Genomic DNA, 144,179 nt, shown 5'->3' with positions numbered 1-144,179 from the left:
GAAAGTCATAGGGGTTCTTTGTACCTTCTTTAAGTGACTAGGTAAAGTTAAACTGCAGTCAAAAAGTTACAGAGGTTCCTTATGGATTCCATAATAATGTTTTGAGAATTTATTTCGTAAGTATCCTCCAATTCTGTCCCATACTGTTCAGGCTGAAGATGCAATGGAGATCCTTCCCCAAACTTGGGTGAACTGGTCCCAGACCGCACTGGGCTGCTTGGGTGAGAGCCCTATGCGGTCACAAGAGGATTCCATTGACATTTAACATACTTTAGCTAACGCTCTCCAAAGACTGTGCCTGACACAACACACACTGTTGTATGAGACTGTGGGGCTCAGTTGTGGATTTACCAGTTGACAGGCAGGTTAGCCTTTGCACCGGAGCCAAGATCTCTGTCATTCATCCTTTAACTCATTGGGTTCTCAACCTCTATGATGCTGCGACCCTTTAATATGGTTCCTCATATGGCGGTGTTCCCCAGCCATAAAATGATCTTCGTTGCTACTTCATATCATAGTTTTGCTGTTGTTATAAATCATAATGTAAAAATCTAATATGCAGGCCATCTGATAGGTGACCCCTGTAAAAGTGTCGTCCAGTCCCCAAAGGGATCGGGACTCACAGGTTGAGAACTGCTGCTTTAACTGAACTTGTGAGCTTTGGTGTCCAGGAACACAGCACCCTGGTGGGGTCTCACCTTCCCTGCCACAGCAGTGTTGGTGACAGTTTTCTTTAGATCCTCACTGCAGATTTGACAGGATGTCAGGGAAGCAAAGTCATCATGTTACACAGCAGGAGGGCATATCAGCCAGGCTATTTATAGCCTTGCCCTTTTAAATGGCAGTGCTCAGTGCCTACTACATGGCTTTAACCTGGAGTTAATGATCCGGGTGACCCAGTTCTCAGTCCGGAGTCTTCTAATCGCTAACGTTATATTCTAATCCGGAACGAGCCATTAACACTTTAAAACTGCCAAGCAGAAGTGTGGGGCTTTATGGAGATATGAGATGTGTATCGTAACATACATCCTTTCAAGGTACACAACTCAGCTGTCTCTCACATGTTTGTCAGATGGTGCAACAGGTGCCCTCTCTTCTGGACATGTTGTGCAAAGGCATCTTGACGTGTGGTTTGCTGTGACTGGCTCAGCCATGTTATGCCTCATGTCAAAATTTCATTTCTGTTTATTGACAGATAATTATTCCAATGTTTGAATCAGCCACAACTTATTTATCTATTTATCAGGTGGAAGATACTCACTATAAATTTTTTCTATAAAAAATAAAAAGCCAGGATTTTGGATGGGGATAGTGTGAGGACAAGATGTAGTTACTAGTGTCTCCCAGTTAGATGGAGAATCTGCCAGGATTTAGATAGCTTACAAGATTAGGATTCTAGTTGTTGCGTCCAACGACTGAGTTACCATTGATTCTGAACTAAGTTTGTGTGGCATTTTCCTTCACGCAGTGGCTTGACTGGGTTCCAGAGAGAAGGGTACGGTGGCAAAGAGTGGGGTTGCCACATGTGCACCACAAAGGCAGAGGATGTGTGTGTGTGTGTGTGTGTGTGTGTGTGTATGTGTGAGGGAGATTTGAAGTATGGGGCTGTCTTGGTAACGACCCGCCAGAGGGAATTTAGTGAGCTGGGTTGAGAGATTTTGGAGCACTGAGTCAGAGAGTCTCCACAAGATGAGAACAGACCAGCCATTGCCCGAGGATGCTTTTTTCTTTTCTCCTTTCTTTTTTTAATTAGATATTTTCTTTATTTAATTTCCAAATGTTATCCCCTTTTCTGGTTTCCGCTCCAAAAGGCCCATATCCCATACTCCCTCCCCCTGCTCACCAACCCACCCACTCCCACTTCCCTGTCCTGGCATTCTTCTATACTGGGGCATCAAGCCTTCACAGGACCAAGGACCTCTCCTCCCATTGATGACCAACAAGGCCATCCTCTGCTACATATGCAGCTGGAGCTATGGGTTCCTTCGTGTGTACTCTTTCATTGGTGGTTTAGTTCCTGGGAGTCCTGGGGGTACTGGTTGGTTCATATTGTTGTTCCTCCTGTGGGGCTGCAAACCCCTTCAGCTCCTTTGGTCCTTTCTCTAGGTCCTCCATTGGGGACTCTGTGCTCAGTCCAATGGTTGGCTTCAAGCATCCACCTCTGTATTTGTCAGGTACTGGCAGAGCCTCTCAGGAGACAGCTATATCAGGCTCCTGCTAGCCAGCACTTGTTGACATCCACAATAGTGTCTGGGTTTGGTGACTGTATATGGGATGGATCCCCAGGTGGGGCAGTCTCTGGATGGTCTTTTCTTCAATCTCTGCTCCATACTTTGACTCTGTATCTCCTCTCATGGGTCTTTTTGTTCCCCCTTCTATGAAGGAACAAAGTGTCCACACTTTGGTCTTCCTTCTTCTTGAGCTTCATTTGGTCTGTGAATTGTACCTTGGATATTCCAAGCTTCTGGGCTAATATTCACTTATCAGTGAGTGTATACCATGTGTGTTCTTTTGTGATTGAGTTACCTCACTCAGGATGATATTTTCTAGTCCCATCCATTTGCCTAAGAATTTCATGAATTCATTGTTTTTAATAGCTAAGTAGTACTCCATTGTGTAAATGAACCACATTTTCTGTATCCACTCCTCTGTTGAGGGACATCTGGGTTCTTTCCAGCTTCTGGCTATTATAAATAAGCCTGCTATGAATATAGTGGAGCATGTGTCCTTATTACAAGTTGGAGCATCTTCTGGGTATATGCGCAGGAGTGGTATAGCTGGGTCCCCAGGTAGTACTATGTCCAACTTTCTGAGGAACCGCCAGACTGACTTCCAGAGTGGTTATACCAGCTTACAATCCCGTGCTGGTGAGAATATGGATAAAGAGAACACTCCTCCACTGCTGGTATGGATTCTTTTTTTTTTTTTTAGTATTTCCTGCAACATATATGTGTGTATTCTATTTTACCTCACAAATTTGATGGACAAATAAAAAATTCAAAAAGTCAGGCTTTGAGAAGGATCTGTAATAATCTATGGTATTGAATTAACTGTATTGATTCCTTTTGCTTGAAGTTTGTCTTCTCTGTGTCCACATACTTTGTACCATTTAATAGTCATAAATGTGTTCATCTTGGAAAAAATCTTTATGGAAACTGGAACAAAAATCATAATTTGCTTCCATGTCACTGTTCCTTTAATTTTATAATATTAATCATTATTTATATACTACATGCTAATTGACCAATGATGGTTATCAATGTATAAACTTCATGAGGACAGACTACGTCCTTTCACTCATTAGTATGCTCTGAATGCGTGTTTGGTTGGCGATTGTCAGATGTATCTTGGATACATAATTAATTTTAAGTCTTAAAAATAAATAAATAAAAAGCCAGATGTGGTAGCCCATGCCTGTTACAGTCTTGGGAAGCTGAGATATTGTGAGTTTGAGAACAGCTTAGGATACAAAGCAAGACCCTGACTCAAACAAAACCAAAAATATAGAACAAAACCAGCGGGTCATTTATAATCATAGAAACACCATTTTCTGTTCCTGATGTTCTTCACTTGTTTTTAAATTTTACTTTTATTTTTATGTGTGTGTGTGTTACACACACTATGCTCATGGAGGTCAGAAGAGGGAGTCAGATCCCCTGGAGCTAGAGTTACAGGCTGCTGTGAGCTGTGTGACATAGGTGTTGAGAACAGAACCCAGATCCTCTGGAGAAGCAGCAAGTGCTTGGAGCTGCTGAGCCAGCTCTCCAGCTCCTTTAAAATAATTTAACAATTCTCATTGAAGTATAATTGCTTAGAAGTCTGGGTATGACCTATCACACAGCATGAATGATAGAGTGTGTAGTATCTTATTCGGGCTTCTCTCTGGTGTTTGTACATATCACATCCTATAACCTTCTGATCCTGCTACTGCAGTTGGATGGGTGTGCTTAAAGAACCCAATCACGAGGCATTGGCTAAGTCAACACACTGTTTACTTGGTGATCTTTCCAAAGAGAACAAGGACCTATAAAGAGTTAGAAACTTCCAGACTACCCCAAACCTCATCCACTCTTTATATCCAAGCCTTTAAGTGACCGTCCGGCTCCATCTATAGTGAGGACATATTCCCGTAGATTGTCAGGCTGCAGAGGAATCGAGCCCTCCCAGAAGTGATGACTCCACGTCCATAGAGGACACTGAGCCTCGTTCTGAAAATACAACCAATTTTTGCAGGATTATGTAGTTTGCCTGTCAATAATCATTTCCACAAATGATGGTATGTTGCTATGTGAAGATAGGTGCTCACCACGCTTCCTGAAGCAGCCGAGTGGCTGCTGCAATACAATAGCATCAATTATCCTGTAAATGAAATGGTACCCTCAAAGCAGTTGCAGGCAGGCTGGACTGATTTGTAAGACTGATGAATTACACATTGCAGAGCAAGATGTAGAGGCAAAAAAAAAAAATAGGGGGGTGGGGGTGGGGTAGAGGGAAGGCAGTCACACTCAAACTCAGGCAGCGAGTGTCCTGGAAGCACAAGTGCTGTGTTCCAGAGCTGGCTCAGCTAATGCGACACCAAGCTAGCACATCTGTTTAGTGAACTGTAACTTCAGACGGTGCAACAACTGTCAGAACTGAAATAATGTCTACAAAGGCACCCGAGGCGCATCAGGCATGCTGTGGCTAGAAGCCAGATCTGGAAGGATTCCAGTTTGGCCTAGGTCAAATGCTGCTGTAGAGATCTTTGTTTATGAAACAATTTCCGGGGCTGGGGAGAATGCACAGCGAGTTTAGTAGGTGCCACACAAGAATGAAGACCTGAATTCGGATGCCAAGCAGCCATGTAAAAAGCCAGACTCGGTGCGTGGCTGTTATCTCAGCACTGGGAGGCAGAGGCAGGAGGATTCCAGGAGCTTGCTGGGTAGTCCACCAGCCCGTCCATAAGTGAGTTCATTTTAGACAGTAATGGATAGAGTAGTAGAGGATTCTACTCACTCTGGTGTCATGTGCACACACACACACACACACACACACACACACACACACACACACACAAAGATCAATCACTGTGGCAGTTTTTAAAGCTTTCACACCATGCAATCAGTGAAGAGCGTCCCCAGTTTTGCTAATTCACTTTAATAGGGCACTGAGCAAGAACAGTATAGAACAAACACAAGTCTTGTCGTCAATAAGTGATAGGAGGTCAGAGTTAGTTAACCCTGCCACCGTAAGTTCAGAGGAAAGTGGCTTTGCACGTCTCTTGACCACAAAACTCAGAATTTTTAATGTATCACAAAGCTGACGGACTTACAGGAGACACCGTGGAGCATTGATGGTGATTTAGAATGGCAGCTAGAAGAGAGCTTAAAGCATTTGCCCGTTATCCAGACAGAGACTAGACGTCTTCATGTCTGAGTGAGTGCCTTCTCTTTCCATACAGGCCCAGGAATCTCCAGTCCCATACTCTTTGTTGTCAAGTGCCCTATTCCCCACCATTCCCTGTCTCCCAGCCTGAAGAAAAGACAGGATCTCTGGAACCCAGAGGTGTGGGAAGCTGTCATAAGTAGCTTCAGGCATCAACTGAGACAAAGAGTCACCTGGGAAGAGGGAACCTGGGAGGAAAGACTGCCTTGATTAGATTGCCCTGTGGGCATGTTGCCTTTGGTCCGTGTTCTTCATCACAGCAACAGAAAGCAAACTAGGCCAAGTAACATCTGTCTAATGCCGATTCCATCATTAACCGCCATACTGTTTCAGTCCCTGGGCTGCGGGTGAAGTCTGGCTTGGAGGTTGTTACTCTGTCTTACTGATGACGGCTATCTTAGACTGTTTCCTGCTGCTGTACACAGTGTCTGAGTATAATGTTTAATGAGAAGGTCACTTAGCTCACCGTTATGGAGGTCCAAAGCACAGTGCCCGCTAGGCTCTGGTGAGGTTCTCGTGGTGAGTGACGTCACAATGACAGGAGAGTGTCTGGAGGACTTTTAGAATTCAAAGGTTCAGCCTTTCCCCTCCCCTGTTTTTGTAACAATCTATTCTCCTGGGAACCCCTTCACTTCATGAGACCAGTATTAATCTGTCAGAAGGATGAATGTCCACGATGGCCTAATTCCCTTGTGCTATGCCCCACCTATTAAACCAGTGGTCCTCCACCTTTCTAATGCTATGACCCTTTAAGACAGCTCACATGTTGTAGTGACCTCCCCTACTATAAAATTATTTAATTGCTACTCTGTAACTGTAATTTTGCAAATCACAATGTGAATATCTGATAATCGGGACATCTTTTATGTGACCCCTGGGGGGGGGGGTCGCAACCTGCAGGTTGAGAACCATTCCCTTACCTCCTGAGGCGCCATACGGTTTCCTACACATCATCAGGAGACAAAGCCCAGCTAAGCCAAAGCCCAGTTTCATATCCCTCCCAGACTCTGCAGAAAAGCACGGACAGTGACCTCTCTTCTTGTCAGCTTAGCTTTTCTGTGGAATGTTACAGCTTGAATACATACCAGCACATCAGCCAAGCATGGTCCCTTCTCGTTCCCTTCAGACTCTGAGCCTGCATCATAGGATGTTATCTCTTGAGGTTGGTTGAGCCCCTATCTTCCAGACATCACCACCAGCAGAAAGGACAGATGCAGGCTCTTGAATAGAAAGAGAAAAGTAAGGTTCTACCAGAGCTTGGATGTAAGGCCTTTATCTGGTAAAAGGGATAACACATTTAAGCAAACAGGGGAAAAAGGGATTTATCAGAGGGGTCTGCGGAATGGGAAGACCCCCTGGAATTGTGAACAAATATTTATAGTCAAGACAGTTGTGGCTACCACCAGGGGGGGACTTCATAGAGGAGCTATGGAAGAGGCTGTTGACAGCTCTTGGTGACAGAATGTGGGGTGACACTATACATGACACCTGGTACCTGCCCCAGTGGTCTTAGGGCTATTGACAGGAGATGGCACTCAATTGAGTGTTGTGACCTGGTTTTGAGACTATGTGACTTGATCTTTTAAAAAAATGGGATCATAATGTCTTTTTGTGCCTGGCTTCCTTCATGTAGCATAATATCTGGTTGAATTCCATTGCCCTAACATAGACATTCTTAAGAGTTTTGCATTTGAACTTTTGTTTTGTGAATGAAACTTGATGGGACAAAGAGGCATTGGTGTGGGCAGTGACCACATGCCAGGGTTTAGGTTCTGAGGTGAGGCAGGCAGGCAAGTGCTCTGCAGAGCTGCCTGGTGGCCAGCACAAGAACTGGGAGCTGAGTGGAGGAGACCACAGTGCAGTTACCATAACTGCAGCCGTGATTAAAAGTAAGGCTCCATATAGGGGCAGCATCAGGACCAGAGGCAGGATACTGCTTGCTTCTCCGTCTCCCTGCAGTCAGAACAAACATTAACTCCCTGGTTAAGAGTGGGAACAGGGGGCTGGAGAGATGGCTCAGCGGTTAAGAGCACTGACTGCTCTTCCGAAGGTCCTGAGTTCAAATCCCAGCAACCACATGGTGGCTCACAACCATCCGTAATGAGATCTGGCGCCCTCCTCTGGTGTGTCTGAAGACAGCTACAGTGTACTTACATGTAATAAATAAAAAAAAAAAAAAAAAAAAAGAGTGGGAACAGGAACTGTGGCTGACTCGGCCGTTAGCTGTCAGTTAATTATTATAAAAGAGAAGCATACACCTGGGCATTGCCACGATGCACCCCAGGAAGTGATTAGAATTTGCAGAGTACGGAGTTTTCAACTTCCCCCCCTAAATGCTGGAATATGGCAAAGCAAATCTCCAGATGCTTCAAAACAAAATTAAAAGCCATTGCAGTCAGTGGAAAAGAACATTATCGTCACGAGAACCATCGAAGAAATGAATTTTTTTTTAAAGTTTTATTTTATTTACTCTATGTAAGTAAACTGTAGCTGTTTTCAGACACTCCAGAAGAGGGCATCAGATCTCATTATGGATGGTTGTAAGCCACCATGTGGTTGCTGGGATTTGAACTTAGGACCTTTGGAAGAGCAGTCAGTGTTCTTAACCAATGAGCCATCTCTCCAGCCTCAGAAACTAATTAATCTCAAGAAAGAAAATGTTAAAATTAAATGTTCCTTTTAATTATAGATACAACCATCAAATTCATAAATAATTCTGTTGAATCCTTTAAAAATTATAGAGCCAACTGCAAACGACCCCTCCGAATTAGAGGAAATGTCATAGAAATGCCAGCATAAAAATTTACACTTAAAATCAAATTCAGTTTAGGAAAAAAAATTTTTTTGGAAAAACATTTTTTTTAGTAAAATCTTTTTTTTTTTTTTTAAAGAAAATCATTCTATGACTCCCATCCTTTTTACATCTGCTGAACAGTATATTTCAAAATAGCCTGCTAGAAATGTGTCTTAATGTTGTCACGGCCTAGAAACAATAGTCTCAACTGGACCAAGAGGCCCGTTATTGCTGTGTCTTCTCAACGTGTTTAGAGATCTTAATGAGCTGAAGAAGAATGAGAAGAAGGAGGAGGAAGAGGAGGAGGAGGAGGAGGAGGAGGAGATGAAGTGGTGAAAGCCGTATGGAAAATGGATGGGAAAAGAGAAAATGGTGTTCATTTTAGAATGAGTAATTATTTATACACAAAATCCTTTCAAACGCCCAGCAGGGACTGGGAAGCTGGCTCACTGAGTTACACTGCTTTGCTGTGTTGATTTCAGATCTGCAGCTTTCACATAAAGAAGGCAAGCATGGTTCTGTTCGAGTAACCCCAGCTTTGGCAAAGGGGTAAAGATGGGGGATTACTGGGGCTTGCAAGCTACCAGCCTGGCAAATAAACAAACAAGCCAAGCCCCGCCCCCCCAAAAAAACCAGACCAAAACCCCAAACCCCAACAAGCTCTAGGTTCAGCGAGAGACCCTGTCACAAAGGAACTAAAACAGAGAGTGGTAGAGGACAGACACCCAGAGTCCTGGCTAGTTTGTTTGTTTGTTTGTTTGTTTGTTTTTGTTAACTTGACACAAGCCAGAGTCATCTTTGAAGAGGCTCCTCAGATGAGAAAACGCCTCCATTGGATTGGCTGTGTGCAAGTCTGTGGTGGTGGTGGTGGTGGTGGGCCATTTTCTTGATTAGTGATTGATGTGGGACAGCCCAGCTCCTTGTGAGCAGTGCCACCCTTGTGTGAGGGTTCCTGGATTGTGTAAGAAGCAGAGCAGGCTGAGCAAGCCAGGAAGCATCGTTTCTTCTTGGTCTTCGTTCCTGCCTCCAGCTTCCTGCCCTGCCTCAGTTCCAGCTCTGACCTTTCCTCAGCCGTGGACTGTGGGCTAAAGGTGAAAGAAACCCTTTCCAAGTTCCTTTGGGCCATGGTCTTTATCAGAGCCAAGAAGCCTAAGAGGGCATCCAGTGTCCTCATCTGCCCTCTGCACACATGTGTACACGTGCATCCACTTGCTTACACCTACACACCCGTACGTGTGCTGCACACACTTAAAAAAATTAGGTCAGTGAGATGGGTCAGCAGGTGAAGGTACTTACCACCTAGCCTGCCAACGTCGACTGCTCCCTGGGATTTGCATCATAGAAAGAGAAAACCCAAACTCCTTGAGGGTGTTATCTGACTATCACAGGCACACTTCGACACAAGTGTACACACACACACACACACACGTACACACACACACACACAAATACACACACAAACACACACACACACACAATAAATAAATAAATTGATTAATTAACAAAACTTTGTGTGTGTGTGTGTTTGTTTTTGTTTTGTTTTTCAAGACAGGGTTTCTCTGTGTAGCCCTGGCTGTCCTGGAACTCACTTTGTAGACCAGGCTGGCCTCGAATTCAGAAATCCACCTGCCTCTGCCTCCCGAGTGCTGGGATTAATAACAAAACTTTTTAAAACTACAGAATTTATCATAGAGTATAAACGAATTTAGCCAGGTTACTGAAAAGTAGATCAATACAAAAAAGCAATATGATTTTAATATGTGGGCAATAAACACTTGAAACCTGAGATTCAAATATGTGAGGTGCATGATAGCATCACAATTCTGAAATGCTTAGGATCTGAAGGGGATAAACCTCAGACACACGCAGCAACGGGTGCCTCAAAGGCAGTGTTCCGAGCGCAAGAGACCAGAACCAGAACACGACGCAGTGTGAGTCCCGTCGGATGAGCATCCTGGAAAGACAAGACGCAGGAGTCAGAGTAGGTTTGCGGATGACTGAGGGACTGGGGTGGGGGTTGTGACTGTTGGTCTTGATTGTCAACTCGGGAGTGGAGTGGGGAGGGGGCGGACTTAGAATCACCTACGTGACACACATTGGAGCATATCTGTGCTGGCGTTTCCAGAAAGGATTTACTGAGGATTAAGACCTGCCCCAAAGAAGGGGTATGTTCCTACTGGTCCGCACAGAAAGGGGTTTGAGGAGCAGGCAGCATCTGCCCACCTGTTTCCTGGCTTCCTCTTAAGCAGGCTTTCGCACATCCATGTCAATGAGAGCCCCTGCCTACCTCAGGCTCCAGTGTCCTCAGCCTTCCAGTAGAGACAGTACCAGTGACTCTCCAGGGAACTCACAGGGCTGCGGTGGTGGATTAGCACTGCTGAAGCGCCCAGCTTCTCGGCCTGGTCACATATCGGTTTCTTGGCTTCTCTAGTATGCAGTGGCTGTTGTTGGACTACCTCACTCTATCGTGTAAGTCAGTCCAATAAATTCTCTGTCACAATACATGTGGTTCTATTGGTTCTGTGCCTCCACAAAGCCCTGCCAATACAGGGGCCAATTACAAAGGAACACAAGGGATTCAAAGCTGGGATACAAATTTTCTCTCTCTTACTTGTTGCTATGTATAGGTAGCTGTATGATACAGCATTTACCAAATATGTATTTTCACAAAGTTGTAAACTTTAGCTGAGTAAATCTTATTTAAAAAACATTTTTAAGCACAACAAAGTCGAAAAGTATTTAAAAAGAAATTGCAAATCATAAGCAAAACTATCTTTTATTTCGCTTCAGGGAGAATTGAGGTACATAAGTCACAATGAAGAAAGCTATGAAAAACTAAGAACTGTATTCGCTTGGATTGAAAAATTCTAAAACATTGAACATTTTAATTATTCTTTATTTTTACTCTTTTTTTTTTTTTTTGGTTTTCAAGGTAGAGTTTCTCTGTGTTTCTGGCTGTGCTGGAAACCTCTCTGTAGAACAGGCTGACCTTGAACTCACAGAGATCCTCCCGCCTCTGGAGTGTTGGGATTAGAGGCATGCATCCCCTTCCTTCTACCACACCCCCTCTTTATTCAGACATATTTAGAATTTTGTTCTACTAATGGTGTCCCAAAACTCTCAAGTGTCTCAAAGTAAGTACTCTGTTAGGAGAGAAATGGATTTTTGCAAATTTGTGCAGACTTTAAAATCAAATGGATAAAATGCAAGGTTGTGTGCAGCAAGATGCCCAGAGTTGAATCTAATCCAATGATCTTATCAGTGATTACACTAAATGGAAAGGATTAAGTTCTATGGCTTTCATTTAAGACATTACTTGTAACTTTCCGCTCAGGACTTCTATTTGATTCTCCCGCCCCCTTCCCCCCAAGTTTTCGAGACAGTTTCTATGTGTAGTCCTGGAATCTATAGACCAGACACCTTAGTCATTGTTAGTTTTTATTATTATTATTATTATTAGCATATGAAAGTTTTGTCTGCATGTAAGTTTATATACCATGTAAATATCTGGTGCCCTTGGAGGCCAGAAGAGGGCTTCCGATGGTCTGGGATTGGATTTATAAATGGTTGTTAGTTGCCATATAGGTGCTGGGAATTGAACCCAGGTACTCTAGAAGAGCAGCCAGTGCTCTGAACCGCTGAACTCTCCTCTCTAGCCCCACCCTCTTCCCCTGTAAGTCAGTTCAGCATCTGGGCTTTATAAGGGATATTTTCTGTGCTGGCTAGTTTTATATCAACTTGACACAAGCCAGAGTTATCTGAAAGGGGGGAACCTCAATTGGTAAAATGTCTCCATAAGATCCAGCTGTAAGGCATTTTCTTAATTATTGATTGATGGGGGAGGGCGCAGCCCATTGTGGGTGGTTTTACCCCTGGGCTGGTGATCCTGGGTTCTATAAAAAAGCAGGGTGAGCAAGTCGTTGGGAAGCAAGCCAGGAAGCAGCACCCCTCCGGGGTCCCCGCATCAGCTCCTGCCTCCAGGTTCCTGTCCTGTTTGTGTTCCTGTCCCAACCTCCACCAATGATGAATCCTTGGAAGAGGAAGCTGAGTTAACCCCTTTGTCCCCAACTTAAACCCTGCATAAGATAGCTTCTTTTGGTTGGTGCTTTCCTGCTTGCTTCTTGGCATGCCTCAAAATGTTTTGGTACATTTGTAACAAGATACTATGGCAACTCTAGACCCCGTTGTTTCTTTCTCTGCACTCCTTGGAGCTCTATTATTTTTGTTATTGTTACTGTGTTGCAATGCTGTTCAGTGACTTGCCTGAGTTAGTTCTGTAGTCTGTGTCTTTTCTCGGGAGTAGCCACGGGAACTCTTGCTCAATTACTTCAACAATAGCTGTTAATCAGAGACACGTCCTCAATCCCCCGCCAAGCCACTGCAGGTGGGGTCTCTGTGTCTTGAGCACACCTGCAGCACTCAGACAGTTGGAAACTCTGACCTAGCTCACACATCCTTCATGTACAAAGCCCCAAGATCACCCATAAGCCAGAATGTAGGTCCTTCTTTGGCAATTCTGGACTACATAGATATGTACATCCCCATATGTGTATACTTCAAGGTTACCAATACTGCACAACAGTTTCCAAGTCTTATGGACATCTGATTTTTTTTCAGTTTTCCTTTTGATATTTTTGGTTGGCCTATTAGTCATTGCAAAGTTACCTACTACCCAGTTATGTTTAAAAAAAAAAAAGTTCGTGTGTGTGATGTATATGTATGAGTGCAAGGGCTTCTGTGTCATGGTGCACATGTGGAGGTCAGAGGACAACTTTCATGAGTTGGCTATCTCCTTCTACCGTGGGCTCCATGGACCAAACTGGGTCACTGTGCTTTGGTGGGAAAAGGACCTCTATCCACAGAGTCATCCAGTAGGCCTACCAATCACTTTTAAATGTCCTCAACAAACATCTCCAAGATGCTCAGAGTACGAATAAAGACAGTCTTTCAGAGTCGGGTCACCAGGGATCAACCAAACAGGTGAAATAATGCCAGCTCTCCAGGACAGAGGTTTGGAAGAACTCTAACCCAGGTGGCCCCGCCTGGACTCCTGGCTGCTGGCTTTTATTGTGGTGCCAAGGCTGGAGGGTTTCAAAGCTAACAGAGCCCAGGAATGCTTTCTTTTCAGGTTTCAGTCGAGTTTCTTGAATAAATCCTCCTCTGTTTGCTGTAAACCTTTAGATAATTTTCAGAGTTCTGGAGCAAGGGGGAAAACGGTTCTAACCAATTTCTTTTTTTCTTTTGCCCTTTTCCTCATTGATTTTAGTGAAGAATATTTCGAATCTCTTTGCTATTTTTCTTTCTTTCTGGCTGTCTTTTTTCTTTTTACGACAAACTTGATGTTTTGCCAGAGGTACAAAATTTCAAAGCTTAAAGATTATCGATAGAAGTTTTAAAAAAAAAATCTATGAAGTAGTCAAGAGAGATGGTAGCACAATGCATATCCAGCAATACTCAGGGCAACTTTTGTCCCCCTTACCCTCCCTTCTAGTTTTCTTTCTTTTTTCTTTTTTATATGTCAAAATGTAGGCTCAGCAGTTAAGAACACTTACACAGGACCCAGGTTCAATTCCCAATACCCACCTGGAGGCTCACAACCCTCTGTAAGTCCAGTTCCAAGGGTTTAGTGCTCTCTTCCGACATCTGAGGGCACCAGGTATGTATGTATGTGGTACACATAAAGACAGACAACAGACAAAACACTCAGACATATAAAATATATCTAAAAATATCCCTGTGTTCTCATTCCTTCTTCCAACTTCTCTCAATTCCTCTTAAAATCCTTACCTGCTTGTCCTTGTGCTTAACTGTCCTTGTTACACCCCTCTCTCCCCCTCCATCTTTAGGGTTTCTTAGAAGTACATGATTTCAGGACTGACAACTTGGTATTGGTATTGAATAACTAATACGGGGCTCCCACCCAGAGGGAGACTATTGGAACTCTTTGCATCCCTTTGTTGCCCATAGGGGTAGGCACACAATATTTGTTCATTGGTGTGGTGATTCGTCAGGTCTTGTGTTTTGGTCATTTTTCTTGACATCACCAGACAATAAGAAAATAACTGGCCTACAACAAGAAAAAGCAAACAACAACAACAACCCAACAACATTAAAGAGAAAAAGAAAGAAAGAAACTGGCCAACCCACACCATCAATTCACCCTCAGGTCTTGTGCATTGTAATCATTTTACCACTTTGCCACGTTGTGGTAGGATAGCTCTGTTCTTTTGAGTGTCCCCAGAAGACTTACAGTCATGCACCACTGGCAATGTGTATCTGTGGGGAGACTTTCAGGTAGCCTTCTGATCTCTGATTCCAGGTATTGCAAAACATCTCGAGATAGCCTGTCCTTAAGGGACCAGACAAATAAATAGAAACCAAAATGACACCTCAGTGACTCCAATTAATTTTGTTTCATTAGTTCTGCCCATCCCGTGTTCCTGTTACACAATCATTTGTAATTTATATTCATAACTGTTTCTTAATTTGTAGTAATTTTTATCACTCAGAGGCTAATTGTTAATTATTTTTTTCCCTGTGATTATCATGGAAGAGAAACAAGGCTTTTGAAAACTGCCAAAGTAAATTGGAAGGGAATTTCAAACAGTCACGCTCCGCTCCGCCCTAGCATCCCCGATGGTGCTGCTGCTTTGTGTTGGTAGTTATGCGGAATGACAGATGTCGGAGAGCAAATATTTTCAGCATATTAATGAGAGTGAATGCACTCTGTCCCCTCCTGTGTCAGCGGCTCTAGGGCTGCTGAATGCTGATGAGAATCTTCTCCACTGTAGCAGGAAAGGGGCTCACGGATGTTCTTCGGTTGCTTTGGTGTCTTGAGCACTACTAGTTCAGGACACGGGAAAATGAAAAAAATTGTGGGCTGTGCCGCGCGCGCGCACCTCTTTAGAAAGGCACTGTGTGACTTCAGCTGTTCTCCATTTGGAATAAGCTACAGGAATGGACTAATAAGACTAAGCAGGGGCTAAGCAGGGGCTGGAGCGATGGCTCAGTGGTTAAGAGCATTCACTGCGTTGGTATAGGACACAGGTTCAGTTCCCAGCACCTGTATCGTCGCTCACAATCATCTGTAACTCCAGTTTCCAGGCCCCAATGTCTCTATTAACCTCCTTAGGCCCCTATATGTACATAATGTTTATATATACACCCAAGTACACACACACACACATACACACACACACACACCATATTAAACAAATTAATATTTAAAAAATTTAAGGCTAAATAAGCATAGAGTAACAAACACATGAATTCAACATCACAGTCAAGAATGAGGCAATAAATAGTTTTTTTTTAATATTTGAAACTTATTTTAAGGTCTGAAATATATGTTTATGTATTTGAGACAGGGCTGGAGAGATAGCTCAGCTGTTAAACACCAGGCTCATAACCAAAAGTATGTGTTTGAGATAAGGTCTCCTGCAACCCATGCTAACTTTTAGCTCACAATGTAGCAGAGGATAACGGTAAACTTCCCATCCCCATTGGGACTGCGGACCTCCATATCCAGTCTATGATCCGGGTCACACTGGGGACTGTACCCTTGGAAATTACTCTCAAAACTTATCCCATAGTTGGTAACTCCTTGGTAACAGAGAGAATAATTTCAGCTTCAGTTTAACCCCTTAGGCTGCCTTTGGGAAGACAGATTAGTGGATTTGAGCGGCATAGTGTCTCATAGCATAGGGGCTAAAGTTCAGAGGTCCCGCGGCAAGGCCACCCATGTTTTTGATGATCAGTTCTGGGAACCTTGGGGACTAATTAAAGCCCTCAGTGAATATTTTTATGAAGTCGAATGCATCCGTAGTATAAAAACAAAAAAAAAAAAAAACAAAAAAAACAAAAAAAAAAAAAAAAAAAAAAAAAGAGATCCACCCTAGACACATCAAAATGAGAAAAAAGAAAACCAGAGATACACGGGGAAAAGTTACATAAAACAAAACCATATTCCCTTAAAAAGAAGGTTTAACTACTCATGACTTCTCATTAGCAACAGCATCAGAAATGGTACGATTGCATCTTTCTGCACTGAGGAAATACCAGTCAGCCCAGAGTTCTATAACCAGTGAAAGTATTTTTAAATAAATACCATTTATTTTTAAATAAATACCTTCACCAGCTATAGAAAAATACTTAAAAAAACCAACTAACCAACCAAACAAACAAACAAAACCAACCAACAAACCAACTGAGGTTGCTATAACCAGGTCTATACTTATATAGTTATATATACTTATAAGATACCTGAGAAGATGTATTTTAGTTTTCTAATGATTTATTTGTTTTTATTTTATGTACATTAGTTTGCCTGCATGTATGTGCATACAGCACTTGAGTGTAGCACCACAGAGGGAAGAGGAGGGTGTCAGAGACCCTGGAACTGGAGTCACAGGCAGTTGTGAGCCACCGCACGGTGTCTGGGAACTGAATCGACAGCCTGTTTGAACAGCAAGTGTTCTTAAGGGCTGAGTCACCTCTGTAGCCCTGAAATGTCATATTTCAAACAGGAATAAGGTTAAGGCTGGGCCTTTTGGGGAGTCACTTCATAGCTAACTCATATCCCCAATTCCGTGCTCTTTAGCTGTGCTCTGCTGCCTGTAAACCAGCAGTCCGCAACCTTCCTAATGCTACAGTCCCTTAACAACAGCTCCCAACCATAAAGTTATTTTTTGCTGCTACTTCATAACTGTAATTCTGCTACTGTTATATATTGTAATGTAAATATCTGATATGCAGGCTCTCTGAAATGTGCCCCATAGGTAGAGACAAGGCGACAAGACCCAGATAGGGCCTTAGTCTTAATTTAAATGCATAGGAAGCTGCATCAATCTTTTATTAGTAACTCCATCTATTATCCAAGGACTGGGGGGTAGCTACGAGAGGAGTTGTAAAGAAAGCCATGTAGATGTGTAAGATTGCTGAAGCGGCACTCGGTGCTCGGGAGCCGGCAGTGTGCACCACGCATAATGGAGAGCACACTCATATTTGTTTGAAGAATAACTGACTGGCAGCAAGCTGTAAACAACAGGGCCAGATTGGTACTCACTGACGCTAGTGTAATAATGAGAAGGAAACACTGTGAATGATAACGTAGGTCTTGTTTCATGTTTTCCTGTGGCCTGGCTCCTTTCCATCTAAATTAAACTGGTAGTGCAGGCGTCAGAGGAGGGTCTCAGATGCCCTGGAACTGGAGGCACAGTCCTTCAAAGTTCCTCCCTCCCTCTCTCCTTCCTCCCTCCCTCCCTCCTTCTTCCTTCCCTCCTCCCCACTTCTTCCTCCCTTTCCTCCCTCCTTTTTCCCTCTTTCTCTCCTTCTTTCTTTCCTTCCTTTTTCCCTCTCTCCTTTCCTTCCTGTCTGCCCATTCTCCTTTCTTTTCTCCCTCCTTTCTCCTTCTGTCCCTCCTCCCCTCTTTCTCTCCTTCCTCCTTCCCTCCCTCCCCTCCCTCCCTCTCTCCTTTCCTCCCTTCCTTCTTTCCTTCTTTCCTTCCTTCCTTCCTTCCTTCCTTCCTTCCTTCCTTCTTTCCTTCCTTCCTATTCTGCTAAAACAGGCACAGGAGCTAAGATGAATGAACTAAGGTTGCTGCCATGAGCATCTTTACCCCCTCACAGCTGGTTACTTTTGTAGAGGGACATTAAGGAAAAGGTGTTTTTTGTTTGTTTGTTTGTTTGTTTGTTCATTGTTTCTGATTAAAAGAATGGACTGTACGTGTGTCCTTGAGTGGAAACCCAACCTTATTCCAAGCTACCCAAACCAAGAGTTAATCTATCTAGGCCTGTCAATCACCTGGACAAAAATACTGTTCCTCAGAAAGGCATAGTCATTTTTTTAAAAAACCCTTTTATTTATTAGTTTTATGTGTGAACGTTTTCCCTGCATCTGTGTATGTGTACCACATTCGTGCTAGGTGCGCACAGAAGTCACAAGAGGGCCTTATAACTCTGGAACTGGGTAGTTGTGAACTACCACGTGGTTCATAGGATCCACCCAGGTCTTCTGCCAGAGCAACAAGTTACTCTTTACAACTGAGCTGTGTCTCCAGCCAGGCGGAGTGACTTTACACTGAGAGGAAGGCATAGAAGGAATAGTTGGCCCTTGAATGGACACTGTGCTTCTCCTTGCTGGAAAGCCCGCTCTGTTGCAGTCACAGAGCTGTGGCCAAGCGTTGCAGATGGTCTGCTTGCTTTCCTGAGTTGCCTCTGTCCTCCTTCTGATAGCTCTTTCTTTTGACACCAGGACACTTGAGTTTCCGCGCTCTCTCTGACGCTTCCACATCTCTTTGCCATTTGGCTGCTGATCTGCCCTGTAGCTACTTAGAAGCTGTATACCTTTCTGTCTTCTATTATCTGTCTTCCTCCTCTGAGCAGCTGCATAGACATCCAGCTTACCTGCCCCATTGCTTCTCTAATAGAATCGTACACGAGCTTCCCTCTGGGGCCATTTATGAAACTAAGAACCTCGAGGAAGGATGCTAATTTTTCCATGCAACACATAACACATCTAATAAGACTTTTCTAGAGTTCCAGGGTTACAAGGCTAGCGGCCAGGAAAGTAGGATGTTAGGATCTCTTCACCATAAACAAAGTTGATGTCCTGTTTGCAAGAGTCCCAGACGATGTTTGGGAAGGAAATAGGCCACATTCAGGTGTTGTGGGATATTCGTCAGCGAAGACTGCTCGGGCATGGGTTTAAGCCAATAGAAAGTCTTTATTAGTCAGCTGGCGACTAACTGGGTGCTCAGGACTCCAGCGTAGCCCTCAGCCTTTCTCAGGATGAGCTTTTTAAGAACAAAAACCATATTCTGGATTGACATACTCTAGATAACAAGAACAGTTAGCCAGAAGTAGAACTACAGAAGCCAAAAAGCAAGGCCAGGACATTTTGAGACTTTCCAAGAGCGATGGCCTTTCATGGATCAGGCCTTTGCTTTTGTTTTGGCAGGTGGTGCTGTGTGCTGAGTGTTAGAGCCGGAATGGCACTTCCATCATGGAGTCAGCTGTGTTAAGGTCTCAGGGCCTACGAAGGCCTGGGGCCCTGTTACATTCTTAAGCCTTGTTCACTGCTATTTTCCCTCAGAATATCTATATTTGCAAGGAGTGTTATCTGTATGTCTGGAATCTTCACAGCTAATGTTGTTTCTTGTACTGGAATATTTGCTTCTGCTAAAGGGCTTCAAGTCCAGGGTGTGGGGGATGGGGGGTTCTTCTCTTTCTCACATCCTCACAATCTTGTTTGTCTTTCCGTTCAGCCCCCCAAAATAAAATAGCAGCACCTGCAGGGTGAGCAATCCGAGGAGATCCAGGACCAGGCACAGTGACGCAGGGTTGCGGCCTTTTCTCAAATGGAATTTTTAATGTTCACACGAGCTGAGGTCAGTAGAAAGGGAAAGACTAAGGTACACTCAAGAGCCTCGGTGTGGGCTTCCCAAGGTGCTCAATTACCTACCAACTGAACTCCAAAGAGCTCTCCCTTTTACAAAATCTTCAATGCCATAGAAAGTCATCGAGTAAAAATTAAACAGAGACTGGTCTGATGAGATTGATTTTATTTTATGGAAGTGCAGAACTTAGAGGGGAAGGGGAGGGAAGCAGGGACGGGGAGAGGGAGGAGAGGAGAGAAGTGAGAGAAGAAAGAGGGGGAGAGAGAGAAGAGGAGACAGGGAAGGAGGGAGGGAGAGAGGCAGAGAGAGAGAGAGACAAAGAAAGAGACACACACACACACACACACAGAGAGAGAGAGAGAGAGAGAGAGAGAGAGAGAGAGAGAGAGAGAGAGAAACACTTCATCTAGGTTCAGTATTGGTACTAGCACAGTAATGGTTCTTATCTCTGGGTCTGTTTACACTGCTGTGGCAGCACACCACAGGCAGAGTCATTTTTGTTTTGTTCTGGTATTTGAGACTAGGACTTACTTTGTAGTCCTGACTCGTCTGCACCTCTCTTATGTAAACCAGACTGGGTTTTAATTCATAGATTTCAGCTTCTGCTCCTGGCCAGACTGGGTAAATTTCTTTCCAGACTAAGTCATTATCATCCTCCTCCTCCTCTTCCTCCTCCTCCTCTTCTTCTTCCTCCTTTTCCTCTTCCTTCTTTCCCTCTTCTTCTATTATTTTGTTGTTTGTTTTATTTTTGGTTTTTAGAGACTGAGTTTCTCTGTATAGCCTTGGCTGTCCTAGAACTCCATCTAGGACATCAAGGCTCGCCTTAAATTCATAGATCTGTCTGCCTCCTGAGTGCTAGGGTTAAAGGTGTGCACGACCTGGCTTGGCTGGGTCATTCTTAATGATCAGAAATTTATTTAGCTTTAGCGTATGGTTCTGGAAGCTGGAAAGCCCAAGAGAGCAAGAGAGGGCAAAAAGACTTAAACTCAACTTTATAACAAACCTACTGCAGTAACAACCAATCTACTGTTGCTCTGTCTTCTGGATTAAACACCTCCTATTAGATTCTACTTCCCAATATTGTTGTTTCTCAGACTAAGTTTTCAACATGTAACCTTTGTAGTACACAACAAAAAAAGGAGAAATCCCATAACACTGCTTTCAACAGGGATGAAGAAAAATATTTCTATAAATCAGAAATTGATAAGTTCCTTCTGGCTAATATACCGAAATGAATTTTGTTCCTGGCCGCTGGCAGATCCTCAGTATTCTAATTAGTAAGTGCTGGTTTACATCCAGACGCTACACGGCAGAGTTCATGGCGTTCCATTAAAATCTATGAATGCAAGAGTGCATGCCCCGGTTCTCGCCACCCCCACCCCATCCCCCAACCTCAATTTATTACATAGTTCTCTTTGGAACTGGGGTAAATTTAGATGCTTCATTAATGTGATGATGATGCGGAGGTGAGCAGTAAATTCCAAGCCAAACTAACACAGGAGATGAGATTGCTCGAATGACTCACCCCACAGCCAACTTGCCTTTCTTTGGTATCTATTTTTGGGTGTATTTTGCAGTGCAATTATGAGGGCTCATAGAGTCTTTCCAAGGATCTGCTTGGATTTGTGCCAGCAGCATCCGATTTGTCCTTCAAGGCCCAGTTGAACGCACACCTATTGTAAGGTCTCCGAGGAGAAAAGATGAAGGATGAGCGACTGGAAAAGACTTGTTGACGGGGGTCCCATGTAAGAACCAGAGACCATAGTCTTCTTACAAGTTGGACTAGTTATAGGACATAAAAGGGGAGGAAGAGGGGACTGAAGTCTCGCCATTTGGGGCCTATGGTCAGCAGTTATCAGCCAACCCTCTTGAGTTACTCAGGGAAGCAGGACTTTCCCTTTCCTTTTATCTCTTTTTCTTTGGCTACTGACCAAATCCTGGCATGCTTTCTCTGACACCCTAAGCTTTTTTACTTTTTCTCTGAAGCCCACCCCTACCCAGCCCACACCTACTTCCATGTTGCTGCCAATATACCATGCGTCTACTTATTGACTTCCTGACTGCTTTCTTAGACCCCCTAATTCATAATACATGGCTTTCTACCTGTAGTTCTAAATACCTACTCAGTTTTGCGTTCGAGCGGCTGAACTCCTTTAGCTAAGATACCATGAAAAGACATCAACAGTAACCTCCTGTTTCAAAAGTTTTGATACCAAAGACTGCCTCCAAACTCCTCTGATGAGGATGGTGTCTTAGTGGTTAATTGCTATAAAGAGACACCATGATCAAGACGTCTTTTATCAACAAAGCATTTAATTGGGGGCGGGCTTACAGTTTTAGAGAGTTAGACCCTGATGATTATGGCAGGAAGCAGACAGGCGTGGCTCTGGAGCAGTAGATGAGAGCTTTACATCCTGATCTGTGGCAACAGACAGAGAACAAGACACTGGGCCTGACATGGGCTTTTGAAATCTCAGAGCCCACCCCTAAGCAAAACCCATTCTCCAACAAGGTCACACCGACTCCAAGGCCACACACCTCCTAGTCTTTCTGAAACAGTTCCACTAACTGGTGACCAAGCATTCAAATCTGTCAGCCTGTAGGGGGCATTCTCATTCAAACCATCTCAGATACTAGGCCAGTTCAGCATAAAGTCATTAGGACGGCAAAATCAAGAGGTAGGAGTGTTAGCCGTGACCACAGCCTTTTGTAAAGCTGCTCTGTTTGGATTAAACAGTGTAGTTCCCAGACCTAAAGTAACTTGGTTCCCACTTGTTTTTCTGGCTACCTGCTTCCCCATCCTATTGGCCCCAGTAACAGCCAATGACGAAAGATGTTTATCAGTCACATGACCCTTCTTCAACCCACTGCTTCCAGAGCTACATGGTAGATGGCTTTGTAAGGGTCATATGTCCACGCCTACACCAATCACAGTTGTCAGTGGAAGAGAGCATTCTGATTGGCTAGCCTGAGTCACATACTTACTCGCACCAGGACAAAAGGACCCACATGATTGACACTGATTCATGTGCATTGGGGTTTTGTCTGCATGTATGTCTGTGTGAGGGTGTCGGATCCTCTGGAACTGGAGTTACAGACAGCTGTGAGCCGCCATATGGGTACTGGGAACTGAACCCAGGTCCTGTGGAAGAATAGCTCTTAACCACGGAGCCACCTCTCCAGGCCAGTGGAGAGCTTCTTTAAGGCTATCAGAGAACAAAAGTCCCCCAAAGGCAAGAAGGCTGGACAGAGATCATATGTGTGCCATATAAACCCAGTCCCTCCTCATCACTTCAGCTCATTCTGGGTCCAGATGGAACAGAAAAGTAGTGGTGACGCACGCCTTTAATCTCAGGACCTAGGAGGCAAAGGCAGGTGGATTTTTGAGTTCGAGGCCAGCTTGGTCTACAGAGTGGGTTCCAGGACAGCCAGGGCTACACAGAGAAACCCTGTCTCAAAATATCAAAAAAGAAAGAACAAAACAAAACAAACAAACAAAAAAAACCCCAACTACCTCCCACCAATAACTCCCAGTTACTACTTACCAATTTCTATGTTCCATCCAGGCTGCTCTACACTCCAATTAATCAGCCCTCCGAGTCACATTTTCTTGGCCCAGAGTCTGGGACACTCTCCTTCCTTCTCTACCCCATTGGCAGCTCTTCTATCTGTCCCGCACACTCCTAAGGGGTCTCTCCTTCCCTCTTCTCCCCTTCACTCCCAAGCCCGGGAACCCTAAATTCTACCTCTCTCTCTCTCTTCTCCCCAGCTATTAGCTGCTGGCATCTTTATTCACCACTCAGAATTAACTGGGGGCATGTTCCCAGAAGCTACTCGCAGACCCTCATGTGCAAACAATTTGGGGGGGGGGACCCAAATTAGCTTCAGAATACAAGCAGCTACAGGACAATGTATTACCACGTTTCTGTTGCTATGATAGAATTCCCTAACAAAAGTGGCAACTTAAGGGAGAAAAGACTAATAGTTCTAAGGCAGAATAAAGCAGGAAAACTGGTGGTTTAAATAAAAATGGCGCCCACAGGTCTTAGGGAGTGGCACCGTTAAGAGGTGTGGCCTCTTTGGAGTAGGTGTGGCCTTGTTGGAGGAGGTGTCACGTGCTCTTCCTAGTGCCTGCGGATCAAGATGTAGAACTCACAGCTCCTTCTCCAGCACCATGTCTGCCTGCATGTCACCATGCCTCCTGCCATGACAACACTAGACTAAACCTCTGAAATTGTAAGCTAGACTCAATTAAATGTTTTCCTTTATAAGAGTTGCCATGGTTACGGTGTCTCTTCACAGCAATAGAACATTAACTAAGGCAGAAGGCACGGCACACTGCATTCACACACAGGAAACAAAGAGCAAGAACAGGAAGTAAAAGTGGGCTATAAAACCTTGAAACCTGTGTCCAGTGACATTCGTCCTCAAGGAAGACTCTACATCCTTAAGACCACATCACCTTCCCAAGCAGCACCATTATCTGGGGACCAAGTGTTCCAAGCACGGACCTATGGGGGCATTTCATATTCAAACCACAAAAGAGAATATAGCCATTCATAGGTACTCACTGGGGATTGGCTACAGGATCCCCAGGGATAATAAAACCTGCTGGTGTTCAACTTCCTTCTTATCCGCCTGGCATGGAATGAGCATAGAATGTATTCATATCTTCCTGTACATATCCAATCATCTTTAGATTATGTGTAATACTTAATACGGTGTAAATGCTATTTAAGCCATTGTTAAAATGTAAAACTTAGGGAATAAAGAGAAGGAAAAGAACTGCGAAGATGTGCAGTAGAGATGGAGCCATAGGCGGCTAATTTACATTTTTGACCTGTGGTTAAATTCATATACACAGGGCCTACATATATACAGGCAGGACCACTCTACTCTGACCAAACTTCCTCTCAGCCAAATTCTTTATAACAGAAAACCACTTTCCTGCTACATGCTTCGAAGTAACCTTTTGATTTCACAAACATGTGGCTCTTTTTCTTTTTTCCCCAGGAGCATTTTACTAGAGAAGAAAGGTGACACTCAGAGAATTTAGAATAAATCTTTGCCCTTTTGAGGAAAAACAAAAACGGGGAACCTCAATAGCGTCTCCCTCTATGATAAAAGCAAACAAGGGCCGGGTATGGTGGTGCACGCCTTTAATCCCAGCACTCAGGAGGCAGAGGCAGGTGGATTTCTGGGTTCGAGGCCAGCCTAGTCTACAAAGTGAGTTCCAGGACAGCCAGAGATACACAGAGAAACCCTGTCTCGAAAAACCAAAACCAAAAAAAAAACAAAAAACCCAACAACAACAACAAAAAAAGCAACCAAAACCCATAGTATGGCTTCTTTGTCTTGTGGCACTTTGAGGACCAAGGACCAGTGACAGGTTTTAGCAACAAAAGTAGAATTCGTTCCCAGTCAACTTGCTAGACCTGTCCCTGTCCCTGCCTGAGGTAGCAGTGTTGACTTTTAACCTAGCATGACTGTTTTCCAGGCAGCAACAGCAGAAAAAGAGTAGCCTCCTCTAGGTGTTTCTATAAACGTGGTGGTGGTGGTTGTGTGTGTGTTGTGTGAAGACCAGAGGCTGCGGTTAGGTGTCCTTCCACTTCATTTTTTGTCACAGGGTGTTTCACTGATTCCTAAGCTCACAAGTTTGGTGAAACTGTCCCAGCAGCAAGCACCTGGGACTCTCCTGTCTCCCTCTCACAGGGCTGGTTCCAGGAGTATCCCATCATAGCCCTCTTTTTATGTGGTCTCTGCAGAGGGGATGCCCATCCTCCTGCTTACTCAGCAAATATTCTACAGATGGTGCCATCTCACCAGCCCCAATGAAGATATTCTTTATATGGTATGGACATTTAGACAAATTAGATTTTGAATGAAGCAGATTAACTTTCTACAATGTGTGCCTGCCTCATCTAGTCAGTTTTGAAAGTCCTGCTGAGAGCAGAGACCAAGGTCTAAGAGAAGAAGGAATTCCTTTGGACTTGAACTACATCAGCCCTTCTCTGACGGCCCAGCCTACCAGTCCTCCCCTGTGGAGGTTTGACCTCTGAGGATCCACAGTGAGCTGGGATCTAAATTGTTCACACATCCAGATTAGTTCTTCTTTCTGGAGAACCCTAACTGATCTGTTAAGGGATGGAGACCTCTGATTCCTGCCATATATGCCTATATTTTCTTCAGGCTTTGAGATGACACATAATTGTCCTAACTCCGCCCATGTGGCTACCCATGCTAGATACCTGACATCAAGTCTACTGAGTCTTCTCCATCCCAGGGTAGGGGGTTCTATTCGATACACAGGTCACGTTCATACGCATGAATACTCTTCCTGTCTCTCGGCTCCCTGCTTTGATAAACTCTGAGCATCCTCATAAGAAAGCGTCAAGTCAGGCAGTGGTGGCGCACACCTTTAATCCCATCACTTAGGAGGCAGAGTCAGGCGGATTTCTGGGTTCGAGGCCAGCCTGGTCTACAGAGTGAGTTCCAGGACAGCCAGGGCTATACAGAGAAACCCTGTCTCAAAAAAAAAAAAGAAAGAGAGAGAGAGAGAGAGAGAGAGAGAAGAAAAGAAAAGAAAAGAAAAGAAAAGAAAAGAAAAGAAAAGAAAAGAAAAGAAAAGAAAAAGAAGAAAGAAAGAAAAAGAAAGCGTCAAGCATGGCTCCCTTGCATCCAGTCTCTAAAAGACCTTAGCACGAGCCCCATTCAGACTCCATTCAGGAGGAGGCTTATTGTCTCCTCCTCAAGAGCTTTGAGGCACATTTCTAGAGGAAATTCTCTTCAGCAATATCAAGACTAATCATATAAACGGGCTGCCTTTCTGGGACATACATACCATTGTGAGTTCTCCCAATCATCAAACGATTTCCTGCACTCTGTGCAGATTTCCAGCTACACGCTTACTTAGTTTTAATATTTGATGTTCTAATCCTGAGGTGAAATTCACCATCATTTGGAAAAATAGAGCTTTGGACTTGCTATCAGTGCCCCAGGGGGCTCATATTTAATTAAAACCTAATGGAGAAGGCGTTTCTTTAATAATTGATTAGTCTTATCACTTAAGCGTGTCTTGGCTGTTGCCTTTGGGAATGAGTGACTTTTACCTTTCCTCTTTTGTGTAAAACCCACACATGCCTCTTAGCAACTCTTGGTATTTGTGCTGCTTTCCTTTTGAGAGAGCTAATCCAGTCTCCTGTGCCACTTGAAAGCTGGCTTTTGAACATGACCCCAGAGACCAGTGGAAACCAGAGTGTGCCTCCCGTTAGAGGACACCCTAGTTGGTGTTAGTCTACAAAAGTTTTGCTTGTTTATTTTAAACTATGCATATGTGTGACTGTTGTGGGTTATGTACACGTGAGTGCAATGCCTATGGAGGCCAGAGGAGGGCGTTGGATGCCCTGGCTGGAATTACAGAGCAGTGAGTACTGCAGTGGCCAACAGTGATGCTGGAAACTGAACTTGGGTCTTCTGCAAGAGCAGAGTATACTCACAACAACAACAACAACAACAACAACAACAACAACAACAACAGCAAGAAGGCTATATCAAGTGAATGAGAATTCTGGGTGTTTTTGGAGTGGGTTCTAGAATCCTGTACACATCAAATTTTTTATTTGGAAACCAAGATGAGTTACAGCATTTGACACAGGAAGGAGAGATGTTTGTTCTTGGAGTGAAGCCGTTTTCCTCCAACCCAGTCTCAGGGAAAACTCCAACCTCAGTGAGAACAGCAACACCACCACCATTATCTGGAAAATGGAAGGCTGCAGCTTGCCCCGCCTCTCCAGCATGAAGAATTCTGCCCATCCCTACAGCAATAGGTCAGTCAGACAAGAAAAGTGTCAAGAACACTGACAGTCAAAAGAAACACAGATGAACAGGTCAAATGTCTAGTGAGCAAAACAAAACAAAACAAAAAGCTGGACGTGGTGCACGCCTTTAATCCCAGCACTCGGAAGGCAGAGGCAGGCAGATTTCTGAGTTCGAGGCCAGCCTGGTCTACAAAGTAAGTTCCAGGACAGTCAGGGTTATACAGAGAAACCCTGTCTTGAAAAACAAAAACAAAAACAAAAAAACAAATGTCTAGTGAGGAAGTTCCTCTGAATGACAGAATCCCACAGTAGACAATAGTGTACGTGAATTCTCTTGGTAGGAATTGAAGCAGCAGTCTTTGGGAACCACAATGGCAGCGTGAAACAAAGTATCAGGTCCAGAGCTTGATACAGCAGTTCTGGGCATTTTCTACAGAAATACCGACACAAAGGCAAAGATGCAACATGGCTTCCAATGGCTAAGAGGTAGAAACAGACTATGCCTGTGTTCCATGAATATGTTTCTTACCTACAAAGGCCAGAAGGCAGCTATATTTCCCCTTGAGTTGGAGTTATAGGTGGTTGTAAACCACCATGTGGTTGCTAGGAATAGAACCTGGGTACTTTGGAAAACAGCCAGTTCTTAACCACATGGTTAAAACAGTGTTCTTAACCATGGAATCATCTTTCCAGGGCCTGTTGTTGATTTTTAAATAATTATGCACACTGAAACCCTTGAATATAGTAAAAATGTCTAATTTTTCCTCTTAAGAAAGTTCATGTGTATGTTCTTGCGTCTGGAGTATAGATGTTTGTCTATGTGCATGTGTAAGTACAGGCACATGTGTACATATGTTGTGTGCATGTGCCAGAGGTTGGTGTAGGGTGTCTGGCGTAGGGTGTCTTCCTCAGTTTTTTTGCCACACTATATTTTGAGACACAATCTCTCACTGAATCTACATCTTATCAATTAGGTTAGCTTCTCTCACCAATGAACTCCAGAGTACCATCTATTCCTGTCCTTGTCCCTGCTAGTTCTGGGGTTAAACCATCAAGTCTGGCTTTTTATGTGTATCTTAGGGTTTTACTGCTGTGAACAGACATCATGACCAAGGCCACTCTTATAAGGACAACATTTAATTAGGGCTGGCTTAAAGGTTCAGAGGTTCAGTCCAGTATCATCAAGGCAGGCATGATGCAGGAAGAGCTGAGAGTTCTACATCTTCATCTGAAGTCTGCTAGGACAAGACTAAACCCCATGTGTTTGGGAGGAAGGTTTCATTGCCCATCCCTCAGTGACACACTTCTTCCAACAAGGCCACACCTACTCCAACAAGGCTATACCTCCTAATAGTGCCACTCCCTTGCTGCAGGCTGGCTCTGTCGAAGTCCCTCAACCCTGCGAGAAATCAGGGTCTCAGTACTCAGGTGGGCAAGGAGTCGGTGAGTGACAAACAGACACGAACACAAAAGAGTGTTGGATCTGAATGTAATTTCTCAAAGTTAGCATCAGACTTATATTACAGAAAAAAACAATGAAGTTAGATGACACATCAGCCACGGTACATTGAGGTTATCTGATGCATAATGACACAAAACAGAAAAATGCATACATAAAGACTGGCGGGAATCAGGCAGTGGTTACAACTGAGATAAAAAGCGGCCCTATCTGAAGTCAACTATTCCACAAGCTGGTGAGGATTTCACACCCTAGTCACAAGGGTCCCTTAGTAAGCACCTAACTATGCTATTCCTCTGAGCCTTGTGAAAACTTGAACCAGGGGTTTCTGCTCTTGCTAACCTTTTCATGAATAATGCAACCCTCCTTCTTCCTAGACCATTGTAAATTCCTGCATATGGTAGTGACTCAGCTGCTATTCTAAGTGTTTGTGGGGAACCTCCATTTACCAAAGGAGCCCACCAAACTTTCTTCTATTAAGTAATGTAGTCTGGGAGCCTCTAAGGTGGCACATACCTTTAATCCCAGCACTTGGGAGGCAGAGGCAGGCAAATTTCTGAGTTCGAGGCAAGCCTGGTCTACAGAGTGAGTTCCAGGACAGCCAGGGCTACACAGAGAAACCCTGTCTGGAAAAAAAAAAAGAAAAAGAAAAGAAAAGAAAAGAAAAGTAATGCAGTCTGCCATACATAACCATAAAAAGAATTCCAAACTTACTTTGTTAAACTTGCCCTGAAATTTCTAACTCCATCTAGTAAATTATGATGCCTAATTTCTTTCACTATCTCTCTTTCAGTACTGGAGGCATTTTGTCTGAATAAGTAACATTCTTACGAAATTCCAAGCCCAGGGTCAGCTCAACAACTGCCAAGGACATTGGGACACTGGTAAAGGCTAGGAAGCAATGTTCAATCTAATTAGCTATTTGTCAAATCATTCTTTGGGGGCACCTATAATAAAACAATACTGAAGGAAAGCACACAGAACCCTTCACCAACTATTGCAAGGACATATCTGGACCACATCTGTGTTATGGGATGCCAGAGACTCTCCAGGAGACCAGTTTCTGTGAAACTTTTTGCCTCAGGACTGCGGGCAAGCTTTTGGACTTGTCATGCAGACTCCACTGGAGTGGGTGTGGCACTCCTTGGGACAAGCATATACAAACCTGACTCCATGTCCTTTTCTCTCTCTCTGTCTCTCATCTGTCTCTGTCTCTCTTTCTCTCTCTGACAGAGCCTTACTTACTATGTGGCCTGTCTGGCCTCCAATTTTTTCTCTTGCTCCAGGCTTCCAAGTGCTTGGTTACAGGAATGTGCCACCCATACCCTGCTGACTGACACTTCCAGAAGGAACTATTATATTCATTCCTCAAACTATGTTTAGCTGCTTCCCAATTTCTACATTTCCCCATTGGTATTTATATCAGTGTCCAATTTTGCATCCTTTTGTATTATTCTTGGAACAAACTCTTATAAACTTAGTTCCTGAAAATAATATAATTATTATTATATCAGTTAATTTTTTTATACTCTGTAGGGTCAAATTAAATCAGTTTCACCAGGCTAAGAGCAGGTACTGCTGGCTCCACTCCTTCCGAAGGCTCAGAAGGACCCACTCTCTGGCCTGCCAAGCTTCTAGAACAGGGCTTCTCAACTTTCTTAATGCCATGGACCTTTAATACAGTTCCTTATGCTGTGGTGACCCCTCCAACTATAAAGTTATTTTCATTGCTACTGCAGAACTGTAAGTTTGCTAGTTATGAATTATAATGTAAACATCTGGTATGTGACCCTGAGAAAGGGCCATTGTGACCCACAGGCTGAGAACTACTATTATGGAAGGTCCTCTGCATCTCAGCTCCATCCCTGCGTGAAGAGCTTAGTGTCTCCTCACCTCTCTAATCTCTGCTTTCATCTTTCTATCTTCTAACTCTGACTTTGACTCACTGGACCCAGATGAATAGCCTAGAATAAATTTTCCACCTGAAGCCCTTTAATTTTATTTATGCAAAGAGAGCCCCTTTTACAGTGCAAGGCAATGGAGTCATAGGTCTTGGGAATTAGCACACTGATATCTTAGGTGCAACCATTCTGCTTATATAGCCTATTGGAAGAAAAACTCTATTCTCTCCTTATTCCTCCCTCCCTCCCTCATCCATGCTTTTTTATTGTCTATTTACTATCATGTATCTTATTTTATAACATCTATTCGTCATCATATATTATGTTTTTACTTATCATATACATATATGTGTGTATATACATATATATCACCTGTTTTTCCCTATCATGTATTCTCTATCTATGTATCTATGCTCTATCTACCTACCTTCTAGGCGACATCTATTTGATAGATCTTCTACCTGTCATCTTTCTTCTTTGCCTTCATCGTCATCTTTATCATCACTTCTCTGTCTAATACTGATTCATGGATTCCCATTTGGTCCCATGAGGTGTGACCTGCTGCTGGCCCTTAGGAGGCAGTTCATTCCTTTTTAATCAAATTTCCCTAGTTTCTTGAGACAATCCTTAATTTTTTGGCACAATAAGATATTGCAGACAAGCCAAGCATGGTGGCACACCCCTTTAATGCCAGCACTCAGGAGGCAGAAGCAGATCTCTGTGAGTTCAAGACCAGTATGGTCTACAAAGTGAATTCCAGACAGCCAGGGCTATTACACAGAGAAACCGTATCTTGGGGAAAACATAACAAGGAGGAGGAGGGAGAGGAAGAAGAGGAGGAGGAGGAAGAGGAGGAGGAGGAGGAGGAGAAGATATTCCAGACTCAATCCTGAACCTTCCCCGCTCCAGTCTTAGTGTCAGACATTTTCCCAAGAAACCCGACTCTCTTCAATGGCGACTGATAAAGCATGAATCAGCATTAGACCTAGGTCTGCTGGTGTAGCCTGTTCAGCTCAGTGACTTGGAAAATTGAAATGGGAGGATCACTAATTCAAGGCCAGCTTTGGCTACAGAGTGAAGACACTGCCTCAAAATCAAAGAAGTCTAAAGATACCGGTAGTCCGGTGCCTGCCTCGCCTGTGTGAGGCCCTAGGTGTAACCCTCCGGGAAACCACCATCAGGGAAACAAGAACAAACACAAGCCCACTGGACAGTAGTAGTAGGATGCTGCTGTTGTTAGAGCCTTCCAGGAATCTGTACACAGAGATATAGCTCATGGGCATATGCACTAACATATCATATAATCTTAAACTCACACATAGCTGTGCAGTGTAATATATCTTACATGCACAGTCATATCTATCCAGTTAAAAGCGCAAGTTTCCAGCAACCCTTCTAACCCCAGCCTAACACCGTGCATTTCAGATGTATTTACTCATATCTGCATTTGTCCTCTTTCCTAATAATAGAAAAGATGAATCTCACAAGTATTAGCACATTGGACGCTTATCAGTTCAGTCCCAGATTCCCATCCCTGCCACAGACAGGGTTCCTCGCCGTTGGTTTCCTACAACTTACGCCAGGCCACAGGGTCACATCATCCTGCTTGTCTTCAGGTGACCTGTTCCAGGCCTTCCCTGCATGTGAATGCCTTCTTCCTCTGCTGGCCTCTGAGAGCACAGGATGTGGCACGCAGGTGTCCTCACCACACCAGGGGGTCTCACATCTTTCTGCTTCTGCTCATCCCTCTTTTCCCCAATCTTTCTACCCCTTGTACTGGCTGGTTCTGTGTCTACCTGACACAGCTGGGGTTATCACAGAGAAAGGAGCTTCAGTTGAGGAAATGCCTCCATGAGATCCAACTGTAAGGCATTTCCTCAATTAGTGGTCAAGGGGGAAAGGCCCCTTGTGGGTGGGACCATCTCTGGGCCTATAAGAGAGCAGGCTGAGCAAGCCAGGGGAAGCAAGCCAGTAAAGAACATCCCTCCATGGCCTCTGCATCAGCTCCTGCTTCCTGACCTGCTTGAGTTCCAGTCCTGACTTCCTTGGTGATGAACAGCAGTATGGAAGTGTAAGCCGAATAAACCCTTTCCTCCCCAACTTGCTTCTTGGTCATGATGTTTGTGCGGGAATAGAAACCCTGACTAAGACACCCCTCTTAGCTCTGAAAGGTCCAGCAACCCATGGTTGGCCCTAACTATATCACCCCTGCTAAAACACTAGCCCCTGCCCCTTGTCTCTGACACTGGAGCTGGTCATTGCTGTCTCCACACAGTCTCCCACCGGCTCTCCTTCCTCACTTCACTGAGGCTCAAAACACCACATATTGGCCAGCCCACCCAAAGGAGTCCTGGAGCTTGCTCACACTAGCTTCAGATAGACAGTTACGATGTTACCCCCGACCCCCTACCAACTCTGCATCCAGGTTATGTTGGCAGCTTGGAACTGGCATTCTAGATCCTTTTACCCTACATCAGTTGGCAAAGATTAGAGATCAAGTCTTCAATGCCCCTACTCTGCTTTCAAACATTTACCTTCCAACCTCTGATCTTACCTGACCCAGGTATCTAATGTTCTTAGCACTGCCCAAAGGCATTGGATTTACAAACTCTCTCTCTCTCTCTCTCTCTCTCTCTCTCTCTCTCTCTCTCTCTCTCTCTGTGTGTGTGTGTGTGTGTGTGTGTGTGTGTGTGTGTGTGTGTGTGGTCATGTGTATGTTTGTGTACTCATTATTGTTAGACCCAGGGCCTCTCATGTACTTGGCAAGTACTCGTCCCGTCCCCTTTCAGAGCTATCTATCATTCCATTGCCTATATTTGTTACTTAGTTGGGCTACAAGGAACATTAGTTACTTTTGAATTTGGGGGAAAAATACAATGACTTTTGCAAAGTTCCAGTGTTTCCTTAAATAATGAGTCTTACTGGAAGCTAAGTAAGAAATTCAAATTTGCCCGCATCCCAGATTGGATTGAAGTATTTACCACTGGCTAGAAAAGAATATACCACAAGTCAGGTATGGCCTCGTTCTTGCTTTTTATACTGTACACTGAGCACGTCTGAGACTGTAAAGTCTCAATGAAAGTCAGATTCTACATTCATATGAAATCAAAGTAACTAGGTTTTAACATTGAAGCAAATGACCACACACAGTTAAGAAAGGTCTTTGACGCCTCTTCTTCAACAACCAACTCTAGTGATAATGAGCCTTTAAACATTTCTTACTCAGGCTGGAGAGATGGCTCGGTGGTTAAGAGCACTGATTGCTCTTCCAGAGGTTCTGAGTTCAATTCCCAGCAACCACATGGTGGCTCACAACATCTGTAGTGGGATCTGATGCCCTCTTATTGGTGTGTCTCATATAAATAAAATAAATAAATCTTGGAAAAATTTTTCTTACTCTAGTAACTTTCTGTGCACCCTTAACTTCAGAATATAGCCATGTCTGTCAGGGCTCTCTAGGGCAATAGAACCGAGAATTAAATAGTCATGTGGATGTGTGTGGATGCGCGCATGCGTGCATGGAATTTTGGGTCCTGCAGGCCTGAAATCCCTAGGGAAAGCCTGCTGGGAGAAGATGCAGGTAGGTGTGGGTGGTAGGGTCTTGAGTCTATAATTTGCAGGCTAGGCTAGGCCAGGCCAGGCTGGCTGGACACTTAGGCAAGGTTCCCATATTTCTGTTTTGGAGTGGGATTCCTTCCTCTTTGAGGTTCCATCAACTGGAGGGGGCTCATCCACACTATGAGGGTTAGTCTGCTTTGCTAACTCAAGATATTATTGTCTCTGTGACATCCCTTTGTAGCAGCCTCTAGATCAGTGTTTGACCATAACTAAGCATGAGTGTCCAACACAGCTGATACATACAGAGGGCCAGCAGAGTCATTATCTGCTGTGAAAGCAACATTGATTTTCTTTGCCAGGCAATTTCAAGCATTTGACTTAATTTTTCTTAATGATGGTAAACTGGCAACTAATAGACTCTTAGCTGATTTGGAGTTTCCATGCTAATCTTGTTAGGAGAATAACATAATCTTAGTAATTTTTGCTCTCTTCTCTCGGTGATATCATGTATTCCATTTTCCTTGATGATTTCCGGTCTTTGGAGGAAATATATATATATATATCATTAAACAGGTACCATGCTGGAACTTGTGAGTGAAGGTGTTCCACACATGGTCTCTGCCTCTCCGCGCTCCGTGGGAGAACAGTTGGCTCATGCAGGTTGGACCAGCATGGCTCAGGACTCCAAGAGGAGTGATTCCCTCACCCATTCTCGGTGCTTTCTTTCCCGTTTCATAGAGCAAGCCTGAGAGTGGGACTTGCCAAGGGAGACAAAATGCCAGGTTGGGCAGCCAGCAGGTTGAAGCCAGCTGACAGCTGGTTCAGGGAGTTGGCTGTCTAGTATGCCTGTTGCCAGCACCTGTTGATCTTGCAGGCCATTGAGTAGGAGCACAGCCCCTCCTGCCGAGGACCAGGAGGAAGTCTGGGCTCATTAGATCTCTGCTGACATTCACAGTCAGTCTGTTTTCCTTCCTACAAAGTATACAGAAAACTCATAAATAAAGCATACCTTGAGTAAAATTCTACTCTTGCTCTCATGCATTACTGATCTCAAACAGCCTTTGATGATCTGCACATATAGTCCTTGCAAGAAAGAACACAGAGATGGGGATGGTGATATACCTCAGGGGGGAGACATTGGCTTAGTATGCGTGACCGAGGCTTCAGGTTTGATTTTCCAGCACCAAAAATAAAAAGCAAGATTCCCCCGGAGTAAATGTCCCATCAGCTGATGATAACTGCCACAAACTGGAGGTGACATTGCAGCCTGCTGGTTAAATAATGCAATAACCATAGGTGATTTAAGTAGCTTGGACCTGATACCACCACTTCATCAGTTTCTTTTTCGTTGTTGTTGCTGTGATAAAATGCCCAGCAATAGTCACTTAAAGGGTCTCACGGCTTACTGAGTATTGTCCATCATGGTCAGGTACCAGAAGCGAGGCAGCTGGTCACCTTGTGCCCACAGTCAGGAAGCAGACCGATAATGCTGGTGCCGAGCTTCCTTTCTCCTTACATTAAACACACACACACACACACACACACACACACACACACACACACACACACACTTATTGATTTATTGTGCCAAAGTGCACACATGGAAGTCAGAGGACAACGTGTGGGGGTCAGTTCTCTTACCATGTGTGGTAACTCAGGAGTAAACGCTGGCCATCAGGCTGGTGGAAGGTGCCTCTCCACTGAGCCATTCGGAAAGCCCTCACTTTCTTCTTCTATCCAGTCTGGTACCCAGCCCAGAAAATGATGCTGTTCATGTTTGGGCTGGTGTTTCTTCTCTCCACAGCTGCCTCACTGAGAGAAGATGCCCCCACTGTCACGCCCACAGTGTGTCTCCCAGGTGATTTCAAACCTTTTCAAGCTGGTAGTCACGATTAGCCATAACAGCCATAAAACTCTTTCTTTAAGGCTACTATTCATTCGTTCATTCATTCATTCATTCATTCAATAGTTCCAGTGCATTTTAAACCACCCCCTGTCAATTCCATATAAAACCCTAGCTCTGTTGCGGTAAATCTTCAACCCAAATATGCCCCATCAATGAAAACACAACACAGTTAATATGAATACATGCTGTGCGCCTAGATTGGGCAGATCAACCGCACTGCCATCTTCTATAGCTTATGAGACCCCTTAGAACTTGCAGTTTCTTTAGGTCACGTGCTTCTGCTCTGCTTTTCTTCTTCCTCCTCCTCCTCCTCTGCATCCTCCCTCTTCAATTTTCTCCTTCTTCTCTCCCCCAATTTTCTGCTCCAATTTCCCTTTATCTGCCCAATCATCAGCTCTCCTTTATTTTACAAATTAAGGTGGGAAGCAGGTTTACAGGAAATCACCTGAGTGCTGACTCATTCCTTGTTCACAACCCCTCAGAGGAGAACAGAATTATCATCAAATATAATTAGTCCCAGGGCTATCCACAACCTAGCTCTTGTCCCAAGTATTCAACAAAGCAATCAGCCACTAGCCAAGTGTAGTTTTTTTTTTCTTTTTTTTAAAATTTATTTATTATTATATGTAAGTACACTGTATATGTAAGTACACAGCTGTCTTCAGCCACACCAGAAGAGGGCATCAGAACTCATTACAGATGGTTGTGAGCCATGTGGTTGCAAGGATTTGAACTCAGAATCTTCGGAAGAGCAGTCAGTGCTCTTAACCACTGAGCCATCTCTCCAGCCCCAAGTGTAGGTTTTCTACATTAAAATCAGCGGGTGCCCTAGTTGGGTTTCTATTTCTGTGCAGAACACACTGACCGAGAACAGCTCAGGAAAGAAATTGTTTGTTTGGCTTATAAGCCGCTGTCACAGTCAATCACTGAGGGAAGCCAGAGCTTTCTGTGTAAATAATGCAGCAACTGTAGGAGATTTAAGTCATTTGGGGATGATAACCACCACTGTGTTGGTTTCTTTTTTCTTAAGCACAGAGCCAGGAGCTGAGGCAGGGACTTTGGCAGAGGCCACGGAAGAACACTTCTTTTTAGCTCACTCCTCAAGGCTTGCTCTTCCTATGTATACAACCCAGGACCACCTACCCAGGTGTGGTACCATCCCCCGAGTGGGCTGTGTCCTCCCATACCAATAATCAATTAGGAAAATGCCCCCACTGACTTGCATTCAGACCGATCTGATGGAGAATTTTCTCAATGGAGATTCCTCCTTCCCAGATGACTCTAGTCTGTGTCAAGTTGACAACTAGCCAGTACAAGTAGATTTTATTTTTCTATGGGTTCTGGGGAAGCTAGGCAGACAGTCTACTCTTGAACTATGTGCCAGACCCTGTAACTGCCTACCATAAATTAGCAGTTAAGTTTCTTGGTCACACTACCCACATGCATGCAAATATCCACACCCAGCAGCCGTGTGCTCCCAGCCGCCATCTTATTGCATGACACAGCTGTGGCATGTAGCTGTGGCAGATGAAGGTGATGTTGGACTGTTAGGCTGATGTTGGGCAGGAAACAAAGCCTTGAATTGGCTGATGTCCACATCTCATCCTTCTCAGCCTTTTAACAAGAAGCACTGTTTACTGTGGAGTGAGTGGTAGTTGGGAAGGTGGGTGCAGGTTCTTCGAATTACTCTGAGTTTTAGTCTTGGGCCAAGCAAAACTCACCATCGGTAATTCTAGATCACAGAGTCTTGGCTTTTAAAAAAACCTGCTTTCACAAACCTCACTTTGGGGTTTTGCTTGCAAAATTACGGAGGCATAGCCTCTGGGATATTGATGTCCTAGCACGTGAAGTTTTACTGTGGTATGATAGAGACCTGTGCAGAGATTGGGCAGTTCCTGACAGATGATGTGTAAGCAGAAAAGCGCCTGGTCTGGAAACTATGGGACAAAAAAGGATCAGCGGGTACAGAGAACACAGGGACAATTCTTGAGAGCATTGTGCACTTAACAATAGTTTGCTAGCAAGTTAGCTTTGAACGTTCTGCAAGCCAAAGAATTAGTGAGTGAGTGGCATGCCTTTAATAAGCAAAAAGGAGAAACTACACATTTTGAGGGTGGGGGCGTCGAGGCTCTTAAAGCATTTACCTCCACAGGAATTGCCTATATTGAGTTTCACCCTGGGAGGACAAAGAGATTTGAGTGACGGTTGTGTAAGTTGATGTTTGGGTTTTGTTCCATTGCTTTTTGCTTTTGTTTTGTGATGCTGGGGTTGGAACGCAGAGTCATATCCCCAGCTCCGGCTAGTAATTTTCATTTTGAAGGAAGCTCAGACCTACAGGAAAAATAACAAGAATGAGTACAAAGAGTACAAAATCCCCTACACTCTTTACAAATTCCCCTAGTGTGGTGGTTTTGAATAGCGATGGCCCCTATAGACTCATGTGTTTGAATGCTTGGCCATAAGGAGTGGCACTATTAGTCGGTGTGGCTTTGTCGGAGGAAGTGTGTCATGGTGAGGTGGGCTTTGAGTTTCTCAAGCTGCACCCAGTATGATTCACAGTCTCTTTCTGTTCCTTCAGATCAAAATGTAGAACTCTCGGCTCCTTCTCCAGCACCATGTCAGCCTGCATGCTGTCATGTTTCCCCACCATGACGATAATGGACTGAACCTCTGCAACTGGAAAACCAGCCCCAATGAAGTGTTTCCCTTTATAAGAGTTGCTGTGGTCATGGTGTCTCTTCATGGCAACAAAACCCGAAGACACTTAGTGTTAAGTGTGTTGTTTCTCTGTGCAAGAACTTTGTCATCACCGCTCTTTATGTCTCCGTTACCTTCTCTCCAAACTTATATATAAGTTTATATATAATTGAACCAGGAGATACAGAAAGTATATGCATATATGCACATACATACATACATACATACACATAATGCATAGATATATACATCTTTCTAAACCACATTTAGAAATATTATGCTCCTTTACTTCTAAATACTTGAATGTGTATATCTTAATTTTTTTTTTTAGTTTTAATAAGATGGGGTTGGAGAGGTGACTCAGTGGTTAGAAACACTGGCTGCTCTTCCAGAGAATATGTGTTCAATTCCCACCATGTACATGGTGGCTCAAAACCATCTGTAATGATGTGTACTTGTGTGTGAGTGTGAGTTCCCAGGGAGGCCAGAGATGTTGGAGATCCGTTGAGCTGGGGTTATAGGTCATTGTGAGCCACCCAGTGTGGGTGCTAGGAACTGAACACAGGTCCTCTGCAAGAGCAGCCTGTGCTCTATCCACTGGATGCCTTACCAACCCCTCAATATGTGTTTCTTTAAAACTAAGGCATTCTCTTACATAACCATAGGACAGTTGACAATGAAGTGCTATTTCCCAGGCTACAACTATTTTCTGAATTTGTCACACTTCCTGTAGAAATGATTTAATCCCAACCCTGGGTTACTATCCTGCCTTTGACCATTTAGTTCCAGAGAAACAAAACAAAACAAAAAATACATACAACCTTTATATTTACAATAAGCCTTAAACAGCACAAGATCTGGGCAGGTACCTACCCTCCATGCTATTAGAATCTTCTTTCCTATCGATAACCCCAAGTTATTACTATTTACTATGTTCCATCTGAGCTACTCTTAGCTCCAATCTGCTAGCCCTCAGGGCCATGTTTTTATGGCTCACCTAACCCGTGGTGGCTTGTCCTTCTTCCTCCTATACCCTCTTCTCCTCTCACTTCTCCTCCCACCCCAAGCCCAGGAAACCCAAACCCCACCTATGTATCTTCTGCCCAACTATTGGCTGTTAGTATCTCTATTTACCAATCTAGGGGGCTGGTGAGATGGCTCAGTTGGTAAGAGTACCTGACTGCTCTTCCAAAGGTCCAGAGTTCAAATCCCAGCAATCACATGGTGGCTCACAACCATCTGGGGGGACTCTCTCATTTCTGGGACAACTGAGTCCTGGGGGTCTGCTCTTAGCATTACAATAGATAACAAAAAACCAAACCTCAACATTTCTCAAATACCTTTTATAATATAAAGAAAAGTCTTCTACAAGAATCTTCTCTAAACTCAGCCTTGTAGTCTATCATCTCTGGCTTCCAGGCTAAAAAATAAATAAATAAATAAAAATAAAAATGGTTGGGGCAGCAAATGTTAAAGTGGAGGGGACAACTGATTATTCCACTGCCTATCACACCAACATATAAATATACATACATATACATATATATAAACTTGTATTTTACATATATATATGTATATCATACATATATATATCATACATATATATATCATAAAAGCAAAAAGCAGAAGGTGTCAAAATCAAATAGAAATTGTGTTAACCCTAATGCCCCAAATTAAATAAAATCAGATTGCCTAATTGTGTCTATATAAAACATTGATGAAATCTCATGCTTGCATAAGCCCCTGTTGTAGTAAATCTTGCTTGTCAACTTAATATACTTGGGAAGAGAGTACCTCAATAGAGAAGTTGTCCTCATCAGAGTGGCCTGTGGGCAAGTCGGTGGAATTCTCTGTTAATTGTAGGAGGATACAGTCCACTGTGGGCAGCACCATCCCTAGGCAGGCATATCTGGGCTATACATGACAAATAGCAGAACATGAGCCCAAATGCAAGCCAGTGGGCAGGATTCTTCCATTGGTTTCTACTTGAAGGTCCTCCCTTGAGTTCCTGCCTTGGCCTTCCCAGCTGATGGACTGCAACCTGTAAGCTAAACTAAACCCTTCTCCTTAAATTGCTTTTGGTCACAGTATTTATCACAGAAACAAACCCCAACAGTCCTCCTACAACTCTCTGCCCAGCAAGTGTCTCTTATCATGAAGATTATTAATCATTGTGGCCAAAGATATCTGATATAACCATCTTCATTTCTGTCTTTTAAGACTTTCCCTTGCATCAACATGTTTGAATGTATTCACTGTATAATAAATGTGTAGACCCAATGCAAAGCTCTGGTATACATAAATGTAAACATGATTCTTTTTAAAATCTATCTATCTATCTATCTATCTATCTATCTATCTATCTATCTATCATCTATCTACCTATTTTGTATGTCTCTGTGTGTATATGTGTGTACGTGTGTGTACGTATTTAAGTGCATAAGCATGTGTGTGTATGTATACATGTGTATATGTGTACATACATGTGTGTGTGTTAGTGTATGTGTGTGTGTATGCATGTCACAGAGAACATGCAAAGGTCAAAAGACAACTTCTGAGAGTTGCTTCTCTCATTCTACCTAGGGATTGGACTCAGGCCTTAGGTTTGGTGGCAGAGTGGCCATTAAACAGCAGGTATCAAAAAGCCCAACTCATAGCTGAGGAGCTAGTGGCCATGATAGCTGCTGAGGAAAGCAAAGTCAATTTTCTTCAAGGATACAGCCCCTGAGAGGCTTCAAAGCCCTGTGGGTGGTCTGCACCCACACACATACAGGTAGCACCTAGTGGACTCCACAAGGAGTTAAAAGAAGGCCACATGATGGGGCTGAGGAGATGGCTCAGTGGTTAAGAGCACTGACTGCTCTTCCAAAGGTCCTGAGGTCAAATCCCAGCAACCACGGGGTGGCTCACAACCATCTGTAATGAGAGCTGATGCCCTCTTCTGGCGTGTCTGAAGACAGCTACAGTGTACTTACATATAAAAAATAAAAAAAATTTATAAAAGGAAGAAGGAGAAGAAGAAGGAGAAGGAGAAAGACCACATAACCACATAAGCTGGGGGCATGGTGGCATACACCTTTAGTCCCAGCACTTGGGAGGCAGAGTCAGGTGGATCTCTAAGTTCGAAGCCAGCCTAGTCTACAGAGGGAGTTCCAGGACAGACAAACAGGGCTACACAGAAAAACCCTGCTTCGAAAACCAACCAACTGCTGGGTGGTAGTGACACATGTCTTTAATCCCAGCACTTGGGAGGCAGAGGCAGGCAGGTTTCTGATTTTGAGGCTAGCCTGGTCTACAGAGTGAGTTCCAGGACAACCAGGGCTACATAGAGAAACCCTGTCTTGAAAAACCAAAAAAAAAAAAAAAAAAAAAAAAAAAAAAGAAAAAAGAAAAAAGAAAAAAGAAAACCAAACAAACAAACAAACAAGAAGACCATATGAAATTGGGAGGGGATAGTTGGTGGGCGTGTGGGACAGAATTCAGAGGATGAACTAAGGGATTAGACTTGATTAAAACACATTATTATGTATGAAATTCTCAAACAATTTTAATTTGGAAATATCTAATGCAATCATCTTCATTCCATCATTTAAAACTAAAAAGAAGAAAAGGAAAAAATCCAAGAAGGTGGTGTGGCGGCTGGAGAGATGACTTAGCAGTTAAGAGTAAGTACTGCTCCTACACAGAACTGGAGTTGAGAGGTGGGTCTCAGATCACAACTACCTGTAGTTTTAGCTGCAGGGGATCAATCATGGAAAAACCTTTTATTTTATGTGACACCATGTCAGGCCTGGGCACACAGCTGAAGGTTCACTGTACTGTAAGTTTATAGCTCCAAAGGCCAAAGATCATAACTTCACAGCTCAAGGTTTGAGTCTAGACCATGGCTGTATTTTGTTCAAACTAATCTTAAAAGAGTTTTAAAGACCAAACTGTGGTGATTTGACTATGCTTGGCTCATGGGAAGTGACACTTATTAGGAGGTGTGGCTTTATTGGAGAGGGTGTGGCCTTGTTAGAGGAAGTGTTTCACTGTAGGAGTGGGTTTTGAGGTCTTCTCCTAAGCTCTAGCTCTAAGTAGTATGGAAAAGAGCCCCTTCCTGGTTGCCTGTAGAAGCCAGTCTTCTTCCTGCCTCTGGATCAAGATGTAGAACTCTCAGCTCCTCCAGTACCATGTCTGCCTGGATGCTGCCATGTTTCCCACCATGATGATAATGGACTGAACTCCTGAAACTGTAAGCCAGCCCCAATTAAATGTTTTCTAAGAGTTGCCTTGGTCATGGCGTCTCTTTACAGCAATAAACCCCTACCTGAGACACCAACGTACTTAAATTGAAGTTTGGGTGAACATACAGAAAAAGACAGATTTGGACTTCTCTTGAAACGATCTATTCCAGTGCCTTCTTTCTTCTGTGGTGACTTAGGGATGCCACCCACCAGTAGGTGCTGACTTTGAACTCCTTCATTCTCCTTCATGCTTCTGTTCCCTGTTCTTCCCTATTGCCACTGTCACCAAGGCTGAGTGGCACGTTGTCATTCCTTAGCACTAGGTGACGTTGCTTCTCTGAAGTCTTTTTTATTTTTATTTTTATTTTTTTTGTGGTGGTGGTGGAATTTGAGACAGGGTTTCTCTGTGTAGCCCAGGCTATCCTGGAAATCGCTCTAAAGACCAGGCTGGCTTCAAAACTCACAGAGATCCCCTGCTTTTGCTTCCTGAGCACTGGGACTAAAGGCGTGTACCACCAGGCTTGCTTTTCCTAGCTGTTAAGGTATATGTCACTTAGGTGACCGCCTAGCCGGCAAACAGAACCAAACCACAGTTCCCAGCAGGGGTAGTTTCCAGCCAGGAAAACTACCTTAGCCCAGTAGCCTAAGAAGAAGGACATCTCAGTTTACTTTGTGTTGCTGTGATAAAACATTTACCAAAACCAACTTGGAGAAGAACGGGTTTATTTCAGTTTCCAGGTTACAAGTCCATCACGGAGGGTAGGAGCTCAAGGCAGGAACCTGAAGTCAAGCAGAACTGTGAAAGAATGCTGCTGGCTTGCTCAGCTCTCCTCTCTTATTTGTCCCAGGACAACCTGCCCAGGGATGCCTCCATCCACAGGCCAATCCGATGGTGGCAATTCCTTCACTGAAGTTCCCTCTTTCTAGTTTGTGTCTAGTCGACAACCAACCAGGACAGTCAGATCTGAACACATGTTCAAATGTTTATTTTTTCAGTCAGATCTGGGCCCACTGTCTAAGACATAGAGTATGTGGGAATGCCAGGTGGGTCTTTCAGGAACCCGGTAACTCAGCATTTCAGGCGATAATAAGAAACAAGTCACCGAGTCTGGAGAAGGAAAACCATCCGAGGGGTACAGTTTACAAAGATGACATTTGAAGCTGATAATCAAATGCTTCTAAATGACAATTCTCTTGCTCATGGGTGAAGAGTCTCTTGCTCATGGGTGAAGAGGCGGCGTCTGTTTTTGTTTTTAATGACCAACTCCACGCAGCAGCAAAGCCGGTGTTCTGCTGTAAAGCATGATGCAGTCAGAATGACTCAGGCACAGCCAGTTCTGCAGCGGAGGGAAGGAACCTCCGGTGTGCTTCTCCCACAGGGTACAGGATTTTGATCCATACTGAAAATAAGTAAAATTATGCAGGATCCATTTGCTGACAATGAAAAGTGATGGATTTCTGTTTTGTTTTGTTTGCTTTACTCTCAGCCTGAACTCTCTTGGGACTTTGTTCAAAAGGAGGCTGCTAAAATCTTACCCAATTGCTTTTATGACCAATGGGTTGTGAACCAGTTTGGAAGGAAACACAGCTAGGAAGATAGATTTTTCTCATTTTTGGTGTCTATACAGTATGAGAGGCAAGACTTTATAGACTAGGCAAACCCTGATATTGATATTTAAGGATATTTGAGCTGGAGAACAAAGGTGATAAAAGCACTTATTCTCTCTCTCTCTCTCTCTCTCTCTCTCTCTCTCTCTCTCTCTCTCTCTCTCTAGCTGAGGATGAATCTTAGGCCCTAGAATGTGCTGGGTATGAACTCTATTACTGAGATAACCCCCTACCCCTGGTTGTTTGAGACAGACTTTCACGTATCCCAGGCTGGACTTGAACTTGTGTAGCTACTAGAAACCCTTGATCCTCCTGTGTCTACTTCCCCAGTGCTGGGATTATGGGCACAAACCAGTATTCCCGGCTTATGCAGTGCTGGGAGTCAAACCCAGGGTTTTCATGCATGCTGGGTGAGAGCTCTGCCAACTGAGCTGCCAGCTCGTTCCCTGGTCAACTCCATCGTGATACCAGGATCTTGATATTTATTGAAGTCCACCAGGACAAGTCTTCTAGGGCTGTCCTGGTTCGTTGCTCAGTTAGACATAATCTAGAGTCTTCTGGGAAAGGAGAACCTCAGTGGAGGAATTGCCACCATCAGATTGGCCTGTGAGTAGAGCCACCTCTAGGCAGGTTGTCCCTGGGAGACATAAGAAAGCAGCCAGTAGTTCCGGGTGCACTTTGTTCTCATCCAGAGAAGAACACCAACGCCACAGAGGAGGGTAAGACGTTATCAGACTCCAAAGAAAGATGACTGGGCAAGCAAAGGAATGGATGTGTCAGAGAGCCACAGTTGCCAAAGGAGATACAAAGACCCAAGACGGCTTAGCAGCTCCGTGTGGTAGAACCAGTCTCTATGACTCCAAGTCCCAAGGGATGGGCCCGATGACAGCTCTGTATATAATGATGCCTTATATGTGATGGTTAGGAATACAGGCAGGCTACAGCCCCCTATACCCGGCTTTCGATCTTTACTTTGCTCATTAATCATTTGTAAATAGTATTTTTTTAAAAAGATTTATTTATTTATTTATTTATTTATTTATTTATTTATTTAATGTATCGTAGTACACTGTAGCTGTCTTCAGACACACCAGAAGAGGGCATCAGATCCCCTTACAGATGGTTGTGAACCAGAATGTGATTGCTGGGAATTGAACTCAGAACCTCTGGAGGAACAGTTGGTGTTCTTAACCACTGAGCCATCTCTCTGGACCCTTGTAAATAATCTTATTTTTGTGCCACTTGGAGTCTTGTTTTCTAAGCAGTTGTTGACTTGCTTCAGAAAGGACTTTTCCTAGTTTGCCCGGATGTTTGGTTTGCCTTAAGAAATTTGTTAGTAGCGGCACATGCCTTCAATCCCAGAACTCAGGAGGCAGAGGGAGGTGGGTCTCTGTGAGTTCGAGGCCAGCCTGGTTTACATAGTGAGTTCCAGGACAGCCAGGGCTACAGAGTGAAACCCTGTCTCAACAACAACAAAACTAAAAACCACCACAACAAAACCAAAATAAAAAAGACATTGGCTTCTCTTTCTTTAAAAATCTATTTGCAGGTTTACTGCTAAGGCCTAAGAGTCCTGGGTGATCTTCCTGTGGACACAGGTTTGATTCGGAGAACCCACATGGTGACCTACAACCATCGGTAACTCCAGTGCCGGGAGGTCTGACACCCTCTTACGTATGGCCACCGATGACACCAAGCACACGCGTGATATATAAATATGTGTATAGGCAAAACATTCATACACCAAAAATAAAATAAGTGGGGTTTTAAAAAAATTATTTGCCGTTGGTGGTAGTATATGCTTCTAATCTTATCAGATGGGAGGGAAGAATCACAAGTTTAATCAGTCAGTCAATCAACTAATTCTAGTAGGATTGCCTAACTTGGCAGTATCATTTAGGGAGATTTCATATTTGCATTATTTTCTCAATGGCCCAGTCTCAAACACTAGAAATCATTCTTGCCTCTCCCTCCCACTGACAAGTTCTGTCAGTATTCCTCTCAGTATAAAGCCAGAACCTAAGCACTTCTTATCTCCAGCCTCTCCAGCCGACATCAGTTGCCCCCGTGTCTGATCTCCCTGCCCTCTCTCTTTGCTTCAGTCGTTCAAGCGGACAACACACTGTGTAAACACAATCACCCCCATGTTAAAGCCACACAGGATCTCTAATGCACTCAGTGAAATCCAAGGCTGTCAGCTCAAACCTGAGGTTTGTGCACTGTGTGAGTCTGGAGAGGACTTCCCGGAGCACAGGCAACAGCCGGGACAAAGGCCACATGACAGGGTCACAGGGAATGGGGTCACAGACATGGGCCACAGAATCATCTGCCTGGAATGGGAAGGAGATAAGAAGGGACACCGCAGAAAGGTCTCAAAGTAACTTGATGGCTGACTTTCAGACACAGTCCTGGAAGGCCTGAAATTCTTTCTTTACAATAGGGTGGCCTTGAACTCACATAGATCCGCCAGCCTCTGATCCCAGTGCTGAGACTAAAGACACGCCAGACCATGTATGACTTTTACTAAAGCGATATTTTCAAACCTAGACAGGAGAGAGTAAACTGGACACGCAGGGACAACTGAGCAGATGCCACTGGCCAGCCCGTGGCAGGAGCTAGGCTTTTCTTTTAGCAGATGGACAGACATCCCTATATTCCAGACTCCATAGCTTCTCCGTTATCCTGGGGGATTTTAATGAAAACAACTCACATTTGTCAATTTAAAAGTTAATTTTTGAGCTGCCTCTGGAGGGCATTTGTCAAGTGAAATGGAAAACGGATGAAGCATAGACGTCCAGGAAAGGATTCTGAGGACACACGGCAGTTAAGGGATGTGGGGGAGCTGTGTGCATCCACTCCAGGAGTCTCGGGGTGAATCTCACCAGGCAACAGGGGTTAACAGGGTTTAACAGGGATTCATGATGTTTCCTAAGGGAGGCTGGCCACAGGCAACCTTTGGTCTTCTTAAACAACCAACCAAACCAAACAAAACAAAAAACAAAACAACAACAACAACAACAACACACCACAGGCCCTCCAGCTTCACCTTGCAGTGTGAGCAGATTCCTCAGAACTGGAGCTCCGGGTGGTTGTGAGCTGTCTGATGGAGTGTTGGGAAATAATCCCCCATCCTCTGCAAGAGCAGTAAGCATTCCTAATTGCTGAGCCATGCCTTTGCCCCGAAGCCCTTCCTCCAGATGTTTCTGACCTTTAGTATCCATCATATTATTTAAAAAGATTTATTTGTGGGCTGGAGAGATGGCTCAGCGGTTAAGTGCACTGGCTGCTCTCCTAGAGGCCCTGAGTTCAATTCCCAGCAACCACATGGTGGCTCACAACCATCTGTAATGGGATCTGATGCCCTCTTCTGTGTGTCTGAAGAGACAATATACTCACATGTATAAGATAAATAGTCTTTAAAAAAGGATTTGTTTGTTGTGTTTGAGTGTCTGAGTGTACCACATGTATGCAGGTGCCCACGGAGTCCAGAAGGTGGTGACAGAGCCCATGGGACGAGAGTTACAGGCTGCCCTGTGCTGGTGCTGGGAGCCCAACTCTGGTCCTCTGCAAAAGCTGCACATGGTTTTATTCATTGTCCTGCCTCCTCCTCCTCCTCCTCCTCCTCCTCCTCCTCCTCCTCCTCCTTCTCCTGCTCCTCTTGCTCCTCCTCCTCCTCCTGCTACTTCTCCTCCTCCTCTTCCTCCTCTTTTTGGTCACATTGGATTTCACACAGGATGTTTTAAATCTATGTGCTGTGGACACAGCTCAGTGGTAGGGCAAATGTCTAGCATGCATAAGGCCCTAGGCTCAATTTCCAGCAATAATATAATAATAATAATAAGCTTTTATTTTGTCTCTCTCTTTCTCTTGGACATTTTCCTACTTCTCTAAGATAACATTTCTTGTATTAACAAAAGGAGAAAGGACGGCCTAGAGAATGCTGCTTAGAAGTCACAGTCAGAGCCTCAGCAGGCTAAACCCCAACAGCACTCTGGATCACTTCCTAAGTCACAGAGACCTGGACTCACAATTGGAAAAACCAGCAGGGTGGGGCCACTTCCTGACTGTTTCAACTCGGCCCTCCTCAGCCCATTAGAACACTTTATCGTAGAATCTAGATTCATGCAGGAGACTCAGCAAGTGGAACCCGTGGGAAAACAGGACGTATTTTTTGACTTTTGGTCCTCGTCTATTAGAGATGAGAACAAGGAAAAGAATGTGCCTTTACCGGAGATGTCCCCTGGACTCTTCCTATCTGCCATGATCCTCGCTTGAACATTTCGTCATCATGTGTACAAAGCCACTCTTACGCCTGGTGTTAATGGTTTTCCTTACTTGATCATCAGCAATAAAATCCTCAGCGCTCCACAGGCAAATTATGTTTTTACATTTTTGAGTCTTCACAGACCGTGGCTTCTAGATTCTCATTTTCACCTCCGATTCCTAGTAAGTTTGACATCATGACTCGGTACCCAAACCAGCACAGAAACCCAAGCGAGCTCTCACAAAGAAGAAAGCACCCCCACAAAAGTTAGGGGGCATGCTGGTATTCTCTGCTCGGTTCTAGTTCTGTCTCATTAAAAACAAAGTGCTAGCAAAGACCGCCCATTCTTTCTTCATGAATGGACCATAAATTGCAGTTTGAAAAACACTCTGGATTGTGGCAAAACACTGAATTCTGAAACACAGCCTTGCCAGACTGTCATTCCCGCTGCTTTTACTTTGTAGAAATTCTATGCTAAAAAGAAGGGAGTCTGTCAGTAGCAGGAGTTTTAAACTTCCTATTTTTTATTTTTATTTTTCTATTGGTTATTTTATTTATTGACATTTCATTATCCTCCTGCCCAGTTTCGCCTCCACAAACTCCCCTCTCCCCCGGCTTCTATGAGGGTGCCCCACCACCCGCCCACGCACTCCTGCCTCAGCGCCCTAGCATTCCCCTATACTGGGGAATTGAGCCTTCAAAGGACCAAGGATCTCTCCTCCCATTGATGCCCAATAAGGCTATCCTCTGCTACATATGTGGTTGAAGCCATGGGTCCCTCCATGAGTACTCTTTGGTTGGTGGTTTAGTCCCTGAGAGCTTTGGAAAAACTTTCTATTTTTAAACAGGCTCTCTGTTGCCCACACTCACCTCAAATCCTCCACAGTCGTGTGCCCGCCCCGCCCCCCTTCCTCAAACACACAAGGCATGAGCCACCACACACAGTTTATTGTTTTTCTGACTACATCATCCTCTGGAAAGACTGCCATGCTTGCGTATTTGTCTTAAGAAATAAAGTGTAGGGGCTGGTGAGATGGCTCAGTGGTTAAGAATACCAACTGCTCTTCCAGACATCCTGAGTTCAAATCCCAGTAACCACATGGTGGCTCACAACCATCCCTAAGGAAATCTGATGCCCTCTTCTGGAGTGTCTGAAGACAGCTACAGTGTACTTACATTAAATAAATGAATGAATGGATGAATGAATAAAAAAATAAATATTAAAAACAGAAGAAGAAATAAAGTGTAGGTTTGGGCATATCTGTAGTCCCCAGCAGAAATTGGGGCTAGATTTATCTAGTTAATCTGACCTGTTGCGGCCAGTGGAGAAATGCTATGGGATGGATGAAGTTTTAATGCTGAAATCTAAAAGGAAAAAAGAAAAATCTAAACTAGAGGTTTAGCATTACTTTCACTCTACAGGGTGTTGGTCTGGCCTGACTTCTCTTCCCTGCACACTAACTTTAGTGACTGCTTTCCGGTGACAAGTTCTGTATGGGGCATTCCTGCTTGCTGATTTTTAAGTTTCTTGGAATGTATGCAATTCCCTTATTTTAAAATACTTAGGAGTGGAGCTGGAGAGATGGCTCTGCAGTTAAGGGCACTGGCTGTTCTTCCAAAGGACCTTGGTTCAATTCCCAGCACCCACGAGATGGCTCACAACTGTCTGCAATTCCAGTTTCAAGAGATCTGACGCCCTCACACAGCCATACATGGAGGCAGAACACTAACATACATCAAATAAAAATAGTAAGTTATTTTTAAAAAGTACTTAGGGTATGCGAATGTCACTATATCCTGGTGGCTCTTACTCAAGTTTTTCTTGTCAGGTTCTTACAGGACGGTGTGAGACTGCCCATGGTACCTGAGGCTAAGCAGACATTCCATGTGCTACAAGGATCTATTTGGAGAAGTGTGTTGAATGTGGTTGTTCTAGAGTAGATTTGTGTTCATTTTTATCACGTACCTACATACCTTTGTAATTTGGGTACCACTTAATCTCTCTCTCTTTTTTCCAAGAGCCCTGGCTGTCATGGAACTCACTCTGTAGACCAGGCTGGCCTCGAACTCAGAAATCCGCCTGCCTCTGCCTCCCGAGTGCTGGGATTAAAGGCGTGTGCCACCACTGTCTGGCTAATATATTTTTTAAAATAGTATTTTATTAATTTTTGTGTGTGGTGGGGTATCACAGAGCATGTGGCAATCAGAGGAATCAGTTCTCTTTCTATTGTTTGAGTCCCAGAGATTGAACAAAAATTGAGACTTGCCTGCAAGCACCTTTATCTGCTGAGCCCTTTAGCCAGCCCCTGTACCATCTTAAACTAAAACCATAGTTTGAGGTTTTTGTCAAAGTTTGTTTTGTATTTTTCATACTGCCTCAGTTACCTTGACATCATAATGACAAACACCCGACAAAACTTAAGAAGACATTCTGGTTCATGATTCAGGGGATGGTCTCATGGCGGGAAGGCACAGGGGTGACAGCAATGAGCGCACATACTCATTTCAGTGGAAATGACGCAGAGAGCTTGGGGTGGGGTCTGGTCGCCTGCCCACAGAGAATCCACAGTTCCAGCCTTGCTTATTGCCTTGACCTAGGCTGGTTCCTCTTTCCAAAAGTTCCACAATCTTTCTGAACAGCGCCACCAGCTGGGAAACATGTGTTCCAACACATGAGCCTGTCGGGAGTCATTTCATACTCAAGGGATAACCATTATTAGGGGGCAGGATTTGGGCTGAAATCCTGCAGGGAGAATTTTGGGATTTTGGATTCTTTAAAAGACAGAAATATTTAAGTATGTGTTTTTGTTTCAATGCTAGGTGTGGGACATAGGGCGGCTTCAGAGTGTCCACAGCAGGTGACTATGATTTGCCTCATGCTCTGCAGGGGCGTGTTTTGCCAGCTGCAGATAGATAGTTACTGTGATTGTGTGATGTTTGTAATTCTGGGAACTTTTCAGAAGGGTATATAAATGCTACAACCCTGATAGGTGGGTTGTTGGTTGCTGTTGGTCATGGTTTGTCAAGTAGTGGCGTGCAAAGAAGAAAGAAGAAATTAGATATCCTGACAACTCGAAGCCCCCAATAAGTAGGAAGCGGTTTAACCATTACATTGCTTCCTCTCCTTTCTTTCCCCTATCTACTGTTAGGGGGTTGAAAGGGTGGAGAAGGGTGGAAGAAAGAAGAACCCACAAAATATTAAAAGACCAGTTACAAAATTCAAGTGTGTATTAACTCTTGGATACAGTGTGTACTGGCAGTGTATGTGTTTGTGTATAGCTAGCTCTCCATCAGAACCAGAGTTCAAGGCAGGCCCTCTTACTCAGGGCCTTTGCTGGAGAATGGGTCTGAGCCAGTAAGTGTGCAGACAGGTCTGGGTATAACTTCTAGTTCTAGGCTGACCAGAAGCTCAAACTGTTTTTAACTTCCACATTGAAATTTCCATCTTCTTATTTCTCCTTACTTTCTCTTGAGCTTTTTTTTTTTTTAATATTCTTCGAATATGACACTTTGAATGGTTCCAGCAGGAGCACACATGTCACACCATAAGATAATTTTACTGCAGATTTAAAAAGTTATTCTTTCTGAAGTGATTTGAAACAAAACATATAGAAAAAAATCACTATAATTCAGTCTTTATTGCTTATTAGTCATGTCATCTCATACAATTTTAAGTAAACAGACTTTGAGAAAATATAGTGGGAGCATTATCAGGTCAGCATTATTTCTGATGCAAGTGTTCAAGTGTTTATAAGGTAAAAAGGGATACCATTGCCACCGTCTGCCCCAGAGATCTATACATTTCATAGAAAAAGAGTAAAAATAGTTCATTGGCATTTAACTAGCATTATTCTTTGCAATCTAAGAATCACAGTAACTTTTACCAGAGAAATGACCTTTAGAACAGAACAAAATACTTTTTTTCTATTACAGGATGTTTCTTTAAAAAAAAAAAATCTAACAAATCAAGATGACAATAAAAACTGCACAAACGGAAGCTTGAAAAGAAAAGTTGTTATAGTCTAGGCATCTCCAATATTCATCTAGAAAACGAGACAAAAGCAAACTCTTCACTGTGACTACACTTACTTTACAGCTCACACAGTTTAACCAGAGCCAGGGGTAACTTTGTGAAATCCACAGATCTATCTGCTCTTATGCTAAGGTAACTTCTCTAAAAGTTGATTGTTCTTTAAAACCTGATATAATCTACACAGTATAGCTTGGTGTTCTAACAACGTGGAATCACACACAATCACTGTAATACACACACACACATACACACACCCCAATACCTCTCCTAATAAAACTACAGCAAGTTTCCTTTCCTAATGATTTTAAAAACCAAGCATGTATAACAATAGTTCAACATGACAAAGAGTGGATATATATTATTGAACAGACACCAAGATTAGGAAACACATTTGGATACTTGAAAAGACACTATTAAAAAAACAAAACAAACAAAAAAAAACCTACCAAAAACCAAAACCCCCACAAAGCCCAAGCACTGCCCCCAGATTCGAAGTGTGTTTAACGCCGACTCCCCTGAAAGACCTATTACCAAACAACAACAAAACATCACGATGGCAAATATTAGGAATTTATTAAAACCACTGTCTCCAACGGTACAAAAATTAAATATTAAGGCATCTTATACTCTCATCCTGACCTATGCAGCAAAGAGAATTATCTTAAATAAGAGCTAGCACTTATTCAAATGCTTTTCTAACGTATTTGGCAAATTTGTTGTTTTTGTTTTGTTCGGTGTACGGTCATGCATGCAAGTGTACCTGGTATTTGTATGTGTGTGCAAACGGGTGTATGCACATGTGCTTGCCTGTTGAGGCCAGAGATTTATGTTCTACATCTTCCTCTATTGCTCTCTACCTGAACCAGGTGCTCAGTGACTCAGCCAGACTGTCAGGGCAGCAAGCTGGGGAATCCTCCTGTCTCTGCCTCCCCAGCTCTGCGTCTCAGGTCATGCCCCGCTTTTTATGTGGCTGTTGGGGATCTGAACTCAGGACCTCAGGCTTGCACAGCAAACCTTTACTGACTGAGCCACTTCTCCGGCCCCTCACTTTTCTTCTTATATTCTTTTATTATTCACATAACTGAAAGCATTCATGATCACACACCGGCATCCAGTCCGAGAGAAAAGCATAAACAGTTATCAATTTATTAAGGAGAAGCAGTTTCCTGCTGAAAATGAAGAGGAACTACACAGAGAATCATATAAAGCCCAACTCCAGTACTCAGATACTCTGAAGCAACTTACGCTTTGTTATCTAAGTAAAAGGAGGTGACGCTCATCATTACGGGTCGTTCGAGGAATGCCAGAGACTCAGCACTGGGCTCTTCTGAACTGAGAGTTCAAACACGGCTTTGTTGGCCTTTAAAAATGATCACATCGCTTGGCCCAGATGGTTAAGTTACCACTGACTTCCCTCTGTGGAGCCATCCACCGGCCATGATGCTCAGGAGCTTCAGAAAGTACTCTGAACAAGTTACACTTTGACCTTTTATTAAGGCAAGTTTGTGAAAATAATTTACTACAGCCAAACCTCGTCATTGACTTTCCACTTGTGTGTTTTTCAAGACACTCACAAAAGAACATGTCCTGTAAAAAGCCACTCAGTAACAGAGAAAAAAGTAAGGAGAGATGCTGAACCAGGCCGCTTTTCAAAGGCTGCTCTTGCTTGGGCGGCAGGTGCTTGCTACTCATCATCTTTAGAGCCAGTTTTGCTTAACTGATAAAAAAAAAAAAAAGACACAAGTATTAAGTGGAGACATCTGCAGTATTTAAGTCATTGTTTCTAATGAGAATCAAAATTCAACAAATAACGGAAATAGAGTTCAAGTCAGGGAGCTTAGATGATAACTAACCTATGTAACCACTTCCAACCCCAGGTGAAATCATTTCCACCAGGTATGAAAACAACCGCAAAGGCCGGTTCCGCAGAGCAAGGTCACAGAGGGGTCACCTCTGGGGCAGCTTTCTAAGTATCAGTCAGACCCAAGGCGACTCTTACAGAAGGGGTAGCTTGTTAAAGAAATGCCATTCTTCTATTCTCTTTTCTATCTTCAGTAGGATTTCGTTCACCCAGGTTTGATTTTTTGCTGATATTATTCTATGAATCATGTGGTAATGATAATGTCTAGTGTGTTCCCTGTACCTAGTGCTGTTCTAAGTGTTTTGATGATCACACATTAACTCCATGTGAGCCCTTATTTTCTTTCACATTTTATTAGAAGTGTCAGACCCGAGATACAGTTGCCATAAAGCACCTAGCTGGCGAGCACTGGAATGTCTTCCCGCCCGAGGCAGTCTGACTCTGTTGGCCTTGGCCTTGGCCTAAACTCTTCAGAAACCACTTTATGCATGTGTCAGTACAGCAGAGCATGACATTAACAGACGATAAACTATTATGCTCTAACACATTTATACATTATTGTATGTATGGGTGTTTGTGTTCATGTGTGTGTGAGGACGCATGAGTGTGCCCAGGTGTGTCGGTGGAGGTTCGAGGAGAACTTGGACGAGTTAGTTCTTTTATCCTACCATGTAAGAGCAAGGGCTTGAACTCTGGTCATCAGGCATGACAGCAAGTGCCTTTACCGCAGTGATGGAGACCTCTATCACCAGACCAAAAGATAAAGTCTTTCTTTTCTAAATTTAGGGTTTTTTTAAAGTGTACATGTAATGTATGTACATGCATAGTCACATATTTGTGTCAATCAATTCTTTTTAAGAGGTAAAAAAAATTGCTATAATAAAATAAGCCACCTTACAGATAACAAATTCTTAAACTGTATGTGTGAAACCATAATTTAACAAATTTTAAATTTGCTTTCTTTTTCTGGTAAAAATCTTTGGCAAGAGTTGGCCAATTTGGGAATGAAACCGATTAATTCTCAAACCACACAAGCGTGAGTCTGAGTAGGGTAATCACCCATCACCACAAGTCAATCTCACTCTGTACCCAATAACTAAGAACACGGGAGCTAGGGCTGCAGAGGTGGCTCAGTGGCTAAGAGCACTTGCCCCCACTCCGCTCTTGTGAAGGACCCACGTTCAGTTCCTAGAATCCACACTGGGCAGCTCACAACCAACTCTGACTCTAGCTCCAGGGAATCTGACACCTTCCTGTGGCCGCCACATGCACCTACACAGACACGGAGTACATAGAGACAAGCAGGCACATATGCACGGACTTGTAGATCGCTAATGGTTTTGCCAGTAAAGGTACTTGCTGCTAAGCCTGACCACCTTTCAGTCACGGTAGGAGGAGAGAACCGACTCTTCCAAGTTGTCCTTTGACCTCTACATCCATGCCACAGCATGAGTGTAGACGCACAAAATAAATAATGTAATAAAATTTGAAGAAGAATGTGGGAAACAAAAGTGTGATGGTTTGTATATGCTAGGCCCAGGGAGTGGCACTATTAGAAGGTGTAGCCTTGTTGGAGTAGGTGTGTCACTGCAGGCATGGGCTTAAGATAGTCATCCTAGCTCCCTGGAAGTGAGTATTCTGCTAGTAGCCTTCACATGAAGATGTAGAACTCTCAGCTCCTCCTGCACCATGCCTGCCTGGATGCTGCCATGCTCCCACCTTGATGATAATGGACTGAACCTCTGAACTTGTAAGCCAGCCCCAATTAAATGTTGTCCTTATAAGAGTTGCCTCGGTCATGGTATCTGTTCACAACAGTAATCCCTAACTAAGATATGAAACCGATTAATTCTCAGATAGATAGCAGGAACTATGAAAGGTAAGAGTTCCCAAACACAGGGGTATTGCTAAATAATCGAAGGCATTAAAGACTTCCGGCTGTTAATATGGATTACAGGTGCTGCATTTAGAATTAAAACTAGCATTCATATAAAACTAATGATAAACCTATAATGCAACAACCCAATCATCTCCTGTGTGTGTGTGTGTGTGGTATATGTATATGTTTGTGTGAGTGTGTGCACATGGATGCCAGATGTCAAGTGTCTTTCTTGATTGTTTTCCACATTATTCTTTGAGACATGGCCTCCCACAATTAGAGCTCATTAATTTAGCTAGGCTTGCTGGGCCACGAGTTCTGGAATTGGCCTGTTTCTCACCCCCAAATGCAGGCCACTGAAGCCAGCTTCTTATGCGTGTGGAGTTCTAAACTCGGGGCCTCATCACTACACAGTGGGCCTTTTACTGACAGAGACATCTCTCTAGTCCCTGAAAAGCAGCTACCCTTTCTAAACAAGACTTAGAATGGGGCTACTTCCCATTTATTCAGATCTCTTTACAATCTAGCACCACGGAAGGTGGCTGGCTTCACGCAGATCTGCATTACAGGAGCTGACCCTGGGTGACACTGCAGCCAAGGGATGAGAGCCGAGCTTCCAGCTCCAGGGCTCTCGCGTCTGAGAAAGAACACCTAACAGCAAGGAGACAGAGAAGGCAAAGACTTCAAGAATACTTACATGCTGAATCCACAAATGCCAACAGACATCCGGGGAACCCCGAAGGCAGCAGGAAGGAAAATGAAAAATACACACGTCGTTAGTTGACAGCAGTAATTTTAACAACTTTGAAGACTTGACTGTAAGTTTGCTATACCTTCACGACGTCAACCCAGTTCCAGCCGCGAGGCAGCTCCCCTTTGTGATCTGGGGGACAAAATCAGTAACGTTACTACAACCAGCATAAGTGAACTGATAGCTTAGCAAAGAGTACTTTTTACAACATTGATGGCAAGTTGGCTTCACACACTACTAACTTAGAAAATAGTGTCTCAGTAGCTTTGTGACCTTAAAGCTCCGTCCTGGAGGCACCTGCCAAGTACTTGAGACATGCCCCCTTTACATTTACCCCTCATCCAGTCTCGATGAAACCAAGGGGAAGCAAGCGGTAAGACTGAGGACACACTGCGCCCACGCATGTGCACAGTCCTGCTTCCCACGAGCCCAGTGCTCATCTGAGGGTGGAGTTGCCCTGGCTCACTGTTTCAGGGGTCTCACCAGGGCCCTCGGCTCGGAATAGGAGAGACTGTGTCGACTAAAGTTCGTCTTCAGGACTAAGAGGACTGCAAGTTAACTTCTGCATAGCTTGGCCATGCTCTGACAAGACATTATCCGACATTCTCCAAAAGGCGGTTCAGTCTATTGCAGCGTTTCTCAACCTGTGGGTCACGACCCCCACAGAGGTCAAATATCAGATCTTTACATCACCATTCATAACAGCAACAAAATTACAGTGATGGAATAGTAATGAAATACTTTTATAGTTGGGGTGGGGGTCACCACAACATGAGGAATTGTATTCAAGGATCGCAACATTAGGAAGGCTGAAAACTGATGCTCTGTTGAGGATGCTTGGGACAAAGCTCACAAGGTCTCATATATAAATGAGTGGTTTAATCTAGGTTCTCTGCATATATATCTTGTGTAGCTTGGTGTTCTTGTGAGATTCCTGTGGGAGTGGAAGCTGTCTTTGACTCATTTGCCTGCCTGTGGGACTCTCTTTCTACTGGGTTGCCTCGTCAGGCCTTGCTGTGAGAATCTGTGCCTGGTCTTACTGTAGCTTGTTATGCAGTATTTAGTTGGTGCTCTTTTCTGAGGGGAGTTGGAAGGGTGGTGGATCTGGAAAAAAGGGGAGGCTCAGGGGAGAGACTAGGGGGTGGGGAAGGAGAGGAAACTGCGATCAGGTGTATTATTATATGAGAGAAAAATTTAAAAAAAGGAAAAAAAATGCATGCTTTATAAAATGTTTTCATCTTTTAATATTCAAATTCAAAGGACAAGCCCCTGAGTTTAGAGCTCCACACACATACGAAGCTGGCTTCAGTGGCCTGCATTTAGGGGTGAGAAACAGGCCAATCCAGAACTCGTGGCCCAGCAAGCCTAGCTAAATTAATGAATTAACAAATTGGCATTTTACTTTTAAAAAATTCTTCAATATTAGGGCTCAGCAGGTGAAGGTACAGGCTGGCTAGACTGACTACCTGAGATAAATCCATGGGCCCCACAAGGCGGGAGACTCACAAATATTGCTCTCTGATCCCCACACAAATGCCACAGCACACATATATCCACAGAGACAGGTATGTGCGCAAAATAAATGAAGACAATTCTTCTATTTCAAATGTCTTTACTTCTCTTATTCTTCACATAGGCTGCATGTCTCATTTTATGAAGCCTTTAAAAAATTTACATTTGAAACCAGTACTATACAAATTAAAAAACAAAACAAAACAAAATAAAACTCTAAAATCTGAAAGTTTTTGAATAGTTTTAGACATCGGAGTATTTTAGATCTTGAATTATGACTGCTCATTCATTAAGTATGAAAATATTCCACATCTGGAAGGCTCTGAACCATGGTCTCAAGCACGTGGGCAGGACACGTTCCCCTGTAGTAACTTTCCAGGAAATAACTCAGAAATGAATGCTCTTCAGATAAGGCAATTCTTCCCCACCCACCCCCTACTCCACTCCGGCCCTGATGGCTCCGGCTCCGCCTGCTCCAGCCAAAGGCAATTCTTGTAGGAGCCAGTTTCTGATGGTTCGTTTCTCTTTCAGACCAGTAAGCATCTTATGCCATGCGGGCACACAATTGGATCGTCAGTTAGGTTGCACAGGCTAGCCTATTTATTTAGCATGAAAGTTCTCAGTCACAAACCCTACATTGTCATCTTAGGGAAATTAGACCTTAGTAGGGCGTCATCAAAGAGACGATTGTTGGGGTAGGGGGAGATATTATTTAATGAAAATGACCATAGGCCGTGAGGGATGAAAGGCGACTGCAATAGATGCTAAAACATTCCAAAAGACAAAAACCCAAATTCTAGAAAACAGAATACGATGGCTAATTTCTTCTTCTCCTTCCGTTATATACACTTTACCACTTCCTGACATGTGGGTGAACAGCGCAGAGTCTTTTCTAGCACAAACTGTTACAATTCCAAAATCTTGTCTGAGGACCACTGTAATATTGGTTTCTTTTATTTTTTACTATCAACAGACATTAAACAAAAATAAACCTATGCTCCCTCCATAAAAAACATGGCAGAGGCTGGAGAGATGACTTGGCAGTTAAAAGCGCTGCCCTTCCAGGATAAGAGACTGCTTTCCAGCACCCACACCAGTTCCAGGGCTGGGAGCTCCAACATTCTTTTTTGGGCTTCCATGAGCATTGTGCGTGCGCAAACTCTCTCTCTCACACACACACACACACACACACACACACGCAGGCATCCATTTATGTGTAAGTGTATGTACATGCAACAGTGTATGTTTCCCAATTTCCTAATTAGGAAAATTCAGATGGATACCCATTTGCAAATCTTAAGAGAAAGAATGGGGACCAAACATAGCTGTTGATTTGAGTGGCAGCTTACAATCCTTTTCATGAGGAGTCTGTTTTCATATACACGGGAATTCTTTTCTGAAGACTTATTGTATAATTAAGTTAATTATAGGGAAAAAAATCCAACAACTATACTAAGATGGAGCGATGTGTCAGACTGCAAGTGGGAACTATTTCACATAGCTTTTAGATGTACATAGGCAAATAAAACCCACATGTTACAGTGTTCAGGTAGGACAATGTGCTTTGTCTATTTTTCTAATGTCCCTCAGTGAGAATATTTATAATTGCTCTGTGAGTCATTCTTTCCAAGTAGCAATAAATGCAGTATTTTTGTACTGTGACCAATGGGGCTCTGACTCAAATGCTCCAAGAATAGAGAGATGGCTCAGTGATTAAGAGCACTGACTGCTCTTCCAGAGGTCCTGAGTTCAAATCCCAGCAACCACATGGTGGCTCACAACCATCTGTAATGGGATCTGATGCCCTCTTCTGGGGGTGTCTGAAGACAGCTACAGTGTACTTACACTGTGTATATATATATATATATATATATATATATATATATATATATAGAGAGAGAGAGAGAGAGAGAGAGACTAAAGAATTAGCCAGGCAGTGGTGGTAGCACACGCCTTTGATCCCAGCACTCAGGAGCAGAGGCAGGCAGATCTCTGAGTTTGAGGCCAGCCTGGTCTAGATCGAGTTACAGGACAGCCAGGGCTGTTACACAGAGAAACCCTATCTTGGACACAAAACAAAGAATTCCTCTTGTAAAGAGACCTAAACCTATCAAGCACCCTTACCACAGTAAAAGCAGCCCATTTCCTGTGCTAAGAAAGACAAAGAACACAATGCAAACCTGTTTTATCTGCCAGCTTGCGTTTCTGAGCTTTGGAAAGTTGTTCTTTCTTCTCTTTTTTCTTACTTGATGGGGCTGTGGTGGGAGTTTCAACCGAGATGATATTGGCTACAGGCGTCTACAAGAACAGAAGCAGATCTTAGATTCACACCTTAAAACCTACTGGATTAGACCCCAAACAGGTACATTCGGAGGGAATGGGGGATTTCTAGATTACAAAAGTGAAGGTGTTGTTCTGTCATTCACTCAGTGGCCCCAGCGTCCTCAGGCATCGATGGCCTTGTTCTTATTTTCAAGGACACAACCCTGGGACAGCAGGTGAACCAGAATTGCCCACGTTATGGTGACAATCTGAGGGTCCAACATAATTGTCTAAACCACTGGGCTTGCTGTCACTATTGGCACCTCTTTAGAAACATCACACATTCCCCTCAGATCTTCTCGTTTTTTGAAAAAAATATTCAAAATATTTGGGCTTGCATAGTTAGCACTTATGACTACATATATCATTTATTTGTGCCTTATCACAATTGTCTAAAGTAGACACTATTATAATTCCATTTAACCACTGAGAAACTGGGCACATAGAGATAATGAAAGCTGGCCAAAGTCGTAGGGTTAAAAAAGTAGAGAGAGAAGATTTGAACCCATGTGAGCCTCCAATGGAACCAGGACAAGGCTGACTCCCTCTTCTTCCTTCCCCCACTTTCCTTTCTCTCCTTTTTTCTTTCTTTTCCTTCTTTCCTTCCTTCCTTCCTTCCTTCCTTCCTTCCTTCCTTCCTTCCTTCCCTCCCTCCCTCCCTCCCTCCCTCCCTCCCTCCCTCCCATCCATTCTTTCTAAGTCAGCACCTTACTATGTAGCCCTGGTTGGCATTGAAATCACAGACCTGTCTCTGCCTCCCCAGCCCTGGGATTAAAGACCTACACTGTCATGCCTTGCTTCGATTTCCATGGTTAGAAGTATTTTAATCTTTGCTGACAAGTGAACACTGACAGACTGTAATTGCATTTTCTCCATCAATAAAGGAAAGCTGAGATTCACTGGTCTCATTTAACCCAAATGTTATTCTCTGTTTACATCAAACACAAAGTCTCCTAATTTTCAAAAAACAACTAGAAAGAAAAAAAAAGGAAAGAAAGAAAGAAAAGCACACGCCCAGCGCGGAGCCCTGTAGTGTGCGGCCGGCAGGCACACTCACTGCAGAATTCCCAGGATGGTGGTTCTCCATGAACTGCTCTTTATGGTCCTTAGCGTACTCGAACAACGTGTAGGTCATGGCCGTGCCGAGATTCACTTCCACTGCTTCCTGCAGCTTGGCTAAGATGCTCTGCTTCACTGCCGAGGAGCTGCGGTGCAGAGAAACCATACCATCAAGGGTCAGTGACAGAGAAGAGAATGAAACCGCTCTGAAGACCAAACTACTCACATGGTGTTGTTAAAAAAGGCGTTCATAGATATGACCGGAGCTGTCTGCGGGTATGTCTCCGTCCAGGAAACCTCTATCAGGAAGGCTTTGGGATCGCCGTCTTCACCTATCTGAAGAAGAGGGAGTCTTAGGCTTGTGGAAAGGGATCAGGAGAACCAAATTACTATCTTCAAGGTGATTCTTCCCAAACCTCAGGTTCAAATCAGTGGCATAATATGCTGAGATGTTCCGAGGTCCAGGGTGGGGCTGACCAAGGATGAGTTCTGACTTTTGCTTTAGGGCCATCCTGCTTCAGGAACCTTCATTTCTGCCGATGGCCATTTCTCAACCAGCCCCAGGCTTGTCAATACCAAGGATACATTTGACATATTTTGTTTCCCAGGGTGAAGATAAGACATCAATGAGGAACAAATGACAAGGGAGCTGCTGCATGTGATAGCATTAGGGGGAGTTAGGGAAAGGGGCAGAGGCAGGTGGACCTCTCAGCTTGTTGCCAGCCTGGTCTACAGAGCTACACAGAGAAGCCCTGTGTCAGAAAACACAATGGCAATAGTCAAGAAATACTTATTCCCAAACTTGAAACACCTTGTCTTGAAGGTTTCTAACTGCTAAAATTAATGCAAGAGGCACAAAGAACTTGGAAACTGATACAGGCCGTTCAAGTGGGAAGAGACCAGAAAATGGAGTGTAAAACAGACAAGCAAAGGAAAGGATGGGGGAGAGGGCACAGTAGGCCCCAGAGCAATCCCTGACAAGAACGTCTTCAGTTTTGTCAACTTTTTACTTAAAGCAACTTCAGTTCTAAGGAGGAGCTAAGCGGGCACCAGAAGCACTCACTGGCGTACACTTAACACTGCATCCCGCTTCGCTGTCATTTCCCTCTAGCACAGAAATGAGCATCAGCTCCTCTAACATGTATGATTTTTTTCCCCCAACTTTGGTTTTGGCTGAAGCATTTGAAAGTAATGGAATGGCTTTAGTTATTTATGGGTGAAAAGACAAATAACTCACGGTATCTTTTATAGTGAAAAGACAATCCTCACGCCCCCAAGAATTCGACACTGATATAAAAATCTCACCTAATAATTATTCATATTACAAATTCCCCAACTATGCCTAAAGTGCCCTTTAATTATACCACTCCCACCCCAGAAATCTAAACTCACAGAAGGTATATGGTAATTCGTTTTAATCTCTCTCTAGTCTAGATTAATAGAGCCCTCCCCCAGGTTTTTAAGTCTTTTTATGACAATAAATCTAGGCCAAATCAATTCAGCAGAGGCAGAGGCAGAGGCAGAGGGGCAGAGGGGCAGAGGGGGCAGAGGGGGCAGAGGGGGCAGAGGGGGCAGAGGGGGCAGAGGGGGCAGAGGGGGCAGAGGGGGCAGAGGGGGCAGAGGGGGCAGAGGGGGCAGAGGGGGCAGAGGGGGCAGAGGGGGCAGAGGGGGCAGAGGGGGCAGAGGGGGCAGAGGGGGCAGAGGGGGCAGAGGGGCAGAGGGGCAGAGGGGCAGAGGGGCAGAGGGGCAGAGGGGCAGAGGGGCAGAGGGGCAGAGAGGCAGAGAGGCAGAGAGGCAGAGAGGCAGAGAGGCAGAGAGGCAGAGAGGCAGAGAGGCAGAGAGGCAGAGAGGCAGAGAGGCAGAGAGGCAGAGAGGCAGAGAGGCAGAGAGGCAGAGAGGCAGAGAGGCAGAGAGGCAGAGAGGCAGAGGCAGAGGCAGAGGCAGAGGCAGAGGCAGGCTGATCTCTGAATTCAAGGGCAGCCTGGGCTACAGAGCAAGTTCTAGGAGAGTGGAGAGCTACACAGACGAACTCTGTCTTGGGGGGATAAAAAAGGAGTCTAGGCAAGTTTTCTTGACTAACATCCCCAAATATAGAGAACTACCTCCTCTGTTTATATTTAGATGGACTGTTTTGTGAGGAGAGGCTGTACGGTGGCTCTCGCTGCAGCCTATCAGAATCACCAATGGGGACGATATCTTCATTCAGTGTAGAGGTGATGAAGTACTAGTCAGTGCAGTAATAACACACAACTACGTCACCACCCTGTTTCCTAGCAACCTCTGCCAAGAGATTTTAACATCTGTTAATAACGCTTGCCAGAATCAAGCTCTTCACCTCCGGGCCTGTGAGATGGCTCAGGGGGTAAAGGCTACAAAGCCTGATGACCTCAGTTTGATCCTGGAACCCACAGAGTGGAAGGGGACAAGCAACTCACAGGGGCTGTGGCATGCATGTGCCCCTCCCCCAACACACACACACACACACACACACACACACACACACACACACACGAAATGAAAAAGAATTAGAAAAAAATTTCACCTCAAATTAGTACTTGCTTCACCTTCTATGTTCTGTCCATATCCTCAGTCTCCTTTCAGCTACATTCAGTATCAATGTAAGTTGAGGCCCAGAAACAGCATCAGATAAACGCAAGGACCTCTTGACATGAGTCAGTCACGGGCATGATGGATGCAGTAGAAGGTGAGAGAAGACAGAAGCTTCATGCAATCAAGTCCTTACTTAGGGTGTACTTAGAAACGGATCACCAAGGTCTCATTGTATTAAAGTTAGCGGCAGGACCACTCCTGTCTTCAAAGACACCAAATGCCTTACAGAGACTTTGGCCAAATGGGTCACAGAGATTAATTTAGCAAAGAGGAGTCACATAGGTAAGAGATAAGAGGGGAACAAAAGAGTTACAAGGTATCTAAAGACAATGCTTAAGTGGGGGAAAAGATACTAATGAGATCATTTAGCCATCTGTTGTGCCTAATGAAAGTTGACAAAGTTTGGCAGAGGCAGCTCAAAACAAATGGACTACTTACTTACTCAGAGTGGAAGGAGACCTACCTAGCTCCAGAGTTAAGAGCATTTGCCACATAGGACACACCTTTAATCCCAGCACTAGGGAGGCAGAGGCAGGAGGATCTCTGTGAGTCTGAGGCCAGCCTGGTCTACAGAGGGAGTTCCATGACAGCCAGGGCTACACAGGGAAACCCTGCCTCAAAAACAAAACAAAACAAAACAAAACAAAGAATAACAGTATTTGCCACTAATAGCAGAGAACTGTGGTTGGGCTCCAAAACATATAGGAGCTGACAAAAGCCAGTGACTCCAGTTCCCTGGGATGTGGAGCCTTCTGGCCTTTTAGAATACCAGGAACACATGTTGCACATACACACAATCCAGGCAAAACACTCATATACACAAAATAAAAATAAATCTCTTCTTTAAAGTGGACTTTGGTTACGGAGCTGAGAATAGAGTCATCATTCTACAGGCAAGGGAAGCCCAGAAGCCTCTTTAAACAGGCTCTGGCACGCCTACTTAAATGTTGAACTGGTGGTGGTACAATGTAAATGAAAAGCATGGGGGGAGGGCAGGGCAGAGCCGTCACTTAGCCTACTAAACTGCTCTGTGCAAGAACAGAGGGCCCAAGGAGGCAGACCTGTCTGGCTCTTCTCCTTTGACTGTCGGCACACTATCTCCAATTTCCTGTTTCACTCTATGGTATAGCAAACATGCGTAACCTGGACCATTCCGCATTTTGCACTCAATAACTGATACTGTTAACGAAGATGTTTTAAGAAAGCATGTGAGAATTCTCAGAGCCTCTTTGGGAAAGAAAAGGTAACGGTGGTTGGGGAGATCTGAGAAGGCAGCTGGACTTAAAATGGAAGGGCCTGGGTCTTAAGTCCAGCATGACCTCTGGTCAGTAAGAGTTCCCCGATATAACTTGATGGGATTTAGAATCAGCCCAGAAACAAACCTCTGGGCTTGTCTGTGAGGGCTTTGCTGGACTACGTTAACTGAGGTAGGAAGACCTATGCTAATGTGGACACCATTCTGTGGGCTGAGCCATTCCCCATGTCAGGAGAGAGCGAGAACTGGGCACAAGTGTCCTTTTTCTCTGCTTCCGGACTTTGGGTACAATATGACCACAGCCTCACACAGGATCCTACTGCCTCAACTTCCCTGCCACTGATAACCTGGACCTTTCAAACTGGGAGCCAAAACGGTCTTCCTTCCTTTTTAAAAAAAAATATTTATTTATTATTATTTATTATTACTGTATATATGTGATTTGTGTAGAGGAACAAAAGTCCCACAGTGCACAGAGGACAACTTCAAGGACTGAGAATCGGTTTTATCATCCCACTTTTGTGTGGATTCTGGGAACCAGCTCAGGCTTTGGGGCTTGAGTAGTGAATGTTTTTTGTTCTCGGGCCCTCAGGAATTTGGTCACAGCAATAAGCATGGTTACACAGATAGAGGCAGGACAAAGGCAGCGGGGCATGAAGGGGAACTGGGCATTGCTGTAGATCAGTGGTTCTCAAATCTCTGAGTCTCAACCCCTGTGGGGGTCAGATGACCCTTTCAGAAAGGTCACCCAAGACTACTGGAAAACACGGATATTTATGATTTATAACTGTAGCAAAATTACAGTTATAAAGAAGCAATGAAAATAATTTTATGTCTGGGGTCACCACAACACGAGGAGCTGCATGTAAGGGTCACAGAACCACTGCTATGGAGAATTTATTTCCTTCCGAGCTATACTTGTGAATGCGAGGTGAGAGAATCAAGAATTCCAAGCTAGCCTGGGCTATATGATAATATTCTGCCTTAAGAAGATGAACAAAAATGAACACTCATTTTCTGTTACTGTGTACAATACATTCAAGTTTGAGGATTATCTATCAATATTAACTGTGGCAGACAGGCAGCCAGGGCTGTGGGAAGCCATCTTTAAGAAGGTGATACCATGTAATTCCTAAGAATTCTTTTATCTCTAACATTTTATAATCAAGTCAAAATGTTTTTAACTTGTTGTTGTTGTTTTTCGGCTCTGAATTAGGCTAGAGTGATGGCGCAGGGGTTAAGAGCATTGGTTGTCCTTCTAGGAGGACTTCGGTTCATTTCCCAGCAGCTACCTGTCAGCTCACAATAGCTGTCCATGACTCTAGGTCAGGGGAGCCAATGCTCTCTCTTCTGGGCTCTGTGAGCACCTGGCATGTATGTAATGCACAGACATAGTCGTTGGCAAAACACCAAACACATAAAATTTAAAAATATATATGTAATATATATTTATATATTATGTTATATAAATATATTATATAAATATGTGTATTATTTATAAGAGGTTCCATATTTAGTTTTCAAACTTTATCAATAGCAATGTCATAGCAATGTGTTTTGTTTTAAATGTGTCAGGAGGGCTGAAGAGATGGCTCAGCTGCTACTGCTCTTCCAGAGGACCTTAGTTTGTTTTCCAGAACCCACCTTTGGTGGATTACAAGTGACTTACAACCACTGGTAATTCCAGCTCTAGAAGATTTGATGCCCTCTTCTGGCCTCTGTGCATGCCTCCCCCCCCCCCCCCAAACCAAATCGTCTTCCCAGAACCACAAAGATGCATGCGCTGTCCCTGCTGTGTCTTACCCTATATTGAAATGACACTGGACTTAATTCCCGGAAACTGTTATCTCCTTCATAAATAGACCGTAAAGCTTCTAGCTCCATCTGGAAAAAGAAATCAGCGGATTTTGTTAAATGGCATGCGTGGATTAGAAAGACTTTAACTTCTCATTCAAACCCACATTGTATAGTTGATGTAAAATGTAGCCCCAAAACAAGAATATATGTGCGCATACCACCACAGTACAATCACATTAACAACAGGTACCTTAAGGGTAGGTGTTGGGAGCTGGGCGGTGGTGGCGCACGCCTTTAATCCCAGCACTTGGGAGGCAGAGGCAGGCGGATTTCTGAGTTCGAGGCCAGCCTGGTTTACAAAGTGAGTTCCAGAGAAACCCTGATCGAAAAACCAAAAAAAAAAAAAAAAAAAAAAAAAGGGTAGGTGTTGAGTGCTACTAACGAGTTTCACATTGTATCAGCTCACTTAATTCTCGAATAGACCCCGTGAAGAGCACATTACCATATTCCTTCTCTATACTGTAGAGGAAAGATTTAGGTTAAAGCAACTTGAAAATACTTGGAAATGAGAACTAGGAAGCACAACAATTTCCCACTTGAAAAGGAACATCAATTATACCGGTAATCATTTCCATAAAGTAATACAATGCTTATGTAGTACAGCTCAGTCCCAAGAAAGAATATCAGAAAGAAAATTGACAGGATCTATTCAAGATGATCGAGAGACTAGAAGAGAAGATGCTAATTAGTAACCCCTGCCCAGGCTTTGTTCTCAGAACACTGTGGTCCCACAAATGAGAAATCTCCATCACTGTGCGTGAGAGCTGAGTCTGGGAGAAACAAAGACAAGAGTATCTGTTTTAGTTTTCAAAAAGATTGACGTCATTAACTCTGCAGACTAAAGAGGGTGACCTTGATTTATTCTCCATGTACAATTTTCAGATTAGATCATAAAGAAACAGGGCAGGCGAGCTTAGAATCCTTAGGACTCTGCAAGCATTACATCACGATATAGCTCAACAATCCTTCTCAGCGGAACTCTGTACTTTAGAGAAGGTCGGCGGACTCAGTCTCTTTAGATCCCAGCAAGGATCCCTTTCCAGGACAGATCAGCACAAAAACAATGCAGAACAGCAACAACAAAGAAAAACACAGACATTCAAACTGGACTCGAGAATGTCACTTTGGCCATAATCTCTTTCCATATTCTAATTAATAACTTGGGCAGGAACAAAAAGAGATGACAGGTTGTTAAAATGGATGGATGGTAATCTGATAAGAAAATATAAGTCAAGCCGATGAAAGAATTAGGACAGCCCCCTCCAAAGTTCTTTTAAACCAAGTTATGATAATATTTAACAGGGTAAATATTAACATTATCACATTAGATATTGCATTTAACACCTAAATATATAAGTAGAGGATGTGGGATGAACTACTTTGTAGAAAGCACTAAGTGGATGTGGACAGACAGTAAATCAGAAGACAGTGTGATGCAACGGTTTCAGCAGAGGCAAATGGAGGGGATTCTGTCCTTATACTCAGTTCAGGACAGCACAGGAACTAAGATACATGAACAAAAGTGAACTGGAAACATATGATGTGTTTTTAGTTGTTTTGTTTTATTTTTCAAAGGCAGTATCTTCAAAACCGGGCAGGAAACTATCTTCAAAGATCCAGACACCTATCATGAGGAAGAATAAAACTTCGCTGCTGAAATCAAAGATTCCTGGACTCTACCACAGAAATTCTGACTCGTTAGGTCTGAGGTGGAGTCAGCAACCAGTGGTGATGGTGGCCCGGCAGTCAAATCCATTAAGTGTTACATTGTGCTTTGCTCGGAGAAAGAACTATTTTCAAACTGACACAGAATAATTTTATTGGTTGGGGCTGGAGAGATGGCTCAGGGGTTAAGAACGGAGAGACCTGGTTCAATTTCTAGCACTTATATGGTGGTTCCCAGCTGTCTAGAACACCAGTTCGGGTATCCAACATCCTCTTCCAGCCTCTTTGGGTACCAGACACCCGAGTGGTACACATACATATATGTAGGCAAAACACTCATATATGTTAAAAAAAAAAACTATTTTAAAAATTGTATTTATTTATGGGATACAATGCAGTTCTTTGGTAAGTGTCCCTGTTACAACTATCACCCCAAGTTTTCAACCACTTATTTGTCAATGAATCATTCGAAGCTCTTCTAGCTATTATGAAATGCACAGGGTACTGTAAAACGAGTCATTCACTGTGTAAAATGACATTAGACTTTCCTCTTCTCCATTTATGTCTGTAACCACTCACTAGTAGTCTCTAACCCTTCCTCTCTAGTCTCCCTCACCTGGATTTATTAATGCTTTGGATTCATTGAACTGGTAAGAATATTTTAGCAGGATATTCAGATACCAATTACCTTGTGAATGTGGGGTTCCTGTATGGAGTATTTGTAGTCTAGATTCTATTAACACCCACATTGTCAAATGTTAATTTTTAAGCAACATATTCAAAACAAACAACAAATTACTATGTATCTACTACTACACAAGGAGTCTACTGCTACATAAGATTTGTCTTCTTTGTTTGAGAAGGCATTTTTGGAACACCAGGCTAGTCTCAAACTCTGACATCAGCCTGCCTCTGCCACCCTAACACTGGGATTAAAGGCGTACACCACTACCGCCAGGTGGGATTTATCTTCTAATCCTTACTCTACCACGTTCACCAAGCTAGGGTGCTCTTTTTCCTTTTTCATCTGGACACATTACAGAGTTGGAAAGTTCAATGACAGGTGATTTATAGGACCTATTCCTTCCGACTTTGATATTTTGCAAAGCAAACAAACCACCACCACCAATAACAACAACAACAAAAACCAAAACACAAACTACAAAATTCTGATTGACATGAGGATGCTCAAAAATATTGTATATCCCTCAACAACAGACTGAGGAGTGACTTCACTGAGCATTATGGACAGAAACCGAAACACCAGGGTCATTCATTTTTCTGTAGAGATTTTACTTACTCGATCGACCCTTTCCACGAGACCACAAGTTTTCAAATTTAAAGGCGTTCAGATTTGAAGACAGAATAACTCGACACACAAGCGCTAAGCCACACAAGGGATTTAAGGACGGCCAAGTGCTCTAGGGTCGTGGACCAAGGACACTCATCTTACCAAGGAAATCTAGGAAGACCTAAATACAAAAATGACAAATGAGGGAAGCGGGAGGCTGAGTCTCACGTAACCCATTCGTGCTTGCTGGCCATAAGGTTGCCCAGTGCTATCTGGCAGGGGAACCACCAACGTGGGACATCCGGACAGGCGAAGAAGGTTCTCAGAGCAAAGGACACGTGCGAAGTCTGGGTGCTCCACGTCGTGACCTGCGCCGGGACAGGGGTGTCTAGTCCTGGGTTCTCACCTCTTGGTCCTCGTTGGCACCCATCGTGCCGGGCGCACGGCGTTCGCTACCGCGATGAACGGGCGGGCAGCGGGCGGGAGGCCGGGGCACCCCGTTTCCGCGCCTCGGTCTAGAGAAATCCTCCTCGCAGCCGTGGGTACGACCTCGTGCGCTCCAGATCCTCGGCAGCACCAAGCCACCGGCAGTCGATTGTGGGCCGGGAACCCAGGATCGCGTTATGTGTGATCGGGAACCGGGATCACGTTAAGGGACACCTAGACCTCTGACCAGTTACTGATGGGCGGTACCGAGGAAGCCCCGCCCCTTCTCACGATCGCGTCTCCTATTGGCTCCTTCTCTTTCCGCCCCCAACTCTTTCTCCTCTAGGAAATGGAACACCTTCCTAACAAGGAAACCCGTTCTATTCCAGGACTGGTGTGGAGTGCTGTCACTCAAGCCCAGGAAGTGCTTCCTGTGCCAGCGGAGGCGGGGAAAAGGAAGTGTCGCCTTCTGTCGCCCGGTCTGCGGCTGGGGCTGTTGCTTGTCGGTGGCCGCATTCCTAGACGCCCCTGCCTGGCTCTCTTGCCTCTTTCGGGGCTGACGGCGACTCGCCGCAGCTGCAGCGGGTCCAGGGCGTGCGGCCAGGGTGAGTTGGGCCCAGAGACCTTCCAGGCCAGGCTATCCCGGCTGGCTTGGTGGCCTGCGTTTCCCCTTGGCGTCCACCGATGCAATCTTGGCGTTTCTCCTTCCCCTGCAAAGAATTATTGCCAGAGAGGTGGGAGTGGTGGAGGAAAATAATGTCAGTTTCTAGGACTTTGAGGTTATTCTCCTTGCCCAGTGGCAGCTACTAGAGCCTAATGCTGAGATCCTAGGGACAGCCCTTTGGTTCTTCATTTGAGCGTTTTGCAATCGGATGTCTCTGAATCCTTGCTTGTTAGCCGGTGACTTGCATCCCAAACCACCTGTTTATTGATAGCCGTCTTCTTTAGTAGATACTCTGATTGGGTTAGCTTGTTTCTCTTCTATGATAGATTGCACTGACGAGGTGATCTGGTGCTGAGGACTTAACTTTGTACTTCTCCATGTTCCCTCTCTGTCAATGGTTTGCTTGGTTTCTCCATTATTTTCCGGGAAATCAGGAAGCGATTTCTTTCCTGTGTGTCACTGAAATCTATTCAGTCAACACTTGTCCTGTTCCGTTCCTTTTTAAATTTTCCTACAGCATAGTCAGGACCATTGCAAGTGTCCAAGCTTGTAAGGTAGAATAAAGCCGGGATTGCTGGTGTAGTTTTCATGACGTTGTTGGAAAAGATTTACACTGTCAGCTGTGAGAGCCAGTAACTAAGGGAAGGCTAGAGAGCACTTGAAATCTGCTAGTTTAACGGAGGGTGTGCAGTTCCTATAAAATACGCACAGGCTTGAAGACAATGCACAAATAGGTTTTTACAAGTTCATCGATAACTTATAATGATGTTTGGAAAATATTGTTGGCTAAAATAGAATATATCTAAAATCCCACATCTTTCTTTTTCTTTTGGGGGGGAGTTGGGAGGCTGTCTTTGATATCTCCATAGCCCTGGCTGGCCTGAAACTGCCCCCTGCCTCTGCCTCTCCAATGATGGGTTTTCAGGAGTGCTTTCTGAGCCAACTTCTCTTTTCCCTTCTAACATAACTGCTGGAAATTTTGACTTTTTTTTTCTTTGATTCATGCTGTATACCTCTCAGGTGGTGCTAATTTTAAAACTTTGCAAGTTTATTCTACTTCCCCTTATAGCCGGTCAATATTCAAGGGCCACAGCTATTTCTTTGGAGCCTCTAAGATCAAGGGAAAAGGCCCTTTCACATTCTCATCTAGACTGTTTGGTTTTAGGCAGATATGGTAGCCATATTATATTTTGACCACTTCTATTTTGCTCTTCATCTTACTCCCCAGAAGCTGTGGATTTCTTTGCCCTCATAGCACAACCCTCCCCAAAGGTCTTTTGAAGCAGTTCTGCAAGCTTATGGTGTAGATACATCATTTCTGGCAAGCTTTCCAACTCATGTTGCACTATCCATTGTTCCTTTAGCGTTTGAGTGTGAGGTAGCTAATTAGTAAAGGTGATTAGCGTTTCAGGTAGAAATAATCCACATTTTAGGGACCAGGTGGCATTTACACTAAAAGTTTCCCAGAGATTACCTTGTGGTGTGTATAATGTGATGATGGCGATCACTGTTTAAAAAAGCAGGTGATAAATCCTGTCAGAAATAAGGAACTGTTTTAAATAGATAGTGACCCTTTTGATTGGAATAAGCACCTTTTTTGTACAGTCATTTTGTAAAGTTAATGCATACCTGCGTTTATTGTAGACTTAACGAAAGGACACAATACCAACATGCCCTAGGGATTTCCATTCATTACTGGTGTCTCTCTTAGACATTTTCCTTTACCTATTATGTCATCCTATATTATGAAAATCAAAAAAGCAGCTATTAAATAATTCACACTTTATATGAATTATATTCTAAGTATTGAGAAATTAGATAATTGTAATTCCAAAGAAATCAGAGAAAGTTAGATTTTTATATATATATATATATATATGTAAGTCAATAGCTTTTTAACTTTTATTGACTGTGGTTGATAACGGGGCACGTATATGACTTGAATATTTTTAATAAGATTTTTGAGACAGAGTCTTACTTTACTGTTTTACACCAGCCTGTCTTGGACACTTGGTCCTCCTGTATCAGCCTCCTGCACTCTGGGATTTCAGCATGTGCCAGCATACCAGGCTGGAACTACTTTAATTTCCTCACTTACCGGCTTTCTTAGTCTGTTCATTCCACACTTTGATATACATTTTGAAAGATTACTGGAAATAGAGAATTTATCTGAAAACTGAGTACAACCTTTTCTGTGAAATTGAAATTGTGCAATTAGTAATTTTAATAAATCTGACTTAGTAATTAAAGTTTTCACGTTGCTCTTTTCTATTTGCTTGACTGTGTATATACAAAGCCTTTTGTCTTTTTGCAGTGTTTATAATTAGGTAGTGATGTTGGTTTTTAAAATTAATTATGCCTATCTTGGCATTTGTGTTTCAGATTTTTCCTTGACGCCCTCAGCATGAGCCCCACACAGTGGGACTTCCCTGTGGAGTTATGTTGCCGGCCGATGGCTTTTGTTACACTCACTGGCCTTGATGTTGTCTATAATGCTGTCCATCGAGCAGTCTGGGATGCTTTCTGTGCCAATCGGAGAGCTGACCGGGTACCAATTTCTTTCAAGGTGCTCCCAGGTGACCATGAATATCCAAAATGTAGATCAAAGGTAATGACATAAGATCACTTGCATTCATTCACAGCCCTGTCCTCTTCCTCCTACCAATCCTATCCCAATTATGTGTGCTATAAAACCCCTGGGTTTATCAGGGTAAAGGTCATGGTTGTGCCTAAGGAAAAACGGGTATTTTCATACACTATGGAATATATGCATATGCTTAATAACGCCTAATTTTAACCTCAAGCTGATTAATTGCAATGGTTTCTATACTATGAACGTACATCTTTTTCTTTTTAAAAAATAAATTTATTGGGCTGGAGAGATGGCTCAGTGGTTAAGAGCACTGACTGCTCTTCCAGAGGTCCTGAGTTCAATTCCCAGCAACCACACGATGGCTCAAAACCATCCGTAATGGAATTCAATACACTCTCCTGGTGTGTCTGAAGACAGCTACAGTGTACTCCCATACATAGACTAAATCTTTAAAAAAATTAATTTAGAGAGAGAGAGAGATTGTGTGTGTGTGTGTGTGTGTGTAGGTCTGATAACAACTTGTAGTGTTAGTTTTCTTCCAGTTTTGAGCTCAGGAACTCCCAGGCTTTGCAGAAAGTGTCCGTTCTACCTCCCCATCCCACTTTCCTTTTCATTGACCCCCAGCCCCACGTCTCCATAGTTTAGTAATCTTCTTAAAAGGAAGATGTGGGGCTACCCGTTCCTCATTGCTGGCATCGTGTGGAATCCATGGCCTTTACACTTGGGTTCAGCTTCCCCCATTTTTAAACCATTTTTATTTTATCCACAGGGAAGGTGAATTGCTGTCAGGACAGTACGTAAACAAATGAAGGCATAGTGGATTTTAGTTCACTTTATTATTTTACAGGGACAGAAATGGGAGTGGGGAAGGGTAGGAGCAGGCCTGGAAAATGGCTGAATACTTTGACAGGAGCTGAGAGCCTTGGCATTGTTGGGACTTTGTTTGCTTTTTGCTCTGGACATTCTTCCTCTCATGGGAAGTGTAGTGTTTGTGGGGTTGAGGTTCCACTCTGACACCTTTTATTAATTTCTGATGGGCTGACTTTCTCCTCTTGGGAGTGGGCAGTGTGCACACTGGCTGAGGCCCACACCTGTGGAGTGCCTGGCACTCTGGAGGCAGCCTCAGCTTCTTTTCTGACCAGCTAACTGTTTCTGTCACGGTTGGCAGAGAACGTCGTACGAGTGGTACATCCCTAAAGGGGTCTTAAAGACGGGCTGGATGAATAAGCACCTGAACCTGGTGCCGGCGCTGGTGGTCGTGTTCTATGAGCTGGACTGGGACGAGCCTCAGTGGAAGGAGAAGCAGTCTGAGTGCGCTACCAGAGTGGAGATTGTCAGGTACGGGGCCACAGCGGGGCTTGCAAGGGTCTGCTCACTAGGGACTTGTATGCTTGTGGTGTCAGGGATTGAGCCCACGGCCCCTTGTTCATGGCCAGCACTCTAACCCGGAACTGTATTCAAAAACACTTATTGGAAGTAACCGAACAGTGTTTAAACTGGGATGATTTCTCTGAGATTGTTGACCTCCTTTGAAATTCGTTCTGTTTCTAAGAGGTGATATTAAATATTAACAATACAGTGCCCGGGAAATGAAGACATTTAGAAGGCTAGTTGGCCTGGAGTTTCAAATATTTGTCTTATACTATGATCTCTTTGGGAGATAGCAATTTATATCAGGCCCCGTAAGATACTTTTCTTAAAAAACATTTTTTAAAGATATATTTTATTATTTGTGTGTGTGTTCAAGTGAATGTGTGTATGTGCATATGTATCCTGGAGTTTGTGGAGACTTAGAAAAAAGCATTACATCCCCAGGAGCAGGAGTTGTAGGCTGTGGTGAACCACCCCACAGTGGGTGCTGGGGACTGAACCCGGGTCCTCTAGAAGGACAGCAGGAGCTCTTAAAATGCTGAGTCACCTCTCTGCCGCTTTCATACGACACTTACAGACTGTTTCTTGTTGTTCCTGTACATGACTCGTATTTGTGTTCATGTGTGCCATGGCGTGTGAGCGTCTGAGGACAGCCGTGGAGAGCTGGTTCCCTCTTGCAACGTCACATGTGTTTTGAGGCTCTACCTTGGGTTGCCATCTAACAAGGCAAGCACTTTACCCTCTGAGTGCTTCACTGTCCCCTGAGACTTGCTCTATCATTGTGTAGTTCTAAGACCATTGTTCCAGAAGAAAATGTTTCACTATGAGAAGTAAGGTAACTAATTTTTATATAGAAGTGGATGTTAAAATTTCACATTAAAATGGTCTGCATCCATTCATGTATTTGGGAGGCAGGTCATGTGTGTGGTCAGAGAGCAGCTTGGGGGAGTCAGGTCTGTCCTTGCACTGTATATGGTTGGAGAGTCCCACCCAGGCCATCTCCCTGGCCCTGGTGCCTCTCTCCTAAAGCAGATTTCAGTAAGATGATAAGCTTGTTGGGAGATTGCCCTTTGAAAATGCAAGTCATTATGGAATGCAGCCACTGTAGGAGAAGGTTTATTCTGATCTTAATGGGTTTTTTTTTTTTAGTTGAAACTTATTTTCTGTTGAGTTATGAAGTTTGTTTTTTATGCGAAGCCTGAAATAGTTTAGGTAAAATAAGTTCATTGCTTTATTAGTTATATTGTTGTTTTTTCCTATCACAGGCAAAGTTTGCAAGGGAGAAACACAAAAGTTGCAGTCGTCCTGATTCAAAAGAAAACGCCTTTACCGCCAGGTACAAAAGGCTCATTATCACTTTATTCTCCAATGGTGCTAACCCAGGAGGGAGATGGTTTTAATGTTTAAATGTTTTGCATGTTCATTTGGGGGTGGGGAGGAATGACAGTATACTAACTTTTAAAGGCATCAATAAAAGGCCAGAAAGATGGCTCAGTAAGGAAAGGATATGCTAATGGCCTGAGTTCAGTCGATTTCCAGAACCTACTTGGTGGAAGGAGAGAACCAAGTTCTGAAAGTTGTCCTCTGAGCTCCACAGATGTACTGTGTCTGAGGCACACACACGCATACATGCATGTACATGTACAAGTAAATGTATGCTATAATAAGGCACAGAGGCTTGTTGTACATTGACGTTTACAGATGCTGAGTCCTGCCTTTCCTCTCGGCTTAGCCTTCGTGTGTGCATGTATCAGTTGACAGAACATTTAATGCAGTTGCTTCTAAAGTGTTATTTCCTTGCTTGGTTCTATTTAAAATGTACTCTTACACAAAGAAACGTAAGATTGGTAATATAGTCCAGGCAAGCGCTTCCCTTACGTGACTTTTCTTCACCTTCCCAGATTTTCATAAGCCAGAACAATTGTTCTTGCCACGTTGAGCATTCTGAGGTCTTTGGAAACTTCTTTCATGAGTGAATGCTTCCATTTTTATTTATGTTTTGGAACAGCCATGTAATATGGTTTGGGCATTATTTGTCCTGTCTATTGTGCTCAGGAGAAAATTCCACACTATTTTCTAGACAAATATGAACATATTAACTTCTGGGAGCCCTAAGCCCTCAGGAAGAACAGGAGCCCTGCTGCCAGGGTGACAGACTTAGAACTTTATTCCTGATGACAAACTTGAATAAATTTGACTACAGAGAGCTGACACCTGTGCTTTGTTTCTGTTTGTCAACAGGGGAAGATGTCATTGCTTCGGAGCGGGCTGCGGCCTTATGCAATGTGTGTGAGCTCTCAGGCAAGTCTCTGTTTGTGCTGCCCCACACTGACCACCTTGTGGGCTACATTATAAGGTAAATCAGAGGTTTTTTTGTTCTTAAGAAGGAAGGAAAAGTTGGTAACTTAGATCCTTTATTTACAAACAACAAAGTGTTCATAAAAACATTGTGCATGGTGAAGTTCAGCTTGGCCAAGCACTAAATGAACAGACTGAAAGGAGTCTGAGACTAGCCTGGTCTACATTAGCAAGGTCCACTCTACCTGGGGCTACATAAGTAAGACCCTGAATCAAAAACAAACAGTGAGGATCTTCTAACACTGGCCTGATAGCCAAGCTATCTCTATAGCTACTTAGCCTGTTTTGCTTAAAAGCAGGGAAGAGTTTAATTCCAAATAACCAGGGTTTTTGCTTTAAAATTGCATTTATTTATTAATGACTCAGGACAGGGACATGCGCATACCACAGAGGTGAGAGGACAAATTAGGGAAGCCAGGTCTGGCCTTCTACCCTGTGGGTCCCTGGGATTGAACTGAGGTTGTTCGTCAGGGCAGCAAGCACCTTTACCTGGTGAGCCATCTTACCAGCCCAAAGTCAAACTAAGTTTAAAGGATTAACCAACTTATCCTCAGGTCTGTTCTGTTGGATTAAAACATGTTTTATCTGAGTACACAGCTTATTTAGAAACTGAAATGAGCTTATCTCTGACATTTCCTGAGGTTATCCTAGAGATAGAACTAACTTCTTAGAGAAGGTTATCTCTTCATTACTGAGAATAATCTGCAAAGATAGTTCTGGCTACAGTTAGGTATTTCACAGTCTCCCTTAGTGTTCCTACTTGTAAAGTCTTAAGGACAAGTTTTAAGTTAATAACATGTGTTTCAAGATTAGAATCTAACTTTATTTTCATATTTTAACAGTTTTCTTTGATAATAAAAAATTTTAACCTAGAAAATCCAATTTATAATCCATTATCTGCCAGGTATGGTGGCAGATGCCTATAATCCAAGCATTCAGGAGGCAGAGGCAGGAGGGTTGCCAGTTTGAGGTCAGTCTGGGCTACACGAGTGGGTTTAAAGCCTGCCAAGACTACATAGTTAGACCCGTCTGTAAAGAAGTAAATAAAATATTTGATTTTAATATTTGACTTACTGTGCTTTCCTCAGATGTGGTAAACAGTCTTTTGAACAGAGGTTAAACTTGGCTTTTCTTCTGAGGAGACCCCTTGGGTCTGTCACCTGTTCTTTCCCTGTGGGCTCACTTTTTCTCATGCTCTGCACAGTCACCTCTGACGGTCATGTTCCCCAGTATAGTGTGGATGGCTTACTGGAGTCACGCAGATTTCTTATTGGTGCTTGTATAATCTCAGAATTGTACGGTGAAGCAAGACTTTAATAACATTAATCTTATTTCTGACTTGCTTGCCAATTGTGTTTATTCTCCCCAGAAGTTTTCTAATTTTTTTTTTATTTACATTTCAAATGTCGTCCCCTTCCCTAGTTTCCCCTCTAAAAACCCCCTGTCCCTCCCCCCCTGCCCTGCTCCCCAACCCACCCACTCCTGCTTCCTGGCCCTGGAATTCCCCTGTACTGGGGCATAAAATCTTCGAAAGACCAAGGGCCTCTCCTCCCATTGATGACTGACTAGGCCATCCTCTGCTACATATGCAGCTAGAGCCATGAGTCCCCTCATTCTTTTAAACAATAAATGTTAGAAAAATAAAAGCCAGCGAGATCGCCTAATTTATATAAATCATAAAGTTTTTAAATCTGGAATATCCTGTGTTGTAAGTGGTTTTCAGTGGTGTTAGGGGAGGTCTTATTTTTCATCTTAATCATGAAGTACAGTGTGGGTCAACAGTGCGCTTTCAGTTCTCAACAAATGCTGCTCTTAAAATCACTCTGCTTTTGAATAACTCTGCTATTTGTTGTTGTTGTTTTAACAGATTAGAAAATGCATTTTATGAGCATGCCCAGACCTATTACTACACGGAGATCAGAAGAGTGAAATCTCATAAGGAATTTTTGAATAAAACAACACACCAGGTACACTTAAAAACAAAACAAAACAAAACAAACAACAACAAAAAAAACTAATACGAAGCATTCAAAGCAGATTATTCATACTGTTTATATTGAGATGATTCTTATTTCTTCAGTACTGATATTTTAAATTGTTTAGTACTTTAACAAGTTTTTTTAAGCTCTTAAAAATGAATTGTTTTCAAATTAGATTCTTTTGCCCTTACTTTCACACTCTTACCTGTAAGAGCTCTTGGAAGCCTTTTTAATCATGTCTTTGTTTCTTGGGATCATTGTGAATTTAATTTTTAATAAATTCCTTCATATTTCAATGCATCATAATATCATTTTACCTTTAAAGTATGTATGTAATCATTCTTTAATCATTCTTTTCAGCTTTTGTTTGTTAGACATCAGTTTAAAATAGCTTTCTTCAGTGAGTTGAAACAAGATACACAAAACGCCCTGAAGTAAGTTTCTGTTTTCAAACTAAATCTTTATTAAAATCTTGATGTTAGTGATCCTGTACAGACAGCCGCCTATCTCAGTCGTCTTGATCTTAAGATTTTCATGTCATATTCAAATACTTAATCAGTCGTTTCTTCCATTTTAATCTTAGAAATAAATTGTTGTAAAGTTCCCTGGTCTAATTTAACTAAATTTAAAGACAGCAGTGTCACAATTGTCCTAATTTTTCTATTTTCATTTTCAGTAAAATTTTAGCAACTAATTTTCAAAGTAAAATAAACATTAAATATTCATTTATTCGATTGAAGTAATATTTTATCATTAATTGTTTAATTTCTCACATCATGTTCTATTTGAAGGCCCTGCTTGGAGCCTTGAAGGTTAGTTGCAGGTGCATTGACATGCTCAAACATTGTATTCCTTTGTTTTACCAACTGCATTGTAGTAAGACTTGACCTCCTTGTGTGTTAGCTCAGATTTTTAGATGTACACTGGCAATGTGAAATGGTTTTTAAAAGGAGTCAGTTATGTATTTATCTTGTAATTGCGGAGGTGGAGAAAATAGCAAGAGATCAAAATACTAGCTGGCTGTATTGTAGTTTGTTTTTATTGGTGGATGGGTGGCATCAGGTAAGACTCAGTTTTAGGTCTGCTAGCAACGATGCTGTCGGAAACCACCTATTGGAAAGGAGAAGCTGCCCTTTGCCGTTTTCTGACTGTCTCCCTTCCCAGGGCTGGTTTCTTTCCTCAGTCTGCTGTACTAGGTGTGCTGAGGGCATTTCCTCTCCTCTGCAGCCCTGCTAACATTAGTACTATGTCCTTGTCCTTTGTTTGCACCTGGCCATAAGACACTTTCACTTGTTCTGTCATTACTCGTAACCATCACTGAGAAACATAGTGGTATTTAAAAACAAACAAAAAGGGCTGGAGAGATGGCTCCGTGGTTAAGAGCTCCGACTGCTCTTCCAGAGGTCCTGAGTTCAATTCCCAGCAACCACATGGTGGCTCACAACCATCTGTAATGGGATCTGATGCCCTCTTCTAGTGTGTCTGAAGACAGGGACAGTGTACTCACATACATAAAATAAATGAATCAATCTTAAACAAACAAACAAAACCAAACCTTGTCTGGACATGGTGGCGTGTACCTGTAATCCTTAGAACTGGGGGGTGAGGGCAGAGCAGGATGACAAACAAGTTCAAGGCCAGCCTGGGCTGAGTAACACATTCCAGGCCTGTCTCAGAAGTGTACACACACACACACACATTAACAATGTTGCTTTGATTTGTTTTGTTTTGTTTTTTTTGAGACAGAGGCTCTCTATGTAGTTCTGGCTGTTTTGGAATCCAGGATATAGAACAGGTTGACCTTGAATCCAGAGATTCTCCTGCCTTTGCCTCCTGAGTGCTGGGATTAAGAGTGTGCTGCCACGCCAGGCAAACAGTGTTTATTTCTTAGTGTATTCTAGATAACCATTCAATATGACCTTTGTTTTCAACTTGTTTTCTACTTGTTGTTAACTGGCTAGTTAATGATAGAACAATGCACAATAGGATGGGTCTTCTGCTGTGAAGTCATTGGTAATCAACACATAATTTCTTAGAGCACTATATATATACGTGTGTGTGTGTGTGTGTATATATTATATATATATACATATATATATATACATATATATGCACATATATATGTTGAATTGTTGAGTGGTTAGAAATGTTGCAAAATGGAACAACATTATGAACTAACCAGTACCCCGGAGCTCTTGACTCTAGCTGCATATGTATCAAAAGATGGCCTAGTCGGCCATCACTGGAAAGAGAGGCCCATTGGACACGCAAACTGTATATGCCCCAGTACAGGGGAATGCCAGGGCCAAAAAAAATGGGAATGAGTGGGTAGGGAAGTGTGGGGGAGGGTATGGGGGACTTTTGGGATAGCATTGGAAATGTAATTGAGGAAAATATGTAATAAAAAAAAAGAAATGTTGCAAAATTATTGTCTGTCATAATAATATAGATCTTTGGAATCTATTATTTAATCTAAACATTATTTAACCACCCTTCTCATGTTTGCATTAGGAATTATAGGATTGCCTATAACCTTGTACATGAATTGAGGGCCCATGAAACTAATATTCTGGAAATTAAGACGATGGCAGGATTTATAAACTACAAGGTATAGTTCTGCTTTGAAATAAAGGGATTTACTTTTAAATGTTACCTTTTGAAAATGCTAAATCAAAATCAGTTTCTTGATCCATAAAGGTGGTATTTTGTGAATTATGTTCTTCTTTGTGATATCCTTTTACTCAAGAGTGGCTTTGATTCCCAGTAGCCTCATTGTAAGAGTTGTGTTTTACATTTATAGATACTAGTTATTGAACCTCAAGAGTGTTACAGTGTTTGTTTGTAGGAGAAGGGAGTATGCAACATTAAATTGTGTAAGCATTTCTTGGCTTCATGACTCAACCATAAAAAGATACATCTGTACACTTTAGTGGGCTGTGTTTCGTCTTTTGAGACTTGGTATCACTGGCGTCTCTAACTCTGGGGCTCAAGTGATCCTCTTGCCTTATCCTGCCCAATGAGCACTTGGGACTACAGTGTGCGCCACCACTGCTGGCTTAGTTCACGTTAGAGGAAAGCTAACTATTGTTTGAGCATTTTATGATTGTGTATAGTAGAGATGATCCTGTTTGTCCTATGTCCATCTGTCCCACTCCACCTCTGTGCTGTGGCCTGTTCCCTCCTCCCCCACTTCTCAGGGACAAGGCTATATTGTTTTCCCACTCACCTTTAAAGACGCCTGCTACTAGGCGGGTGGTGGATAGTAGAGAACATATTTTTAGTGAGCACAAATCTCAAAGTGGATATTCTCCTACCAGACAGTCCTTTTTAGGACATTTCTTTGCCAATTATGGTAATATGTATATCTCAAAATCTGCGGATACTTACTATATTTTCAAATAGGAATATATTGGAAATAAGCCAATAGGTGATTGGTTTTATAAATTTTATGGGACATTAATGACTATACGATTAAGAATGTGACAGTTCCATCAATTGACATGAAAATGTAGCATGTGTCTTAGTTTGGTTTTTGTTACTGTGATAAAAATCATAACCTCAATTCACAACCCCCTACGGCTGAAACCCAACTGTAAAATTATTTCATTGCTACTTCATAACTGTAATTTTGCTACTTATTATAATTATAATGTAAATATCTGTGTTTCCAGTGGATTTAAGGTTTATGAACCATTTCCAGTGTTTCCCATTGCCTTAACTAAAAGCAAGGTGGGGAGGATAGGGTTGGTTTGCTTTAAGTATTTCAGGTCACAGTACATTGAGAGAACATAACCAAGGTAGGAGATTGGAGCTAGTGCAGAGGAGTGCTGCTTTCTAGCTTGCTCTTCATGGCTTGCTCAGCTGGCTTTCTTACAGCACTGAGGACCACTAGCCAACCTAGGGGTGGTACCACTCAGAGGCCAGTCAAGAGAATGTCTTGAGGCTTGCTGGCTGGCCGTCTGATGGAGGCTTTTTCTCAGTGAAGAGCTCCCCTTCATAGCTCTGTCAAGGTGCGTCAAGTTGACAAAAGCCTGTTAGTTGAAGAAAGTAAGGTGTAACTCAGCATACTTAGCCTGATGCCACATGGCTCCTAGTTTATAAATGTGAATATACACACACTTACTGTCTGTAGACTAGACTGCCTATCTGTAAACACTAAGTGCCTTTGAAAAGAAAACTTAGAAGACTGAAGAACATGATGGATAATAAACTTGTAGGGCTGGAAGCTGGCTTAGTGGGCAATGTACTTGCGGCACAAGCATGAGGTCCTGGGTTCAGATCCCAGAGCCCACTGCAAAGCTGTATTCGGGCATATTCCTGTAATTGTAGCGCTGCCTGGGATGGGGGATGGGGCAGACAGGCAGATCCGGGAGACTCCTTGGTGGGCCAGTCTGGCTGTTAACTGTGAGCCTCAGGTTCAGTGAGGGACCCTGTCTCCTAAGTGAGATGAAGAGCATTAGAGCAAGATAATATGAGGTCGTCTTCTAGCTTCCATATCTGCACACAGGTATACATGCATACCACACACATACACACTACACATACACATATACACATATATATATATACATACACACCACACATACACACACGTGCACATCTGAACAGATATACACACATACACACTGCACATGCACATCTGCACTCAGGTATACATGCATATCACACCCATACATACTGCACACACACACACACACACACACACGGATTGTTTTTTATATATTTCTTTGTACCTGAGAGATAAAATTGAAAATTATATCATATGGAAATAAACTTCAGCTTTCTTTCTTTTGGGCTTCCATTTACCCTCAGTTCACATAGATTATACCACTTTTGAAACAATGTAGAGTTAGTGTCCCAGGGAAAAAACACTTAGAATTTTTGTTATCCTTGTTGATGTATAGGCAACTAAACCTCGATTATGCAACAGAAATATTTAGTTTTCTGACAATTTTAATACTCAAAGTCAGTCTCTCCCATATAAATTCCTATTGGAAATAGTACAGCACATTATTATATTCTTTTGATATAATTTTAAAAATTCTATATTTTGAAAAGCTTTTGTAAGGCAGAGGACAAATTCAGTATACTGAATTATTTTATTTCATTTCTCCAAGCATTCTGATGAAGAGAATTATATATTACAGAGAGCTTCAGAGAAGGAAATTATGTAGTCTCTTAGAGTTTACATTTTTTAATGTGTATGAATGTGTTTTTAGACTTCTCTCTTATTTGGGGATTTATATATTTCAGATCTGTAGGCTGTGTTTTCAGCACAATACCCCACTGGATGCGATTGCTCAGTTTCGAAAACACATTGACTTGTGTAAGAAAAAGATTGGGAGTGCGGAGCTGGCCTTTGAGCACGCCGCGTGGATGGCAAAACAGTATGTTACCCTGCATTTCGTATCTTAAAAATAGACTGTGGGATTTGAGGGATGGCTTCCACTAAGGCTTTGGCTCTAAACTGAGTTGAGTATCTTTCTCTTATCAAGTAGGGTCTTAATAATATATCCTAGGTATGTGTTCAGGAGTAGTAGCTATTGATTGGTGTGATTTCTTGATGGGAATTGGGTAATTTATGGTACTGTCTTTTACGTTCAACATGTATTTACCGGGTTTACACTTTGTGTTTACATTCTGAAGATATAAGAATGCACAAAGCAACATCTCTACTTGATGGAACGTAGTGTTTGTCGCAGTCCAGGCTTCTGTTGCTCTGATGACACACCATGCCCAAAAGCAGCTAGGCAGGAAGGGCTGTTTCATCTGGCACTGCCAGGCCACTGCCTGCCACTGACGGAAGGCAGGTAGGCTCAGGACCAGAACCTGGAGGCAGGAGCAGAAGCAGAGAGCATGGAGGAGCACTGCTCAGTCAGCTTGCTCCTTCTAGCTTATGCAGCCTGCGTCCTTCACCCAGGACTGCCCTCCCACAGCAACTACTAATCAAGGAAAGCCCCACAGACTTATGGGAAGTCTGTCGGAAGTGTTTTCCCAGTTAAGGTTGCTCTTCCCATGTCACTCTAGCTTGTGTGAACTTAACAAGAAAAATAAATAGGACAAGTGACTTGTCAACTGACAGGCCAATATATTACAGTTAAACTGTAACCTTCCATTTCTTCTTATGTTAATAACACGGTGTCAAACACAATCACTTTCAAAAGGTCAATATTTTTTTTAAGCTTTAAGATTTATTTATTTGCCAGGCAGTGGTGGCACTCGCCTTTAATCCCAGCACTTGGGAGGCAGAGGCAGGTGGATTTCTGAGTTCAAGGCCAGCCTGGTCTACAAAGTGAGTTCCAGGACAGCCAGGGCTACACAGAGAAACCATGTCTCGGAAAACCAAAAAAAAAAAAAAAAAAAAAAAGATTTATTTATTTTATGTATGTATTCTCTCTCTGCATATACACTGCTGTGTCTAAAGACAGCAATATACTCACATAAAATAAGTGAATCTTTTTTTAAAAAATTCAAACACTTCAAACATGCAGTCCCTTTAAAAGAAATCCAGGGCTGGAGAGATGGTTCAGTGGTTAAGAGCACTGACTGCTCTTCCAGAGGTCCTGAGTTCAAATCCCAGCAACCACATTGTGGCTCATAACCATCTGTAGTGGGATCCGATGCCCTCTTCTGGTGTGTCTGAAGACAGCTACAGTATGTACTCATATACATAAAATAAATAATTATTTTAAAAAATAAAAAATAAAATAAAAATAATTCAAAGTCTCTTTAAAAGATCAGACTTTCTCTAAAATAGTCAATGTCTTCTAAGTGTCGGTTTTTATAACGTTAAGAAACAAGGTAAAAGCTGTCTGACCTTAAGAGGGAAGAATCCGGGCAGTCACAGTCAACTTAAAGTAAAACCAAAGCCCAGCTGTTCCTGACGAGCAGGAATTCAGTGCTTGATGTCAGGGACCTGCTCACTCCTGACCTGGGCTCTACAGAGCCTGGGTACTTCTCTGCCACCCACAGCACCCTAGCCTGTTTCATAGGCTCAGGCCACCTCCACTCCACAGTAGCTGCTGTTCTTGGTGGTTCTCCCATGGTCCTGACAGCTCCAGAATACTTGGGTCTCTGCTGTGAATGGGCTGCACCTTCATCGGAAGCTTCTTGTGGGCTCTCACGCTGCAAGCCTCAGTCGCTCGCTCTCTGTGGCTTCTCTGTAAACCTGGTAAACTCTTAGACTTTACCTCGTTGACCTGCCAGCTTGAGATATGGCCTTGGCCTCCTTTGGACCCCAGCTTGTGTGAGGTGACCCCAAAGGTTTCACCTCCGTGATGCCTGACTCCTCTTAATCACTACTAATTTCTCAGCACCAGCGGACCAACATCCGTTCAGTTAAAACACCAGGTTAGCATTAGTGCTGTAGGTCCTTCGCTAGTCACAGCTGGTTCTTAGCTCCAGTTGACAAGACACCACAAATTCTTAACACAGAATGTCACACAAAATGGCCCTGGGCAAAGCTTTGCCTCCCCCCTGAAATTTCCCAGGCCAGGCCTCCATCTTCTGCATGCATCTCAACACTCATCTTTCCAAAGCCCGATAAGCTTTGAGCAGTCAAGGGTTTTCAGCCCTAAGTCCCAAAATCCTTCACAGTCCCTTGCATGATAACATGGGCAGATTGATATTCCACAAAGCTGGTACCAACTTCTGAAGAATTTCTTTTCTGTTGCTGTGATAAAACACCATGACCAAAAGAACATCTCACACTCTGAGTAACAGTTCATCGCTGAGGGAAGTCAGGGCTGGAACTCAGGGCAGGAACGGAAGCAGAGAGCATGGAGGGGTGCACTTACTGACATAACTCTTCATGACTTGTTCGGCCTGTTCCTTAGATACTCAGGACCACCTGCTCAGGACTGGCACTACCCACCGTGGGTGAGCCCTTTCCCATCTGTCAGGAAAATGCCCTATAGACAAGTCTATAGGCAACCTGATGGAAGCATTTTCTCTCTTGATGATGTTCTCCCAGATAATGCTAGCTTGTGTCAAATTAGCAGCAGCAGCAGCAGCGAAAAGACCAACTAGGACAGTGTTAATTGAAAAAATGCCATGTAAAGTCACTTCCAGGAGCTCGCTTATTCCTGAAGAGTGAGGGTTGTGGTAAGTTCTAATACAGCGGTGCAGTCATGGAGTTGCGTCATCTCAGGTGACGGACACAAAGGACGCGTGTGTAACTTATCCATAGTGTGTGTTGTTATTTATAAATAACTAGCTGTTACTCAGTAGCTCTGTCTAATGATGCAGTGACTTGAGTGTCTGGCTTCCAGGATTCGTCATGAGAAGGAAGCTGCTTTTCCATCCCCTCCCTCACTACCCATTCCTTTTCTTTCTTGGTTTGTTCTCTTTAAGATTCCAGGCCTTTGGAGACTTATTTGATGAAGCCATTAAGTTGGGGTTGACAGCTATTCAAACGCAGAACCCTGGTTTCTACTATCAGCAGGCAGCTTACTATGCCCAGGAGCGAAAACAGCACGCGAAAGCCCTGTGTAACCACGATGTAAGTCCCGGCCTGCACCGCCTGCCCTCAGGACACTGATTGACCTCCCTTGAGAGAAGCTAGGGCTCGGGGTATTGGTTCCCCCCTTGTCTTTGAATGTCCTTTGTGTTATTATGACTTTAGTTTTAACCCAGGAATTCCATGAGCAGGGTATTTCTGTTATGTTTCACATGTATTAAGATTTTAAGCTTTGGATTATTATAATTTCAATAGAGTATTTTAATAGATGATAAAAACTAGGTTTTATAAAGAACATGTGGAGTGGGGCTTTAAGAAATAAGATTCAATAGGGCGTAAGCTAATTCTGCTAAAACATAAATTGATGAGCTTTCAACAGATCCATGATCTCTCGACACAACATTTCGTTTTCAGAAATAGGCTGATGAATTTTTAGGGAGGCATCAGCTTAGTTATCAAGTTCTCCTAGGCTTATTGATTGCATTGTAATATAGGAAAATTGTAAAAGATTTGTATACTTTTATGTGCATTGGTGTTTTGTCTGCATATACGTCTGTGCCAGGGTGCCAGGTCCCCTGGAACTGGAGTTACAGACAGTCGTGAGCTGCCCTGTGGCTCCCGGGTCCTCTGGAAGAGCAGCCACTGCTCTGTAACTGCTGAGCCATCGCTCCAGCCCTATAACATAGGAATAGTATAAGAGTTTATTGAAATACGTAACAGCAGGGAAACACTAGAAAGCAAATGTTTAGAAGAATATCTAGTGTTACAGTGAAATGTATGGAATATATTTAAATGGAAAAAGTAGGTTGAAAAATTATGCTAGTCAGTTACAACTAAAGTTTTGCGTGATAGTATGTGAGAATAATGTACATATTGTTAACAAGTGGCAGTAATTTTATTAGTAATTAGAATTTATTTTTTTCCTTTTGGGTGTTTTATAATTGTTCAATAATGTAGTTATATTTCAGTTTGGTTTTAAATATAAAAAAAGGAAAACTAGTGTAAATATTTTCTTTCTAGTGTCAAAAAAATACCGTTTTCTACCAGTAACAGAACTAATACAGAATAATGAAGAAAAGCAAGTCGGTTTTTAGAACTTTATATGACGTTTTTTTATTTTCACAGAAAAAATTTTATATGTGAAGTATATACTAACCGTCATTTGTAACACTTTCCCTATTTTATTATAGCAAGGTGAAAAAGAATATGTGACAAAGAAGTCAGTTACTGTGACCTCAGCACCAGTATCAGATTACAGTTTTCACACTATTTCTTGTCGTCTTTTTTTGTTTGGTTTGGTTTTGGTTTTGGTTTTTCAAGCCAGGGTTTCTCTGTATAGCTAGGACTGTTCTAGAACTTAGTCTCTAGATAGGCTGACCTTGAACTCAGAGATCCACCTGCCCCTGCCCCCAGAGTGCTGGCATTAAATGTGGGCACCACCACTGCCCACTTGAGTTTTTGTAAGATTTCTAAATGTTAGTAAAGGATGTTAAAATATTTGTAATGGTGTTGTGTAACCCGGTACTTGATGTTTATATTTATGGATATCTCTTTACTCAGTCGAAGATTGGATTTGGAGTGGATGACCTAGACTCTTGTACAGATTTGTTCTTTTGATTTCAGGCTGCTGTGATGTACCCCAACCCTGATCCCTTAGAAACACAATCAGGCGTTCTTGACTTTTATGGACAGAGGCCCTGGAGACAAGGAATACTAAGTAAGTAATTCTCTGCCTTTTCTCTTAGCTGCAAGAAGACAGAGAGATAGCTGTCATGCTGTCTAATGCCTGGTGGAATTGTATTGAAATGCATATATAGGCTTTTAAAGTCTTTTTAAAAAGTGTTCTTTCCTAGTCTGTTTGTTTGTTTCTAAGATTTGCACACTTAGTTTTTAGAGTAGTTTCTTTCCTTACATATTGGAGTCCTAATTACAGGTAATGATATTGTTAAAACATTTGAGCATTTAAGCACTCAACTTTGGTGATTTACTTAGCATTTTAAAGGGACACTGCCCCTTCCTGACTGCCTTAAACTGCATTCCTGGCCATCTTTCGCACTAAGTGCATATTTGGTGGAGCGGGACCCATGGCAGTTAGCACCTTAAGTGCCAGTGCATCGGGCACTTGAGTCATTGGTAGTGTGAGGGGATAGCACTCGGCAGCTGGGGACATAACACTGGGATTAGCAATGTTCTTGCCAGGACAGAGAGAGCCGAGAACTCTCCAGATCAGTGAAGCTGTCTCTGAGAATCGTTACATTCTAGAATATTCGCAAGTCTTAGGTGCACACGGTAGTCAAGTGAAGGACTCAAGGAACTCGTGTGAAGAGTTGTGTTACGTGAGCTAAGATGGTCGCTTCTTGTCTTCCATAGGCTTTGACCTCTCGGACCCTGAGAAAGAGAAAGCAGGGATTCTTGCCATTCAGCTGAAGGAGAGAAGTGTCGTCCACTCTGTGAGTCGCTTTCCCCAGTGTAAACTGCTTGCGCACTATTCTAGTAAAATGGTTTCCATTCCAATGTCGCATACCTTCTCTCTCCTGACAGGAAATAATAATCGCTCTTCTGAGCAATGCTGTTGCCCAGTTCAAGAAGTACAAGTGCCCACGGATGAAAAGCCACCTCAGTATGTACCCGCCCCGCGCGGCTCTGGGCTGCCGGAGGCGTGCGAGCTGCTTACCCCTCTTTTCCTTTGCAGTGGTTCAGATGGGAGAGGAGTACTACTATGCAAAGGACTACACCAAAGCTTTGAAGTGAGTCCTGTCGCTGCCGAGTCTCACAAGTGCTCCGATTGCCTCACGGAGAAATTGGAAAAGGCGTTTATGTGGAAGGGTTTGCTGTTACTGTGTCTGTTGTTACTAAATTCCAGCTTTTTGGTATTTTCTCAATGTCCTCTGCTAGCAAAATCCTTCCTTAAAAGGTTTTAGGGAACCTCAGGTTTAACTACATGTGAACAGTGTCTGTTAGACCATCAGAGGCTTTTCTTTATTTACACAAGGTTAGAAAGACACGTGCAGTTTCTCCATAGACCTGTCAGCCCTCTGGAGGGACCCTTTCAGTGGCTCTTCTCTCTCTCAGGCTGCTGGACTATGTGATGTGTGACTACCGGAGCGAAGCGTGGTGGACTCTGCTCACGTCGATACTGACGACAGCCCTGAAGTGTTCCTACCTCATGGCCCAGTTAAAAGATTATATTACTTATTCTCTGGAACTCCTTGGACGAGGTATTGATGCTTTTTCTGTAAAAGCCCAGCTCAGACAGTAGTTTGCATCGTAAATATATATTTAAATTGGAATATTTCATTGTCAAATATTTAGAAGTGCTTCTGTCCTGGGTGTGGTTTAGCACATCTCTAATGCCAGCCCTCAGGAGGCCAAGCAGGGAGATCTCTGTAAGTTCAAGGTTAACCTGGCCTACATAGTGTGTTCTACAGGGCTATAGAGAGACCCTGTCACAGAAAAACAATAAATGTACTTTTATTATATAAAATTCACCATGTTCGGTCATGTTAGAAGCACTTGCTGTAAAATACCTTAAGGGGCCGGAACGGGGCCTCCATTGGTAGAGTGCTTGCCTGATTTCAACTCCCAGGACCATGTTTATGCCAGGCACGGTAGCCTGTGTTTCTAAGCCTGGCCCTGGAGCTTTGTGCACAGGAGGATTCCCTAGGGCTCCTGGCTAGTCAGCCTGTCATAACTGGTGAGCTCCAGGCCAATGACCAACCCTGTCTCAAAGGACAGACATGTAAAGAATGTATTTTATTGGGGCTGGAGAGCTAGCTGTGCCCAGCACCCTTGGGCAGTTTATAGTGGCCTGTAACCCCATGGTAGGATGATGGACTGACATGCCTGTCTTACAGCTCTATTTTCTTTTCCTATCTCAGCTTCAACTCTGAAAGATGAGCAGAAGTCTCGGATAGAGAAGAACCTCATGAATGTTTTAATGGTAGGTTGTCATTCCTTGTAGAAAGTCTACCCAGATCTGCATCGTGTGTGTTCTTCCTCAGTTAGTTGTCAGAGTTTGAACTCTCATTGCAGAATGAAAGCCCTGACCCTGAACCTGACTGTGATGTCTTAGCGGTGAAGACTGCGCAGAAGCTGTGGGCGGACCGGGTCTCTCTGGCTGGCAGCAATGTCTTCCAGATAGGCGTACAGGACTTCGTGCCATTTGGTGTGTAGCCAACATCCACAGTGTTCATAGAAACCCTTTGTCTGAAGTGAATACATGCAGAATAATAAATATAAAAGTAGTCAGAGTATAGCCAGCTTGTGGGTAGCCATGGATCTGATTTTTCTCTTCAGAGTCATAACAATATGCTATCAAGTATTTTAAGTTCAGCAAGTATTTATTGAACAAATATGTGAGTTCTGAAAGCCTTCCTCTCGGTTACTGTTACTTTAAAACACCACAGGAAAGAACATTTTCTAGTTTTCTTTTTAAAAACAATGTTTTTATTTTATGTATAACAGTATAGTGTGCATTGTTGCTCTCGGCCTTCCCAGTGCTGGGACCTTTCATGCAGTTCCTCGTGTGTGGTGACCCCCAACCAGACAATTACATCGTTGCTATTTCATATCTAATTTTGCTAGTGTTATGAATCATAATGTACATAACTAATATGCAGGATATCTGATATGTGACCCCTAAAGGGGTCGTGAACCACAGGTTGAGAGCCACTGGTTCACATATTAAATAATAACACTATAATAGAATGATTTGATGTTGTATGCATTTCCTATATGTGTATAATTCACAATTTAAATTTGCTTAGAAAAAGTGAATTGGAAAAAAATTGTTCTGGGGGGAGGGCTTTTACAATCTGAACTATTCCCCTGTTCAAATACTTACATTTGTTTATTAAAATATACTTTGCTTATTTATAATTCAAGTATAATATGAAATGTCCTTGAGAAATAGCATTTTAAAGTTGCATCCTTTAAAGTTTAGGCAGGTGTTTTGAAATAAAATAATTGAAAATTACACCGTTCCTTTTGACACCAACTTTTTATGGACAAATGTGGTTTTAAAATTTAAGAAGTTTTTGAAGCTGGGCAGTGGTGGCAACACTTTTAATCCCAGCATTTGGGAGGTAGAGGCAGGTGAATCTCTGAGTTGGAGGCTAGCCTGATCTACATAGTGAGTTCTAGGACAGCCAAGGCTACATTGAGAAACCCTGTCTCGAAACATACAAACAGCACCCCACTCCGATGATGGTTTTGAAGCTCCGTTGTTTACCTTTATTTTTACAAAGAGCTTGTTTGCCATTGCTGAGTGGCTGCCATCCATGGGGTCGTAAGAAAGAAGGCAGTGAGGGTATAGATGAGCTGCCTCTGTAAAGATGACTCAGCGCTGTGTGCTCACTGTAAAGATGACTCAGCGCTGTGTGCTCACTGTAAAGATGACTCAGCGCTGTGTGCTCACTGTAAAGATGACTTAGTGCTGTGTGCTCTGATGCCTGGGACTGTTTGACTCCCTCCCCCACCACCTTCTTGTTTGATTTCCAGTACAATGCAAAGCCAAGTTCCACGCTCCAAGTTTTCACGTGGATGTTCCTGTTGAGTTTGATGTTTTTCTGAAGGCTGACTGTCCACACCCCATTAGGTTTTCCAAGCTCTGCGTCAGCTTTAATAACCAGGTAGTGTACACACTCGTATGTTTCCTCCATGTGCATGTCATTGTAGCTCTCAGTAAACTGTGCAAAGTGAGGTTAGTGAGTTTTACATCTTACTCGTTATCTGATGTTGGCTAGACTTATTTAAGAATAAATGTACTTGTATTTCCAAAGTCTTAATTCAGTATGCTTTTCCTGCTCTTAATTTTTCTTTTTCATTTCTGGCTTAAGTAAGCCAAGAATATTATTCTTAGTTCTTATAATGTGTAGCTTGAATTTCAAATAAGATATATTTAGTGTGAAGCTAGCCTAATTTTTAAAATCGCTTGCTTCATTTGTTTTACTATTGTTAGTTTGGTTTTAGAACTAGTTTATGTTTGGTTTTGGAATACTGAGTGGAGTGGAAGGCGTGATGTGCCCAGTGACCCAGCACTCTGCAGTCTGTCCTGCTAGAGGCAGGGCTTCTCTGCCTACTTCCTAACAGTCTAGTATTTTCTGTGCACTCATAAGCAACACGTTCATGCTCTAGGCATATGAACACGTTAAAGTGTGATGATACACTAAAGCCAAGGGCCGGAGCCTAGTCTATCTCGCCTTGTGCTCGATTAATAGATAATTATCTTCTGATCGAGTAGAAAGTGTATTAAGCCTTTAACCAACACATGTATTGAGAGTCCCAGCAGTCTCATGGTGAATGTAAAGGGATCCTGTGTACCAGCATCATTATATGTAGGAGTGTCAGGGACGGGCCAGAAGGACTCAGGCTCTGTCCAGTAAGGACTGCAGACCACCTGTTACTACTGTCTGCTGGGAGCATAGTGACGGTAGGCATGGCAACGGTAGGCACGGCCAAGAGAAGGAGAAGCTCCGAGACAAGGTCAGAGTCAGTGTAAGAAGATGGGGATGGGAGACCATGTCTGAGGAAACGCAATGCAGGGACAGGAGTGCATGTGCACTTACTGGTGAGGCGGGACAACCACTTCATAGATGGCCCGGTTGAGTGGTGAGAAGTGAGGCTGGGGCTGCAGGAACCTTGAAGAACGAAACAGATGGATCAGCAAAACCTCTAAGATGTATTCACTGCTTGGTTTATACAGACTTCATTGTTAGATTGTAATAATGAAGAATTTTATCTGTTTTAGTAGAAACTAATCGATGAGACCAGAGAAATACCCAGTAATTGAGATGTTTAGATAAATCTGGCTCTCTTAAAGACCAGTTTGTTTCCCTTCCAGCCCTTAAGCAGGGAGGCCATCTCATTAGTCTGATGGTGTAAAAGCAGAAACATGAAACTTGAGGAAATTTATTTTAAAGAAATGATATCATGGAAAGTAATTAGACATTAATTATATTTATCCAGGTAGAAAATGTGAGGATTGGGTCAGGATGCTAGTTGTGGGAAAGGCATTTTATAGTTGGTAAGTCTAGGCTGGGGTGGCACCTCAGAGTATAAGAGCATGGGAAGACCTTAGTTCAGATCCCCTGCATGCCCATAAAATCAGATGGGCGTGGCTGCAGGGGCCTGCAAACCCACCCCAGTGTTGGGAGGCAGAGCAGAGTGACCCTGGAGCCTTGCTGGCTGTCCAGTGAGAGACCCTGCCTCTAGGAAATGAGGAGGGTGATAGAAGTTCCCAGGGTTTCCTTTGCCCTTCACGTGAGTGTGCACTCTGGTGTGCACACAGAGAGCGGACAGGCCGGGGTTGGGGAGTAGAGAGGAGGAGGAGTGGCTAGGGTAAGTAAAGGGCCAGAGGCTGGCTCGGCCTGTTTCCTTGGCCTGCCTCGGTTTGCCTTCTCCTTGCCTGGCTCATTCTTCTAGGGTGATCACTTAAAACGTCACATTCTCAGGCAAGCCTGCCCTGACTGCAGTGACCCCTGTATACCTCGCTGTCTCTCCTGTGGCTCACTTAGCCTTCTCAGTATGAGTGCCCGTAGCTCTGTGGCCATCGGTGTGTGCAGTTACTTCTCAGCTGCTCGATTCCCTTATTACACTCTTAAAAACTGTCGCATGGACAGTTTTTCCTTTTTCCTCATTGTGAGATACCCTCATGTGAAATTAGAGCCAATGTAGTCCTCTTACGTCACCTTTCCTTGAATGGCCTCCAAGTCTACATAAATAAGAAGCATAAGCGTCGTCCATAGTTAAACACTAATAGAAACGCTGTGGTAGAATAAAATGCCAGCTTTCAACTTTCCTTGTGTTCTCATTATATCTTATTGAAATTCAAGCTGTAGAGCACAAGGAAACAAGGGAAACGTGTGCTTGATAGCCTTAGTCAGTCGGAAGTGAGAGTCAGGGAGGATATATAAAATAGTATTTTCTGTACAGGCAATTCGTCTGCAGTGATGGGAAGTTGCTCTTGGAAGCCCTTACTTACACTTAGTAACAGATGAGAATGGTGATTTCCGTCAACAAGCGCACTTGTACACACACATATGCACATGAGGACACATGCGCATGTGCATACATAAGCACATACAGACACACATACATTCACACAGAAACACACACACAGGCAAACACAATATACTCACACAGAAGCACATACTCTCACACACAGAAGCACACACACATACTCATACACAGGAGTACACACACACTCAGGCACACATAAATAATAATAGATAACTTTTTTTAAAAAGGAAAGAGTACAACAAAGAACATATATTTTGTTTCTCCTTCGGAATTGGTATTTCAAAGCTTCCAGATATCAGGCTGTGTGTGCTAAATGGTTTTTTTTTTTTTCCTATGTGTTAGCAGTAAGTACATGAACTTGGCATCAAGATAATTCTTTTTATATAAAAACCACTGCATAGTGCAGTGGTGATATTCACTCTAGAGCAGTGGTTCTCAGCCTTCCTAAGCTGTGACCCTTTGACACAGTTCCTCACGTTTGGTGGTCCCCAACCATAAAGTTATTACATTGTTACTTCATAACTGTAATTTTGCTACTGTTGTGAATTTTAATGTAAATATCTGATATACAGGATATCTGGTGTACAATGCCTGTTAAAGGGTGTCCAACCCCCCAAGGGTCACGACCCAGTCGAGAACCCCTGGGCTAGAACTAAATGTGCTTTGAATCACTTGGTGCTCAGTGTTAGCAAAAGATCCGATATCTGATGCTTGCAAATGATAACGTCACTCGCCTCTCTCTAAGGTTTACAACCAATTCTGTGTATTGGAAGAAGCATCCAAAGCAAGTGAGGTCTTAGAAAATCTGACTCAGGGAAAGATGTGCTTAGTTCCCGGCAAAACAAGGAAATTGTCATTTAAATTTGTTGCAAAAACAGAAGATGTGGGAAAGAAAATCGAGGTAAGTTATGAAATTCACTTAAAACTAATTTGAATGCCAAAAGTGGTATGTTTATGTTAAAAATGTAAAGGATGCATTCTTAGTCATTGGTAGGCTTCCTTCCATGTGTTCTTTGTCAGTCCCTTTGTACTGTAAAATGTTGTAGTTGGAGACTGGGCCCCGTGGGTGTAGCTCAGTGGTAGAATGGATGCTTCCCAGCATGCACAAGGTCCTGGGTCCAGGCCCCAGCGTGAAGGAGGACAACAGGATTTACAGGACATCATACTCCGTTCCCGGCTTTTCTCACCAGGAGTATTATAAGTAGACATTATTTGCTCTGAATACATAAGGCCAATCTCATTTTTTTAATAAGTAAATTATCAGTTAAGGAATTTTCAATGATTTATTTTACATAAAACATCAAATATATGTAATAGGACCTAATTTCGACTTTATCTCTTTAGTGTTCAAACACTGCTGTTTGCATATATTTAAAGACAATGAGGATACATTAATATTTTAACAGGTTGATATAGTATAACATTTGAGAAGCCCTTCGAAGCTGTATGGTGAAATGGTATTTTATGTTGTGTGTACTCTGGAGCCACCTGCATGCATATCTTTAGTTGTAGCCTAGCTAGTGAGGTCCTGGGTATGCTAACCTGTGTGTCTCAGTCATTCATCTGTAAGCTCTGGGCTCTGCGGGGTTGTCAGTCATTTGATGCTGACAGTTTACAGCACAGTGAGCACTCTCCGCGTGCCTGTGTCCAGGACTTATAAGAGAGTGGTTAGCCAAGTGAGACCTTAGGACCACTGTTAAAATGTATGCACATAAGGTTATACTACTTACATTTGCAAAGCCACCTCTATAAAGTAGACGAATTCTTATTGGCTAATATCCAGCCCTTAGTTTCTTCCATTTACAAGTCCTTCCTGATTTGACGAAATCTACCTGTGTGTTTACTGCTTTAGTTGGCAGTGTGAACCTGGGAGAGATGGAGTCAAGTCTCAAGCAATAGCCAGCTTTATTCAGAGCAGCAGACAGACTGTGTCCTGATGTTAAGAACTTTCCCTGAGTGCAGTTGTCATGAATTCAAGCTGTATATGGTCCACAAGGCCAAGCTGCATGCAGCCTTCCATAGAGGCGTATAAACAATAGCAATAGCCACTTGTGATGACTGAGCTCAAGTCAACTGACCTCTCCGCTACACCCGGGAGGGGCACAAGAGCAGAATCCCAGAACAGCTCTGTGTTTTTGCAGAACCTGAGGTCACGAGACTTGTTTCTTGGGGTTCTCTCCCCCAAGTGCTCAGAATTCCCCTTCCACAATTCCATTCTTGGACTGTGTTCCTACACCTAGAGCTACATTTTATTTTTTACTTGGTATCTAAGGAAACCCATCATTATAGTTAATAACCCTATGTTGGGTCCTTTTATAAATGGGTTTATCTGAAAGTAGTATTGAGTTACTAAAACGTTTCATTACTACCACTGTAAGTACTTAGAGCGGAAATGTCTGTGGGATTAGACACTAGTTGGTAAGCTAGTCGGTAGTAACTCCTTATTTCCTTCAGCGTCCGCCAGTAAGCATCTGTCCTGTCAAGTGCTGTACCAGGGCCAGCATCATACCTATACATGCAGGCTCTTGGAAGCTGAGGGGATGGTCAGTGCCTGGCCAGGCCGAGCGTCTGCCAGCAGGCGTTCTGCTGTGTTTCATCCTGTGGTGACTAGGTGCACATTAAGTGTGATCGTCCTCCGTGTGGATAGGTTGTTGACGGGACAATGACAAGCAGGTGTGTGATGGTGTGTGTGCTGTGCCTCCTTTCAGATCACCTCTGTGGATCTGTTTCTGGGCAGCGAGTCAGGCCGGTGTGTGGTTTTGAGCTGGCAGGGAGGAGGAGGAGATGCTGCGTCCTCCCAGGAAGCCCTGCAGGCTGCAAGGTCTTTCAAAAGGCGGCCAAAGCTTGCTGAGGACGAGATCCACTGGGACAGCGTCATAATCCAGGCAAGCACAATGTAAGTGCACTTTGAGGACACCGAGACTGTCCCACTTCCTCTGGAGGAGGGCTGGACGTACCGCTGCTCTCTAAGCTGCTTATTGAGCTATTTCTTTTCAAAGGATCATTTCCAGAGTCCCAAACATCTCTGTCCACCTGCGACACGAGCCCCCTGCTCTAATGAATGAGATGTACTGTTTGGTTGTCACTGTTCAGTCCCACGAGAAGTCCCCAATCAGGGATGTGAAGCTCACTGCGGGCCTGAAGCCAGGTGAGCATCCACTTTATAAGTTCCTACTCGGTGTAAGGTGGACCAGGAGCCATGTACTATGGTGGTTGAAAAGGCAATGTGGTCTTTTTGCACTGTTGAAATTTGCCATGTAATATTAGAATACACTAGTAAGTGTGGTTATATTAAACGTGGTTTTAACATGGATTTCTCACTTTGTTGATAATGACTTACTGTTTATTTTATATTTATATTACACTATGAAAGTTGTGTTACACAAAAAAGCAGATTTGAATGATTTTCTTTAAAAAGCTTCTTGGTTGTATAAATTTTTACTCATTTGGGCATGGTTGCATGTACTGTAGCATGCGTGTCAGAGGACAGCTGTGGGGGTTGATTACCCTTTCATCATGTGTGTCGGGTCATCAGGCTAGGCAGCACGGGCTTTACCTGTTGACCCATTGAGTGGTTTTCTTATACAAGTTAAAAATGTGTGATGAAGCATTGGAGATAGCTCACAACATCAGCAACACATCTGGCCTGCTTACAAACACACCTGGGTGGTTGTTCAGGAGCTTCTAGAAAGGAAACAAGACCCTTGAGAGGAGGGGCTCAGGCAGAGCCCTCAGAAGCTGACCACTGGAGAGCCGTCTTTGAAGCTGCTCTTGGCAGGCCTGTATGAACGCATGGACTGCTCTATGGTAGTCGGCGTTTAAGGCAAGTGGGAAAGGCGCAGCAGTGCCCTCAGCAGTTGCTTCCATGAGCTGACTGAGAAGAAAGCAGTCATCGTTTTGAACTGTCCCTCTCTTATGCTGGACAACAGCAAACTTCTGATCAGATGGTGAAGCGAGAGTGGACTCAAACGGACTATCTGAACAGTTGGCGGTGAACAGCTCCCTGGGGGAGAAGCAGCTCCAAAGCACTTTGCAGAGACAGATGTGCAACAACAAAAGCTCACGCTCACTGCTGCCTCCCCTTAGATCCAGCGCAGCTCTCTGGGTCTGCCACACTCCAGCATCCCGCAGGGAAAAACGCCTGCACAGGCAGCAGAGCACAAATGCTTGCTAGGAGTTTGTTCAGTCCTTGAGCACAGATGTTTACACTGTAAGAATAAAAATTCTTTCTTGTGGCAAAAATATATTGATTGTAATAGTCCCTACTTTGATCCATAAAGATGTGTGTGAGCCCAGTTAAAGTGAATTAAAATGCAGTCTGAAACCACAATTCCCTTAACAGCAATATAGGAACAAGGTAAACACCATGACATCAGTGATAGGATATTTATTTAAAAGGCCGTGCGTGTGATAGAGTGTACTTCATATTGTATTGATTATTATACTGTCCTAAAGCCCCACTCTGTCAACCTTCACAGGGCAGGATGCCAATCTAACCCAGAAAACTCATGTGACACTTCACGGGGCAGAGCTGTGTGATGAGTCCTACCCAGCCCTCCTCACTGACATTCCTGTGGGAGACCTACACCCAGGGGAGCAGGTGAGCGTGCTCAGCGGGGATGGTCAGGACAGGACAGGAGTTGGGCTGTAGTTCTACAACAGCATAGCCAAGCTCTGGGACTGTGACTGACCGATCAGCAGTTCCTGGAATTTTACATAGAACAGGTAACCCTCCATGGACCGCCTGCTGCCGCTGGTGAGATCACTGGTGTCTGTAACTGCACGAATTTCTCAATCAACTTCTGTCTCCAAGTCACATAGAAAAAGGTGGTAGGGGGTTGAAGGAGAGCGCGAGAAGGTGGAGGATTATGTCACAGAGGTCAGCTCAGGGTTCTATGTGGCTGGTGGCAGACTTTCCTTAGCCCCGTGGGTTACACTGTGACAGCCTGTATCAAGTATCTAGCCAGACATCTCTAAATGGGAACATTGTTTTAGAATATCTGGAGAAAGCCTCTGTAACATTAAATTTACAATACTTACTGTGTTGCAGCTAGAAAAAACAGTATATGTTCGCTGTGGAACAGTGGGTTCCAGAATGTTCCTTGTGTACGTTTCTTACCTGATCAATACAACTGTTGAAGGAAAAGAAATTATTTGCAAGTGTCACAAGGTATTTTTTTCCATGACTACTTTTCATGTATGAACCACTTCCATTTGTGTTATTTTAATATCTTCTTGGTCTTGGCAGTAATATATCATCTAATAGGTTGGTCTCTCCACCCAACAGAAGCAAAGGCCCAGGAATTGATTATGGTGTGGTTTTTTAGAAGTTGTCCATGGACCATTTCAGAGTTATTGGGAGAGAAACTGTTGTTGAAAGGGTAACTTAGCAGATGGGCAACCAAACCCCACACTTTATGTGAACCATCTTTTTTTCCCCTGAGATAGGATCCCCTGGCTGTTCTGGAACTCACTGTGTAGACCAGACTGGCTCACACGCACAGAGATCTGCCTGCCTCTCCTTCCAGAATGCTGGTTGTAAAGGCATGTGCCACTATGCCCGGCTCACACTACGCTATTTAATCTCCGTCCCCTGGGAGTGCGGTGAAACTGAGACCTAGAATGTAGGCTTATGTGAGCGACTAAGTCACATCATCGTGGCCATGGCCATACAGATGACAGACACCTGTCTGACATTACAGCCTGACTTGGGCTTACATTTGTTTATTTTGCATGTGTGTGCGCACGTACATATGTGCAGGCCTCCGTGCATATGTGAAAGTAGGGGAACAGTTGCGGGAATTGGTTCTCTCCTTGTACTGTGTGGGTTCCAGAAACTGAAGCCAGGTCATTAGACTTAGGAGCAAGCTCCTTTATCCTTCGACCCACCTCCCTGGCCCACAATAATTCTCGTCGGTGTGTTGGGTTATTGTTTTAAAGGAAGAATAACCCCATGGCCTCTCAAGCAGTCATTTAGAGGGGAGAGGCAGCGTGTTGGTTAGGGTAGAGCTCCATGATCAGAGTTGGTAAAGATTTCATCTTGTGACTTACATTCTAGACCTCCATCTTAAAGAGTCGATTATAATAGATTAGATGCTGTGAGCATTATACTGTGTGTGGATGACAATTGTAATAGTGTCTGTTTCCTTACTGAGTGGGTATTTCAGTCTCCTTGAGTCAAGGTGAGGTTAAAGAAAAATCACGAGAGAGGATGGTCCAGATTCTGGGTGTGGCTCCATTGTGACTTTAGGCAAATCACTTCAACTTCTTAACCTCTGGCTTCTCCTCTGTAGAGTGATAAAGATGCCTGTCCTGCCTGCTCCTCCCAATCTCGAGATAAAAAACTAGATAAATAATGCTGAAGAAAGCACACTGAAGAAAGCACTTCCCTATGTGACTGCTAGACAGTCAGAGAACTCATTGAGGAGAGCAGGTCATTATGTAGATTTCTACAACTGTTATCTAGGAAAAAGACTCTTGCTTCCTAGTGTGTAACTTGGGGTTGTTTATCAATCAATTCTAGATTACACCTTGTAAGCTTTTTAGCTTTAAAACTCCTTGTTAGCAGATGAGGAAAGCCATTGCATGTGCCTTATGCTTTCTTCCAGGATGATACTGTCACAATAGAAACTGTCTTTCCATTTGATGTCGCAGTCAGATTTGTTTCCACAAAGGTATGTTCTGTGATCGGTGCTGGGAACCCTGTCAGTTAGAGGAATTCAAGGAAAAAATGAGTGTGATTGCTGACACCTTACATGTTCCTTGGTGGCAGTTTGAGCACCTGGAAAGAGTCTATGCAGACATCCCCTTCCTGTTGATGACAGATGTTTTAAGTGCCTCTCCTTGGGCCCTCACAATTGTGTCCAGTGAGCTACAGCTTGCTCCATCAATGACTGCAATGGATCATCTGGAGTCCCAGATAGACAAAGGTAAAACTTTACATCACTCTCACATAAGGGGCAGATGTGCATGCATGCGTGTCGGTTAGCGGTGCACTAGTTAGATTTTTACAAAATAAGGGACCTTGAGACTTAACACACTTAGAGTTAAGGTAGGATTAGTATTTACAGTATGCTTGAGCATGTTATATTTTAGCAGATCAGCTTTGGGTTTTGTTTGGTTCGATTTTCAGAAGGTCTCGTGGCGCCAGAGCTAGTCTTGACCTGGTAGCTCAGGATGCCCTTGAGCTCCCGACCCCCTTGTCTTTATTTCCAGTGCTGGAATTACAGACTTGTGTCACCATGCCCAGCATAAGAGGTCATATTTTTTTTTTCCTTTTTACTCTAAGGAAGAAACATTTTAAGAAGTATACTTGAAAGCAAAATAGGATTTTCATTTTTGAAATTTTAAGGTTTTTTTAAATTTGAAATTAATGTTTGCTGTTGTTTATAATTAGAAATAGGACAGGGTGTTTATTAGATAGACAATAGATTTGCTAATTCACCCAGCTAAAAGTCCAGAGAGCAGGTTCAAACCTAGGTGAGACCTTCCCTGTTGAGTGCACTTTCATAAACAGTTATGAGTTACATAGCTAATGTGAATATTAAATGGAGCAACATTATACCCAAGCAGGCGGCGAGGTTAGTGTGGTGGGGACAGCAGAACAAGTAGCCGCTGGCTGCTTCCGTGCAGGCATGGCCATTACGTGCACTGTTCAGTTGATGTGCTTGTGTGATGTTGGCCATTTCTAAGATCCTGGCTTGGGCATCCCTCTGTCTCTAAGTCTTCAGCTGCTACAGAACTTTAGACTGCCCGCCCGTGTTACTAGTCCTGCTGGAGGAATCAGTGTACAGGAAAGGGAGAAACTGAGTCCAGCGTCTCATGTCCTTGCTCACTGCCATCCTGGCTCTCTCTTCTGGCTTGTAGAAGTGGCTTTCTAACTGGATTGTTCCCCTTTTTCCTGGTGCATGCGGCTAGAATCCGATTCCTCTGACACTCTTGTGGTCCTGTCGCTCCTCCTCCAGCGCTTGTAGCACGCTGGCTTTCAGAGCCAGGCTCTGCGAAGGTTGCAAGCATCCTGCACACCAGTCTCTACTCTCCTTCGCTTTTCCCACTTGAGCTGAGGCTGACTTGCTGTTAGCAGACATTGCTCCGTGGAGGTTTGAACAGGTTATCTATCACTTTGTCTAAACCCTTCTCACATCTGTCCACCTGTTTCCCCTTTGCTTGTTCCTTGTGACTCCTGATCCTCCTCTGCAGGCTTCGCACTCCTTCACACCCGTGACACTTTGTCCATACCTCTGTTGTGACAGCCTGTTAGCTGTTTCTGCATAAGACTCCCGCAGTAGACTGTGCTCTTTAGACTCAGAGCCTGTCTTTTTCATCTTTATATTGCTGACATCATTTAATGACCGTGTATTAAATTGAGGACTAATTTCTGGTCTGAACCTCTGGTGTTTCAGTATCTTATTGCCGGTGAACTTAGCCTTATCTTAAAGTTCTGGAGGTTGGAAATCCTAGAAACAACGTGTTGACATGGGTAGTTCCTTCCCAGTTTCTAGGGAAGCCCTGGGCTCCTGACCTCTCCCAACTCCTCCAGAGGGGCCACTTGCAGTTTGCCTCATGCCTCTTGCCTCACTCATAGTCAACAGTGTGGCACTTGTGTGTCACACATTCACCACGTTGATGTGTAACCAACATCGTCATCATTCTGCCTGACGTAGACCTTAGGAGAGCCTTGGTAGATGTACTATGACCAGCCCAGGACTGCATAGAAGCATCACCCAGGCTTGAACTGGTGGGTTTCTAAGAAAGCGTTAGGTTGGATGTTGTCTGTTACTTTTTAAGTTTTCTTGAAACAACTTAAGAACTGACCGGCCCTTTTCTTTTTCACTGGGGACTCCTTGCCCAGATAGCCATTCACCTAGTACAGTCGTCTTCAGTGGGCAGCCATAAAAGTACCAACCCATTGTTTAGAATGTTGTTATTTTGCAGCTGCTCACAAATTCACTATAATTGTGTTAGCTAGAAGCTGTCATCCACTTGCATTTAAAGACGGACATTGTGGCTGTGAAGTGTTGAAAGGTAGAGATTTGATTTAGATAGAGGCAAAAGTGGCAAGAGGAACTCTTGCTGTACGAGATGAGTACAGTGGGTCGATAGTGGAGCGATGGTGCGGATTGAACTCATTTCTGATTGAATGAGTTCAGTGGTGAGTCAAAAAGAGGAATGGTGTCAATAGAATTGGAGTAATGGAGTTTTCTTTTTCCTTACCCCCAAATATTTATCTTCTTTCCTTCCTCCCTTTCTCCCTTCTCCCTTCCTCCCTCCTTCCCTTCCTCTCTTCTTTCCTTCTTTCTTTTTTCTTTCTTGCTATAAAATAATTTGGACAAAGGAAACTGATGCTATCATTGTTTCTTCAAGCTGTCCGTATTCATTGCTTTTCAGTGGGACTTTGTTGTAGATCTATAAAGGTCCCACTGGTGTCGGCGGTGGTGGCGGTGGTGGCGGGTGCATATGTATATATGTGAGCACACACATCCATGTGAAGAGGGTGTCAACTGTCCTGCTACGACTCCAATCACTGGTTTTTACTGTTATGAATATTGACAGATTAGCTCAATAATAGACTTACGTGTCATAGAAAAAGTAATATAGCATTTCTGAGCCTTGGCTTGTAAGAACAGTTCATTTGTAATATATTGCTTTATTGTCTACTGAGGTAAAACTCTCATGGGTTAAATTACGATGTAGGCTATAAGGCTTCTTCCTTGCAGTTGTCTTACAGACAGGAGAGAGCGCTAGCGAGTGCTTCTGTCTTCGCTGCCCGTCTGCTGGGAACATTGAAGGTGGAGTGGCAACGGGACATTACATTATCTCCTGGAAGAGGTAAAAATCTTTGCTCTCCCTCAGTGTCTTCTCATAATATCTTGACTGTTTGTCATTGCCATTTATCCTGATGGAGTGACAGTCATAAGTGTGATGACTATGTTAAATCTCAATGATGAGGAAGATGAAACAAACTTGGTTTGACACAATTTCTGACTGAAATGCCAGTGAGACTTCAGTCATACTGAAGCTGAATACAGGGTTGTGAGAGCGTCAGGTGGGAGTCCTGTAGTCAGAGGGATTGTCTACAGAAGAACCCGAGAGCGATTGCCAGGAAGGTGGCTCGGCAGCCAAAGGGTGCCTGCTGCCAAGCCTGACAGCCTGGGCTCTATCTCCGGAGTGCACATGATGGAAAGACAAGTGTCCCCCACAAGTGTCCGCTGACCTCCACACTCAGGCTGTGACCACACATGACTTTTTTTTTTTTAAGATTTATTTATTTATTTTATGTATGTGAGTACACTATAGCTGTACAGATGGTTGTAAGCCTTCATGTGGTTGTTGGGAATTGAATTTTTAGGACCTCTGCTCTCTCCAGTCAGCTCCACTCCACTCAGCTTCGCTCACTCTAGTCAACTCCACTTGCTCAGTCCCTGCTTGCTCCAGCCCACAGATTTAATTATTATTATAAATAAGTACACTGTAGCTGACTTGAGACACACCAGAAGAGGGTGTGAGATCTCATTCCGGGTGGCTGTGAGCCACCATGTGGTTGCTGGGATTTGAACTCAGGACCTTCGGAAGAACAGTCAGTACTCTTACCTGCTGAGCCATCTTGCCAGCCCCCCACACATGACTTTATATATGTATGCCTATGTACGCACTTAAACATAGACAAAGTAGATTTTTTAAAAAGACAACCAAGGGATTAAGGACTAAGGGGGTTACTGGATATAATGTGACTGTACAACACTCGGTTATGTTTCTGTTGGTAGAAATAAGCCTCTTGGTGTCTTAGAAAGGTGTCATCTGGAGCTGGGATGATAGCAGTTAAGAGCCCCTGTTGCTCTTGCAAGAAGACCTGGGTTTAGTTCCCAGAATATACTGGCTTATAATCATTCATAACTAGGAGATCCAATACCCTCTTCTGAACTTCATGAGCACCAAGCACACATGTGGTGCGCATATATCCATTCAGACAAAAACTTACACACAAAAGATAAGGCTAAAAATATTAAAATTAAAATTTCCAATTCATTGAAAGAAATCATAGAGAATGAAAAGACAAAATGCAAAATTATAATTTTTTGTTTCTACTGTGCACTTGTGTTGAGTTCTGACTATGCCCTTTGAAAGCCCACCTCAGCAGCATCCCAAGAGAGAAGAGGAGTTTGTGTCTAGTGTAAATCTGCAGTATTTTTGCCTTGAAAAATCCTGCTTTCCAGACACAGGATCCAGTGATGTGCTTCAAGTGTTAACGGTCGTAGCTCCTGCCTTAGCTCCCAGTGGTAACACCCAGTAGCCCTGGGTTGTAACATCTGCTCATTGACCATTCAAAACAACAGTGGGATTCAAAATGCTGTTGGTGGAGTTTTGCGAAATGGATAATTTGTTTTCTTTTGAAGGAGTTGATAATACAGGTTCCTGTGTTTGGTTAAGTAACTTTCTAAGTGTGAGTTTCAGAGCTGCACTTTCTGCCGTAGGGCCTCGGTTGTGGAAAGCATCCCCGCCGTCAGCACCGTCATCACACTGCCTCACGTGATTGCTGAAAACATCCCTCTCCACGTGAACGCAGGTGGGATTTTCATGGTGCTCATACTGGGCTTCGAGGAACTTAGTTTGGTAGCAGTGTATTATGCAAAATGGCTAACATCTCTAAACTTTTTTTTTTTTTTTTTTTTTTTTTTGGTTTTTCGAGACAGGATTTCTCTGTGTAGTCCTGGCTGTCCTGGAACTCACTCTGTAGACCAGGCTGGCCTCGAACTCAGAGATCCACCTGCCTCTGCCTCCCAAGTGCTGGGATTAAAGGCGTGCGTCACCACACCCAGCAATCTCTAAACTTTTTATGGTCCTACCCCAGCTATTATCAGCCATATCCCACATGCCATTTCATCTAAATGGACTTAAAATTATCAGTGGATTCTTTGTGTAGGAGGGTGGCTGAGGCATGATCTCATTATTTAGTCCTGGATAGCCTTGAACTTTGTAAGTAGACCAGACTGGCCTCACACTCACACAGAACCTCCTGCCTCTGCCTCATGAATGCTGGAATAAAAGGTATGTGCCGCTCTGTCCAGCCTAGCAATAGATTCTTAAACATCACCAGATTCTAATGTTGAAACTTTGGTTGTCTGGGTGTTTCTCAGCTCCTCTTCAGGTCTTTCCACGGCAGGGTGTGGCTAATTCTTTAGCCGTCTAAGTCTCTAGGTGGGCTGCTGTCTGCTCCCTCATTGTTAGCCCCTAGCTCTGTTTTCAGTGTTCCTGTTTGCACACCTACCTCCTCTGCTGCTTCCACCTGCCCTTCCCTCTTCCTCATGCTTTGTTGAGGAAGCCAACTCATTTGCTTGGATTTTGCTGATTTTATGATCTCATTTTTAATTGTTTTCACATCCCTGTAAATTGACAGTCATCAGACTTAGCAGATTCAGTTTACAGTTTTGTTAGGAATGCTTCATGTTCCCTTTAGTGGGCATATAATCTGCCTCTCTCCTGTTTTAACACAGGATCACATACAGTCCAGCTAATCTCAAATTAGGAAGCACATAGTAGCTATTGTAATTTCAACCTACCACCTTCTGTCTCTCTGTCTCTGTCTCTCTCCCTCTATCTCTCTCTCTCTCTCTCTCTGGTCTTTTTAAGGTAAGGCGACATATAGTTCAGGCTAGCCTCAGACTCACTGCATAGCCAAGGCTAGCCTGAAACTCCTGCTGTTCATTCTACCTCTCCTTCCAGGTGCATGGCTTCCAGCTGTGCCCCACCACATGCCTGGCACACTTCTCCTCTCTCCGTTGAGTAATTCTATTGAGAGAAACGTTCCATTATCAGCCCCTAGCATGTCTATGATGACTTTAAAAATAGCATCCAGTGCCTGCCTCCTACCATGCAGCCACCTGAGTGCTTGCCTAAGCGGAGCTGCATGTGACAGCACAGCACACATCACGTTGCGTGGCCTCTGCAAGAGTGGTCACAAGCTTATAAAACATTTCACTTTTATATGTTGGTAAAAATAAAGCTGCAGAACTCCGGTGAAAAGGGCAAATCTGAAGGAGTGAATGAGGGAAATTTTACCTAGGCTCAGTAAAATGTTTGCTTATTCTAGTTTAGGAACTGTGATTGATATTTTGGGAGATGGTTTGCAGATTTGTAAAGTTATTTGTAAGTTTGTGGCAGCCAGACTCCCTCTCTGTCCGTCACAGGAAGTAATTCCTCCTCAGCCTGTCCTGTCAGCATCCTTTCCCAAAGAAAGGATCCCACACACAAAGCCGTAACTTGTGTACCACCGTGTCTGTGTCTGTCTAACACACGCCTGTGTGATGAGCTGCCTTTCACCTCACGAGAACCTGTGCTTCCTCCACAGACCTGCCCTCGTTTGGACGTGTCAGAGAGTCGTTGCCCGTCAGGTACCACCTGCAGAATAAGACCGACTTGGTTCAAGATGTGGAGATTTCTGTGGAGCCCAGTGACGCCTTCATGTTCTCAGGCCTCAAACAGGTACAGGTCATCTTTGCTGCTGCTGCTGCTGTGTGTGTGTGTGACCACAGGAGTGGGACCAACAGAGAACTGGGGTCGTGTTTTCATAGTGGTAAATGTTTAAGCCTTTGTAAAGATTAACTTCCTGCAGAGGTGTGTTGCCGTTTCACATCTTTGAGATCAGACAGATGGGTTCTTACCCCTAATAAAGCATGGCTCACTGGCGACAGGACTACATTATAATAACACATTAGCATCCCTGAGCACCGTAACCTCTTCTCTGTTTGCCCGGTCGTGGCCTGTGGCCTGGACCACAGCCATACTGAGGTTAAAGCTGCTTGGCTTCTCTGAAGACTTATACAGGGTTTCATCTTGCATAAAATGTACTTTTCTCTGCTATGTTTAGGAACTATTTATTTATTACCTATTCAACCTTTCTTCCTTATTCAGTCACGTCAGATGGAAAAGTTTATCAATTTTTAAAATGAAAAACTCTGTCAAAAACATGTTCCTGAGGAGAGTCAGACGCTCAGACGCTGCACGTTTGTCAAGGAATGACTTTTACTATTTTGCTTTTTGGTTTTTTCAAGACAGGGTTTCCCTGTGCAGCCCTGGCTGTCCTGGAACTCAGAGATCCACCTGCCTCTGCCCCCAAGTGCTGGGATTAAAGGCCTGCACCACCACTGCCCAGCAACAATGCCTTTTATTAAAAAGGGACAGTTTTAATTACAGGACCAAATGTGTCTTAACACAAGTGTCTACCTCAAACAAACCAACCAGTTTGCTGTACATATTCAGAATTCTGAATTTGTTGTTAGATACACAGCAGAATTATACATGAATTATGTAGTATTGCTGTGTATTGTTATAAATGTATACATGTCCTAGCTTTAGTCCGTCACAAGCCTGTGCTATGCTGTCCCTGGCACAGAGTGTGCACACACATACGTGTTTCTCATTTGTAAACTAGTAAGCTGTTTCCGGGTTATTGTCTTGCCAGAACTTTACAGTGTATATTTTTCTAAAGTTTGATCTTTTTTTTGTCATGAAGTTATTACGAGTTAGGAATGTCATGTCCATGTGCATCAGGGTAGCTGTGGAGGTCAGAGGACATTGTGTGGGGGACAGTTCTCTCCTTACATCATGCGGGACCTGGAGACTGAACCCATGTTCTCAGGCTGGCCAGCATGCAGAGCCCTGCTCTACAAGTTGTTTACCTTAATATATAGTATGAAATTCCTATAAGAAATAACCAAAATCAGATAGTTTTTATTTTGATGAAAAGTGCCTATAAAGAGATACAGGAGTTTTTTTTTGGTAAATTATTATATAATATCTTTTGAAGATTGTAATATGCCTGGTGTAGGACAAAATGGTAACTCAACTAGAGTCCTTAAGAAGGCACGTGCTGCCTGCCCTTCTGATTTTGACAGAAACTGAGTGCTGGCGCCTGTGTCATAAAGTGCATTTCCATATGTTTGGAAGGCTGGCTAGAAGAGAGCATGCAACTTCACCAGCAGGGTTTGTCCTTCATAAATAACTGAGGGCACCGATGTAAGGGATGTGCGTTCATACAGGAAACTCTGAGACTGTTTTCCTCTGGCTCTTCATCACTAGATCCGATTGCGTATTCTCCCTGGCACCAAACAGGAAATGCTGTATAATTTCTATCCTCTGATGGCTGGGTACCAGCAGCTGCCGTCGCTCAACATCAACTTGCTTAGGTTTCCCAACTTCACCAACCAGCTGCTCAGACGTTTCATCCCGACCAGCATTTTTGTGAAGGTGAGACTTCCGGTTTTCCGGCCTTTAAACTCATTATCTTAAAAGCAGACAGAAGCCTCGCCGAGGGAAAGTGAAAGCTAGCAGTGATGGCATTTGCTTTTAGTATATGCATTTGGTAATTGTTTATTTCTGTGGTACCATTTTATAGAATCTAAATTCAAAGACTGTCATTTCCATAGATCAGCAGTTCACAACCTGTGCGTTGCTTTTTTCTGATGGTCTTAGGAACTTTCAACCATACATTCATTTTTGTTGCTACTTCATATCTGCAATTTTGCTACTAAGCCATGTCTCAGTTCTTAAAGCCATCCGCTATACGTGTTTTTTGATGGTCTCGACCCACAGGCTGAGAACCTCTGCCTTAGATATTTAGTGATTTGTCTTTTTGGTGACTCTGAACTTGGTTTCCCTTAGACATAGTGAAATGTGTGTTCAGTTGTAGTTCATAACTGCTTTCTATCAGATAGGTTCACTTTCTAAATAGCCTTGAACTTTCCTAGCTCTTACCTCTTTAATAACAGGATTTAGATTCCTTCTGAAAAGGGCCAGAAATTATATTCTGAATTAATGTGTCAGTTTTAAACAGTCACTCGTTTCGGTGTCTGCCTTGATTGCCGTGTGTGTGTGTGTGTGTGTGTGTGTGTGTGTGTGTGTGTGTGTGTGTGTCAGGAGAGGTTCCAGGTAATAAGCGTAAGTTTTACTGTAATTAGCATGCCTTTTTCCAACCACCAGAGCACCTTGTTACCTTCGCTGCAGTCGAGGGTGGGCTCGACTGCAACATGTAAACAAATAACAGTTGGGATAACTAATCTGAGGTAAACTCACTCCTGCCCACTACACCTGGGAGGGGCCCAAAAGCACATCCCAAGAACAATTCATGTTTTTGAAGATACTGAGGTCACAAAACTATTGTCCAGTTATTTTTGAAGTTTCTAATTCTCAGAATTCCTCAGAATTCTCCTTACGAGACTCCATTCTTGGAGTGTGTTCAACACACACATATCCTACACGAGTTTATAAGGTGCACTGGTCCATATGTGGTGTGCAAATGCACACTGCACACTCACCCACATACACGTGCGTTGACGCCTTTGGAGACCTGTGCTACCTCAGGATAGCAGACAGTTTGGATCACAGCATTATTCAGTTTCATGTTCTGAGCACTTTCTCATGCTCTGCAGAAGTTGACTGTTGAGTATCTGTGATAAAATCACTTGCAAGCATTTCTTTTCAGCCAGGCATGGTTATACACAACTTTAGTTCCAGCACCTGGGAGGCAGAGGAGGCTGGGTTTAGTCTATATAGCGTTCGAGGGCATCCAGAGTTACAGAGAGAACCTGTCTTTAAAAACAAATCTTATACCCATTAGATGATTCTGTAACATGTTGCTAACCTATTGTGGATTTTACAGCTTAAATAGTTATATTCATCCTCAACACTATAAAACAAACAAACAACGCAGTTGTAATGCTGTGCAAGTCTGCATGCCTGTACATCCGTGCACGTGCACATCTGTGTAGGGTCAGAGGTCAACCTTATATTGTTTGTCAGGTGTTATCCATCTTGCTTTTTGAGGTAGGATCTCTCACTGGCCTGGAACAGTAAGCCAACGTTGACTGCCCAGTGAGCCCCAGGGATCTGCCTGTCCCCCGTTGTTGGGATCACAAGCACATGCCACCAGGCCCTGCTTTTCCCCTGACATCTGGGGGTCAAATCCTGATCCTCAGTTCTGTGATGTCTTCGTTTGTCCTTAGCATCGACTGTTGGGGTGTGGTGTTCTATGTTTTATTGTCAGCATAGGGAAGCGAAAGTATTTGCTTCTATCCTTGAGCTTAGGGATGGGTGGATGGACGGATGGACGGACGGGTGGATGGATGGGTGGATGGATGAATGAATGGGTGGGTGGATGGATGGATGAATTGGTGTGTGGATGGATGGATGGATGGGTGGGTGGGTGAGTGGGTAGGTGGGTATTTTGGGAGATCATTGTAAGTCACATTTTTCCCAAACTTGAGATCAGAGGATCCTCAATGCCTAAAGGAGCTTTGTGTCAGTTCAGGTCTTGAGACACAGGAGGACGCTGAGCTTGCGTGGTCGGCAGGCCTTGGGGATAGCCCCCATTTTACACAGTGGCTGTGAGGATCTGTGGAGAGCACAGGGCTGGGAGCGAGGAGCTGACTGAAGTGGATCTGCAGTGCAAGTGTAGGGGCCGCTGCTGTTCCAGTTTGTAAAATAGCCGCAGAAATTCCAAAGTGCTTTCCGTAACAGAGGCCTTCTTATGACGGTGTTGCAATTCCATCCTGCTTTTCCTGTTGTAAAGCCGCAGGGTCGCCTCTTGGAGGATACCTCCATCGCTGCTGCGTGATGTCCAGGACCGGCGCTTGGTGTTCTTACAGCGGAGTCAAGAGACTACCTGGGAGGTCTGCTGTGGCTGTAGCTTTGACCATGATGAAAAGTTAATCTTGACTATTTTTTCATGGACATAATACCAGCTGCTCAGAGGAACTCATGGTTGAAATATTGAGGAAATCATCTTCTCTAGTTTCACTAATAAAAGTTTGAACTGTGTCATGTGATGTGAAAGGGGTGAGGTCATCGTTGCTGTTAGTGCAATGTGTCTTGATGTCCAGCATCAATAGAAACAGATACCCAAGTGTGGCTGACAGAGGAGATGCAACTCACCTGGGTGTGCCTGCAAGTGACCCACCCTGTAAGTCCCCTGTGTACTTAGTGCAGACACAGGTCTGACCTCTGGGAGAGGGGTTCATTGGAGCAGTTAAGAGCTGTGCTCTATTTACCTTTAGAAAGTTTCAAACTACAACCCACACGTGCATTTGTGTGCGTCCTGGGGACCTGATTATAAGCTTAGTTGCTAGACCAAGTTTGTGAGAATGAAGCATTAAGAGTTTTCAGTCCCGTTACATAATTTCCTAAGTGCTATTCAGAATGACCTTTAAGTTCATGTAAATGGAGACAGATCATATGGTGAACATTTTCTTTGTAAAATATCTTAATTTAAAACTACATAATTTCTTAGAAATTTGTACTATGCAGACTGCGGGCATATTATAAAAAGGAAATAGTGATGTAAATAAAATATGTTCTCTTTCACATCTGTCGTAAATACCTTTGGTTTTCTTTTATGTGGTTGGATCTCAGTGTACACTTTACCAGGAACATTTTGCAGGGTAATGGAGAGCCCAGGAAGGTCTCTCTGTGTTCCAGGACCTGCGCAGCCCATGCAAGGCTGTCTGAGGGCATAAGTTCCTGTGTCACGGGTTTTCAGGGACAGGCCACAGGAGTATGGCTCCCGAGTGGACTAGGATCTCACCTGTGTGGCTGGCTGGCTAGTGCCTGCCTCGGCATATTGGCATGTATTGAAACTGAATATGGCATGTATTGAAACTGAATATTTTTATTGAAAAACACATGGAAGATTGTGACTTATCTTGGGTTAAATGCACTTTAACCCAAGATAATGGCATACAAGCTATCATTTCACCAGGTTCCTGTCTTTCCTCCCTTCATCATGTCACCTGGGACCTCTGCCCCTCATGAGAATGTCTGCTGCCTTGTCTTTTTACTGTGTTACATTCGCTACCTGGCATTGCAGTTTACCCAGGCACACACTATGAGTGGTGATTTTTAATAAGACAGTATGTATTAGGAGATTTGTATCAGACCATGACTCCCAGACTCTGGGAAGTCAAGGCAGGCCTTGGCCAGACCCAGGACAAACAGCTGAGGAGCATATTTTACATAACAAAGCCTGGTACAGACCTGGCCTCCAGCCTCCCCAGCCCCTAGCAGCCCTCAGGCCCTACCTATTACAAGGCCTACCCGCCTCTGCCCTGGGCTCCCCCCCACCCAAGCTGTTCCCTATAAAAAGCAGATATCTTGGTCTCTCCCATCTATATGCATGCTTTCTCTCTTTCTCTCCCCCCTCTTCATTGTTTCCCTCCCTATTGTGACTTCACTGACCCCCTCCTTGGGACCAGTGAACTTCGCCCTGAGAGCAGTTTTCCAATAAACCTGCCTTTATAGATATATGTGTTAATTCTTCTTGAATTGGCTCATTTCACTGGCAGAGAATAACTTAGCAGCAGTAGCCATGGAGGAGTGGGGCTTACTGGCTTGCTCCTCCTGGCTTGCTCAGCCTGCTCTCTGGTAGAACCCAGGACCACCAAAGGTGGCCCCAATCACAAGGGGCAGAAAATGCTCTATGCTTGCCTGTAGCCCTCTTACGGAGGCATTTTCTCACTTGAAGTTCTCTCCCCTCAAGTTGACACAAAGCTAATCAGCGCCTGCTCCCAGCTGCTCCTTTCTATAGCTCCCTCTCCTGACCTCAAAACCCAGAAAAAGCACCCAACAGTTCAATCCTTCCTTTGAAAACAGCTTAGTGATGGGTTATGTTACTTAATTAAGTTGTAATGTCTGTAACTGTTGGCATTCCTTCTAGGCTCTGCCCAACAGTTACCTGGCAACAGCCATGTAGGCCTGGCTTGCTCTGAAAGGTACTGTTTGGTCCCTCCTTGCTCTCTTAGCCCCTTTTCTTTCTCTGACTCTCTCTCTCTCTCTCTCTCTCTCTCTCTCTCTCTCTCTCTCTCTCTTGGTCCCTCCTTGCTCTCTTAGCCCCTTTTCTTTCTCTGACACTCTCTCTCTCTCTCTCTCTCTCCCTCACACACACACACACACACACACACTGTCCCTAACCCCTTTCCCCTCCACCCCTCTCTCCATGTGTTCCTGGCCAGCCTCTTATCTCTCTGTGTGTCTCTGTGTGTCTGTCTCTGTGTCTGTGTCTTTGTCTCCGTCTCCCTCCACATCCCCCCCCCCCCGTCCCCCACCCCCCCACTCCTGCCTGGCATTGCCTTCTCAACTGTCTGTCCTGTACTAGACTGCTGGCTGGCTGGTACCCAGGGGCAAAGGATGCTTCATCATGGGCCCGCTTCCTCCCACTCCTCCCACCTCAACATACCGCTCTCTGGAAAACATATCCTGACTTCTTATAAAACACATCAGTAATCTTCAAGGAGTAGTTACCCATGCCGTTAATGGGTGGAGACTGTCGAACAGATGCAAAGTGCAGGCTTTATCGTGTCCCTTCTGTACCAGAAGTGGCCAGTGCTCCCTCCTGTGGGGCTGAATCCTCGCCTTCCTTGTGCATGGCTGCCATCTGAAAACCACAGTCATGGGCAGGAGGACCATAGGAAAAGTAATGCAACCTTACTGTCACAATATTCGGAAGTAGTGTCTACTTACAGATTAGTCATCCTTCATTGCTATTTTGGAAATTTCTAGAGTGAGTCTTAACGTTGTTCTTTGGTGCTTCGTAGCCACCTCACTGTTTAGCAAACTGCCATCCTCAGCCGTTTAAGGAGCTCCTGAAGACTCTTCACTAAATGAGTGCAGAATCCCATTAGAATGAAAAGTGGGTTGTGGGGGGGGGGGAGAATCTGAGTTACGTTCACTTTCCCTCAAAGACCATCTTGTGAGCAACTCTCCTTACCATCCTGTTTGCCTAAGCTGAGTACGAAAGCCAGTCGGCAGGGGGCTCTGCTGCCTCTGTGTTCTGAAACACATTTTGCCAGAGGGAAGGATCCACTCATAGGTGCCAAGTGTGCCTGCATTTCACCCTTGCTCAGCTGTTTCAGGATGCGTGACAACTGAGAGCTGACCAACAGCCTTGCTAGGCTGGACAAGACTTCCTAAAGTTGGACTGGACAGATGGCTCAGTGGTTAGAAGCACTGGCTGCTTTTCCACAGGACCTGTGTTGGGATCCCAGCACCCACGTGGCAGCCCACAGCCATCTGTAATTCCTGTTTTCAGGGATATGGTGCCCTCTTCTGGCTTCACACATAAATACAGGAAGAACACCCCCACACACAAATGAATAAAAAGATTACTCAGTGGGGCGTGGTGGCACATGCCTTTAATCCCAGCACTTGGGAGGCAGAGGCAGGTGGATTTCTGAGTTCAAGGCCAGCCTGGTCTACAAAGTGAGTTGCAGGACAGCCATGGCTATACAGAGAAACCCTGTCTTTTTTTTTTTTTTTTTTTAATGTATACTCTACAAACATTTTTATTCTCAAACTTTAGGAAAGAGATTCCTTGAGATTGAAACTAAAATGGAAAATGTACACTGAATTTTTAATTTAAAATACATCCTATACCAGACTTGGCTTAATGGATACCTTCTTACAAAATTCATAGAACAAGAAAAGTTTAATTACACACAAATTAAGTTAGGAATTTTTGCTTTACGATATATATTTAGTCTATAAAGTTTTGTGACTCCTATAAAAGCTCTAAAATAAAACAGAACACTAAAATACAAATAAATATGAAGGTAAAATGAGAAACCCTGTCTTGAAAAACCAAAAAAAAAAAAAAAAAAGATTACTAAAGCTGTGTCTCTTGCCTAAGTGACGGTTGCTAATACTGACTAAGCCCTTCAGTGTCCCAAGTAGGGTGTAATTTTTCTCTCTCTCTCAGCCTTAGAACAGCTGCAATTGTAGGTGCGTATCTCCAGGCCCAACTCTTATAAAAATCTTACTCAGTGTGATGGTTTGTATATGCTTGGCCCCTGGAATGGCACTATTAGGAGGTGTGTCCTTGTTGGAGGAGGTGTGGCTTTGTTGGAGGAAGTGTGGCCTTGTTGGAGTAGGTGTGTCACTGGGGGCATGGGCTTTAAGACCCTCACCCTAGCTGCCTGGAAGTGAGTATTCTGCTAGCAGCCTTCAGATGAAGAAGATGTAGAACTCTCAGCTCCTCCAGCTCCATGCCTGCCTGGATGCTGCCATGTTCCCACCTCCATGATAATGGACTGATCCTCTGAACCTGTGAGCCAGCCTCAATTAAATGTTGTCCTTGTAAGAGTTGCCTTGGTCATGGTGTCTGTTCACAGCCTTGAAACCTTAAGTAAGACACTCAGTGTGGTATATGGTTTTGCTTTAGAGTTAGGTTCTCAGGTGTGGTACTCCTGTCTTGGAACTCACCTTAAAGCCTAGGCTGGTCGTCGAGAACCCACTGTGAATCTCTTGCTTCATCCTCCTGCTCAATCCTAAGTTGTTTTGTGTTAAATATGCATCTGATGACAAAAAGGCTATGCATTCTATGAGTTGAGAACCGGCAGTGGTGGTGCACACCTTTAATTCTAGCACTCGGGAGGCAGAGGCAGGAGGATTTCTGAGTTCGAGGCCAGCCTGATCTACAAAGTGAGTTCCAGGACAGCCAGAGCTATGCAGAGAAGTCCTGCCTCTTTGTCTTCTTTTTCTTTTTCTTCTTCTTCCTCTTCTTCTTCCTCTTCTTCTTCTTCTTCTTTTTCTGAGACAGGGTTTCTCTGTATAGCTCTGGCTGTCCTGGAACTCACTTTGTAGACCAGGCTGGCCTCGAACTCAGAAATCTGCCTGCCTCTGCCTCCCAAGTGCTGGGATTAAAGGTGTGCACAACCATGCCCAGCCTTTGTCGTTTCCTTATGAGCCACTTTCTGTGCTGATTCCTAAGCCCCAGAGGTTGCTCCATTCTTGAAGACCGGTGGCTGGAAGGAGAGAATGCCAGTCCAGCATGAGAACAGGACTGGCAAACTGGTGGGCTAGCTGGTGTTGCTTTAAAGTACTTCCAAAAACCAAACCAAAAACTAGATATGGTGCCTCTCTTGCCAGGCAGAGGCAGGAGGATCACTGCAAGTTTGAGGTCAGCCTGGTGTACACAGGCCTCTCCAGACAGGTGGCACTGTTCAGTGAGACCTTGTCTAAAACAAACAAACAAACAAACACCCAAAACCCAACAAACAGAACAAAACAAGGCTCAAAACCTAGTTAGAAGGAGACTATAAAATATGGAGGATGCTATAAAGTGTTATATAGGCGAGGGCACATGGGGGCTCATTAGACGAACCAGATCCCTTTGGGATGTGTTTGAAACTTTCTATACCAAAAATAAAAGTCAGGAAGGAAGCCCACGGACAGTGAGGAGCCAGCAGAGAGGGAAGGCTTCTTCAAGGAGTGGCAGGGGAGCTGTTTTAGTCTTGATGTTCGAAAGAAAATCATTCCATATTTTGTTTGTTTGTTTTTCGAGACAGGGTTTCTCTATGTAGCCCTGGCTGTCCTGGAACTCACTTTGTAGACCAGGCTGGCCTCGAACTCAGAAATCCGCCTGCCTCCGTCTCTCAAGTGCTGGGATTAAAGGCATGCACACCCGGCTCATTCCATGTTTTTGTTGTGCCAGAATTCACCTCCAGCATCCAGAGACAGATTGGTAACTCGTGCAAGCTGGGGTCTGAAGCACATGTAAAGATGTGTAAAATAAACAGAGTGAGGGAGAACATTCCAACTGATGAGAAGGAGTGCAGACATCCACCCCCTCCATCTCCACCCCCACCCCCTCCAGCACCCAGGCATGCCAGGGCTTCCAGTGCCAGACGCCCCACGGTTGATAAAAGCCAAGGTTTCCTCCCCCAGAGATTCTCAGTCCTTAATAAGCCAGTTGGTCAGGGAAACTAAAACTCACCTAAAACCCAGAGCTCTGGCAGCCTTTGTGGTCCCCACCCCCACCTGCACCCACCCACCCTCCCTCCTTGTCCCCCTACACCACAGCTAAAGGGTTTGAGTTATGATTTGTCTAGCTTTAAGTAAGAAATGAGCTTGTATTTTGAAAAATATCTGATCTTGGTTGATCATTGAATGGGCAGAAGGATCCATGCGCCATCCCTAACAGGGAAAAAGAAAAAAGGAAAGCCAAGAAGCCCACTCGTTTAGGTGAAATGTTGAATGATTTATGCGCAGAGTAGGAAAGGTAGGTAGCTGCTTTGAGGTTTTGTTTGTTTGTTTGTTTTCTGATTATATTTTTAATCAGATAGCTGGTGGTGTGGTATAGTGTGTTTTTTCTATTTTACCAGAGTACACTGTTGCTTTCTTCAGACACACCAGAAGAGGGCATCGGATCCCCATTACAGATGGTTGTGAACCACCATGTGGTTGCTGGGAATTGAACTCAGGACCTCTGGAAGAGCAGTCAGTGCTCAGGGCTCACAATGTAGTTTAGACTGGCCCAGAACTTACTACATAGTGTCGATACCTGCCTCCACCTGTCTCAGGCTGGGATTACAGGCTGTGAGCCACAGGTAACAATGTTTTGAAGTGAGCAGTCTTGAAGACCATTGGATGGCCAGACTATATTTACCATATTTCTCTCCTTCAGATTGCCGTCATTTTTATTTTAATTTAATATATTTCTCTGAATTCATTCATAGGCAGCATCGGCTATTAACATGTGCCATTTATCTCACCCATCTCCTTATTAAATCACTTCACTTATAAATATTTCAATATAATCCTGTATTATTATATCTAATAAATCAGTAATTCCTTGAAATTGTCTAGTACACAATATAAATACAGTTTTTCCTGAATGATGAAGCTGTGTTTTTACAGCTAGCTTTGGTAAATCAAGATCACTTTGAGTTCAGTCATACTTAGCTATTGATGGCTTGACACTCCACCCAAGTTAGTCCTTTGTAGTCTTCATGGTTGGCTTAGTCATCCAGTGGCCCAACTCACCCTCCACCCTAAGAGCATCAATCCGGTTGAAGAAATAGAGTCACTTGTATTGCACTCAACATTGTAGATTTGGTTAGTTGCTTCTTCAGGGTGTTAATATTACAGGTTCTCCAGCAGTATCTCCAGCAGACTGGGAGAGAAAGTTCCAAGTTTGTAAGTCTCATGTGGTTAGTAACCTCTGTCATCCTTGCACTTGGGAATTGGAGGCAGGGTGATGGTGAGTTTAAAGTCATCCTTGGCTAAATAGCCAGTCAAAGCTAGCCTGGACTACATGAGACCCTGTACCCCCCCCCAAACAAAAACACTTTCTTAAGCTCAACTAGAATTCTATATAGAAACTTTTTTCTGCTTGATTACTAAATATAGTCACTCGTCTTGAAATACTTTTCCTCCGAGAGACCATTTTTCTGTCATTTCAGGAAAAGGAGAGAGAGAATATTGGTGCACATGTGATCTCCAAAACAAGCCGCAAGCTGGATGTGGTGGTACATGCCTTTAATTCCACAACTTGGGAGCTTGGGAGGGGGGGGGATCTCTGTGAGTTCAAGGCCAGCTGGTCTACACTGTGACAAGTAACCTGGACTGGTTGTCGTGGCTTTCTGGCGTTTGGGTGTGGGCTCTCCCTCTCTTCAGTTCCTTCTTCTTTGAAAAGTAAAGTTGGCTTTTTTTTTCTTTTTTTAAACTCCAGCTGTGGAAGTAGAATCAACGCAGTCACAAGCACAAACCTTTATTAATTACACACCTAGAGTCAATATTAACCTGTGCTGTTCCTAGGATAATCTAGAGAAACGGGCGCAGGACTTGGCACTGTGGGGAGGTTGCACGTAAAAGCATTTTATGTTCATCTCTCAGGAATGGAACTTGTGCCACACACACACACACACACACACACACCCCTGCAGTTTTATTTTTGGGGCGATCGCTCCTCTGGTGAATACTGTAGTTCCTGTCCCCTTTTGCTTCCCTTCCATTCATTGAAAATTAAACTAGGGTGTTTTCCCCCCAGAGGTTTGCTATGTCACGCTCCCATGCACAAATAATAAACAGTGAGTCTCCCTATGAAGGATGCAGGGTGGTGTGGAGTGACCGGTTCCAAGTTCAATGGTGCATAATGAAATTTCAAAAGTGGTCAGACAGGCCGGGTGAGTTTAGGACAATGAGCTTTTTTGTGTAAAAGTGGGACCCCGCTGTGACAGGCCATGAAGGTTTTTCTCGTACTCTTGCGTGCTGGGGGCCAGGAGGTGGCTGCAGAAACTGAAGAGGCCAGGTGAATAGGTACCTACTGCCCAAGCCTGAACTCTGTGAGACTGGGGGACACCAGAAGGAGGTGGGGTGAAATATCATCCCTAGGGCATGTCCTGGACCCCATGGGAAAGCCATCCATCCACCAGGAACCTGCAGGCACTGCTTCCACTTCCAAGTTGGTATGGCAACCTACTTGAATGTGCCTTTCACACGCTGCCGCAAGCATCAGAGACTCTTGCATTTGTGAGGCAATGCTGCAAAATGTCTTACAGGGGTTTTGCCAAGCTGCCTTAAGAGGTGGCTGTGATTTAGATTTAGAAAGTCCTCTGAAATGCTTGACCCCCTAAGAGGTCGGGTCGGCCCTTGTGGCAGTGCCATCGGTGTGGCTATTGGAACTACATCCCTTCTGTGTCTCCCTCCTGGCTGCTATGAGATGCTAGTGAACACACCTGGCCTCCTCCACCCTGGTGACTAAGGAAGGGCCCCCAAATTTCTGTAACTACAGCACAGTATATCAGTGTGTAATCTTGAGGTCCTTCGTGGTCACCAGATAACACAGGAAGTCAGGGTTTTCTCTTGGAATTCTTGGTCTTATGATAAAAGAGTTTAAGAATTATATTTCATGCCTTTGGAGCCCGTCTCATCTCCTCTGTTGACTAAGAGACAGTCTGCTGAGAGGCCAGCTGCATGCGCACAGCTCACACACAAAACACATGCACTATGTCACGACACATTGCATTGACTCTTTGAATAAAAGTTCAAGGACAATTTCCATTAGATTTAAAAGGAAAACAAAAAACTAATCCAGAGGAGACTGGAAGAGAGAAGGAAAAAGCTATCCATTTAAGCTGCCAGGGAGGACAGAGCCACACGACACACGACAACCACGTGAAGAGAAAGAGTAAGGAAGCCCAAAGTGTTGGGGAAACTTCAAGCCTTAAAGCAAGCATAATTAGAAATGAGAAAAGGTGTGCTTTTTATTTTATTTTTAAGACAGGGTCTATATAGTCCTGGCTGACCTGGAACTTTCTATGTAGACCAGACTGGCCACGAACTCACAGAGACTCACTTGCCTCTGAGGGTGAGCCTCCACACCTGACATTTTTTACGTGAGTCCTTGTGCTTGCAAAGCACGGGTTTTGCTGACAGAACCATCCCACCACCCTTACCGAGGCTTCCCAGAGCAGGAAGCAAAATACAATGAATTCAAATGCACCCTTTATGCTGTCGTGAATTTGAGACTGTGGCATGCATAATGTGCCTTAAAGATACCAGTGATTTCTGTCAAGACATGAGTAGAAGAAGTCTTCTCCGGCAGACACACACGTTCCTATGTAACTCAGACCCCACAAGCTGACTAATCCTACATCCCTCTGCAGCAATCCTCCTGTCACCAAGCTGTGTCCTGCACACTCTTGAACAAAAGGGTGTGTCCTAGGAGGGAGAAATGGAGCGCGGGTGAGGTTCTGCTTCTTGGAAACCTCTTCAGCAGGTTCACCAAATGCGGTAGGAACTGAGTCACGTGCCCAAAGCCTGGAGCACAGGGGCGGTTGTCAGTAGCGATCCTGACCGTGAAACTCACTCTTTTTCCTATGCTCCCCCTTTGCGGGCTTCTTCAGAATTCCTCCATGTGAGGACTATATTCTCAGCATCTCTGTGGCTATGAGAAACAGTCAGCTGAGTGGCCAGGAGCACGCGCATGCGCGCGCGCACACACACCACGTTGCACCCCTTCATAATCCATCACAAAGACTCTGAATTGGTGAAGGGACAAAAGTCAGCGGCGCCACTGCATCTGAACCACACTTGTGTATGTCATCGAGTCCAGGTTATAATTTCTGTGTCTCAGTGAAAGCTACCCGCAAGGTTCTGCACACTCATTCTCTCTTCCACAACCAATAAAGTATACGCAAGTTTTCTCAGCATGCGCCATTCCCTCCTGCAGCCTGGAGAAGGATTGCTGTTGACAGCACACACTAAGTGCTGTGCACACAGAAGGTGTGTCACAGCATACTGTGAACACACTCCCGAAAGATGCCCTGGCCCAAACCCCTAAACAGCCCACATGCCGGAGGAGATGGCTTGGTTTCAGCTGGAAAGTGACACGCTGGGCTCAATAACGCCAACACTGTCTTGAACTCTAAGAGGTTCTCCCTGCCCACATTCCATTGGTTGTCATGGCACTGTTGGCATTGCTGAGGTCCCTGGGCACGCCATACAGCACTGGTCTTCTGACTGACACAGCTCTGTTATGGCAGTCAGAGGACTCCCGGAAACCCCATGGGACCCACACTTGCTGGCCAGGCTCCTGAGCCCATCTTGTCGGTGGGCAAGGAGACTTTGGCAAGACTGTGTGGGAATCAGGCTTCCTGAAGTCTCCCTGAAGAACCCCACTGAGAAAGCAAATGAGGAACGTAGGACCCCTGAGCTGGAGACTCAGCGCAGCAGTTAACAGCTCGTACCTGTCTTGCAAAGGACCCGGGTTTGATTCCCAGCACCCACATAATGGCTAATGACCATCTGTAACTCCAGTCTCAGGGAATCTGATGCCCTCGTCTGATCTTTGGGGGCAGTGGGCATTTGTGTGGTGCACATACACATATGCATACAAAACACCCATATGTATAAAATAATACAATAAATAAATCTTAAAAAAAAAACCCAAGACCTGAGTCCACATTCCATCAGCAGCTGGAGGAATATATATAATATATTCTTTCTTTCTTCTCCACTTGGACTCTTTTAAGAAAAGGGGGGGGCTGTAGGTGGGGAGGTGGAGAGAGACATAGAGAAGAAGCAGGTAGGAAGATAAAATAATAGGAATCTGAAAAAAGTTACAAGGAATCATATTAACTATCTAAAGTAACTACAATACACAAGTTAATATATAAATATGCACATATAGTTTAAATGTTGATTTATAAATATGCATATATAGTTTAAATGTTGATATATAAATATGCATATGTAGTTAAAATGAAAATTCCCCATCTTAACTGATGATAATGCTTCCTCCATCTTGCGTGCGCTCGACTCGACCAGCAAGAACGACGCTGCAACAGGATCCTTCTGCACACGTTTATTGGGAGAGCTTGATTGCAGAGGCGAAAAGACTTTTTGCCCAGAGCTGGTGCTGCTTTTATAGGCCTAGGAGAGGCGTGTCTCATACCCTGATTGGTTATGCACTAAGCCTCATTTGCATGTTCCTCATCTGATTGGCTACTCTCTCTCAGTACCTCACTGAGCCTCATTATCATACCTCATTTGCATGTCTCACATCCGATTGGTTATACTCTCAGTACCTTACAGAACCTCATTATCATGCCTGGGCCAGGCAGTGTTTTTGCAAAAAACTTTACTGCATATGTACACATTGGTTGTTTGTCCAATCTTATGCATGGTGGCCAGCAGTAGTCAGTGCCACTCAGCAACGGCACATGTGGCTTCCCACATCTCCCCCTGTTTGTTTTAATAAAATGAGGCTGGACTAGGCCTGTGCAATTATGCCCATCCGCCGTGGCTCCTGTTTTAGGTCGTTCCTCTAATGTCACAGCCTTACCCGTCATAGGGTAACCCTATCGCCACCGGGCCCCATGTCTTAGGTTGGACTGTGCACGAGGAAAGTTGCCCGTCTCTGGATACCGCAGTGCTGTGTGACAATAACTGCTAAATGACCTAGGGCGAACTCTGCAAAAGAGGCCAGCCAAAAATTGAATTAGTGGGGAAATCATGATCACCCTATTGATGAGCAAGGGCTGATCAATGATCGTTGAGTCTCTCTCATCTAATCTCATGCTGACTAATTCTTGAGCATAGATAACCAAATTTCAGGGGAGGAGCCGTTTTCAATAGCTAAAAGTGCCTGAGTTATAATCACCTTGTCACGTTTTTGTTGGGTTCTGAATTTGCATACCAACCAGAGCATGAACGCCAGTCCACAGCATATGGCAGCACCAAACAAAATCCCTCCCACCCATTCCTTAAAGTAAGAAAAAGCAGAGGTAAACCAAGAGGTAAAGTCTCCGAGGGTCACTGGTTCCACTCTGGTCCCATTAAGGTTCAGGATCTGCATCTGCAATCTCGTCTGCAACCTCTCCAGCTCCTGCGACCAGTTCCCTTTCAGGTAATTTGATAGGTCTGTACTTTTAATAAAAGAATTATTAATATACTTATTGGGAGTAATGCACACATGCGATGTGGATGCCACACAACTCATTTGTATGACATCCATCATCCGTTCCATATTATGTTGTAAAATATCCACTCTCTGATTCACTAACATTAACCCTGAGGCGATATGAGAATCCACCTTTTGCAGGGTAAGCAATGCTTCAGAGGATTTTTCTGCTATCTGACTTATGGTGTCAGCAGTATCAATTTGATGGGCCATTGCAGTTCCTGCGGTAACTGCTGATGCCGCGGACACTACAATGGCTGTAACAATGGCAGCTGTGATTCCAAAACCTCTCTTTTGCCGAATAAGACTCGTTATTGGGAACTTCTCTGGATCTGCCTCAACAGGCACAGGGACAAAGATTGGTAGATGAACCACTAAGGCTAAGAATTTGGTTCCATTCCAGCATTGCGTCAAAAAACAAGTAACATTTGTACAATCTAACCATTCTGTATTATTTTGAAATTCAGCCAATATAAAGAAAAATGGAGGATTGACACAAACTTCTACTGGAGAAGTAGTCATATTAGTTGTCACATTATCTAAATGAGTAGAGGTATTGGAAAGAGTGGCAGAAACATTCAATATCTCATGAAAGGTTCCAGTCAGCAATGCAAAGGCTGACAGACTGGTACTAGCACCTGCCTCATTGCTTAAAATCCATTGGTAATATGGCCAAATATTTTCTTTCCCTGTAGCATCTCCTTTATCGCTCATTATAGCAAAATCTAGTGGGGGTGACAAAACAAAACCCTTTGCTATTTCTTTTCGAGGAAAAATTTTTGATTGACAAGGTGAAAAAACTATAGGAAATGCGAGGTCCGGATGACACCAAGGCATGCTGCGTATAGCAGTAGCATTGCCAACAGGCCATCGTGATCTTTTGGGAATGGTCACCTTTCCCTTTATCATAATAGTGGTGATGTTTATAGGTGAAGTTATATTATTTTCAACATCACCTGAGCCTGATTGCGCTCCTTGAGCAACTTGCGTTAAAGCATTAAACAACACTCCAGAGCTCACCTTATTTTGGCTAATGGGATCTGCCCAATTAGAGATAATCTTTTTCTTTAAAAATATACAGGGTGTAAAAGGTTTATCCACATTATGCACAAAGCATAGTGTATAATTCAAATGAAAACTAGTACTATTATACACCCGTGGCTCTTGAGGAGTTTGTCGTGCACAAGGCGCATCCAAATAACATTCCGTTGCAAAAAATAAAGGCAAGGTAGAAGAATTGGAATGTACCGGTAAAGGTACTGGCCATGATCTTACTATGGCCCACAAAGGTATACTTATCCCGGTCTCAATCATCAGGAGCAGGAGAATCATCTTGGGGTTCATCTTGCTCTTTCACGGTCCTTGTCAGTCGCGTCGGGACCCAAAGTGGATTTTCTTCACCCTGTGGGAAAATACAAATAGCTCCCCGGGATCTAATTAAAATAGGATCCGGGCCATACCATTTATTATCAAGGACATTTTTCCATTTGACCATTTCATTGGGCGATTGAGGCCATTGTCCGTGCCTTTCAGCTGGTGATCTTCCAGCATCATCCAATTTTAAAAAATTAAGAGTAAATATTAAAAGGGATAGAGCCATCTTTGGCGTCATAGCCTCTATTCCCCCTTTCTGTTTTTGCAAATATTGTTTCAGAGTGCGATGGGCTCTCTCAATTATGCCTTGGCCCTGTGGATTATAGGGCAATCCAGTAATATGTTTTACTTGCATTTGTTTGCAAAATTGGCTAAATTTAGAAGAAGTATATGCAGGACCATTATCTGTCTTTAACACTAGGGGCTTGCCCCATGCAGCCCAAGCCTCTAAGCAGTGAGATATGACATGAACTGCTTTTTCCCCTGTCAAGGGAGAGGCATGTAGGACACCAGAACTGGTATCGATGGATACATGTACATATTGTAATTTCCCAAAAGATGGGATATGCGTTACGTCCATTTGCCAAACATCTAGGGGTCGCAATCCGCGAGGATTAACACCCACGGAAGGTGCATTAACAAATTCTACACATTTACCACACCGTAGGACAATATCTCGGGCTTCTTTTCTTGTGAGCTTAAACTTTTGTCGTAATGTAGAGGCAGGGACATGATAAAGCTGATGAAAATTTTTTGCACTTTCTATAGAACTTTGTGATAGGAAAACCATGTCTCTGGTGGCTGAGTCAGCAATTGCATTTCCCTTAACCATAGGTCCAGGTAATGATGTATGTGCTCTAATATGTTGAATATAAAAGGGATGCTCACGCATCAGAATACAATTTTGTATTTTCATCAAAATTTCAGATACAGGACTGGACTGTTTAAAATTTCCGGCAGTCTCTAATGCTAGAACCGCATTAACTACATAAACAGAATCAGAGACAATATTTATGGGCATAGGAAATCTTTTAAAGACTTCTAAAACTACCAAACATTCTACCAATTGAGGGGCTCCTGGTGTAAATTGCAACCTTACAGCCTTTTCATTGATTACATAACTTCCAACTCCTGTTTTGGATCCATCTGTATAAATATCAATGGCTCCCTTTATAGGGGTATTAGCCGTTACCTTTGGAAATATTACTGGATGCAATAACATAAAATGTAATAACGGATGTTTAGGATAATGATTATCAATTAAACCAGAATAACTGCATCTAAGAATGGCCCATTCATCTATAGTAGCACACAATATTTGCATTTGTGCGACAGTATACGGGACAATTATGCTATCAGGCATTTTTCCAAAGTGAGTGATTGAAGTTTTTATCCCTTTGTGGGCCATATTTGCTACCATGGTGGGATAATGCTCTATAGTTTTATTAGGGGATATATGTGGATGTATCCATACTAAAGGACCATTTTGCCATAACACAGCAGTTGGCAGATTGATGGTGCATAATATGCATAGGCACAAAGGTTCTTGCTCATTTATACGAGTTAACTGTGCTGTTTGGATCGCCTTTTCCACTTTCCTAAGAACATCAGAAGCCTCAGGTGTTAATTGTCTCAATGAGGTAATATGTGAGTCTCCTTCTAAAATTTGAAATAAAGGTTTTAATTCCGAAGTAGGGATCCTTAAATAAGGTCTAATCCAATTTATATCTCCTAATAATTTTTGAAAATCATTTAGTGTCTTTAGATGGTCTTTTCTAATACTAATCTTTTGTGGGGTGACACATCGTAAAGTAATAGTGGCTCCTAGAAAATGACTAACATTAGACTGCTGTACCTTTTCTGGTGCAATACTCAAACCATTATTTTTTAAAGTTTCATTAAGCAAGCCATAAGCTTGCTGTATACTTTCTTCTTCAGGTCCACAAATTACAATGTCGTCCATATAGTGACAAATTTTTAAGGAGGGGAAACCATCCCTAACCGGTTGTAAAGCTTTTCCTACATATAACTGACATATGGTAGGGCTATTTGCCATTCCTTGGGGTAATACCCGCCATTGGTACCTTTTATCAGGTTCCATATGATTAATAGAAGGCAAGGTGAATGCAAATCTAGGTTTATCTTTCTTATTTAATGGAATTGAAAAGAAACAATCCTTAATATCTACTACTATAATTCTCCAATCCTTAGGTAGAGCTGAGAGTAGGGGGAGTCCTTTTTGTACAGGACCCATAACTTGCATTTGTGCATTAATGGCTCTTAGGTCATGTAACAATCTCCATTTACCTGACTTTTTCTTTACAACAAAAATGGGGGTATTCCAGGGTGATTGAGTGGGCTCCACATGTCCCAGATCTAATTGTTCTTGTACTAATTCTTTAGCTGCTTTTAACTTCTCAGAGGGTAAAGGCCATTGAGGCACCTACACCATGTCCTCCGTATGCTACGGGATGGGCAAAGGCTCTTCAGTGGCCCCTAGAAAAAACCCAGCCCTTTCTTGTCTGCCTTTACAGTGGCTTTAACTGGTAAAATTCTACCTTGCAAAATTTTTCCAAGACCTAGTCCAGGTATATATCCCATTCCTTTCATCATTTCCTTGCTTTTCTGAGAGTAATCATTAGTCAATATAAAGTTCATAGCTGATAACACATCTCTCCCCCACAAGTTTACAGGTAAAGGGAGTACATAAGGTTGAAAAAGCCCTGTCCTTCCTTCTTTATCTTTCCATTGTAAGGATTTTGCACTTATAGTTGGGGTAGCCTCATATCCTAATCCTTGTAAGCTATGTGACGATTGATTAACAGGCCAAGAAGCAGGCCACCACTTACTAGATATAATGCTTTTATCTGCTCCTGTATCCATTATACCTTGAAAGGTTTTTCCTTCTATTTGTAAAGATATGTACTTTATTTTCAAACATACTCTTTCTACCCTTTATACATTGCTTTTGCATATTACCTGTTTTCTTATGTTGTTTAGAATAACTCCAACCTTGGGTTTCCAATTTTAAGCTAACTTTCTGTTACAAGCAAAAGGCTGCCTGCCCCTTTAAAAGCTCCATTTGCAATCAGCCTTCAGCAGGGCTTTTTCAGCTGTACTTGACTCCCAGCCACTGTGCAGCTAACTTGTCATTTTTTGCTGTGCAGACTGAGACTGCTTTTTTATTTTTCAACATGAAACACAGAACAACAATCATTCAATCATCCAAGCAAAAACAAACACGAGTTGACAGACATATAGACAATTTGGTGCACCAAAAAACAGAAAATAGAACACAGATATCCTATTCGAAGCTAAAAATATTTCCATAGGAGCCAGAGAGGAAGCAGGACGTCTCCCGTTTTCTGTCTGTCCCTAGGAGGGCTCTGAAATAGCTTATTTTCATTTTTTCTCCTTCTTCTAGGAATTCTGCACAGTGGCTGCTTCTAATAGTTACTCCTCTTTCCCTGAGAGCTATCTTTAAGCCTTTGATGAAGGCTGCCTCTTTAGTCAAAGTCCTCGAGAGGAGGGTAAATTGACTTAATTTTTTGCTCTTCATTTTTTATATTATCCTTTATATCTTTATATTCTCCTTGTATCTTTATATTATCCTTTGTATCTTTATATTTTATATTATCCTTTGTATCTTTATATTTTAGCTTCCTTTCTTTTTCTCTTTTTATATTTCTTAAGTTACTTATTTTTCTGCGCGCATCTTCTTTTTTCTTTCTCTATGTTTCTGATATGCCTTCCTGGTACTCCTACAAAGTCGCTGCCCTTCCTTAACAGCTCGTCCCACACAAACCCAGTAACAACTACCAGACCCACTGCGTAAGAAAGCATACCTCTCAGAGACTTACCTTAATTTCTTTATACTTACTGGTACCACCGTTCCTCAGCTGAAGAGTTCTGAATCCACGCAGTTGAATCCTTCTCAGCAGTCTGTTTTGCAGGAACCTTTATTAACACCGCTCCCCAGCTGAAGAGTTCTGAATCCACGCCGGATCCTTCTCAGCAGTCTGTTTTACGGGAACCTTTATTAACCGCTCCTTCCCCGCGATGCAGTTCTGAATCCTCCCTGTAGCAGGGGGTCTTCGCTCGTGCCTGAAGATGTTTCTTGTCCCGGGTTTCCGGCACCACTTCTTGCGTGCGCTCGACTCGACCAGCAAGAACGACGCTGCAACAGGATCCTTCTGCACACGTTTATTGGGAGAGCTTGATTGCAGAGGCGAAAAGACTTTTTGCCCAGAGCTGGTGCTGCTTTTATAGGCCTAGGAGAGGCGTGTCTCATACCCTGATTGGTTATGCACTAAGCCTCATTTGCATGTTCCTCATCTGATTGGCTACTCTCTCTCAGTACCTCACTGAGCCTCATTATCATACCTCATTTGCATGTCTCACATCCGATTGGTTATACTCTCAGTACCTTACAGAACCTCATTATCATGCCTGGGCCAGGCAGTGTTTTTGCAAAAAACTTTACTGCATATGTACACATTGGTTGTTTGTCCAATCTTATGCATGGTGGCCAGCAGTAGTCAGTGCCACTCAGCAACGGCACATGTGGCTTCCCACATCTCCCCCTGTTTGTTTTAATAAAATGAGGCTGGACTAGGCCTGTGCAATTATGCCCATCCGCCGTGGCTCCTGTTTTAGGTCGTTCCTCTAATGTCACAGCCTTACCCGTCATAGGGTAACCCTATCGCCACCGGGCCCCATGTCTTAGGTTGGACTGTGCACGAGGAAAGTTGCCCGTCTCTGGATACCGCAGTGCTGTGTGACAATAACTGCTAAATGACCTAGGGCGAACTCTGCAAAAGAGGCCAGCCAAAAATTGAATTAGTGGGGAAATCATGATCACCCTATTGATGAGCAAGGGCTGATCAATGATCGTTGAGTCTCTCTCATCTAATCTCATGCTGACTAATTCTTGAGCATAGATAACCAAATTTCAGGGGAGGAGCCGTTTTCAATAGCTAAAAGTGCCTGAGTTATAATCACCTTGTCACGTTTTTGTTGGGTTCTGAATTTGCATACCAACCAGAGCATGAACGCCAGTCCACAGCATATGGCAGCACCAAACAAAATCCCTCCCACCCATTCCTTAAAGTAAGAAAAAGCAGAGGTAAACCAAGAGGTAAAGTCTCCGAGGGTCACTGGTTCCACTCTGGTCCCATTAAGGTTCAGGATCTGCATCTGCAATCTCGTCTGCAACCTCTCCAGCTCCTGCGACCAGTTCCCTTTCAGGTAATTTGATAGGTCTGTACTTTTAATAAAAGAATTATTAATATACTTATTGGGAGTAATGCACACATGCGATGTGGATGCCACACAACTCATTTGTATGACATCCATCATCCGTTCCATATTATGTTGTAAAATATCCACTCTCTGATTCACTAACATTAACCCTGAGGCGATATGAGAATCCACCTTTTGCAGGGTAAGCAATGCTTCAGAGGATTTTTCTGCTATCTGACTTATGGTGTCAGCAGTATCAATTTGATGGGCCATTGCAGTTCCTGCGGTAACTGCTGATGCCGCGGACACTACAATGGCTGTAACAATGGCAGCTGTGATTCCAAAACCTCTCTTTTGCCGAATAAGACTCGTTATTGGGAACTTCTCTGGATCTGCCTCAACAGGCACAGGGACAAAGATTGGTAGATGAACCACTAAGGCTAAGAATTTGGTTCCATTCCAGCATTGCGTCAAAAAACAAGTAACATTTGTACAATCTAACCATTCTGTATTATTTTGAAATTCAGCCAATATAAAGAAAAATGGAGGATTGACACAAACTTCTACTGGAGAAGTAGTCATATTAGTTGTCACATTATCTAAATGAGTAGAGGTATTGGAAAGAGTGGCAGAAACATTCAATATCTCATGAAAGGTTCCAGTCAGCAATGCAAAGGCTGACAGACTGGTACTAGCACCTGCCTCATTGCTTAAAATCCATTGGTAATATGGCCAAATATTTTCTTTCCCTGTAGCATCTCCTTTATCGCTCATTATAGCAAAATCTAGTGGGGGTGACAAAACAAAACCCTTTGCTATTTCTTTTCGAGGAAAAATTTTTGATTGACAAGGTGAAAAAACTATAGGAAATGCGAGGTCCGGATGACACCAAGGCATGCTGCGTATAGCAGTAGCATTGCCAACAGGCCATCGTGATCTTTTGGGAATGGTCACCTTTCCCTTTATCATAATAGTGGTGATGTTTATAGGTGAAGTTATATTATTTTCAACATCACCTGAGCCTGATTGCGCTCCTTGAGCAACTTGCGTTAAAGCATTAAACAACACTCCAGAGCTCACCTTATTTTGGCTAATGGGATCTGCCCAATTAGAGATAATCTTTTTCTTTAAAAATATACAGGGTGTAAAAGGTTTATCCACATTATGCACAAAGCATAGTGTATAATTCAAATGAAAACTAGTACTATTATACACCCGTGGCTCTTGAGGAGTTTGTCGTGCACAAGGCGCATCCAAATAACATTCCGTTGCAAAAAATAAAGGCAAGGTAGAAGAATTGGAATGTACCGGTAAAGGTACTGGCCATGATCTTACTATGGCCCACAAAGGTATACTTATCCCGGTCTCAATCATCAGGAGCAGGAGAATCATCTTGGGGTTCATCTTGCTCTTTCACAGTCCTTGTCAGTCGCGTCGGGACCCAAAGTGGATTTTCTTCACCCTGTGGGAAAATACAAATAGCTCCCCGGGATCTAATTAAAATAGGATCCGGGCCATACCATTTATTATCAAGGACATTTTTCCATTTGACCATTTCATTGGGCGATTGAGGCCATTGTCCGTGCCTTTCAGCTGGTGATCTTCCAGCATCATCCAATTTTAAAAAATTAAGAGTAAATATTAAAAGGGATAGAGCCATCTTTGGCGTCATAGCCTCTATTCCCCCTTTCTGTTTTTGCAAATATTGTTTCAGAGTGCGATGGGCTCTCTCAATTATGCCTTGGCCCTGTGGATTATAGGGCAATCCAGTAATATGTTTTACTTGCATTTGTTTGCAAAATTGGCTAAATTTAGAAGAAGTATATGCAGGACCATTATCTGTCTTTAACACTAGGGGCTTGCCCCATGCAGCCCAAGCCTCTAAGCAGTGAGATATGACATGAACTGCTTTTTCCCCTGTCAAGGGAGAGGCATGTAGGACACCAGAACTGGTATCGATGGATACATGTACATATTGTAATTTCCCAAAAGATGGGATATGCGTTACGTCCATTTGCCAAACATCTAGGGGTCGCAATCCGCGAGGATTAACACCCACGGAAGGTGCATTAACAAATTCTACACATTTACCACACCGTAGGACAATATCTCGGGCTTCTTTTCTTGTGAGCTTAAACTTTTGTCGTAATGTAGAGGCAGGGACATGATAAAGCTGATGAAAATTTTTTGCACTTTCTATAGAACTTTGTGATAGGAAAACCATGTCTCTGGTGGCTGAGTCAGCAATTGCATTTCCCTTAACCATAGGTCCAGGTAATGATGTATGTGCTCTAATATGTTGAATATAAAAGGGATGCTCACGCATCAGAATACAATTTTGTATTTTCATCAAAATTTCAGATACAGGACTGGACTGTTTAAAATTTCCGGCAGTCTCTAATGCTAGAACCGCATTAACTACATAAACAGAATCAGAGACAATATTTATGGGCATAGGAAATCTTTTAAAGACTTCTAAAACTACCAAACATTCTACCAATTGAGGGGCTCCTGGTGTAAATTGCAACCTTACAGCCTTTTCATTGATTACATAACTTCCAACTCCTGTTTTGGATCCATCTGTATAAATATCAATGGCTCCCTTTATAGGGGTATTAGCCGTTACCTTTGGAAATATTACTGGATGCAATAACATAAAATGTAATAACGGATGTTTAGGATAATGATTATCAATTAAACCAGAATAACTGCATCTAAGAATGGCCCATTCATCTATAGTAGCACACAATATTTGCATTTGTGCGACAGTATACGGGACAATTATGCTATCAGGCATTTTTCCAAAGTGAGTGATTGAAGTTTTTATCCCTTTGTGGGCCATATTTGCTACCATGGTGGGATAATGCTCTATAGTTTTATTAGGGGATATATGTGGATGTATCCATACTAAAGGACCATTTTGCCATAACACAGCAGTTGGCAGATTGATGGTGCATAATATGCATAGGCACAAAGGTTCTTGCTCATTTATACGAGTTAACTGTGCTGTTTGGATCGCCTTTTCCACTTTCCTAAGAACATCAGAAGCCTCAGGTGTTAATTGTCTCAATGAGGTAATATGTGAGTCTCCTTCTAAAATTTGAAATAAAGGTTTTAATTCCGAAGTAGGGATCCTTAAATAAGGTCTAATCCAATTTATATCTCCTAATAATTTTTGAAAATCATTTAGTGTCTTTAGATGGTCTTTTCTAATACTAATCTTTTGTGGGGTGACACATCGTAAAGTAATAGTGGCTCCTAGAAAATGACTAACATTAGACTGCTGTACCTTTTCTGGTGCAATACTCAAACCATTATTTTTTAAAGTTTCATTAAGCAAGCCATAAGCTTGCTGTATACTTTCTTCTTCAGGTCCACAAATTACAATGTCGTCCATATAGTGACAAATTTTTAAGGAGGGGAAACCATCCCTAACCGGTTGTAAAGCTTTTCCTACATATAACTGACATATGGTAGGGCTATTTGCCATTCCTTGGGGTAATACCCGCCATTGGTACCTTTTATCAGGTTCCATATGATTAATAGAAGGCAAGGTGAATGCAAATCTAGGTTTATCTTTCTTATTTAATGGAATTGAAAAGAAACAATCCTTAATATCTACTACTATAATTCTCCAATCCTTAGGTAGAGCTGAGAGTAGGGGGAGTCCTTTTTGTACAGGACCCATAACTTGCATTTGTGCATTAATGGCTCTTAGGTCATGTAACAATCTCCATTTACCTGACTTTTTCTTTACAACAAAAATGGGGGTATTCCAGGGTGATTGAGTGGGCTCCACATGTCCCAGATCTAATTGTTCTTGTACTAATTCTTTAGCTGCTTTTAACTTCTCAGAGGGTAAAGGCCATTGAGGCACCTACACCATGTCCTCCGTATGCTACGGGATGGGCAAAGGCTCTTCAGTGGCCCCTAGAAAAAACCCAGCCCTTTCTTGTCTGCCTTTACAGTGGCTTTAACTGGTAAAATTCTACCTTGCAAAATTTTTCCAAGACCTAGTCCAGGTATATATCCCATTCCTTTCATCATTTCCTTGCTTTTCTGAGAGTAATCATTAGTCAATATAAAGTTCATAGCTGATAACACATCTCTCCCCCACAAGTTTACAGGTAAAGGGAGTACATAAGGTTGAAAAAGCCCTGTCCTTCCTTCTTTATCTTTCCATTGTAAGGATTTTGCACTTATAGTTGGGGTAGCCTCATATCCTAATCCTTGTAAGCTATGTGACGATTGATTAACAGGCCAAGAAGCAGGCCACCACTTACTAGATATAATGCTTTTATCTGCTCCTGTATCCATTATACCTTGAAAGGTTTTTCCTTCTATTTGTAAAGATATGTACTTTATTTTCAAACATACTCTTTCTACCCTTTATACATTGCTTTTGCATATTACCTGTTTTCTTATGTTGTTTAGAATAACTCCAACCTTGGGTTTCCAATTTTAAGCTAACTTTCTGTTACAAGCAAAAGGCTGCCTGCCCCTTTAAAAGCTCCATTTGCAATCAGCCTTCAGCAGGGCTTTTTCAGCTGTACTTGACTCCCAGCCACTGTGCAGCTAACTTGTCATTTTTTGCTGTGCAGACTGAGACTGCTTTTTTATTTTTCAACATGAAACACAGAACAACAATCATTCAATCATCCAAGCAAAAACAAACACGAGTTGACAGACATATAGACAATTTGGTGCACCAAAAAACAGAAAATAGAACACAGATATCCTATTCGAAGCTAAAAATATTTCCATAGGAGCCAGAGAGGAAGCAGGACGTCTCCCGTTTTCTGTCTGTCCCTAGGAGGGCTCTGAAATAGCTTATTTTCATTTTTTCTCCTTCTTCTAGGAATTCTGCACAGTGGCTGCTTCTAATAGTTACTCCTCTTTCCCTGAGAGCTATCTTTAAGCCTTTGATGAAGGCTGCCTCTTTAGTCAAAGTCCTCGAGAGGAGGGTAAATTGACTTAATTTTTTGCTCTTCATTTTTTATATTATCCTTTATATCTTTATATTCTCCTTGTATCTTTATATTATCCTTTGTATCTTTATATTTTATATTATCCTTTGTATCTTTATATTTTAGCTTCCTTTCTTTTTCTCTTTTTATATTTCTTAAGTTACTTATTTTTCTGCGCGCATCTTCTTTTTTCTTTCTCTATGTTTCTGATATGCCTTCCTGGTACTCCTACAAAGTCGCTGCCCTTCCTTAACAGCTCGTCCCACACAAACCCAGTAACAACTACCAGACCCACTGCGTAAGAAAGCATACCTCTCAGAGACTTACCTTAATTTCTTTATACTTACTGGTACCACCGTTCCTCAGCTGAAGAGTTCTGAATCCACGCAGTTGAATCCTTCTCAGCAGTCTGTTTTGCAGGAACCTTTATTAACACCGCTCCCCAGCTGAAGAGTTCTGAATCCACGCCGGATCCTTCTCAGCAGTCTGTTTTACGGGAACCTTTATTAACCGCTCCTTCCCCGCGATGCAGTTCTGAATCCTCCCTGTAGCAGGGGGTCTTCGCTCGTGCCTGAAGATGTTTCTTGTCCCGGGTTTCCGGCACCACTTCTTGCGTGCGCTCGACTCGACCAGCAAGAACGACGCTGCAACAGGATCCTTCTGCACACGTTTATTGGGAGAGCTTGATTGCAGAGGCGAAAAGACTTTTTGCCCAGAGCTGGTGCTGCTTTTATAGGCCTAGGAGAGGCGTGTCTCATACCCTGATTGGTTATGCACTAAGCCTCATTTGCATGTTCCTCATCTGATTGGCTACTCTCTCTCAGTACCTCACTGAGCCTCATTATCATACCTCATTTGCATGTCTCACATCCGATTGGTTATACTCTCAGTACCTTACAGAACCTCATTATCATGCCTGGGCCAGGCAGTGTTTTTGCAAAAAACTTTACTGCATATGTACACATTGGTTGTTTGTCCAATCTTATGCACGGTGGCCAGCAGTAGTCAGTGCCACTCAGCAACGGCACATGTGGCTTCCCACACCTCCAAGAGCCACTTACCAAAAATTCCAGCACCAGGCAGAGAAGCCCTCTTTTGAGTTGTTGGTCAGGGATGTCCAAGAGACTCCCAAAACATAGACTATTGCTGTTGTTCTTGGTTGCCCTCCAGAGATGGTGGTTTGAATGAAAATGGTCCCACAGGTCCACAGGGGGCGGCACTATTAGGAGGTGTGGCCTTGTCAAAGTCTATCACTTCGAGACAGACTTTGAGGTTTCAGAGTCTCTTCCTGCTGCCTGAAGACCCAGATGTAGAACTCTCAGCTCCTTCACCAGCACCATGTCTGCCTGCATGCTGCCATGCTTCTCACCATGATGACAATGGACTGAAACCCTAAATTTGTAAGTCATCCCCAATTAGTGTCCTTTTTGTTGTTGTTGGTGGTGGTTTTTTGTTTTTGTTTTTGTTTTTGAGACAGGATTTCTCTGTATAGCCCTGGTTGTCCTGGAATTCACTTTGTAGACCAGGCTGGCCTCGAACTCAGAAATCCACCTGCCTCTGCCTCCTGAGTGCTGGGATTAAAGGTAGTGTCCCTTTTTAAGAGTTTCTATGGTCATGGTGTTTCTTCACAGCAATAAAACCCTAACTAACACAAAAGGTGAGTCCCTATTGAAAACATCACGCACTTTAGACACAGGGCCTAGAGGCCACTGAGTTGGAAGTGACCTGAAAGCTTCCTTCCTGAAGACTAAACTTCATGGTACTAGAAGACACCACGTGAGCACCCAAAGGAAGAAAGTGATGAGAGTCCTACCCATCTGTGATGCTTAGACACCATAACAACAACCAGCATGGCCAGATAACCCCAAGGGTTTGTGCATTCCTTGACAGTAACCAACAGCTCTCTCACTGGACTTAAGAGGGAAGCCATACCTAGTAATAGAAACCTAGCCAACTACAGGGCTAGTTGTGGGAAAACTGCTAATTAAGGTCAAAGTCTACTGTTGACCAGATAGCCTGCTGAGGTTCGGCGTGTAATGGGGGACACCCCACTTTTAAAAAGATTAATTAATTAATTAATTTATTTATTTATTTTGGTTTTTCGAGACAGGGTTTCTCTGTATAGCCCTAGTTGTCTGGAACTCACCTTGTAGACCAGGCTGGCCTCGACCTCAGAAATCCGCCTGCCTCTGCCTCCCGAGTGCTGGGATTAAAGGCGTGCGCCACCACGCCCGGCTATTAATTTTATTTATGGGTACACTATAGCTGTCTTCAGATACATCAGAACAGGGTATAGGATCCTTGTTACAGCTGGTCGTGAGTCACCTTGTGGTTGCTGGGAATCGAACTCAGGACCTCTAGAATAACACTCAGTGCTCTTAACCCCTGAGCTATCTCTCTAGCCTGGGACTGCCTTTGTTAACAGAGTTTCTCCTTCTCTGACCTTGTCTGGAGTATTCTTAGCCCCCACACTTGCTTCTACTTGAGAAGTGTCACCTAGCCTCAATTAGTTTATAGAATCAATTTCCTTTCTCCTGACAAAACATGTTCAGCCATCACCCGAGATTCCTGAAATGCTTCCCCATGCTGACGAAGCCTCCCAGATACCCTAAGCCCCCAGCCAATGACCTTTACCCATCCTGGATGTTTCTACCATCAATCCCCCAAAACTTTATGAGCCTGCAGTCACCCTGAGTAACGTTGATTTGCCTACTGACAGGCGGCCCCGGTGTGGCCATTCACCAGGTGTACTCACAGGGCTTCCAACCCCCCTGTTTGAAGTCTCTGCTCCCACTGCCTTTGTGGACCAAATTGGCCGACAATCTGTGAGAGTGGGGACACCCACAGCTAGCTAAGTCATGGGTCTTGGAGGAGAACCTACAACACTTTGCTAAATCAGCATGATCCCTAACTACATTCTCTGTACTTGTCCTTATGCCCTAGGAAAGTGCAGTCCTCACTTTTCATCAAGGAAATATCTCTGCAGCAGATGGCGACCACTACACAAAGCCACAGCCACCAAGATGCAGAGTTGTAGAGCCCAGTGCCAGAACATGCTTGTACAGAACAGCTCCTGTGTTAAGGCTCAGGGACCATTGCAGAGGAGGGACCGCTGCGGAAAGACTGTAAGAGCCAGAGGAACTGGGAGCTTGCTGTGAGATTGTGTCTATAGGAATGCCAGAAGCTACGCACGTGTTGTCTCACCAACACGGCTGCCTAAAGCTCACGAGGCCGAGATGCACACACACACACACACACACACACACACACATGCACACACATGCATGCATGTAAAATTTAATAAAGAGAAGTGATAGGTTTGGAAGCGAGGAGAGGGATATCAAAGGAGGGAGGGGAGAGGAAGAGGGAAGTGATGAAATTATATTAAAATCTCAAAAATAATTTTTTAAAAAAAGAAACACAAGGAGTTAGCTGTGCTTCGAGCAGCTCAGAGATGTGCAAATATCTGTCCACCTTTCCCTCCCTCCCTCCCTGGGACCACTCTCTCAATAAAGTGTTAGTGTGCTTGCTTTGACATTGTTTCTGGTTTTCAGACCTGGGATAGGAAAGGCTTATTCCAGAATACCTTGAATTCTTTTCTCCATTTAAAAGCTTGTAAAAATTCTCTCCCTCTTCTCCCCCCTTCCATCCCTTCCTCTCCCCCTCTCTCCCCTCTCTCTCTTTTTAAAATGTGTATTAGTATTTTGCTTGCCTGCATGTCTGTCTCTGCATCACTTGCATCACGGGACCCATGGAAGACAGATATTTGTCTACCAGCTACTATGCGGGTGCTTGTCATCAAACTTGGACCCTCTGGAAGAGCAGCCAGTGTCATCTCTCCAGCCCCCTAAAATGTTCTTATTTATTTTTGTTGTATGAATGTTTTGCCTTCATGTCCCCCACATCTGTGCCTGCTGGGCATGGAAGTCAGAAGACAGCATCAGATTATAGGAGCTGTGAGCTGTCAGGTAGGGGCTGGGAAGAGAACCCAGGTCCTTTGTAAGAGCAACCAGTGCTCTTAACCCCCGAGCAGCCATCTTACCAGGCCCCTTTTGAGAGATTTGGACCTGGACCATTGTTTTCTTATTTTTATTATGTTATTTCTAAAAGCCATGGGTAGGTATAGTAGAAAATTTGGAAAAAGGAAGAAAAAAAACCCCAAAGATAATCAAAACAATTACTAAATGATAAAAACCTCGGGCATGCCAGAAAGTTCTCCTCTTCCTCCTCCTCTTCCTCCTCCTCTTCCTCCTCCTCTTCCTCTTCTTTTTTTAGAGTAAGCACATTTATTTGTATACTATTTCTTTCATGGCTTGTATTCTTTACAAAAGTTGGCTGTTAGTAGTTTGCTGGCTGGTTGTTGTGTTTTTGTTTTGCTGTGCTTCTCAGGTCTGAGGGGCTAGCCTATGCTAAGCAAGGTCTCCACGGCTCAATTATGTCTCCCACCCATGTGTGTTCATTTTCTGCCGTCTTTCCACAAAACAGCCAGATGTATTATTTCTAAACCCTCGCAGGCCCACAGTAGGCCATCTGTGGATTTGTACGTGGACCACTTACATGGAAATAAATATCATGTAAGTAAATAAATACGATGGGAATAAAAATAATATTAACACATAAGCAAGAGTCCCCAAGTGTAATCCTGGAAGCCGCTAGAGTTTCTCAGTATCCCCAACATGCTTTTTAAAATGTCTTGGTCTTTGGTAGATTTTTCTGAGCACACGTGACTACTGTTCCTCCTTTCACATTTGGTAGTGCTAATAATAATCTGCCGGGTGTGTTCTGAGAACAATAGGCATGGCAGGAGAGCTGATGAGGCACCGCTATAAATACACACTGGAATAAGAACTGTCAGGAAGCCCTCAGCACTGAGCGATGCTCGGCAGCTGGCAGGAAGACTGCTAAGACAGAGAATGCCCGTGTTGGCTGTGGAAGCAGCATCCAGCATCATCAGCACTTTGGGAGACTAATGTAGTTCCTAGTCCCACAGAGCGGTGGTGAGCCGACCTCGACTTTCCTACTTGTCGGTTGTTTGACCTTTGGGTGTTATTTGAATGCTATACTTTTCCTTATTCCTGGTGCTGAGAATCAGATTCAAGGACTTAAAATAAGAAAGCAGAGCTCTCCTTCTGGCATTGCTGGCCTGAGAATCAAAGGCCATTCCTGAAAGTGCTGTTTTTAAGGTCTCCACCCTAAGCTGCCTTGCGATTCTTATAGCCTGTCTTCATCACAATGGCTAGTTTTAAACTTCAAGGTTGCTTTATTTTGATTGTATGTGTATGAGAGTTTTACCCTGAATGTATTTACGTGCACCACTACACAAATACAGTGCCCACAGGCATCAGAGGAGGGCATTTGT

At 43.5% G+C, this 144,179-nt stretch overlaps 2 protein-coding genes and 1 long non-coding RNA gene across 3 annotated transcripts; 1 reads left to right on the top strand and 2 right to left on the bottom strand.

The window, feature by feature from the left end:
* Positions 1 to 9,943: 9,943 nt before the first annotated feature.
* On the bottom strand, positions 9,944 to 10,673 carry Gm39172. The gene is made up of 2 exons (XR_870418.2): positions 10,506 to 10,673; positions 9,944 to 10,172 (listed from the first exon to the last, which is right to left on the bottom strand). It is a non-coding gene; the product is annotated as a predicted gene, 39172 (long non-coding RNA).
* Positions 10,674 to 52,656: 41,983 nt separating this feature from the next.
* Positions 52,657 to 71,849, bottom strand: Rwdd4a (RWD domain containing 4A). Its single transcript, NM_203507.3, has 8 exons — positions 71,551 to 71,849; positions 68,135 to 68,215; positions 62,693 to 62,802; positions 62,465 to 62,612; positions 61,266 to 61,383; positions 57,656 to 57,705; positions 57,520 to 57,522; positions 52,657 to 54,799 (listed from the first exon to the last, which is right to left on the bottom strand). Exons 1-8 carry the CDS (start codon positions 71,572 to 71,574, stop codon positions 54,767 to 54,769), a joined length of 567 nt encoding a protein of 188 aa, NP_987103.1. The 5' UTR covers positions 71,575 to 71,849; the 3' UTR covers positions 52,657 to 54,766.
* Positions 71,850 to 72,023: 174 nt separating this feature from the next.
* Trappc11 (trafficking protein particle complex 11) lies at positions 72,024 to 115,366 on the top strand. Its single transcript, NM_177240.3, has 30 exons — positions 72,024 to 72,175; positions 74,617 to 74,842; positions 75,996 to 76,165; positions 77,464 to 77,534; positions 78,440 to 78,554; positions 80,424 to 80,523; positions 80,896 to 80,969; positions 83,047 to 83,143; positions 85,789 to 85,922; positions 88,888 to 89,035; positions 90,617 to 90,710; positions 91,364 to 91,443; positions 91,535 to 91,613; positions 91,686 to 91,740; positions 92,066 to 92,211; positions 92,872 to 92,933; positions 93,026 to 93,158; positions 94,493 to 94,623; positions 97,758 to 97,913; positions 99,721 to 99,908; positions 100,012 to 100,160; positions 101,491 to 101,612; positions 102,063 to 102,182; positions 103,621 to 103,686; positions 103,785 to 103,941; positions 106,729 to 106,840; positions 108,484 to 108,575; positions 110,358 to 110,491; positions 112,088 to 112,255; positions 114,576 to 115,366. Exons 2-30 carry the CDS (start codon positions 74,639 to 74,641, stop codon positions 114,618 to 114,620), a joined length of 3,402 nt encoding a protein of 1,133 aa, NP_796214.2. The 5' UTR covers positions 72,024 to 72,175; positions 74,617 to 74,638; the 3' UTR covers positions 114,621 to 115,366.
* Positions 115,367 to 144,179: the final 28,813 nt, after the last annotated feature.

This window comes from Mus musculus, chromosome 8 (assembly GCF_000001635.26).
Source record: "Mus musculus strain C57BL/6J chromosome 8, GRCm38.p6 C57BL/6J".
NCBI classification, from domain to species: domain Eukaryota; kingdom Metazoa; phylum Chordata; class Mammalia; order Rodentia; family Muridae; genus Mus; species Mus musculus.
This window is presented reverse-complemented; position numbering and strand designations above follow the sequence as displayed.

What these genes read in the sequence shown, in the direction of transcription:
- Rwdd4a (NM_203507.3), bottom strand. Translation starts at nt 71,574, where the DNA reads ATGGGTGCCAACGAGGACCAAGAG. An exon ending in ACCATCCTGGGAATTCTGCA is followed by an intron (nt 61,384 to 62,464) that starts GTGAGTGTGCCT and finishes CTGTTCTTGTAG; the next exon opens with ACGCCTGTAGCCAATATCAT. An exon ending in CAAGCTGGCAGATAAAACAG is followed by an intron (nt 57,706 to 61,265) that starts GTTTGCATTGTG and finishes TTTGTCCCCCAG; the next exon opens with ATCACAAAGGGGAGCTGCCT.
- Trappc11 (NM_177240.3), top strand. Translation starts at nt 74,639, where the DNA reads ATGAGCCCCACACAGTGGGACTTCCCTGTGGAGTTATGTTGCCGGCCG. An exon ending in ACCAGAGTGGAGATTGTCAG is followed by an intron (nt 76,166 to 77,463) that starts GTACGGGGCCAC and finishes TTCCTATCACAG; the next exon opens with GCAAAGTTTGCAAGGGAGAA. An exon ending in CAGGATTTATAAACTACAAG is followed by an intron (nt 83,144 to 85,788) that starts GTATAGTTCTGC and finishes TATATATTTCAG; the next exon opens with ATCTGTAGGCTGTGTTTTCA.